The sequence below is a fragment of the Mesocricetus auratus genome, unplaced genomic scaffold (assembly GCF_017639785.1).
Source record: "Mesocricetus auratus isolate SY011 unplaced genomic scaffold, BCM_Maur_2.0 Super-Scaffold_100007, whole genome shotgun sequence".
Taxonomy (NCBI): domain Eukaryota; kingdom Metazoa; phylum Chordata; class Mammalia; order Rodentia; family Cricetidae; genus Mesocricetus; species Mesocricetus auratus.
The window spans coordinates 29,733,614-29,854,118 of NW_024429191.1; the positions used below are offsets into that span (position 1 = coordinate 29,733,614).

The following is a 120,505-nucleotide window of genomic DNA, read 5'->3' on the forward strand; positions in this document are numbered from 1 at the left end:
ATTATTTTTAAATTACATTTATTTATTTGTTTACGTGGAAGTCAGAGGACAACTTGCAGGAGCTGTTTCTCTCCTACCATGTGGGTTCAGGGCTCAAACTCAGGCGTCTCATTGGTGCTCAACTACTTCAAGTTCTTCATTATTAGATTTTGTATAGATTTCGCTGTGTGTGTGTGTGTGTGTGTGTGTGTGCGCGCGCGCGCGCGTGCGCTCTGCTGTTGCTGTTTCTGACAGCAGCTGGAAGAGGGTATCAGATCCCCTGGAGCTGGACCCCCATCTTTTGCTGAGCCATCTTGCCAACCCACTACTTCCAAATCTTTTTATTTTTTATTCTTTTGAGACAGGGTCTCTCTATGCAACCCTGGATGTCCTGGAACTTGCTATACAGACCAGGCTCATCTCAAATTCACAGAGATCCAGCTGTCTTTGCCTCCCAAGTCCCAGGGTAAAGGTGTGTGCCACCATGCCTGGCTTACTTCCAAATTCCTGGGTGTAGAATTCTCCAGAGAGCACAACAGCATCGGTTTATGCTTCCCCAAATCCTCTTTCCTATTATTAGAACACATTGATGTGCTAGGCTACAAATCTAGTATGTGTAAGATGATGAGCTTCATTATGTTTTCACAGGTGGATACCATACCCCCCCCCATAGCGATATGATGGACAGCCAGGCTGACTGACTGCCCTGTACTCTGTCAGGATAAACCTGAGTGTATTGTGCTCCAAACTCTTAAGGAAAACCAGTCTCCATATCTTGAAAGCTCAGAGTCACAAATTGCATTTCATTCACTCTGCCTGTCACCCATTACATCTGCCACACCCAAGACCCTTGAATGCCAGTGACAGAACCCAACTCAAGGGACTGTGGGTGCAGTTCAGCCTGCTCGCCTAGAGTGAATGAAGTTCTCAAGTTACATCCCCAGCACCACATAAGTCCGGCCTTGTGGTGCATGCCTGTAATCCTAGCAATAGCAATGACCGAAGCAAAGGGTCTGCGATCATCCGTAGTTATACATAGAGTTTGAGGTTAGCCTGAAATACAGAAATATAGAGACCCTGTTTCGAAGTAAACCCTTTAAAACTAGCTCAAACCTCCCAGAATGAATCTACCTTCTTTTCACCCCCTGCCACATCCAGGTGACATGGGACACCTCGTACAGCTGTCTCCCTAGCCTTTACCAAAATAATGGTTCACGCCTGTTGTCCAGGCGAAGGAAGGAGCCCCTTTGAGTCAGAAACTGTCTTGTTCCTGATTGCTTCACCGGTCTGTAGTTGACAGAACCCACAGACGCTAATTTTGCTTCATGGTTCAGTGAGCGGCAGGAGCCCTGGGCTGGGATCTGAAGATGGATTTGCACTGTGAGTGCTTGCCTCCTTCTGGCCAGGACCGGGAAGAGCAGGGTTCGGCGCTCCTAGACCATAGCGCGGCCCACTTACGCAAAAATGTGCCCATCAGTTACCCCAGCCTCAAGGCCACTTCAATCCTTCAATAAGTGGGGTGAGAGCACTTATTTCCAAGGACACCAGCTGCCTCAGAGCTTCTTGACAACTGAACTCTTGAGGATTCCAACCTTAGACTTAGGCGTCAGAATTCCGAGGCTGACCAGGAACTGCTAACCCTTCTCCAGACGCTCTGTGCAACATTAGCGCGTCTGGGCTGCACAGTCGACCGAGAGCATGTGATTTCCCCGCCAACCGGACAACGGTGGCGGGGCTGGGCGGCACTGCGAGGCCACAAGAGACCTAGGAGGGAGGCGTTGCAAGCGACCGCGGCCACCAGGGGGCACCACCTTTCGGGCCGGCGTCTCGACCCCGCCCCGGCCGTTCGGCTCCACTCGGCTCGGCTCGGGTGCAGCGACGGCGGCGCGCGCTTCCGCCTCGCGGGCTCTGGCCCGGTGCGAGCGGCCGCGCGATGTGGCTCGGGCCGGAGGAGGTGCTGGTGGCCAATGCGCTGTGGGTGACGGAGCGGGCCAACCCCTTCTTTGTACTGCAGCGGCGCCGGGGCCACGGCAAGGGCGGCGGCCTCACGGGTGAGCGGGGCGCGGGCGGCCGGGCCTGTGCGCACCGGGCCTGGCGGGGCAGCAGGACGCGGCCAGCGGGCTAGCGGGCACGCGCAGCGACGCGAGGGGTCGGAGAGCGGGCGGGGAGGATCTTCCCCAGACGGGCGGCAGGGGAGGGCAGCCGTGATCTCCCGGAGACGTGTGCACGCTCCTGCAGAGGAACTTAGCAGCCAGAAGCGTGCAGAGTCCCCCAGCTCGCCCTTTGCCTCAGTTTCTCCAAGTGACTCTGAGGGACCAAGTGGCATACACACACATTATCTTTTGCCGTCTTCTTAACTTCAAACTCACCGAAGAATTGTCTCTTTATGAAGATCAAAGATACTCTGACCTCTGTTCCCCTTTCCCCCAGCTTCCCTTCACTTGGGGCCATCAGAACTCCTGACCCAAGGCTTGTTTTTGCATAATTATCGGTGTATATGAAATGTCCCCGAGAAAGCCCAGGTGCCCCTTGGGTGTCTGGGCACCACCACTCATACAGCAGCAGCTAGTTTGGGTGCCTCTAATGTTGTGTGACATATGGGATTGTGGGAACCTACTGAGCAAGATTTATTCAAAACCCCTTGTGCTCCAGAGCCATCAGGTACTGCAGGAACAGGTCTGGGCCCACAGGAGACTCCAGGGGACCCCCCTGGGTGCCATATCGTTCAGTTTATAAGGCGAATTCTCAGTGAAAGGCCCTGATTTTCAGTGTGGCAGCTAACAATCCTGCCTGATGCATTTGGAGGCTTCCCTTAGGTGCCATTGGCTGCCAGGCTCTCATGAGCCTCACTTCTTAATGCGGAAAGGACTGTACCTTTTCCAAGAAAACTCAGTGTTCTCTTCCACAGTCAGGTTCCTTCCCAGAGGGCCTGGAGATTACTGGAGGTGGTACTGAACCGGCCTCCAGGACCCAATGTTTATGGACAGTTAGGTAGCAGCCATTCTGGACAGCCCAATGACCAACCTTGGAAGCTACCACAAGGCCAGTGGGGAACACAGGAAACCACATGACAAATCCCTTGTTTTACATGATTCATCTATCTGTGTCCTCCTAGGCTGAGCTTCCAGAGTACTGCCCCGGCCATTCTATGAACTCCTCCGAATCCCTCTGAGCGAGATTTGTGTAAGCTGCTGTGCCTATTGTGCCATTATGGATGTCAGTCCTGTCTCCCTGAGCACTGTCTCCCTAAGAGAGATCCATCAGTAATGCAGATTTATTCACCTCTTCAAAACCTGCCAGCCTGGGCTGGAGAAATGGCTCAGGGCTTAAGGGCTGCAGGACCCACGTTCAAATCCCAGCACCCACATGGTGGCTGACAGCCTATTAGTAATTCCTGTTCTAGAGGATCCAGTACCCTCAGCAGGCCTCCATGGCCACCAAACACAAAAATGGTGCACAGACATACTTGCAGATACAACAACTATGCACAGAAAAGACAGTGAAGCGAGCCACTCACATGGTGCACGGGAGGCAGAGGCAGGCAGTCTCTGAGTTCGAGGCCAGCCTGGTCTTCAGAGTGAGTTCCAAGGCATCCAGGGCTGCAGAGAGAAACCCCACCTCAAGACACAAAAACAAAATAGTTTTTTTTTTTTTAAATAGCAGTAATCCCTTGCCGGCCTGGACTTCTCGTTAAACAGTGGGTGGTCAGCAGGTTAAAAAGGTCTCAGGTCCTCCATGTGGCTATGGCAGTAAATTCACCCAGAGACTAAAAGAATATCCCCAAGACCAAAAGAAAAACCGCAACATGGACACTGAAAAGTTTACTCCCAACACTGGGAAGGCTTGAGTGTGCCTTTTTTCCTTTTGTTTTTGAGGTCGTCTCACTGTTTAGCTTTCGCTGGCCTGGAACTTGGCACACAGATCAGGCTGGTCTGAAGTTCTCAGAGATCAGCCTGCCTCTGCTTCCTGAGAGTTAGGGTTAAAGGTGCCTGCCATTTAACGGCAACTTTCTGTGTACATGCGGGAGCCCGTGCCCATTTGTGCTAGGCCAGAAGTTGGCTTGGGTGTCTGTTTCTCTAGTCCTCCGCCTTGTGCTTTGGGACGGTGTGCTGGCCAGCGGGCTCCACTCTGCTCCCAGCACTGAAGTCACAGGCACAAGCTGTCACACCCATCTTTATGTGGGTGCTGGGCATCCAGGCTCAGCTCCTCCTGCTTGCATGGTAGGCATTTTACCAGGTGAGCCATCTCCCTGGATCCCTAACCGCAATTAGAGGGACTTTTAACAGAAATCATCTGTTGGATATGTCTGTCTTGTGACAATCCATCGAATTTAAAGATGGAGGGGGTCAGATGAAAAATGGTAGGTAGCAAAAAGTATTAAAGATGAACAATAACACTGACAGAAACTGTTTTGCGTGCCAAAAAGATATGAGTGGTGTATTTTCGGATCTCCTTGAAAAGGAAGGCATAAATTTCGAGCAGGAACAACAGGCAGGGTTTTCTGATTACTCCATTATTTAAGTAATCAAAAAGAGTGGATCAGGAGAGCAGTGGTAGGAGATAGGGGTTTCCTGCCGATTTACCAGGAAATGATGACACTGACAAACAGCACTGCCACGACTGTGTGTCATCAGGCCAAAGGGTTCATGGTAAAGAGAACTTGGAATGCCCTAAATTGCTTCAGTTCCAGAAAGAAAAAAAAATGGCTTTCAAAATCTGATGATTCTAAAAAATGTTTCCTTGTCCTGTTGAGCCATGATTTTGAAGGCTGCCCAAGTCTTCCAGAACTGCAGAGTGTGAAGACAAGTGTAGGGGAGAAAAAGTCTACATTGTCCTCCTGGGTTTGATATGGAAAGTTACAGTGTCCAGAGTGCTCGGCCAACACTGCCCGAGGGAAGGGGCATTCTTAAGAGCTTTCTGGCAGTTACTTAAAAGGTAGTGTAGGGCCAGTATGATGGCTCAGAGGGTAAACCTGCTTGCTGAATAGGCGTTGGTAGTGCACGCCTTTAATCCCAGCACTCGGGAGGCCAAGGCAGGCGGATCTCTATGAGTTCAAGGCCAGCCTGGTCTACAGAGAGAGTTCCAGGACAGCCTCCAAAACAATACAGAGAAACCCTGTCTCAAAAAAAAAAAGAAAGAAAGAAAGAAAGAACTGGCTGCTCTTCCAGAGGACCTGGGTTAAATTCCCAGCACCCACATGGCAGTCACAGCTGTCTGTAATTCCAGTTCCAAGGGACCCAACACCCAAACACCAAGGCACATTTTTTAAAAAGGTTATTAAGAATACAACTGGAGGGGCTGGAGAGATGGCTCAGAGGTTAAGAGCACTGGCTGCTCTTCCAGAGGTCCTGAGTTCAATTCCCAGCAACCACATGGTGGCTTACAACCATCTGTAATGAGATCTAGTGCCCTCTTTTGGTGTACAGGAATACATGCAGGCAAAAGACTGTACATAATAAGTAAATCTTTTTAAAAAAAAAAAAATACAACTGGATGCTACTCAGTTGGTAGAGGGCTTTGTAGCGTGCACAGAAGCTCAGGCTCCACCCCAGCATCACATTAACAGGCTTAGTAGCACACGTGATAATGCCATCACTAGGGAGGCTGGGGGCTGGAGGATCTGTTGAGTCATCCTTGGCTGACCAAGTTTGAGGCCAGCCTGTCTTTGAATAAATAAAACCTATAGTTTGTATTTTTTGCAAAAGACTCTTCGAGAATTTTTTGGGTTTGTTTGTTTTGTTTTTGTTTTTCAAGGCAGGGTTTCTCTGTATTGTTTTGGAGCCTGTCCTGGAACTCGCTCTGTAGACCAGGCTGGTCTCAAACTCAGAGATCCACCTGCCTCTGCCTCCCGAGTGCTGTGATTAAAGGCGTGCGCCACCACTACCCGGTCAACTCTACCAGAGTTGGTTGAGTCCTGTTAAACATTTACTGTAGTGCGGCATGGTTGCCACAAACTCCAGCACTTGGGGAACAGAGGCAGACAGATCTTTGTGAGTTCAAGGCCAGCCTGACCTACTTAGTTCCAGGCCAGCTAAGGCTGATTAGTGAGGGCCTGTGTCAAAAGACTTCTACTGCAAGTATTTCTGAGCCAAGAAAATAACAGATGCTTCCAGCAGAAACAGGAGGGGAAGTTTTGAGAACTCTGGCAGGAAGCCTGTGAGGAGTAAGAAGTGAGGAGCAGGAAGTCTCAGCTGTGCAGCCCTGCTGAGACTAGTCCTCCCTGACATGGTGCTGTGTGCGCGGTCTCTGGCCAGGCCTGGCCCCCAGGGCTCTCACCTTCCGCCTCTCTGCCGTGCCCATAGGTCTTCTCGTGGGCACCCTGGATGTGGTCCTGGACTCCAGCGCCCGTGTGGCTCCTTACCGCATCCTGCATCAGACCCAGGACTCACAGGTCTATTGGACGGTGGCTTGTGGTAAGTGCCCTGAGTCATGAGGTCACGCTGGGAGGGAGGGGACAGGAAACCTACTTTCTTGTGAGCTCCTGGGGACTTAGGCTTGGACTTCACTAGAGCCCGTGTTCTCTCTTCCGCCTCGTCTCAAGGGAGGTACAGTTGGACCTCATAGTTTGAAGATTCAGCGCTTTCAAATTCCGCTTCTTTCTCGGATTCACTTGTAGCCTCCTCATTGACACAATTAGCATTTTGATGCTCGAATTTTTTCTCCGGGGATGGCCTGGGTCCCCAGCTGAGCTGGGTCAGGACAGCTCTTGGCCTTCTTATTTTGTCTCTCTACTGGAAGCACTCTGTGGGGTGACACGTTTTCCTGTCTGTCTGCTCTGTGTTGATTTCACTGATGAGGAAGAGCCCCAGTGAGAGTGCTAGAACACTGCCTCCTCTCCTCAGTGCAGGAAGATGGGGAACCCCTCAGAAAGAGGGCCTTCGAGAAGCTTGCGGAAGGCCGGGGTGCCCCTCAGAAAGAGGGCCTTCGAGAAGCTTGCGGAAGGCGGGGTGCCCCTCAGAAAGAGGGCCTTCGAGAAGCTTGCGGAAGGTCGGGGTGCCCCTCAGAAAGAAGGCCATCGAGAAGCTTGTGGAAGGTCGGGGTGCCCCTCAGAAAGAGGGCCTTCGAGAAGCTTGTGGAAGGTCGGGGTGCCCCTCAGAAAGAGGGCCTTCGAGAAGCTTGTGGAAGGTCGGGGTGCCCCTCAGAAAGAGGGCCTTCGAGAAGCTTGTGGAAGGTCGGGGTGCCCCTCAGAAAGAGGGCCTTCGAGAAGCTTGTGGAAGGTCGGGGTGCCCCTCAGAAAGAGGGCCTTCGAGAAGCTTGTGGAAGGTCGGGGTGCCCCTCAGAAAGAGGGCCTTGCAGAAGCTTGCGGAAGGCTGGGGTGCCCCTCAGAAAGAGGGCCTTGCAGAAGCTTGCGGAAGGCCGGGGTGCCCCTCAGAAAGAGGTCCTTGCAGAAGCTTGTAGAAGGTCGGGGTGCCCCTCAGAAAGAGGGCCTTGCAGAAGCTTGTGGAAGGCCGGGGTGCCCCTCAGAAAGAGGTCCTTGCAGAAGCTTGTGGAAGGCCGGGGTGCCCCTCAGAAAGAGGGCCTTGGAGAAGCTTGTGGAAGGTCGGGGTGCCCCTCAGAAAGAGGGCCTTGGAGAAGCTTGCTCAGGAATGAACCCCAGTGCTACCCATCCAGTCCATTCAAAGCATCATTAAATAGAAAAACGCAGGAGAGAAAGTCATACATTAGTGGGTTGATGAAATATTGAGACCTTCACCTTGCGCTTAGCCTGGGATAATGGTTGAGCAGTCTCTAACTCAGTGTTTGAGGGACCTTGTGGCACATATCCACAGGACTCCACTGTAGCTGCTGTGTTTAGATCAGATGAGGCGAGCCCGCCTCCACCTGTGCAGGAGGACGGTCAGTGTGCGCCTGTCACGCTGAAATGCTCCCGTGTTCAGACATCACTTCCTGTGTGACAGGCACTCACCTGAGCCTCCTCACAGGTACTTCAGTCCTCTCTGATTTGAAGATGAGAAAACTGTGGCCCAGAGCAATCAAGTACCTTGTTAGCACCGCACAGAGTAGCAGCTCAGGCCCCAGACACCTGCTCCTGTGGCAGCAGATACCTCTCTGGTTACAAGCCATGCTGTTACCATCCTGCAGGATCCTGGTTTTCCTTGGAGGCCTGGGAAAAGATAACAGGTCTATAAAGTTTGTGAACCTCAGCCAACTGTGGTGATACATGCCTATAATCTCAGGCTGGGGTGTGAGGATCATGAATATAAAAACCAGCTTGGGTGATTTAGCAAACCTCTATTTTAAATAAATAGGAGATAAGGGTGTAGCTTGGTGAGTGTGTATCTAGCAACATGAATTCCTGCATTTGGAATTTCAGCACTACATAAACTGGGCATGGTGGTACACACCTATAATCCCAGCACTTGAGAGGTTCAGGGATTCTGTCATCCTTGGTTCCTTAGCAAGTTCAACATGGGCAACATGAGACCTTGTTTCAAAAAATAAAAGCCAGGCAGTGGTGATTCAGGCCTTTAATCCCAGCACTCTGAAGGCAGAGGGAGATGATCTCTGAGTTCGAGGCCAGCTTCATTTACAGAGTAATTTCCAGGACATCTAGGGCTACACAGAGAAACCCTGTTTTTTGTTTTTAAAGGCATTTAAAAATAAGATCAAATAATTGAAATAACATAAAGGACTAGAAGTGTAGCTGAGTGGTAGAGCACTTGCCTGGCGTGTGTGAGGCACTGGGCTAACATCTCAGCACAGGATGGGGAGTGGAGGTTGGAGGGTCAAGGGATTAGAAGCGCAGGCAGGCAGCAACCTGGGAATAGAGTCCTCTGCCCCAGGTGGTGTCACAGCCCCTCCTCCTCGGCACCCTGAACTGCAGTGGCTGGTCTGTGGGAACAAGTGAACCATGTGAATTAGAGAGGCCAGTGTGCCCCAGGCCAAGTGGAGAAACCCAGCAAGACCCCAGACCTCCTGGTTCTCAGACCCACAGTGGGTACCTTCAGGAAATGGGATTCCTTGTTCGGTGTGTTCCACCCAAGGAGACAAGTTACATTTTTTAAAAAAACATTAATTTAATGTGTGTGCACACATGCTGTGTACACCAAGGCTGGCTAGCCCAGGAGCTTCCAGGTAGTTTTCCTATCTCTGCCTCCCATCTCTCTGAAGGAGTGCTAGCATTGCAGATGCATGCCATCAAATCCAGCTTGTACATGGGTTCACCGGATCAACTCAGGCCAGTCAGCTTGCGTACATAGAGCTCTTACCCACTGAGCCGTCTTCCCACCCAGCAGGTTACTCAGCATGGGCCTTGAAGAGTATGTCCCTGCCTCAGTGTGTCCCTGACACCAAGGGTGGCAGCAGGGGAGGGGTGAGGAGAATGGGGAGGGTGACAGCCTGTCAGTGCAGTAGGGACTGGAACTTAAGTCCTGGCCGTACTGTAAACCCCAAGTCCTGGTTCACACCACACCGTTTCCCTTTCCTCTCACACCTGGTCTCACCTGTGCCTCCCTCCCCCACTGTCTCAGAAGCAGCTTTCCAACACCAGATGTCCTGCTGGAACCTGCCCAGCAAATCCCAGTCTCTCCCCCCTGGGTATTCAGGATGTCCAGAATCGACCCACCTTCATTCCCGGACTCCTCCCCAGCTATGCCCTGGTAGTCACCCCTGTAGAGCCTGTGGTTTCCCACCAGCCCTGTGCTGGCTTCCGCACAGTGTCTCTTCTGCTCTGTTGAGTAATCAACTAGATGTCACCTCCCCAGATTCCTCAGACCCACACAGCTACTCTTCCTACTCCTCTGGGCTTGACCTGGCTGTCCCTGGCTGTCCCACTGCTCTTACAAGAACTCCTAAGGATGAGAGGAGGCTACGCCAGGCAGCCTGAGCTTTCGAGTGGCCTTGGTTAACATACTGAACCTCCCTATGCCTCAGCTTCATACGGCAAGGCGTCCCTAAGGGGCCCTAGATGAAGTGAAGGGAGATCAGTTGGCAGTTCTGAAAACAGGAGTGACACTCAATAGTCTAATTAGCTACTGCATTCTTTTTATCCCCAGCACCTGGCAGAGATGATGTAGTTTGTGTCCTTCATGTTAAATGAGTGAATTTCTTTTAGCTAAGTGTATATATAAACATTTGTAATTAAAATACAGATGCAAACAGACAGAATGACAGTTTCATCCATCTAAGGTCGCTGGGAGTGTGTGTATAAAAGAAAATGATCCTTGGGCTGGTGAGATGGCTCAGTGGTAAGAGCATCTGCTGCTCTTGCAGAGGACCCCATTTGGTTCCCAGCACCCACGTAGTGGCCCACAACCACCCAAAACTCCAGATCCAGGAGATCCAACCGACTTCTGAGCTCTGGGGGCACACAGTGGTGTACATACATGCAGGCAAAACATTTCTACACATAAATCTGGCAGTGGTGGCACAAGCCTTTAATCCCAGCACCCAGGAGGCAGAGGCAGGCCATCTCTGAGTTCCTGGTCTACAGAGTGAGTTCCAGGACAGCCAGGGCTACACAAGGAAATCCTGTCTCACAAAACCAAAATAAAATAAATCTAAATTAAAAAAAAAAGAAATGATACTAAGAGTTGTGTGATACATTGATTTAACTTCTGAATTTGAATGTGGGTTCTTGGCCAAAAACAGAAAAGGCAGAAAGAAATCCACTTTGACGGGGGTTGGTGGCACACGTCTTTAATCCCAGCACTCAGGAGGCAGAGGCAGATGGATCTTTGTGAGTTTGAGGCTAGCCTGATCTACACAGTGAGTTCCAGGACAGCCTCCAAAGCTACCGAGAAACTCTGTCTCGAACCCCCCCAAAAAAAGAAAAAAGAAATCCCTTTCTACCAACCAGACCTGACCTCTGTGCACCAGGAGGAGGAGACTAAGAATGCAGAGAAAAACCAGGAACAGAAAATAGTGACTAAAGGAGCTTGCTTACAGAGACGCAGTTCTCCAGGGTGACTCACATCTTACTGTGGGTGTCCTCCCAGAGGCCATCAAGGGAGAGGCTCCATGCTGTGGGACTGCTTGTCTGGTTAGTGAGCTGCTTGGACCAAACCAGGCCCTTTGAATGTGGGTGACAGTTGTGTGGCTGTGCAACCACTGGCAGCAGGACCAAGATGTATCCCTAGTGCATGAACTGGCTTTTTGGAGCTCATTCCCTATGCTCTGCCTAGATAGAGGGGGAGGCCTTGATCCTGCCCTAATGTGGTGATGGCCTCACCCTCTCTGAGCAGTGGACAGGGGTAGTGGGGTCAGGGAAAGGTGGAGGGAGGGGGAATTGGGATTGGTATGTAAAAATAAAAAGCAAACCAGCCATCCCTAACAAAGGCCATCCAGGCTGCAGCGGGACTGTGAGCAGGGCTGTAGGTGGGAAGGCGTGGAGACCACCAGGAAGGGGTCAGGGTCACCTGCTCAGCTGCTACAAGGGTTTTGCCAATTAGAAAAATGTCTTCTTCAGGGCTGGGGGTGTGGCTCAGTAGTGAAGCATTTTCCCAGAATACCCTAGGTTCTGTCCTCTGATTGATAGGCCATTGTGTGTGGGCATGACTGCTTTTCCTGCCAAGGTCCATGGACTGCTCCGCCCAGGCACAGCTGAGAATATAAAATGCTCCCTCCTCCCATCCTTGTAGTCATCCATTCTGAAAGGTTTTCCAGTGTAGGTATTTCCTTTGCCTCCTAGGGCTGCTCTTCTGAGTCTTTAATGGGAGCAGACAATCCCCAGCCTTTGGGAGTAACAGTACCTCCTTCTCCAAGGCCGCCAGCTTCCAGTGGATCTGCAGTGCCCAGACAGACAGCTCTGTTCTTGGGGGAGGCCAGCAGGAAGGCAGTGACCATTTGCCTGTCCTGCAGAGATTCTGTCAGCTGGGCAAAGAAGCTTGGGGAGTTCACAAGCTTGTGACCACACAGATTGTCTCTAGAAGGTTGGGGATACAGAGCCAGATGTCCCCCTCGGTGCTGGGGAGGGGAAGGCTCTGTAGTTCATTTTTTGTTTATGGCCTCTATGTATAATAGGAAGTTAAGCAGGAAAGGCTGATCTTTATCGAAGACCATGGTCCCTCATGTAGATAACGTGGGGCCCATCTCCCCGCTTTGAATCCTGAGACCTAATGATTTCATCTGCCCTCGCTAAACTAGGTTCTTCCCGCAAAGAGATCACCAAACACTGGGAATGGCTGGAAAACAACTTGCTGCAGACACTGTCCATTTTCGACAGCGAGGAAGACATCACCACCTTCGTCAAGGGCAAGATACACGTAAGGCTCCCTTTTTGGGGTAGCAGTGGTCACACACAATTCGTGATCAGTACCTATGGGCTGTGCTTCCATGGAATCAACTGTGAGTCAGAAATAGCTGAAAGAATTACATCTGTGCTGAACATGAAGACTTCTGTTGTCCGTCTGTCCTAAGCGATCCAGCCGAGGGGAGCATGCGTACTGAAATGAGCTGAAGCATGCAGGAGGGTGGGCACAAGCTATACACAAACTCTGTCCTTTTATAGAAGAAACTGGAGCATACAGATTGGTGTGCCTCTGGGGGTCCTAGAACCAATGCCCTGCAGATTCCAAGAACAGAGCTGTCTTGTTTTTAGACAACCTGCTGTAGGTTTTGTTCCCATTTCACAGGATGGAAACTGAAGCGTCCTCTCATTTTCTGATGGTTCAAAGGGCCATGGAAATGATTGTCCATTGTTCTAATTGGGATCTTGAATGTCCCCCAAAGACCAGGGGTTGACTGTTTTATTTCTCAGCCTGTGGTCTTATTGGAAGATGCTGGGCTCTTGAGGAAGTGGGAACTCAGGGAAGGCATTAGGCATATGGAGATATACCTCTGAATGGGGGCTTTCTTTGATTCTTGGTCACCACAGGGTGGACAGACCTCTTTGGCTATACACTCTCCACCATGGTGTACCGCGCCATCACAGGCTCAAAGCCTGTGTTGCAGCCATGAGTGGAAAATTCTGGATCCATCAGGCCAAATGAAAGATAAGCCTTCCTTCCTCTTACACTGATTATCTTGGGTGTTTGTCAGAGAGCTGACCCACACACCTGTGGAGCCCGTGCCTTAGCTGGCCTCTGGAGTCTGAAGGTTAACCTGGAGTTTGTATTCCTTATGAAATGACACAGAACAAATATGCAGGTGTGTAGTTGTGTTCACCAGGGCCTTAGCCAACAGGGGAAGATATTGGAAATCTTGTTTTGTTTTGTTTTTTCTTGGTATATTTCTTTTTGTTTGAAACAAGGTCTTCTCTGTGTAGCCCTGGTTAATGTGCAAGTCTTATGTAGACCAAGTAGACCAGACTGACCTTGAACCCAAAGAGCTCTAGCTTTGCCTCCCAAGTACTAGGATCAAAGGTATGTGCCACCATGTCCAGCTTTCCTGTTGTTGTTGTTTTGCTTTTTTGAGACACAAACTTGGACAGTTCATGTTTGCCCTGCCTAAACTTGCAATGTAGTTAAGGCTGGCTTTGAGCTCCAAGTGCTGCAATCGGGCTATACACCACCATACACAGATGAAATAATAACGTATCTTAGAGTTTAAAGGTGCATACCAGCCAGGTGTGGTGGCACACACCTTAAATCTCAGCACTCAGGAGGCAGAGGCAGGTGGATCTCCGTGAGTTTGAGGTCAACCTGGTCTACAAAGTGAGTTCCAGGACAGCCAGGGCTACACAGAGAAACCCTGTCTCGAAAAACAACAACGACAACAAAAAGGCCCTTACCTTTTTATGCAGCCCTTCTTGGGGCGTGCCCCGTGGTGTAGTCAGAGACGCTCCCTGCAGCCTCAATTAGCCCGAGCACTGGAAGCAGTGGCTTCCAGTCCCACAAGAGGCAAATGCTCTTCCTTCCTCTGCAGTCAGAGAACAGTCATCTTGCTAACATTTTCCAGTATCTTCTAAGCGCTTATTCTACTCAGTGCATTATCTTCAGGGGAGTTATTAAGTCATGTGTGGTATGCTTAATAGATTAGTTTATAGCCAAATAATGATTATGAAGGCAAGCGTAATAGCACACACCTGTGATTCCAACACTCAGGAGGCAAGTAGAAGCTTGTGGTGATTCCCAGGCAGACCCTTGCTGCATGAGGTTTGACAGCAGAGTTACTTTCAGCAAACCTTGTGAGTTCTATCACATTGGAACGCCATAGACCTGAACAGACGGGACAGAGTTTCTTAGCCCGTCTTTGCACACACTGGGGTTCAAGGCAGGACCTATGTTGTTTTACAGCCCCAGGGAAGCAGGCAAAGTCAAGCTGCTACTCTCCTGTTGGGTAATAGTAGTAATGGTAGCAGACTTACCACATATCTTCTAAATGCTAGCCCTAACAAACACATCAGCAGGACACTAACATTCAGAATGACTCTGAGCTCAAAGAAGACAGGACATTAGTTCATTTGTTAACTGTAACAAGTACCCTGGATAATCAGCTTATAAAGCAAAAAGATTTTTTTGTTTTGCTTTTTTGGAGAGGTTTGTTTTTGTTTTTGCTTTATTTATAGATCTGTTGGGTTTTGCCCTTTTAGCCTCTGTTGGCACATTGTGGTCCAAGTGTGTGACGAACAAACCTGCTCAACTCACAGCCAAGACATGGAAGAGAAGGGAGGGAATTAGGGTGCCCATAGTCTTAAATTAAAAAAACAAAACAAAACCGGGTCTCACAATGTAACCCTAGCTAGCCTAGAACTCACTGTATAGATCACACTAGCTTCAAACTCGCAGCCTGCCTTGCCTCCTGAGTGCCACCATGCTCAGCTATCCCTGTGTCCTCTTAAAGGCATGTCTGCAATGACCAGGAGACCTCCAACTGGGTCCCACCTCTTACAGGTCCACCATAACTACTCACAATGGTGCTGTGATGAGAATGAAACCACAAACAGCCTTCAGGGTTCACAAGATAGCCCATGGAAACTAGGAAACATAAAGCCGAACAAGGGGGCTAGGAGATAGCTTAGCAGGTAAAACTCTCACCTTGCAAGCACAAGCACTGGAGTTCAAATCCCCAATACCCATGTAAATTCTGGGTGGCCGTGACATCCCGCTTTTAATCCCAGCTCCAGAAGATGGAAGCAGGGATTCCCCAGAGAAAGCTGGCTAGCAAGACTAGCCTGTCAGTGGCTCTGGGCCCAAGTAACAGACCCAGTCTTGATGTGTAGGGTGGAAAATAATCAGAAAACTCACCTGGCCACAACCGCCTGCCTCCACACACGAGCACACAGGCTCACACGTTCATGCCTGCACCTGTGAACGCAGCAGAAAACCCATCTGCATGATGGCTGAAGTGCTGAACTTTGGAATTGGTGCAAGGCAGCTGCAGGACACAGAAGGGACTTTTAAATGTTAGGAAAGACTCAGGTGACATTAATGAGCCAGGTGTTCCATTTAGTAAATTAGAAACACAACTCAGAGAAACCAGGAAATTAGACGGAAGGAAGTAGAAATTCTAAGACCAAAGCTAATTGCTTAAAAACAACAACAACAAGAGAATAGAAGAGTGGGGTGGTGGATCCAGAAACAGACAGGACCCAGGACAAAGAGCCTCTGGTGAGCCATGTGGGAGACATGTGAGGAGAGTAAAGAGGGCCCTCTGGAAAGAAGGAATGGCAGAAACAGCCTTGGGAGTTTGTTAGGAGGCATGGCTTGGCCTGCCCTCTAGTATAGCTTACTTATCTTCAGAATGGGAAAGGAAAGGAGATGTACTGGCTAGTTTTATGTCAGCCTGACACAAGCTAGTCATCAGAGTGGAAGGAGCCTCAATTTGAGGAAATGCCTCCATGAGATTGAGCCGAAGTGTATTTTCTTAATTAGTGATCAGTGGAGGAGGGTCCAGCCCATGGTGGGTGGTGCCGTCCCTGCTGGTGGTCCTGGATTCTACTAGAAAGGAGGCTGAGCTAGCCAAGGTAAGCAAGTCAGTAAGCAGCACTCCTCCCTGACCTCTGCATCAGCTTTTGATCCCAGGTTCCAGCCCTGCTTGAGTTCCTGTCCTGACTTCCTGTGGTCATGAACAGCAATGAGGAGGCTTAAGCTAAGTAAACCCTTTCCTCCACAGCTTGCCTTTGGGTCATGGTGTTTTGTTGCAGCAATAAAAGCCCTAACTAAGACAGAAGCCTGGGCCCTGAGAGACGGATGGTATGACTGGGAAAGGCCCTGGCTGCAAGTCTAACACCCCGAGTTTACTGCCAGAGCATGCATGGGTAGAAGGGAAGAGCCGACTCCACAAAGATGTTCTCACACGTCCGTGTATACGAAACGAGCACACACACACACACACACACACACACACACACACACACACACACACACACACGATAAGTGAAAAGCGAAGTAATCATGACACTTAGCCCGAATAACTATATTAAAAACAAGAACTCAGTCAGGTATTTAAAATCTACTCTGAGCCGGGCGGTGGTGGCGCACACCTTTAATCCCAGCACTCGGGAGGCAGAGGCAGGAGGATCTCTGTGAGTTCGAGGCCAGCCTGGTCTACAGAGAGAGTTCCAGGACAGCCTCCAAAACAATACAGAGAAACCCTGTCTTGTAAAACCAAAAAAAAAAAAAAAAAATCTACTCTGTGGTTTTGACAGGCAAGGAAGGACTGGTACTCCTGAGCAGAGACTGGGAAGTTGTTGAAGGCACAGGGCTGAAGGCAGATGGGCTGTTGTCAGCCTCTGCTCCCTGCTCTTAGGTCTCCCAGGTGCTCCAGCAGAGGGAGGGAGGGAGAGTGAGCTGCCAGCCAAAACCTAGGAAGGGGGCCTGAAGGGAAGGAAGAAAGTGTCATAATGGAACCTTTGTATGCTACTATTAAAAAGTAATTGAGGGCCAGGAATGTGGCTCAGTGGTCAGAGTACATGCTGAGCCACATTCCTAGCTATCCACGTGCCAGCCACAGTACTAGCACCACCTATGCCAGTGTGGTGGCATCTGGCTCCTTTCTGGGACAGCTCCAACATGCTCAGTGACCCCGGCCCTGGCTCCTTTCTGGGACTGCTCCAACATGCTCAGTGACCCTGGCCCTGTTGTCCCTTCTAGGGCATCATTGCAGAAGAGAACAAGAACCTGCAGCCCCAGGGGGACGAGGACCCGGGAAAGTTTAAGGAGGCGGAGCTAAAGATGCGGAAGCAGTTCGGCATGCCAGACGGCGAGAAGCTGGTCAACTACTACTCCTGTAGCTTCTGGAAGGGCCGAGTGCCGAGGCAGGGCTGGCTCTACTTGACCGTCAACCACCTGTGCTTCTACTCCTTCCTGCTGGGGAAGGAGGGTGAGGACGGCAGAGGCCTTGTTTAGTTCCCTCCTCATACCCAGCTCCCTGTGCCCTCCCCTCCCTGAGCTCACCGCCCCTCCCTGAGCTCCCCTCCCCTCCCTGTGCCCTCCCCTCCCTGAGCTCACCACCCCTCCCTGAGCTCACCGCCCCTCCAAAGTGCTCACATTCCTAGTGCGTTTCCCTCCCCTCTACACCCAGGTGGTGTGTCTCCCCCAGCCCCACATGCCACCTCACTACCTGTGATGAGAGCATGCGGGCCACACCTGCGCCTGGCAGCTCTTGTGTCCACAGCCCACTGTTGGCTTTTGCAGCAACTAAGGCCTCCTGCTTCTCATCTCCGGTGTTGTGCTCAGTGGCACATCTTTTTTTTTTTTAATTATATATATACAGTCTTCTGCCTGCATGCCAGCGGAGGGCACCAGATCTCATTCAAGGTGGTTGTGAGCCACCATGTGGTTGCCGGGAATTGAACTCAGGACCTCTGGAAGAACAGTCAGTGCTCTTAACCGCTGAGCCATCTCTCCAGCCCCCCACATCTTCCTTAAGTGCTTTGAGATTTTGAGAGCCTCAGGTGTATGCCCCTGTCACCTCCTAAAGGTCTCTCCCCGCAGAATACCCTGGCCTCGGAGGCAAGCTGCAATCCAGCATAGCTGTCCGGCTCCAGGCAGGTGTCGGCACCAGCTCCTGAGCCCCCAACCTCCATGAACTCCTCCTGAGCCCCCCAACCTCCGTGAACTCCTCCGAGCCCCCCAACCTCCGTGCACTCCTCCTGAGCCCCCCCTCCCTCCGTGCACTCCCTGTCCCGCTCCTGCCCTACTGTTTACCTGTCAAGACCGCGGTGGCCCGTCACCTTCTCTAGGAGGCCGGTGTCTTGCTCTGTGCCAGTCTTACCGTACTGTGACTTGGTTCTACCCAGTGGGGCCCCTCGAGGCCAGAGTCTTAGCTAGTTCTTCTCTGGTTTCCTTTACGTCTTCACCCACTGACTAAGGTTAGGCTTGGAGCGCGTGAACCCCATGGGCAGGTGCCTCCTCGTGCCTCACATATCTTAGCATGACTAGGCTCAGGCGTGGAGGGAGGAAGCAGCCCAGGGGCGGTTCGAGAGCAGTGGGGGTTCTCACCTTGTCACTTGTAACGGATGGTGTGCTGTCCCTGTTGTCGTCAGTGAGCCTGGTAGTGCAGTGGGTGGACGTCACACGCCTAGAGAAGAACGCCACTCTGCTCTTCCCCGAGAGTATCCGTGTGGACACCCGGGACCAGGAACTGTTCTTCTCCATGTTTCTTAACATTGGTGAGACCTTCAAGCTCATGGAACAGCTGGCCAACTTGGCCATGCGACAGCTGCTGGACAGTGAAGGTTTCTTGGAGGACAAGGCCCTGCCTAGGCCCATCCGGCCACATAAGAACATCTCGGCTCTAAAGCGGTATGTCGCCCTCCTGAGGAGTGGGGAATCCCACAGCAGCGAGAATCGTCCCCTTGGGCTAGGTCCACTAACACTGCCGGGTGTCCAGCACATGCCCTCATGGGCCCACTACTTGACAAGGAAACCAACAGAAAACCATGGCAGTGTGGTGTATTGGGAGAGCCACAAATGTCACCATGGGGAAGAAGTCTTCCTTGTGTGGGGAGTAGTCTCACTGTCTCCTGGTCTCAGACCAGGGTGCTGGGTGACAGAGGTCCCCCAACCAAGGAACGGTGAGCTAGAATGTAAACCATCTTAGTCCGGATGTGCTGAGATTCCCAGGAGACATCTGGAAGACTGGTGAATGAGTGCTGCACATTCCTTCCTCTGTGATAGGTGTGTGTGTGTGTGTGTGTGAGAGAGAGAGAGAGAGAGAGAGAGAGAGAGAGAGAGAAGAGGAGGAGTATGTGAGTGTGTGTCAGTCCTAGAGCTCAAGGCTAGCAAAGGAGACAAGCCCTATGTAGAGCTCTGAGGTCACTGCCTTTCTGCCCAGGAATGACTGGACTGAAGAATGGGTCAAGGTGGCCAGCTCAGCGGATCATTTCTGTTTGGGCCTCAGGTATTAGCCTACAGGAAACTCACTAATTTGACTGAGATTGCAGAAGTTTCCTTGGCTCTATTGCCAGGGTATGTGCTGCTGGACTCAAACACTGGTGTTTGGAGAACTCATCTCAGACAGATTACTTCCTAGGCTGCCCCCCTCCTCCAGGTGTAGGCCCATAGTGCACCAGATTCTTGGTCAGGATGTTGTGCAAAGATGTCACTCTCCTGATGGGAGTGACAAGGTGACCATCCAGAAAGATAAGCAGTGCTGGAAGCTGGCAGGCAGTGTCCCACCCTGTGAGTCTGGGTACATGCTCAGGCTCTGGTTAGGGTGCCAGAAGCTGGAGGCAGATGAAGCTCTCTTAGGACCTAGGAAGATACGTCTCTGTGGACATAGATATGTCTCTTAGGACCTAGGAAGATACATCTCTGTGGACATAGATACGTCTCTTAGGACCTAGGAAGATACGTCTCTGTGGACATACCCTGGGGACAAGCAAGACCCGGCCACCATCCATAACTACCACACATTTCTGTTCAACGAGAGCCAGCATGCATTTTGGATTTAACTCTACTGCTCCTTGCTGGGCATCCATCTGGGTTTCAAAGCAGGATTAGCTAGCTCTTCCCTGAAATAGCCTCAGGACCCATGTCTTGCTGGGCTGGAGCCAAGCAGGATACAAACAACTCCAAGAACTGCCTGTCCTTCAGTACCAAGTGGCAGAGCTTCTAAGTACTATTTCAAATCATCCAGCCTCAAGGGAACATTATGTTATGTCACTCCTGCTGGGTTTATAAAAACCACATGTTGGCCAGGCAGTGGTGAGTTTTAATGCTAGCACTCAATAGGCAGAGGCAGGCAAATCTCTGTGAGTTTGAGGCCAGCCTGATCTACAAAGCAAATTTCAGGACAGCCAGAACTGTTACACAAGAAACCCTGTCTCAAAAAATTTTTTTTCTTAAGCTCCAATTCCCAGATATGACGTGCTCACTGGAAAACCCCAGAGATCTGGAATCCAGTGTGGAAACAGAAAATTCTTTCTCTTCCCCAACTTCTCACTTTGTTTCCTCAGAGACCTGGATGCCCGAGCCAAGAATGAGTGCTACAGGGCCACATTCCGGCTTCCCAAAGATGAGCGGCTGGATGGCCACACGGGCTGCACCCTCTGGACGCCGTTTAACAAGCTGCACATCCCCGGCCAGATGTTCATCTCCAATAACTACATCTGCTTTGCCAGCAAGGAGGAAGATGCGTGCCGCCTCATCATACCCCTGAGGGAGGTGAGCATCTCTGACTTAGAAACTCTTGTGGCAGAGCTCTGCAGCCAGTCAGGGTGAAGGCTGGCCCATCCTCCACACCATAGCCAGGTGACCCACAGGCCCCTTAACTAAGGACAGCTCCATGATTCATACTGTGAGCTCTTGGGTTTTGCTCCCAGAAGCATTTACTAAGTGACATTCTGCCACCCATTGTCCAGGGAGAGGTGGAGTCGTCCTTGATTCTGACTGCTTCCTGGTTTTTGTATCCTAACCAATGATGCCCTGTCAGGACTCCCTCCAAAGTCTATCCCTTCGTCTCCACAGCTACCATCTAGGACACAATAGGCTCCAGGCCTCCTCAGTAAAGTCCCAACCACATTAGTTCCCTTAGGGACACATCCTCCTCTGGTGCAGCTAGAAAAACTGACGGTGACAGGCAGGGTGTGGTGGTGCCCTGCCTAGGATCCTCCAGCATCTTCTCCCTGTGCTCAGAAAACCCCCAAGTGTCTCTTGTGACCTCTTAGGACGTTCAGTATACTATCTGGCCACCTCAGACCTCCACACACCACAGACTGTGCATATGGACACACATAGACACACACTACATATATGACACAGGTATCTGTTCTGCATATATCCACCACATATTCCCATATACACTCTATACATACTTTCACGCATATAAATGCCCATATATACCCTATGCATGTGCACATACATATGAATACATGTGTACACACTCATATACTTATTATCCATTCATGGAATGCTGCACAAACCCAATTTAGATAGAGACACACCCCGCTCTGCTCAGTCTGTTCCAGCTCCTGCAACCTCCTCCATTCAGCCTCACACACACCTCACAGTGGTTGTTGTCCCCTGTGTCCTGTCTCTCACTCAGCTCTTTACCCAACAAGACCAGGTCACAGCTCAGTCACTGCCTCCCTAGAGACACCTTCAGTAACAAGTAGCCCATGACTTCCTAGCCTTCCATGTTACCAACATTGGCCCTTCATGACCAGGCCTAGCCTGTGTGGTCATTGTTTGTCCCCCTGGAGCTGAGCTGCAGTCACTGAAGGCCTGCCCCATGTCTTCCCACCTGTGCCTTGGGAGAAGCTGCCAGCCAGTGTTCCCTGGGTATAGGGGCTGTGGGCAGCCTTGCAATTGAGGGGCTGTTCACATGCTCTAGAGGACACAGCTAATGGGTCATCTTTTGAAAAGCCAGGAGGGACAGCAACTGTGCTTAGCATTCTCATTTTACATTGTTGTCTTCACAGAGGTCATGCAAGGCCATTGCACTCACCCTGCTGTGACACATCACAAAAGGCCATGGCAGGAAACTAATCCACCTGGGCCTCTCAATGCCACAGTGTGCTGTGCCCAGGAGAGGGCGCCCTAAGGCCACTGTGGTTCAGCACACCCAGCTCTGCATTCTCTTGCTGCCTTAGGTGACCATTGTTGAAAAAGCCGACAGCTCCAGCGTCCTGCCCAGCCCCCTGTCTATCAGCACCAAGAGTAAAATGACCTTCCTGTTTGCCAACCTGAAAGACCGTGACTTCCTGGTTCAGAGGATCTCTGACTTCCTCCAGAAAACACCGTCTAAGCAGCTAGGCGGCAACACTGGGGGAACAAAGGCCAGTGTTTCCGACCCAGCCCCAGAGGTAAAGGAGCCGCTTAGGAACAGCAGAGCCTAAGCCAGATGAAGAGCCCCCGGTGCAGGCATCTGCTGTCCCTGAGCCCAGCTGTGTGGTTCATGCTGTGGGCGCCATGCTGGAGAGTGACCCGTGGCACCTGTGCTCTGTAGAACACAGGACAATCCTACAAAGAATTACACTGACATATCCCTGTAATCCTAACACTTCCTGGGCTGAGATAGGAAGATCACAAGTTCAAAGCCAGCCTGGAGAGCTGGTAAGACCCTGTGCAAAAAACCAAGGACTAGGGATGTAGTATGCACATGGCCCTAGGTTCCACACCTGGCATCACCAAAAAGAAAGGGAGGAAGGTGGCAGCACTGTCCCGCCGTCACAGGACGTAAAGCCTCGAATGACAGGGCAGAGTAATCGTCAGGCATCGCCTTCCATGAGCACCCACCACTGGTGTATCCACTGTGGTAGACTTCATTTCTCCAACTGTCCTTCCAGGCACCACGAATAGAGCCAAGTTAGACAAAACACACACTCTTGTGCTCAGCATGGCAGCCAGTTGTGATCCCAGAATGTAGAAGGCAGATGCAAGAGGACCACTACAAGTTCAAGGCTAGCCTGATAAATATAGCAAGTTCCAGAATAGCCATAACAACATAGGGAGACCCTGTCTCAAAACACAAAAGGGAAGGGGGCTGGGGAGATGCTCTGCCATGAAGAGTGTGTCCTCCTCTTCTGGAGGACCTCTGTCTAGTTCCCAGAACCCATCAGGCAGCTCACAGCCACCTATTACTCCAGCCCAGACGCAGACACACATATACACACTAAATAAAAATTACATCTAAAAACACCAAGGACCAAAAACTCATACTCCGGTGAAACATAATATATTCTAGGGCTATAGATAAAAAACAAAACACAAGAAAAAAAGAAAAGAAAAAAACAGGATCCTTTGAAATTCCATAAGGATTTGAGGGTGAATTTTTCTGCTTCTAAAAAAAACCCTCAGGGCTGGTGAGATTCTGCTAAGCCTGGTGACCTGAGTTCAATCCCTGGAGTCCACATGGTGGAAGGACAGAGCTGACTCCACAGGTGTCCTCTGACCTGCACACACAAAATGTGGAGCCATCCTCCTACGTGCTTAATGCCGTGGGACACAAGTCCAGGAAGAGCCAGTTGCCCACGACAGGCCCCAACTGGCTAGTGGAGGTGGCTTTGGTTTCGGCCAGCCAGAGAGGAAATGCAGTCTGAGCCCCATCTGCAGCCTTGTACTTGGCTCCACTGACCCTTGGAGGCATCTTTGTTCAATTTTGGGGGTGGTTGTGCACATCAGAGGCCACTGGGCATCTCAGTGAGGCACTTTTCCTCGTGTTGTATTTTCTAGTCTCTCCCAGCTTCTCAGGAGGCCCCAGAACCACCCACCAGCCCATCCTCTCCCCTCAGCAGCCCACCGAGTTTCAGTACACAGGAGGTTCCGACTACTTCCCAGGGCCTGCTCAAAGTCTTCCAGAAAAACTCACCCATGGAGGACCTTGGTGCCAAAGGGGTAAGCCTTAGAGTACCAGCATTTCCACACATGCCTGAGTTGAGACCCCGGGAGGAAGGCCGGAGCCAGCTCTGGGCTTGTCGGGGTAGGCATGCCTTCTTCTTGGTCTGCACTGGTCAGAGTCAGGTGCTCCAGGACTTGGGGACAGACACTCTGCCTGCCCCGTGTTGGGGGACGTGCTTTTCCTGGGGGAGGGGGCTGAGTCCTCATGTCTTCTTGTGCCATCATGGCTCTAAACCCTGAGCTTGGAGCAGCTCTCCACAGGTAACTTACACAGCAGGCTGCTGGCCCTGCACAGCGGTGGGAGACCTGCCACCAGTGCCTCAGCGATGAGACTCTTCAGCGCTACACCCCACGTTCCCTTTCTCAGGCCAAGGAGAAGATGAAGGAGGAATCGTGGCGTATCCATTTCTTTGAGTATGGGCGTGGCATGTGCATGTACAGAACAGCCAAAACTCGGGAGCTGGTCCTGAAGGGTATCCCCGAGAGCCTCCGAGGGGAGCTTTGGCTCCTCTTCTCGGGTGAGTGTGGTCCCATCGCCCCCAACCTTGGCTTGGCCAGTCCTAGTCCCCACAGCTTTTTTTTTTTAATTTATTTGTATTTCATATATACTGGTGTTTTGTCTGCATATATGCCTGAGTGTGAGCGTATCAGATCCCCTGGAACGGGAGTCACAGACAGTTGTGAGCTGCCATATGGGTGCTGGGAATTGAACCCGGGTCCTCTGGAAGAGCAGCCAGTGCTCTTAACCCCTGAGCCATCTCTCCAACCCCCTAGTCCCCAGAGCGTTATGTGCTTGATGCCCTGGATGAGCATATTGCGAGCTTGCATGAGGCCTTGGGTTCCATCCATAGCCCCTGAACCAGCCCATGAGGGCCCAAGCCCATAGCAGTACATGGCTGCACCGGTGTGTCCGTGGGCAGCAGCACAATTGAAGGCAAGAAGAGTCCCTTAAAGCTGGTTTCCCTTGGGACAAGCTCTGACAACATTCATACCTTTGGCCACGTGGAGCATTCTGAAAGACAGGCCATTTTGTTTGTTTGTTGTTTTGAGACAGGGTTTCTCTGTAGCTTTGGAGCCTATCCTGGTACTCACTCTGTAGACCAGGCTGGCTTCAAACTCACAGAAATCCACCTGCCTCTGCCTCCCGAGTGCTGGAATTAAAGGCGTGTGCCACTGTTGCCTGGCTGGCCATTTGAATGTCGTAGACAGAGCGGTCACCAGGGAAACTTGGCCTCACACCTTGCAATTGATCGCAAAGTTCTCTCCCTTCCATGAGGCATTTGTATCTCCAGTCAACCCTGTCATGGCTGCCCAAGTGCTGGGAGAAAGAAGAGAAAGACATCTGTCACCCGTGTATCCCCAGGGGCCTGGAATGAGATGGTGACCCATCCCGGCTACTATGCTGAGCTAGTAGAGGAGTCCATGGGGAAGTACAGCTTGGCCACTGAAGAGATTGAGCGAGACCTCCATCGATCCATGCCTGAGCACCCTGCTTTCCAGAATGAGCTTGGGATCGCTGCGCTTCGGCGGGTGCTGACTGCCTATGCGTTCCGAAACCCTACTATTGGCTACTGCCAGGTAATGGGACTTAACAGGGGCCCCGAGGATAATATCCCCCACCATGGTGACCTGACACACATGATCCTGTCCATACCCTTGATGAAGAACTAACCCAGAAAAGCTGTGACTTGGCCAGGCATGATGGCCTGTGCACTTGGGAGAATGAAGCAGGAGGTTTGCCGCTAGTTCAAAGTTACTGTGGGCTACAAAGCAATACCTTAAACAAAGACCTAGTAGTAGCACATGCCTATAATCTCAACACCTGGGAAACCAAGGCAGGAGGGTCAGGAGTTGACCCACAACTACATGGAGAGTTGGAGACCAGCCTGAGCTGTGTGAGACACTGGTTTTGGTTTGCTTGCCAGCTCGTTTGAAAAGGGTTGTAGAGATGGCTCCAGGCTAAGAGTGATGCTCTTCTAGAGGACCTGAGTCGATTTCCTGCACCCACCGCAGGCAGCTCACAACTCCAGAAGATTGGATGTCTCTGGCCTCCGCAAGCACTATACTATACACCTACACGTGGACACCCAATCACATAGTTTTTTAAAAGAATAAAACAGGCCAGGTGTTCGTGGCACAAGCCTTTAATCCCAGCACTCAGGAGGCAGAGGCAGGCGGATCTCTATGAGTTTGAGGCCAGCCTGGTCTACAGAGTGAGTTCCAGGACAGCCTCCAAAACAATACACAGAAACCCTGTCTCAAAAAACAAAACAAAAAAAAAGAATAAAACAATGGTGACCCAGCCCACTCAGTGGAAGTGTTAGCTGATGTTTCTCTAATGCTCTCTGACCCACTTTGTCAGAGCCGTCTGACTGTTTCTGTCTCATTGATTTCTTACAAATTGGCTTGTTGGCAAATTCCTCAGGGTTGGTCAGGGGCTGTTTGTTATTGCTGGATTCTGAACTGTCCTGAAGGGGCAGACCATGCTGCTCTGTGTCCGGCAGTGTAAGACAGACACACTCAGCTGTCTTCACCTGGCAGGCAATGAACATTGTGACCTCGGTGCTCCTGCTCTATGGCAGTGAGGAGGAAGCCTTCTGGCTACTGGTGGCCCTATGTGAGCGCATGCTGCCTGACTACTACAACACCAGGGTGGTGGGTGAGTATCACCGGGCTCCCTTCCCCGAGCATCCCGTCTGCTTACGAGTCCCACTTGGTGTGACTGCCCCTCCCCTGGCAGACTGTCCCCTGAACAGCTCCCACTGGCTCTTCCTACACCTCACAGCCATCAGGCAGGATCCCACTTTGCAGACTAGAAACTGAAAGGGGATCGTGCCAGAAAGAAGAAAAGTGCAGACTCCCAGCCCTCTGCCTCCAGGCCCAGCTTCCACCCAGACTTACTGGGTTTCCAGGATGGCCAGAACGAGAGTCAGAGCATAACATACATCCTGTAGGTTTTTAGAGTTCACCTAGAGCCCAGATCTCCATCCAGCTTTCCCGTCTCTTTGCTATAGAAATGTCAAGTATCAGAACTAGAGTCTATAGTCTACCCTGTGTCCTGGTGGCCCAGCGGCTACTCTAGGCACTCATATTCACTAAAACCTTTGTTGTTAAAAGGAAATCGGCTTACTGATCTACTTCAGCATGTCTGTTTAGCTCTTGGCTGTCCTCTGCTGTCTGGTGTCTCGGGTAGCCAATGGGGTCCTTCAGCTTCACTATGTTCACTGGGCCACTGCTTACTTTTTTTGTTTCTAGAAGGGTAAAATCAGCATTTCCCAAGAGTCAGCCTGCTGTATCCATAGGCTCTGTGTCTGTGAATTCAGCCAAGCACTGACCAGAAATGCACAGATCCATCCCTTATTGTCCTTCCCTACACAGTACATGACAGCTGTGTAGCTGTTCATAGTGTTACACTATAGTAGGTATTATGTCACCCAGAAGTAACTTACAGTGTACAAGAGGTGTGCGTGGGTTCTGAAACTGCTCTGAGCACCGGGGAATTTTAGTATCTGAGGGAATGCTAGAAGCACTCTCATGGATGACAAGGAACCACTGTATATTGGAACAAATACTTCCTTTCATACAGTGGTATGGAAGCTATACATAGAATGGCTACAAAGCTACTTTTTCTCTTTTCTACATATGCACACCCCTCTGGCCCTCAATGTAGCAGAGCTGGCAGGGTTGAGGTTGGACAGGAACAGATAGTGTCCCTGTACCCCAGGCCCTGGTATTCTACAGGGTGTCTGCTCAAGCCCCCGGACTGTGCTCATATTCAGTCTGCTGTGCCTTCCTCAGGAGCCCTCGTCGACCAAGGCATCTTCGAAGAGCTCACAAGAGACATCTTGCCCCGGCTGTCCGAGAAGATGCAGGAGCTGGGGGTGATCTCCAGCATCTCACTGTCCTGGTTCCTGACCCTGTTCCTCAGTGTCATGCCCTTCGAGAGCGCCGTGGTCATTGTTGACTGCTTTTTCTATGAGGGCATCAAGGTGATCTTGCAGGTAGCCCTGGCTGTGCTGGATGCCAACATGGACCAGCTGCTGGACTGCAGTGACGAAGGCGAGGCCATGACCGTGCTGGGCAGGTGACCATCGTGGGGCTGCTCCTGCTTCTGAGGAGCTGGCGGCACAGCTCCTCCCCTCCCCAGCCCTAAGCCAGCATCCTGTGCTGTGCTCCAAGTATAGACTAGGTCAAGAGATGAGCCAGGGGCAGGAGACAGGGGTCCTAGTGGGACGAGGTGCTACTGAGGTTTTGAGAGCTGGGAGCAAACAGAAGAGAGAGGCCAGTGGGCTTGAGTATACTGGACTGCAGGCTGCCACTCAGCTATATGGTCATGGGGAATTGACCCGAAGCAGAGATCTCCAGTGGTGATGCCTGTGGTGATGGTCAGGCGACAGCGGCGCAAGGAAACCTGACCTGTAGCCGGGGCTAGGAAGCTCTTGTTTCCCAAAGCTCAGCAGCACCATGCCCAGGATAGAGCAGATCACACAGGGCCTGTCAGGCATCTAAGTGAGCTGTCACAAAGCTAGACTCACCCTGGCCTCCTCAAGCACTCACCCATCCCCGCCTCCTATACCCTGACCCCCAGCTGCCTTAGCACATGGCAGACCCTTTCTGAGCCCAGAGCCTGCTTCATCAGGTGGTCTCCATTCCAGTCTCTCCCATACGCCACAGGATTCCAGTCAGGTCTGACCTTTTCCTGGACATAGGGAAAAAAACGTTTCATGGTTTCTCTGCACAAAGGATCCTCCCAAGTCCCCAGCCTGGCTTTCAGCTCACTCCGTGCCTGTCCTGACACTTGCCCTTATGCTCAAGCTTGAAACACTGTTCTTGCCTGCAGAGCCAGCCCAGGGCTGGAGGGACCCTGCAGAATTGGTGGGGTTGTTCTACCTCCTAGCTAATGTGACTCTTGATCCCTGATGTTAAAGACTCTTGGAGTATGTCCACTGGGACCAGAAAGCCTTTTTTGCCTGAGTGTCAGACTCATCCTGGACACCCTAGGAGGGTGGGAAGACCTGACTGGCCCAAACTAACCAGTCAGAGAAAGACCCTGTTCCTGGAGAAACTGTACACTGCCTGGTTTTCTCTGGCCAGACCTTGGTTACTCACCAGACAGGGAATACATTGTCGCCCAAACTAGGCAGACTCTGGACTCCAACTCCACAGGCCACTAGAAGTCAGCCCAGCATCCTCAGGGTTAGTGCTCAGGCATGAGTGGGCAGCAAAGTATTTTCTCTGCTACCCTGATGGGAGCTCCCAGCCTTATAGAGGCCTCAACAGACACCAGCACCTTCTTGCAGGATTCCCAGGCCTGAGCTCTGCCCTAGGGCTTGACTGTGGGTGATGGGGACCTATACTGCTGTCTTTTGATCTTTGCAGATACCTGGACAATGTGGTCAACAAACAGAGCATTTCTCCGCCTATCCCGCACCTTCATGCTTTGCTGACTAGTGGAGATGACCCTCCTGCAGAGGTGGACATCTTTGACCTCCTGAAAGTGTCCTATGAGGTCAGCTTCCAGCAGGGCCTTTGGTTTTGGGTGAACACAAGCAGGTGTGGCTGGGGCTGCCCCCTCTGCCTTTGGTCTCACCGATTCTCCTTTGGCTTGTAGAAGTTCAGCAGCCTGAGGGCTGACGACATTGAACAGATGCGGTTTAAACAGAGGCTGAAGGTGATCCAGTCCTTGGAAGACACAGCCAAGAGAAGCGTGGTATGGTCACTGTCGAAGGCAGTGGTAACCTCTGGTGCCAAGGGGCTGCAGGGCTGGCCTCAGTGGATGACTTCTAGTGCCCTCTCCAGCCCCACCCTCCCTAAGCAGGGTGCAGGGTTCAACTTGTGCCCCATCCCTGCCCTACCTTCGGACCTGTGTCATGGCTAGGATGCAGTGTGGGTACTAGTTTGGGGAGAAAGGGAGAGGCCCTGGTCACTTAGTAGAGATTGTCTCTTTCACCTTGCACACTAGGACCTTCCGGGTTAAGTCCTCCCTGACTGGTCTTCACCTCTATTCTGGACAGTGACACTCCACCACTCTGCCCAGCCCACACTGAAAGCCCCTGCCCTGAAGCCTTTGTCCTCGTCTCTGCAGAGGGCGTACTATCTCTGCCACTCCATGCTCTGTTTAAACCTGGAGTCAGGGACCTCTCAACTTTGCCTCCATATTTCCAACCCTCCCTTCAGGGTTATAGGACACTCAAGGCACTTTGCTTACAGACACGACCAGCCCTGACTAACTGAGGTAAAAAAGACCTGACTGGCAAGCTATAGGACACCTGGTGGCTGGAACTAAGTAGCCAGTCCATCCCCTGTGTCCCTCAGTGGGTCCTTCAGGTGAAAATGAGCCCCACTAGTGCCCACCCCAGGGAGTGGGAGCTGACTGGCAGGTGTGTCAAAGGGCGAACACGTATGTGCAGACCCACCTTCTTGTGCTTGGCCACTGGTGACAGCAAAAGGACAGATGGTACCCTTTGTCCACGTGAGATCTCTCCCAGAGCAAGCCTGTTTGCAGTGCAGCAGGCCCTCGGGGCCTCCAGTACCACCATCTCCTCTTTCCTTCCAGGTCCGAGCCATACCAGGGGACATTGGCTTCTCCATTGAAGAGCTGGAGGATCTTTACATGGTGTTCAAGGTGACAGCCAAACACGAGGGCGGGTGGAGTTCCCCATCTAGTCTGCTAAGTGTGACCTAGCTGGGAAATCCGTTGTTCTCAGTCGCAGTTATTGTGGACCGTTTGTGGTAGAATTGGCATTTAGACAACAGAGTGACAGAACACCTCAGCTGTCACTCCTCTGGAGCCATCTACCATGTTTTTGAGACAGGTCTCTCGCTAGCCAAGAGCTGACCCAGTAGGCTAGGCTGCTGGCCAGTGAGCCCTGGGGCTCCTCCTGCCTGCACCTCACAGCATCGCGATTCCAAGTACACACTACCACATGCAGCTTTGGTTTTGGTTGGTTTTGCTTTTGGTTTGGGTTTTGTTTTTGTTTTGTGTATTTTTGAGACAGGGTTTCTCTTGAGTATCCCTGGATTTCCTGGAACTCACTCTGTAGACCAGGCTGGCCTTAAACTTAGAGATCTGCCTCTCTCTACCTCCCAAATGCTAGAATTGAAGGCATTATTACATTTACTTATTTATTGTGTGCATGCATGTATGCCATGGTGCTTGTAGAGAAGTCAGAAGACTAGGTACTCTCCTCTTACTGTGTGTCCCAGGGATCAAACTCAAGACACCTCATTTGGCAGCAAGCACCTTTATTCCCTGAGCTCTCTTGCCAGCCCCACACACCCAGCTTTTTTATGCTAGCTCTAAGGAACAAAGTCAGGTCCTCATGCCTGCATGGCAAGTAGTTTACTGACTGAGCTCCAATAGGGCACTCTTATACAACAAAACCAAAAACCATTCAGACAAACATCACGTAGAAGACAGAATGCATCCACCCAAAGCTACGCAGCTTCAGGCATGGCTGGGTCAGGTGCTGAACCCGCTGTGCCCCTGCTCCTTCTCTGTTAATGCCTGGGCTGCTTTTCCCGTTAGAGTGATAGACAGAACTGTCTTGGACAGCTCCTGGGTCATGCTTTCAGTGACTCCAGTGGGAACAATTTTTCTTTCCAAGTAGTTTTAGCACAAGACACAGATCAGTCATTGGCATGACTCAACCTAGGTGCTCTGACTAAGGATAGTTTGGGTTGCCAGACCAGGGCTGCCGAATGATCACAAGGCAGCTTTGTAATCCCTACCCTGGGGATGAGTCAGGAGAGTTTCTGTACACAAAACTCAGATTCACTAAAAGGAGGGGGAAGGACACTGGGGGAAAGGCCAGGACAAAAGTTCACACTGTCCTCTGCTTGGTTTGGGTTAGGGTTTTGGTGGTTGGTTTGTTGACTGTTAGAGTAAGTTAGTTGGGTGTTTTATTCTGTTTGTTTTTGAGCTGGGTTTTCTCTGTGCTGTCCAAACTTGCTTCAAACTGGACGCAGAGGTCAGTTGATCCTCCTGCCCCAGCTTCCTGAGTGCTGAGACTGTGGGTGCTTTCCAGCTACCTGGGGTTCAGTTCCCAAGGTGGCCCACACTGTTGGACAGTGGAGTCCATGTGACCTGTCTGGCTCCTCTGCTGTGCACCAAGGTCAGGGGTCTTGTAAGCTGAGGTATCTGGCCAGTGCTCATCACTCTAGCACCCTGGTCACCCTGAGAGCCAGGGCCCCAAAGCCATCTCACCAGACGGTATCCCCTGCAGGCCAAGCATCTGGCAAGCCAGTACTGGGGTGGTAGCCGCTCAGCCGCCATCCACCGGGACCCCAGCCTGCCCTACCTGGAGCAGTACCGGATTGATGCCAGCCAATTTCGGGAGCTCTTTGCCAGCCTGACACCCTGGGCCTGTGGCTCTCACACGCCTGTTCTGGCAGGCCGCATGTTCCGCCTCCTGGACCAAAACAAGGACTCACTGATCAACTTCAAGGAGTTTGTGACAGGGATGAGTGAGTGTCTCACCCATCTTTCAAGCACCAGCCAGTGCGTCTGTCCCTCCTGTGGCCAGCAGAGGGCGGTCTTGAGCCCTTGCCTTTGACAGCTCAGCAGTTTCTTCTACTGTCCCTCTCCATCAGTCTGAGGCTCTGGCCCCAGAGAAGGCTAAGCTTTTCCATAGGGCCCGAGGGAAGCAGGAGGCCCAGGGCTTGTTTGAGCCTTCCTAGAGACCTAACTAGGGAGGAACCAGGCTGTCCCAGACTGGAATCTCCACTAGAACCCACAGGAAGGGTATGGGACACAGCCTGCAGTGTGTCCCTGGAGCCTTCCTGCCAAGCATGTCCCCCTCCTTGGCCTTGCTCCACAGGTGGGATGTACCACGGAGACCTCACCGAGAAGCTCAAAGCACTCTACAAGCTGCACCTGCCCCCAGGTGAGTGTCCTCAGGCCTCCTGCCGTGGGCCTCCCTGGGCCCTTCAGCTGTCCCCTGAACTACCAGCATACCTCGGGGAAGGGTGTATCCAGGAGTGTGAGCTAGGTGGAAGGGAGGGGCTGGGGCTGAGATCCTGGATTGTGGTCTGAGCACAGGCCAAGGGTGGGGAAAGGGCGTGAGAGAAGATTCCAGGGGCTTCTGGAAACCGCAATCAACTCATCAGGCAGGGCAGCATGATCCAGAATCCACATCAGGGCAGAAGGCCATGATGGAGGTGCCAGTGTAACCCTGGGCCCTACACTCTTTGTTCTTAAAGGAACATTAACCAAAGGTTCCTGTTTATCCCAGGACAGTCTGGGGTACTGCCAAGGCCACCTGCAGATCCTGTCACACAGCCTCATGACAGGGGTCCCACTTCCGGCCTCTCAGTGGTGCTGGGGCTGTCCTTAGGATGGAATGTTTCCTGCGGGTAGCTGGTCTGAGCCAAGTTGGGGGGCGGCTCACAGAAGCTGGCCAACACATGGCCCGAGCATCCTGCGTGTGTGACCAGAGTTTGCGTGGCTCAGCAGAGTGGCCGTAGGGAGAGCCACTAAGGCGCTTCCCATAGCAGGAACCAGATACAAAAACGATGACAGTGATTTGCAGGACGCCCTGCTTCCTCTGGTGGAACCGCCCCAGGTTGCCAGTTTTCTTGACTAGGACCTCCCCCTGAGCAATCCTCAGTGTCTGCCTTCAGAACTGGCCCTGCGTGAGTGAGTTGTAGACCGCAAGGGTTCCCTCACACTCCCCTTGCACACCTCAGCCTCTCACCGTGTGCAGTGATTGCTCTACTGGCAGAGCCGAAGGAGCTCTTGGCACTCAGTTCTCACGTGAGGCTAGCTTGCAGCTGGTGAGACCTGAACGGCCTGGGCTGCATCAGAGAACTGGCTCCCCCACACCCGAGCCTCCTTAGCCAGCTTCATCCAGGTATTGGGGTGCTTGGCCTGTTAACCCTTCCTTGCCCAACCTCTGTCCCCCACCCCCTCCATACAACAGGACTGGTGAGATTACATGTACAGACAGCCTTGGGGATCTGCAACCTCAGGCTCCAGTCAGCCAGTGGCGGCAAACGCAGATGTGAGACAGGCTAGGATGATTGATATGGTGCAATTGCCACAGAATACAGTAGAATGCTCCAGAAGAGACTTTCCGAGCCAGGTCATCATGTGGTGGGAGGTAGATAAATTCACCCGGCTCCCTGGGCATATGGGTTACATTCTTACCCAGCACACGCACTGAATCCCCATACACACTATCTGTGCTGGGACATAGCTCAACCATAGAATAAGTTTTTAACATGGGAAACCTAGGGTTCATTCCCCAGCACCCCCTGCAAAAAAAAAAAAAAACCCACATTGTCCAAATCAAACTAGTAAGCCAAGCACTTCTGTGATCCTGCCTCAGGAGGGTTGAGAATTAGAGGCTCTCCTGTGCTACAGGGTGAGGCACTCTCTCAGAGAAAACCAGAATGTGACCACCTATTAAAATGTCAGGTGTCACAGTAGAAGGCATTCAGCCTGGTGGACCATGCCTGGGGGAGAGTGGCCTTTTCTACTTTGACTAGAAATCAGCGTCTTCACCTGTCCTTCTATTGGAACACAGCTCTGATCCCGGAGGAAGCGGAGTCAGCCCTGGAGGCCACCCATTACTTCACAGAGGATAGCCCCTCAGAAGGTGAGCCATTGCTGAGACACCCAGCACAGCCAGCCATGGGTCGGCAGCCCCCAGGCTTTGCATGGGGCCTAGGCAGGGAGCCAGCAGTCCCACTGTGGACTCAGGGAGAATGCCACCCTGGGGTGCTCCCTAGGAAGGCTCTGCAACACTTCCTGGGCCAGGTTGTTTTGTAGATGTTCTCAACCGTTGTTTCTCTTGCATCTCTGTCTCCCTGGACCTGGCTTCTCCCTCTGCCCTCTCTACGCATCCTCTGCTGTCCCTTCCAGCATCTCCTCTGGCCTCAGATCTGGATCTTTTCCTGCCCTGGGAGGCACAAGGTCAGTCCCTGGAGGGCAGGGGTGACCCCTATGCCTCTAGGCTTTGTCTTCCTCTATTCAGAAGCCTGGAAGCTTTTATGCCCCGGGGACTCTGGAACTTCATCCTGTGGGGATAAATCCTGAGAACAACCTAGAATCAAGCTGCTTCCGATGGGCAGTCTGCTCTGGGTGGTTAATGATGAGGGTACACTTAACACCGTTCTAGACACGGAGCAAGCCAGGGCATCACCTCCACAACCACACCCGACATTCCTGTTCATAGGAAAGGGATGCAGAATGCTGCTGTTGTGACTGTGGGAGGCAGGTACAGGATGGGAGAGCAGAGACCAGGGCAGTGGTAAACGCTCCCCTTGGGAGACATCGTCAAGCTTCACGGGATTTTCTCATTACAGAAATCGTATGTTGAGTGCCTGTTAGGACTCAGCCTGTAAAAGTCATTGGTAATATCTGACAAAATGAAGGGCCATCCTGGGCCCTACCTGGGGTTCAGCAGTTGAGTTGGACATGAATAATATGAAACTGACCCTTAAGGGCTGGGAGTGTAGCTCAGTGTTTGAGCGCTTGGTTCACATGTAAGACCTTGGGTTCTATCATGTGTGCTGGGGATGGAACCTGGGGCATAATGGTGCATGCCCCTAATCCTGATGCTCTAGATAGAGGCCAAGGTGGCAGTCTCGAGAAACCGGGGCCCAGGCCAGCGTATCTACAGTGAATTTTTAAAAATGAATGGTCTGGGCTGGGCGTTGGTGGCGCACACCTTTAATCCCAGCACTCTGGAGGCAGAGGCAGGTGGATCTCTGTAAGTTCGAGACCAGCCTGGACTACCAAGGGAGTTCCAGGACAGCCTCCAAAGCCACAGAGAAACCCTGTCTCGAAAAAACCAAAAAAAAAAAAAAAAAAAGAATGGTCTGCTATCAAACCTGACGACCTAAATCCCATCCCCAGAGTCCACATGGTGGAAGCAGAGTACAACTCACACCAATTATCTTCCAGCCTACACACACTTCCTGGCATGCACACCCGTATACACATGCACACAGTAAATTTTAAGCCAAGTGTGTAAAGGCTCATGCCTTTAATCCCAGCTCTCAGGAGGCAGAAATAGGCAGATTTATGTGAGTTCAAGGCCAGCCTGGTGTACAGAGTAAGTTCCAGGACAGTCAGGGCCACACAGAAACCCTGTCTTGAAAGGCCCACCCCCCCAAAAAAAAAACAGTAACAACAACAAAAATAATTTTTTAAATTAATTTTAAGTATAAGGCCTGGGAATGTAGCTCAATGCTAGAACTCTTGCCTAGGTTATAAATAGCTCCAAGTTCTGTCCCAGGTAATTAAGAAGAAAAAGGTAAACTATAACAAAAGCAAGTCATTTCCCCAGGTAAGTGATATACATAAAGGAAGTGACACTAAAGGGAAAATAAAAATAGTGTGTCCTAAGTTATCACTGTCCTACAGACAGTGTTGCAAACTTACTTGAATTTGAACATGACCTAATTTCAAGATCATAACTTAGAAAGGCCAGAGAGATGTTTAGAGGTTAAGAGCACTGGCTGCTCTTCCAGAGGACCTGAATTTGATCCCAACAGTCACATTGCAGCTCACGACCATCTGTGAGTCCAGTTCCAGTGGCTCTGATGCAATTATCTGGTTCTGTGAGCACTAGGTATGTGCATGGCATACATACTCACATGCAGATAAAACAGCCATGCCAATAAAATAATTTTTCTTTTTTTGTTTGTTTGTTTTTTGAAACCGGGGTTTCTCTGTGTAACAGTCCAGGCTGTTCTGTAACTTGCTTTGTAGACCAGGCTGGCCTTGAACTCACAGATGTAGCCTGCCTTTGCCTCCCAAGTGCTGGGATTAAAGGCATATACCACCATCACCTGGCAAATATATTTTTTATGTATAAAAGAAGAATATAAATTATACCAGGAGCAGTGACATACCTTTTCATCTTATAACTTGTGTGGCAGAGGCAAGCAGATCTCTGTGACTTTGATGGCAGCCTGGTCTATGTGGCAAGTTCACTGAATTCAGGGCTACATTGTGAAACCTGTGTAAAAAAGGAAAGAAAAATACAAGTTAAAGAGGCCAGTGCAGCTTGTTACACTCAAAGTTACGCCTCAGACCAGGATGCCCTAAGCTTGTCCTACCTTCTAGGAGAGGCCGTGGGGTACACAGACTGTCCTCGGGCCCCACACAGCCCTGAAGCAACAGGAATCCTAGTCCACTGTAAGAACCTGTGCTTCAGGCCGGGCGGTGGTGGCGCACGCCTTTAATCCCAGCACTCGGGAGGCAGAGGCAGGTGAATCTCTGTGAGTTCGAGGCCAGGCTGGACCGACAGCCTCCAAAACAATACAGAGAAACCCTGTCTCGTAAAAACAAAAAAAAAAAAAGAAAAAAGAAGAAGAACCTGTGCTTCATTGCTACCAGCGTGGTCCAGGGAGCCGGTCCAGAGCTGGGCTCTGCCTGCTGTCATCACTTGGGGTCCCCCAGCAGCCACACTGCCTCAGAGAAGTTGACCTTTTGAAGAACTTCAAATTCACATTCATGCATGTCCGGTACAGTGTGTGAAGTCAGCAAATGTAGCCCTTTATGAAAACAAGGCCAAGGGGCAGCGAGCTGGCTCAGCAGGAAAGCACTTGCTGCCCATCAGTCTCTAGGACCCATGGTACAACTAGTTCCCGCAAGTCGTCCTCTGGCCTCTGCATGTACCGTGGTGTGTATGTTCACACACAATAAGTTAATGTAAAGAACAAACAATAAGCTGAACACCGTCCTGAACGAAAGCTCCCTCTGTTGGTGTGACAGTCTCAGAAAGGAGAAATCACTCCCTGAGTTTGACCTTTTTGCAGCAGAGTCATTAGTCAACCTTGTTCCACAATGCATGTCATCATTCACTGGGAAGCAGTATGTTGGGGCTTTTTTTTTTTTTTGAAAACATAGAAGTGCTGGGCGTTGGTGGCTTACTCCTTTGGTTCCAGTGCTCGGGAGACAGAGGCAGGCGGATCTCTCAGTTTGAGACCAGCATGGTCTACAGACCAAGTTTCAGGATAGGCTCCAAAGCTACACAGAGAAACCCTGTCTCTAAAAACAAGGAAGGAAGGGTGAACCTTTGTGTGTGGTGCTTGGAATGGAGCCCAGGGCCTGTAGCTTGCTGAACATAGACTCTACCACTGAGCCAAGTCCCCAGCAATCGGCTTTTCTTTTCTTTCTTTCTTTTTTTTTTTTTCTGGTTATTTGAGACATGGTTTCTCTGTGGCTTTGGAGGCTGTCCTGGAACTAGCTCTTATAGACCAGGCTAGTCTCAACTCACAGAGATCCTCCCACCTCTGCCTCCCGAGTGCTGGGATTAAAGGTGTGCGCCACCACTGCCCGGTGCAATTGGCTTTTCTTAACTAACCAAATGAAGACATGACAGTTCTCCCTTGCCACAGTGTGTAAGGCTGGGACCAGCCAAGCAGGAGGACAGCACGGGGCCCTATAGGAACTGGTCTGCAGAACCACAGGTGACCTGTAAGGACCTCATGGTTTGTAAGAAGAATGTTCTCTGTTCTTTTTCTGGTGTGTAGAAGCCCTACCCCAGGAGCAGCAGGAAGGAAGTGGAAATGAGGACGTCCAAGAGAGAAGAGGTACAGGCCGTTCTACTGGCAAAATCCCTCGCTTGTTACAGTCCCTCCCCAGCCCCCGTAGGATGGCTAGTGTGTGCCCCGACACAGGGTGGATGCCTCGGTACACAGCCTGGCTCACCCGACACAGGGTGGATGCCTCGGTACACAGCCTGGCTCACCCGCTGCCATGGGGCCCCAGGTGTTTGTCCTGCATAGCCAGGGTTCCATCCTTATGGCGGCCTCTAACCTTGGCCAAGATACTTTTGGGCTCTCAATCAACTTAGGTCCAACCTACTTCCACGGACTTAGGTGAGACCTGTGGGTATTTGGGAGTGTTTTCAACTACTCCCTAAATGCCAAATCATTTTGTAACAGGATCCAAGTAACCTCAGGGCAGAGAGAAGCCCACCCTGCTATCAGCCCACAGCTGCTTTTTCTATTTGACAGATAGAGATTAATCAATCAATGTCTATCTCTTTGTCTCTCTCCCTCTCTCTGTCTCTCTCTTTGTCTCTCTGTCTCTCTCTTCCCTCGCAGAGGAGAAGGGGACTAGCCCTCCTGACTACCGACACTACCTTCGAATATGGGCTAAGGAGAAAGAAGCTCAGAAGGAAACTATTAAGGACCTTCCCAAGATGAACCAGGTAGACTCGATCAGCATCTACAGCACATGTTTCCAGAAATGTATTCTTGGAGCTTGGACAGCTTCATACTACTTGTTCTTTAGCAGTCTCCTGTGGGTGGGAATTCCCTTCCCTGGCTCCAGAGCCTCTTAGTCCTGAATAGTCATTAGTGATGATTCCAGAAAGGTAAAAAGCTACTGCTTAGATGGTGTTTCCATGGTAACCATCTGCTTAGGTTGAATCAGAATCCATAAACCACAGAAACACTGGGGAAAGTTAGTCTCCAATAGCCAGAGACTCAACACACAGCCTTTGAGAAGAGCACTCCAGTGGGCCCAATCCAGACCACGATGTTTTCATAAACACCCAACTAACTCTCAGGTTGGACTTCGCCCTTCTAGAGAAGGTCTTGTATTCCAAGCACTTCTACACACAGGCATGAAGAATGGGCCCATGGCCAGGCAGTGGTGGTGCACGCCTTTAATCCCAGAACTTGGGAGGCAGAGGCAGGCGGATCTCTGTGAATTGGAAGCCAGCCTGGTCTACAGAGTGAGTTCCAGGACAGCCAGAACTATCCCACAGAGAAACCCTGTTAGGAGAAAACAAAAACAGGAAGAAAGGTTTTGAAAGGACTGTGTGGCGTTGGTGTCAAATCACTCCCCTTCCCAAACCTCAGTTTCCTAATCTGGGAATGGTAGGGCATGGGTTTGTGGTATCAGATCCCAGCACCAGTTAGAGTGGCCTGTGTCTTCAGTTGACTATAGAAGAGTACAGCTCCCCGTCTATAACCTCTGTGTTCTGTCTGCCTTTCTCCCTAAGGAGCAATTCATTGAGCTGTGTAAGACACTTTACAACATGTTTAGTGAAGACCCCATGGAACAGGACTTGTATCATGCCATTGCCACCGTGGCCAGCCTTCTCCTCCGAATTGGTGAGGTGGGGAAGAAGTTTTCCACCCGGACAGCCAAGAAGTCCAGGGACGGTGCCCACAGCAGGGACCACAACAGTGCCACAGAGGAGGACGAACCACTCATACCCAAACCTCATCAGGACCCAACAGGAGAATGTCAGCCACCAGCTTCAGGGGACCCCCAGGCCAAAGCCAGTGGTGACACTCATCCTGGGAAAGCGTTGCAGGACAGTCATGTGATAGCGGAGGGGGGCAGTGGTGAGGGGCGGGGCTCCCCTTCCCTGCTTTTGTCTGACGATGAAACCAAAGATGACATGTCCATGTCCTCCTACTCAGTAGTCAGCACAGGCTCCCTGCAGTGTGAGGACCTCACGGACGACACAGTGCTGGTGGGAGGGGAAGCCTGCAGCTCTGCCGCCACCTCACGCGTCGGGGGCGCTGTGGACACGGACTGGTGCATTTCCTTCGAGCAGATCCTGGCCTCCATCCTAACAGAGTCTGTGCTGGTGAACTTCTTTGAGAAGAGGGTAGACATCGGACTCAAGATCAAGGACCAAAAGAAAGCGGAGAGGCAGTTCAGCACCTCCAGTGACCATGAGCCCCCCGGGGTCTTGGGCTGAGTTGCGAAGTGGAAGCTGGTGTCTGTCTCCTTCCCTTATATCTTTCTGTTTTCTCCTTGAAGACACATCTGAAGCGGGGTGTCATAGAAGCAAAGGTCAGGTCAATGAGACAGACCCATTTGCCTTACAAGGGTTCCCTAGGCCAGGGTGCCCCCTTCCTCCCTGCTGCTGGGGACCTGGAGAACCTACCTAGAGCCTGCTGTTCCCATAGCAGTAGAGGCTTTGGGCTCTGTCCCTGCCTGCTTCTGGTCCCTGCACCCCATGCTATGCACACACTACACCAGTTGTTCCCATTTGTGGAAAGATCTGCAGCCATGTGGTCCGGCTACCAGTTGTCACTTGGTCATGTGCTTGGGCTCCAATGGATAGAACCTTCTAGGTGACCTCTGATGCTCTTTAGCCTAAGCCTAGGTTTTAGGACTAAGGAACTCAGAGTCTGTTACACTGGCAGGAGCCTTGCACTGTACTCCTAATTTATGATGTTTCCATTCCTCTGCATCAGTAACTTTAGAAGTACATCCCTCTGGTCCTCCTCTATTCCCTTGCCCTCATTTTAGTTGGCTAAAACTCACACTGTGCTCGATGCCTTAATAAATCCCTAACAGAAAGAAAAAGCACACTGTGTACAGTGCCTTCATGTGGCCCTGAACCACTGCCCCAACCTTTCTTTTCCCCAAGTCAGCTGTGTGGCCCAAAGCATCATGGCTGCCATAGTAGGTGGGGGAAACTGTAAGACCCTCCATGGTAACTATGGTCACAGGTCTTAGGTTAGTGTCCAAGGGTGTGTGCAGTATAGTAGACATATCCTCAGGCCTGGGCCACACCAAGTTGCCACCCCTTAGGTGCAACAAAGCAGACACACATGGCCAGAGGGGAACCTCCTGGGTTGAGTCAGTGTAGGACTCAGCCCTGATCACCCTGGCTGTGTTACAGGAGCAGAAGTGGGTTGTATACATCTATTTGCCCATGAACTGCTCTTGCGTCTACTAACAAATGGATCTTTTCCAAAAAATGTGATGGTGCCAGGTGTGGTGGTGGCACATCTCTGCACTTGAGAGAGGAGGGACAATTGCTTCATTTGAGAGCAGCCTAGGCTACCTGTTGAGATCTTGTCTCAAAAAGTCAAAATAAATAAGATGGCATTAGGTATTATTTACAATAGTGCCATAAATTTTAATTAATCCTAGCACCCATGTAAAAGCTGGGCATTGCAATGCCTACCTATACCCCAGTGCTGGTGCTCAGACAGGCAGACTAGCCAAATAGCCTAGCTTCAGGCTCAGTGAGAGACCCTGTCTCAAGGGAATCGTGCAGAGTGCTGGAGCAGGACACCCAACATGCTCAAGTGGCCTCTACCCACACCGTGACACACATGTGAAATAAAAACTTTAAATTGGTTTAAAATACAAATGGGTGGTTTCTAGTAAACTTGATGAGTTAGTATCTCCTCAACACAATTCTGAGTCATTTCTATCATCCCAGGAAGACCCCTTGAATCCACTTACAGTAAGTAGATCCCTCTTCAAACTCCCAGGCCAGGCAGCCACTAATCTTCCAACAAAATTTTTGGTTTGAAAAATATAGCCAGGCAGGGTGGCACATGCCTTTATCTCAGCACTCCAACGCTACAGAGAGAAACTCTGGAAAAAACAAACAAAACAAAAACTTGTAACTAAGACACCCACTGAGCCATCACACTGACCCTGAACTTTTTTATTCTACTTTTTAGAGGGCTAGAGTTTGAGACAGGGTTTCTCTGTATAGCCTTGGCTGTCCTGGAACTCACTCTGTAGACCAGGCTAGTCTTGAACTCACAGAGATCTGCCTGCCTCTGCCTCCTGAGTGCTGGGATTAAAGGCATGCACCACTACCACCCTTCGTTATTTTGTTGTTTTCTGAAATGTAAAAATGTTTATTGCTACTTTAATACCCAGAAAGTTGAATTCACATATCTACTACCACAAAAAAGAAAAAGGTGTGTGTGTGTGTAATAACTGAGTTGAAACTAGGGGGAAAAAGTTTTATGTCCTCTTTCACAATTCGCTTGTCCTTTTGCCAACATTCCATCCAGCAGCATCACATAAAATTACACTTAGCCTCCTTTCTAAACTATACTCACAATTATAAACACAAATATTACAGACTTTGATGTATGTGGAAGAACGCGAGGGTTTCTTTCTTTCATTCTCTTTGCTGAGGTTGGGTCACCTCTCTTAATATACTTTTCCAAGCTGGCCTCAAACTCTGTAACAGAAGATGACCCTTGTCATCCTTCTGCCTCTGCCTGTGAGTGATGAGATTACGGTCATGCACCAGCTTTAATTTAAAACAACACAAAAACTAGATAGTTTATAATGTCTGGCATGCACAGATGTCCTGGCTGGATGGTGGGCCTTAGGGGTTGACACAAAAGCATGTGACTTACAACCCCCCATTTCCAGAGTGGAGCTTTGTCCAGGGACTGCAGTATAGGGCAGTTTTCGTTCTCAGCTGGACCTAGCAAGTGCCTGTGCTTGCAGAATTATCTGTTCTCTCGAAGCTTCGGAGTCTGGCTCAAAGACCAACTTATCAACCCACCCTGGGGAGCTGAAGACATCCCTCAGAGGCTAGTCTTCCTAGAGGTCCTGAATTCAATTCCCAGCAACCACATGGTGGCTCACAACCATCTATAATGAGATCTCATAGCCTCTTCTGGCCTGCATGCCAGAACACTGCGTGCATAATAAATCAATCAGTCAATCAATCAATAAATCTTAAAAAAAAAAAAAAACCTACCCTGACCCAAATGTTCTGCAAACCCAACCACAGCTCTCACGCCTCTTTTATCTCACTGGGGTAGAAAAGGAGGCAGGTGGCAGCTGACGGCAGTCAGAAAGACTGGCTTAGACAAACACCGTCAATGTTCGCAATCAGAGGGCCAAGGTGAAAGACTAAACGCCCAAACACACAGGAACACCTGCTCCATTTTAAGGCTTGATGGGGGCACCCAGTGACCACGGAGATGAGCGGGAGGATAGAGCGGCTCGGGAGCGTGCAAGGGCGGGGCCGACGCGGTCTGAGAGAGGCTGAGAGACGCCCTAGAGCATGCGAGGTGGCGCTGGGGCTAGAGGGGCCGGAACCGTCGTGGGATGGGCGGGGCCTGTGCGGGAACGCGGAGCGCAAGCGCACGGCGGTAGACTGAGGCCTGCATGGCGCCGGCTCAGCAGTCTCGGGTTCTGCGGTGCTGCAGCTGCCACCTCTTTCAGGCGCATCAGGTGGGGTGGGCGTCTGCCTCACCCTTTTTCTTCTCAGGATGGTGGGCGAGATAGGACGGGTCGCGTCTTGTATGGCCTTGGGAAGCGACAGTGACGAGGCCGAGGGCTGGGCTTCATTGCTGTCTTTGCAACATGCCTCTGGCTAGTTTGGTTTTTTGGTTGTTGTTGCTAAGAGTTCTGCTCTGGGCTGTGAGCATGCTACCACCCAGCCCCTTGTGTATCTTTTTGTTTGTTTGTTTGTTTTTGCGTGGTTGTTGTAGAAACCGGATTCTAGCAGAGTGGTCAGGAACCCAGGTTGGGTAGTAGCGTCCTTTCTGTAGAAGCTAGCCGCTCACACTCAGTGACTCTTCTCAATTTAATTACAGTGAGTGGGCAGTTTTTAAAAGCCCTGGGCTGGGGACCTTGTTCCATAGGTGGGATGCTAGCATTCACACAGCCTAAAATCCCCTTACTCTAGGTGTGGAAATGCATGTCCTGTGGGTAGGAGGGTTTACCAGTTTGAGACCAACCAGGAATACTAGAGACCTTATCTCAAAACAAACAAACCTGAATTACTATGTAAGCAGTTTGCACGCCTTTTTGACACATCCCTGGGTGGGTCCGGGTTTCACTTGGTACCTCACTGGAGTCTGAACCAATGATACCTGGTTAAACAGAATAGTGGTTGGTGTTTGTTTGAAAGGTTTTATTTTGTAGCTCAAGCTCACACTTGGTCTTGTTATGCAAGTTCTAATTTTTATCCCCAGCCCTAATCATAGTGGTGGTGGTGTTATTTTGGAGGGTGGGATTTGGTTTGGTTTTGAGGGTGTTCTAAAGACATGATGTCAGTATTTTCCTTAGACTGACCTCCAATTCCTAGTCCCCCTGCCTCAGCCTCCCAAGTACTTAAATTACACATCTGTGACTCCATGCCATGCCAGTACAGAAGCCTCCTGAATCAGCCCAGATCTTTTTGTGTTGTTAAGCATAACATTTCATGACATATCTTCAAGTAGCGTATCTTTATTTTTTTAAGATTTATTTTTATCTTACATGTATAAATGTTTGCCTGCATGTATGTCTGTGGCACACGCAACCTGGTACCCACAGAAGCCAGAAGAGGGTGTTAGATCTAGAGTTGGAGTTGCTGAGCTGCTACATGGGTGCTGGGAACTGAACTTGGATCCTTTGGAAGAGTAGCCAGTTCTCTTAGCCATTGAATCATCTCTCCAGCCCTGTTATAGAAATTGTTGTTATTGTTGTTGTTGTTGTTGTTGTTGGAGATTAAATCCAGAATCCTAATCACACTAGCTGCCCTGAGACACATCCCCAGCCCTGGAAAGGAAAGGAGAGGGGAGAGGAGAGAGAGATAAACATGTTTTTTGTTTTTTGTTTTTTTTGTTGTTGTTGTTGTTTTTTCAAGACAGGGTTTCTCTGTATTGTTTTGGAGGCTGTCCTGGAACTCTCTCTGTAGACCAGGCTGGCCTCGAACTCACAGAGATCCTCCTGCCTCTGCCTCCCGAGTGCTGGGATTAAAGGCATGCGCCACCATCGCCCGGCGAGATAAACATGTTTGTGTGCAAGTTCACACGTGAAGTCCAGAAGGGAACATTAGTTCTGCTCCGTCATTCCACCTTATTTCTCTGATACAGGGTCTCACTGAACCTGGAGCTAGGCTGGCAGCCAGCAATTCCCACTGATCCTGTTTCCACCTTCAACAGTCCTGGGAATGAATACAGGCTCATGTGGCTATATTCAGTTTTTCACATGGGTGCTGAGATCTGACCTCAGGCCCTTGTGCTTACTCAGCAAGTACTCTTACCCATGGAACATCTCTCCAGACCCTCTTGTTTCTTTCTCTCTTTTTTTCTCTTCCTCTCCTCCCTCCCTCCCTCCTTTTTTGGACCCTCAGGTGGCAAAAATCTGTTTTGCCAGCACCCACCTATTAAATAGTACATCCCCCCCCCCACCACCTAACATGCTACCTTCAGGGCTGGGGGTACAGCTAAGTTATTTCTGATTCAGTTCCACCTTGCTGTGTGCAGTTGTCTGAGCTATAATTTCTAAACTCTCATGCAGGTGAAAAAGAGTCTCAAATGGACATGCAAGGCTTGTGGAGAGAAGCAGTCCTTCGTGCGGGTGAGTTCTAATGGGCCTCACTTTCTGCAGCCAGCATCCTGCTCTCCCACTCCCAGTTGAGCCCAGAGCGCTGCTGCACCGTGGTCCCTTCTTCCCGGAACGGCAGCGGGCGGGCGCAGCAGTGCCTAGACAGGCTCTGCCTTCACCTCTTTTCCAGCAAGTGTTTCTCGGGTCCCTTCTGCGTGCCAGGCCCAGGGAGATAATAGGAAGAAGGGATGTTGTCAGTGGTACACAGATGTGCTTTGTGGAAGGAGAAATAAATAATTCACGTGCACACACACGTATTCATTCATAATTTAAAACTAGATGAGCATCTTGAGAACACAAGGGGACGTAAGGGAACAGGAGTGCCTGAAGAGATTTGTCAGTGGTTAAGAACGCTTGCTTCTCTTGCAGAGAACCTAAATTTGTTTCCCGGCACCCACCCCTGGCAGCTCACAGCCACCTGTAATCACAGAATGGCAACTACCGAGGGGTGAGCAGCAGTGGGTACAGAGGTGATGGGCATGGGCGGGAGCAGGCTCAGAATGTAAGGCATAGCTATGAACGTTCCGCATACTTCTTCAAATCTCTATGTACGACCGACGTAAGTAACTTGACAGCACGTTGCCCCAAGTCCTGTCCTTACTTGGGCCTTTCACTTGCTAGCTTCTTTCTAATACTGCATCCCACCTCATCCCCCATCATTGTCTTCCTGCAGCCACAGTGGCTTTCTTCCTGACCTTGAGTCAAAGCCTCTCCTCCTAGGAAGGACCCTGTGCTTATTGTCGGGTAAATGTGCCTGTGGGTATCCAGCCTGCACTGAGAGTTCCGTGGGAACACAAGCTTTGCTTGTTTTGTTTTCTGACGGACCTCCAATGCCCAGTGCGCTGCCCTGTCCACAGTGAGTGCCTAACACAAGCTTCCATTGGATGAGTAGACGGATAACCAGTTGCACAGAGATGGGCACTCTGATTGTCATTTCCTTTGTGGTTTACAACTCTGCAATGAAGGTTTTCATTTACTTCTTTGTCAGTGCTGGGGTTGAACCCAGGCCTTGTGCGTGCTAGAGAAGCACTCTGTCACCAGGCTGTACCTCCCCCACCCCATCCCACCACCCCCACCCCCGCACCTGCAGTGAGCTCTTTGTTCACTTAACCAGTTATGTACTGTTTTCTTAGGGCGGAGTCCTAAATGTGAATTGCTGTTTTAATGGTTGTCTTTCCAGGAAGATTCATTTAGTTGAAGTGACAGGCAGAAACACTTTGAGAGCTGAGGATGTAAATCACTTGCTCGTGTAGAATGCATGAGACCTTGGGATCAGTCTCCAGCATGTTGTAAAGCTGGATGTGACGGTGGGTACACCTGTAATCCCAGCACGCAGAAGGTAGAGAGAGACAGGAGGGTTAAGAGCTCAGAATCAGGGGCTGGATTTGCTGTCTGCAGTTGAAAGCACTTGCTGCTCTTAGACCTGGGTTTGGTTCCCAGCACCCACATGGCGGATCAAGACCATCAATAACTGCAGTCCCAGGCGATCCAGTGCCTTCTTCTGACCACCAAGAGCACTAGACAGGCACGTGGTGTATGGACACACATGCAGGGAAGACACTCACACAGAAAGTGAATTGTAGCAAGCTTTCTTTTGGGCTACCAACTAGCTCACAAATAGTGACACGACACAGAGACTTATTAGTTCTGAATGCTCAGCCCTAGCTTATGCTGTCCCACTACCTCTTATAACTCAATTTAACTGTTTCTCTTCATCTACATTTGCCTCAGGGCTTTTTACCTTTCTGTATGTCTTACTCCATGTCTGTCTGGCGGCTGCCTGGCTGGCCCCAGGCATCTCCCTCTCTTTCTCACTTGTTCTCTTCTCTCGTTCTCCTCTCTTGAGCATAACATATTCTTTCTGCCCACCAGCCCCACCTATCCCTGTACTGCCTAGCTATTCGTCTTTTAGCTTTTTATTGGACCAATCAGGTGTCTTAGGCAGCAAGGTAAAACAGCAACAACACATCTTTACATAATTAAACAAATGGAGCACATCTTTACATCGTTAAAATGATATTCCATAATAATGGATAAATTTAATTTAAAAAAAGTTCAAGATCATCCCCAGCTACATAGAATGTTCCAAGTTAGCCTAGGCCACATGAGACCTTGTCTTTTTTTTTTTTTTTGTCTTTTTTTTTCTTTCTTTCTTTCTTTCTTTTCTTTTTGGTTTTTCAAGACAAAAGTTTCTCTGTAGCTTTGGAGGCAGTCCTGGAACTAGCTCTTGTAGACCAGGCTGGTCTCGAACTCAGTTCCACCTGCCTCTGCCTCCGGAGTGCTGGGATTAAAGGGGTGCGCCATCCCACCGCATCCTTTTTTTTTTTTTTTCAAGACAGTTTCTCTTTGTAGCCTTGGCTGTCATAGAACTTGCTCAGTAGACTAGGCTGGAGAATGCCTGCCTCTGCCTCTGCACCACCACCACCAGGCCAAGACCTTGTCTTAATAAAGGGAAAACAGAGCCAGGTATGGTGGTGCACACCTTTAATCCAGCACTTGGGAAGCAGAGGCTGGCAGATCTCTGTGAGTTTGAGGGCAGTCTTGTCTGTTACACAAAGAAACCCTGTCTGGAAGATAGATTAGATAGATGGAAAAAGAGCTGGGCAATGGTGGCACACGCCTTAATCCCAGCACTCGAGAGGCAGAGGCAGGCGGATCTCTGAGTTTGAGGCCAGCCTGGTCTACAGAATGTGTTCCAGGGCATCCAGGGCTACACAGAGAAAGCACGTCTTGAAAACAAACAAACAAACAAAAAGAATGTGGTAATGAGGTGACAGGTGTCAGGAAAAACAGACAGAGCTTTGCCCTGAAAAATCCACTAAAGCAAAATCGTGAGTTCAAGACCTTCTGTTGATGCTTTCTGTTAGCAAAAAAAAAAAAAAAAGCCTGGCATCTCATGTCCCTGCCTGCCTCTCCCCATCTCTCGGGATTTCTTTAAGCCTTTCCTGTTTCTTCCCTTCAGCACATAGGATTATAACCTTCAGAGAACCCACAAACCACACCCTTAGCCTGCTGAACTAGCCAGTGCCAATCATGGAGTCCTGGGAGAAGTAATGTGATTGACATATTCCCATTTCTGGGCCAATCATCAGAGATTCAGATCCCAAGATAGGTGCTGCCTCAGCTGGGTTAATAGGAGCATCCCTTGTAGGACTGCTACTGCATGCTTAAGCTCTCCAAGAAGGCAGGCCTCACTGCTGTGCAGTGCAGTGGGCTTGCTTACTGTTGCTGAAGGAAGTAGTTTCTGCCCCTCTGGAGAGGATACTGCAGGTGCTGATGGGGGTGAGGCCGACATTCTGTTATTCCCTACGGCTTATCTGCAGCTGCCTCCAGCAAAGGGGCAAGAGCATGAGGGAGCTCCCAGGAAACTTCTAGGGCCAGGCTCAGAAGTAGCTGATATTGCGATGGCAAGAGCTACTGTTACCCTTACACGCTGGAGACACTGGAGAATGAAGTCTAGTTTTGTGTCCATAGAGAGGATGCTCCTCGGCAGAGTGCTTACCCCACTGTTACACCAGATGCAGGGTATCGGTTGTTTCTAGCCCTGCCAGCCCCCTGCACCCAGCTCCTCTCTACTTATCATCACTCGAACATGCTGCAGACAGAAAGAACCATGTTCTGCTGGGCGTTGGTGGCGCACTCCTTTAATCTCAGCATTCAGGAGATAGAGGCAGGTGAATCTCTGTGAGTTCTAGACCAGCCTGGCCTACAGAGTGAGTGCCAGGATAGGCTCCAAAGCTACACAAAGAAACCCTGTCTCTAAAAACAAAAACAAAAAAGAAGAACAAGAACAAGAAGAACCATGCTCCCTACTAGAGCACAAGTGCCGTGGCCAGTCAGTGGCCTCCATGCTGCTAAGCAGGTTAGCTCACAGTCCTCCCATGACAGCTTAGTGACAGCATTTGTCATGGGCTTCCACCTCCGTAAAACATTCGCTCTTGGCCTTCTAGTGGGTCTGCTCCTAGCTTCCTGGCTGCTGGTTCAGTCTGCTTGCTGGTTTCCCCATCTCCACAGCTTCCAAACACTGAAGTACTATGGACAGCGAGCTTTCTGAAGTACACTGGACGGCGAGCTTTCGGCCTGGGCTCTAGCTGAGCTCCCTAGGGGAGAGATTGCTCACAAGGCACAGGACCCAGCTCTGGTAGAGTCTGGCACACAGAGTCAGTTATCCTGCAGATCCCAGGCCTGTCCCCAAGATCTGAGCACTGCCCACCTCATGTCTCTCCCCAGCACCTGAAATCTGAAAGACGGGAACCCTGACCTCATGCGCCTGCCGTCTCCACTGTCGTCCCCGCCTCTTCAGCGTCAGGATTCTTTCTTGTTTGGCCCACAAGCCCCGCCATCATCCTTGACTCGTTTTTCTTGCACACTCTCCAGCAGCCCGATTTGTCAGCTCTGCCTTCCTGTCAGAGCCAGAGTGGCCTCCTATAACCGCATGCCTGAGCCGGCCTCCTCCTCGCCATGCTGTTCGCAGTAGCTTTCTAACGTCTATTTCTGTCATCGGGTCTCTCCCCAAACAAGGGGATCCTCTGAAAACAGTCTGTGTTAAACAGGACATGGTGGTCACAGCTGCATCCTAACACTGGGGGGTGGAGGGGACAAGAATTCAAGGTCACCCTCAGCAGGGAGGAGGTTGAAGCCAGCCTAGAATACCTGAGTCTATTTCAAGAAAGAAAAAGAAACAAAGGTGCTGGGTTGTACCCTCTGCTCTGCTCAGAACCCCCCAGGTGGCCTGAGTTCCTTTTCTGTGAGAGGGAGGGAGTGCAGACTGAAACTGTGGAGTTTCCTGTTTAAATCAGGGAGAAGAACCACTGCGGCAGAAACTTTATGGTTTTTACTTCCTGAGGGAAGAGATTGCTGGGAAATGAACCCAGGGTCTTGCACATGCTACACACGTTTTTACCCCTGAACTAGGCACTCAGCCTCAAGCCTTCTTTTCAAATCACGGGCATGAATTTTTCTATTTGCCTTTATATTGTGCAGTGCCAATTTGAAACACAAATAAGAACACTTAGTACACATCATCAGAATTCTACAGGTCATCATTCACAGCTCATCTGAACAGTGGACAGGCTGAACAGATTAAACTCCACCACTTGGATTTCTTAGTTTGGTTTTGTTTGAGACAGTCCTGCTCTGTAGTCCAGGCTACCCACAGATCTGCAGCAGGCCCGTCTCTGCCTTTGGAGTGGTGGAGTTAGAATCATGCGCTGCAGTGCCCTGTTTTGCTCTCGGCTGTTTTTACCTCACCTTTTTGGTTCCTGGTCCAGATGGAAAGCCTGGCTTCCCCAGGCTACAGTGCCATCTGCCTTGCAGTGTGGACATCAGACAGGGAGTACACTTGCTCCAGTGAGCTCCCACACACCAAGAGTCTCAGGAATTCTGTGGCCAGCATGTATTGAGGACTTCCTCTGCAGATATGGCCGCAGGGAACAGTGGGCACTTGGCACATATTTCCTCTGCTCACAAGCATGTCCCCTGGTCCTGTTGGACTTCACCTGTAAACCACAAGTTCCGCACTCACATAGCGACATGTGACCTCCGCATATCCCGCAGCATGCTTTCTTGAGGGGGTAGGAATGGGATCAGGATCATTATAGTGCCTGGGCAATCTTGAACTGTGCTCAAGTGATCTCCTGCCTCAGCTTCCCAGGTAATTGGGACATACAGGCTCATGCCAATACCTTCCTTGTAATTGTCTTGGATTTTGGGGGAAGACACAGGGTCTCTACATTGCTTTGACTGTCTTGGATTTCACAGAGATCCAGCTGCCTCTTCCTCCCAAATTCTGGGTTTAAAGGTGTGCGCCACCACTCCCAGCTCCTCCAGTGACTTGTAATAGCTTTTATTTATTTATTTATTTATTGGTTTTAAAACACAGGGTTTCTCTGCATTGTTTTGGAGGCTGTCGGTCCAGTCCGACCTCTAACTCACAGAGATCCGCCTGCCTCTGCCTCCTGAGTGCTGGGATTACAGGCGTGCACTACCACTGCTCGGCTTGTAATAGCTTTTATTTTGTGCATGTTGTATACAGTGCTAGGCTACACTACTACGGGGACAATGACAAGAAAAAAGCCTATACATTTCCGCATAGACAGACTTCTCCTGAGGTTTTTCCACCTGCAGTTACTTGAATCCCCAGTACAGGCTGAGTTTGGCTTTGGTAAATTCAGCATGCCTGTGGGATGGTCAGAAAGACACCAAGTTCCAGAGCTCCATTTGCTTTTAGACCCCTCCAGAACCTGGTGGTGCTGGTGGCGGCGGCGCACGCCTTTAATCCTAGCACTCAGGAGGCAGAGGTGGGTGAATCTATGAGTTTGAGGCCAACCTAGTCAACACAGGGAGTTCCAGAACAGCCAGGGATAGACAGATAAACATGTTTCAGACAAAACAAAAAACCCTCCAGAAAGAGTGGTTAAACCTGTGCATCTCTACATTCTTTGTGTGTGGGGAGGGGTGTGGTTTTCTGAGACAGGGTTTAACTGCATAACAGCCTTGGCTGTCCTGGAACTAGCATTGTAGACCGGGCTGGCCTCCGTCTCCCTTGTATTGGGGTTAAAGATGTACTCCACCACTACTGCCTAGTTGGCTGACCTTTGTTTGTAATTTTTTTTCTTGTTTTGGTTTTCAAGACAGGGTTTGTCTGTAGCTTTGGAGCCTGTCCTGGCACTCGCTCTGTAGACCAGGCGAGCCCTTAACTCACAGAGATCTACCTGCCCCTGCCTCCTGAATGCTGACTGTGATTAAAGACATGTGCCACCATCACCAGGCTGACTTTTGTATTCTTAATACTGCCTCAAGCTTTGCAAGTACCGTCTTAAATGTTTCTCACAGCCAGGCATTGGTGGCCAGGACAGGCTCCAAAGCTGTATGTAAAAAATCCTGTTTCAAAAAAAACAAAAGTTTCTCACCATTCTACTAACACCTTTTGAATGTTTTTGTTTTTTGTTTTTTCCCTATCAGGCTTATGGTGAAGGTTCTGGTGCTGACTGTAGACGCCATGTCCAAAAGCTAAATCTGCTACAGGGACAAGTGTCAGAGCTGTCACTCAGGTACGGTGTTTTGAAAGGAGTGGTATTTTTATCTTGTTTCCATCTTGATTGAAAAGTGGGAGTTTACAATGGATAAATTCCTTAGAAGTTCATGTGCTATAACAGTGGGTTTAACACCCTGAGCAGTCCTCTCAAGTAAAATAAGTAAGAGTAGCAAGCCTGGCTGGGAAGAAAATAGGGAGCCTTCAGAGGTCCAAAAGAGCAGAAGAACTGAGCCTGTACTCTGGAGTTGACAGGAGGATGTCTGAGGGGCACGAGAAACAGTGGACAGAATAGAAGGCCCGAACTGTGTGGGGCTCATCGGGGGACTGTCCTACTTGTATTTTGGATGGAGTCTCATCACGTGGCCCTCTGTGTGGGTGCAACACCTTTCCTTACTTTATTGAGACTGGCCTCAAACTCTAGCTCCTCCCTCTGCCTCCAGACACTGAGATAACAGAGGTGTGCTACCACACCTGACTCTGAGGTGTCCATAAGCAGCTGAGCTGTAAGGACACCCACTGTGCAACAGGGTGCTTGCCTATCTTGACCTTGGCAGTGGCTGAAGAAAACCATCCCCAAGACTTTGACACACAGGGCCGCCTTCCTTTAGGCTTCACCCTTTATTCTCCCCCTGAAAGGCCTCATGCCTAGGGGTTATTTTCCAGTTACCTCAGGCAGTGGAGGTCAGTGCAGCAATTCTTTGGAGAGCCTATCTTCAGCCTAGGCCTTTGAGATAGGTCTCAAAAAAAGAAAACAAACTACAATGAAAAAGAATATATGAGCTGGACGGTGGTGGCATCTGCCTTTAATCCCAGTCAGCATTCAGAAGGCAGGGGCAAGTGGATCTCTGTGAATTAGAGACCAGCCTGGTCTATAAAGTGAGTTCCAGGACAGCCAGAGCTGTTACACAAAGAAACCCTGCCTTGAAAAGCAAAAACAAGCTCTGTGTGTGTGTGTGTGTGTGTGTGTGTGTGTGTGTGTGTGTGTGTGTGTATTACATGCCTACTGTGTTCAACCAAAAACAAATAAAAGGCAGGAATGGTGGGGCTGATAATCTGAGAGACTTAAAAATAGCTAAGTGAAGGCTAGGTATGGTATGGGTGCCCGTAATCCTAGCACCGAGGAGATGGAGGCTGGAGGAGCAGAAGTTCAAGCTCATCCTTGACTACATAGTGAGTTTGAGGCCAGCCTGAACTACATGAGACTGTCTCAAAATAAAGAAAGATGGGCAGGCATGTGGTTGAGGTGTGGAAGGCTCACAGGCCACTGGAGTTTTTCTTCCTTGGGGTTCGGATGTACCACCCTCCCGGTACATGCATGAGCTCGCATCACCTCCCTGTGAGCCTCTTCTTGTTCAGTTGTCTCAGGATCTCTCTGAATCCTGCTCTTTGGAGTGTTATATAGATAGATGTGATTGCTGGTGAGCAATCAGGAAGTCCAGCAGTGGCCTGTCAGCTCCACATTCTTGGCTCTGTGCAGCATTCCTCCTTCCAGTGAGAGGACATGACCCTTCTAGAATGAGGAGGCGGTGGTGACCTCCTCATAGACAAGGGTAGGACAAAGATAGGCCTGCCTTTCTGTTTTAGAACAGAGTTGCTGTGATGCACTTGGGAAAGGGAAATTCTGGTCTGGATAATCCGGCTGGAAGTGCAGGTGGTCCTGGATGCAGGAGACACGGCTCTATCCTCCTGGCTGCTGTTCTTTCGGACATCTCTACTCAGGGGAAGCTAGGCTTCATTTTTTGTTTAGGGATTTTTGTTTGTTTGTTTTGTTTTGTTTTTGTTTTTCAAGACAGGGTTTCTCTGTGTAACAGTTCTGGCTGTCCTGGAACTCACTTCGTAGACTAGGCTGGCCTCAAACGCACTGAGATCCACCTACCTCTGCCTCCCAAGTGCTAAGATTAAAGGAATGCACCACTACTGCCCAGCTAAGAAAAAATTTTAATGTAGTCTTAAACATGGACATTAAGACTGAGAGAAGTCAGACAGTAGTTTGAGACCAGCCTAGTCTACAAGCTCTAGTTCCAGGACAACCTCCAAAGCTACACAGGAAAAAACAAAACAAAAAACAAAAAAACTTAAAAATACCCACACACTCAGGAGGTAGAGCAGGCAGATCTCTGAGTTCGAGGCCAACTTGGCCTACAGAGTGAATTCCAGGACAGCTAAGGCTACACAGAGAAACCCTGTCTTGAGGTGGGGAGATATGCTACGGCAAGAACAGAGAGCCTTCCATACCTGGGACATGGTGCTGGCTTCCTTAGAGTCATGCTTACAGGACTGAAAAATAACCATATTTTGTTGGCTTCTGATAGGACACTACTCAGAGGGTTTTTAAATGTTTTTTTGTTGTTGTTGTTTTGTTTTGTTTTGTTTTTTTACTAAATGACTTCATGGAGTGGTTTCTGAAGAGGGTAGGACCAGTTACAGCTGTTAACATAAAAACATAGTCAAGAGCTAGGCATAGTATCACAAACCTTTAATCCCAAGCAGAGGCAGACAGATCTCTGTGAGTTGGAGGCTACCTGGTCTACATAGGTGAGTTCCAGGACAGCCAGAATTACACAGTGAGACCCTGTCTCTTGTCACCCCAGCCCCCAGCCAAAAAACAAACAAACAAACATAGACTCATACATCAAGGGGTTGAAGGAGTCCAGCTGTGCTAGGCCACAGGGACTTCAGTTGTGAATCTGGCTGTGCTGACTATAGGAACTTTAGTGTGGATTTTTTTGTTTTGTTTTTTTCTCTGATTTTTGTTTGTTTGACTGATTGATTGTTGTTTGAACAGAGACGCAATGTGAATAGCCCTGGCTGACCGGAACTCCTAAAGATCCGCCTCTGCCTCCCAGGTGTTCAGTAAAAGGTTTGGACAGCCATGCCAGCCTTAAGGAATGTTTTTACTGTAGACAAAGTTCATAATCCTATTTGTAAGAGTCACAGAAAGTTACAGGTTTACATCTAGGAAAAGAATAAACCCAAAGGTACACTTTGGTCTTAAGATTTTATTGCTGGTTTTGTTTTGTTTGTTTGTTTGCTTTGCTTTGAGACAAGTATCTCTGTATAGCCCTAGGTAGCCTGAAACTCACGGTGTAGACCAGGTTAGTCTCACATTCACATACTTCACCTCCCTTTGTCTCCTGAGTACTGGGATTAAAGACATGGGCCACCATGCCCTGTAATATTACTGTTTGAAATACTTCTGCAAAAGTGTATATTATCTTTACGCAGCCAGTACATAGTGAATTTTGTTAGTTATCTCAAAATCCTCAGCTCTCAGCTCTTGAGAAACTTCAGCCAGACTTGGGTGAGGCACTCTTTTCTCTTTTCTTGTCCCCTTAATGTGCTTTGTATTTCTTCCTATGTGAAACTGCATTTGTAAGTTTGGTGGTGTGGGTGGTAAAAGAATTTACAAAACACAAAGAGAATTCATTGTAAAACATTGCAATAAAGGGAGTTCCTGAGGAGGCATCATGGGACTGAGAGGAAGCAGAAAGGTATTTATAGCAGTAGAGGGAGCAGTTATGTGTGTAAGCTCCGTAAGCAGGTGGACAGGCAGGTGTCTTGCTGGCTTACTGAGTAGCGAGTTTTACAGTGGAAGAGGTTAGGCTGCGGGTATTCTTGTAAGATATCTGAGTCACTTGGGATGAAACTTCAGATGACTGCATTGTTTTGTCTTTTGAAACATGGTTTCTATGTGTAGCTTTGAAGGCTGTCCTGAAACTCTGTAGACCAGGCTGGCCTCGAACTCACAGAGATCCACCTGCCTCTGGAGTGTTGGGATTAAAAGTGTATGCCACCACTGCCCAGCCTGTGTTTGCTTTCATGTCTCCTCTTCCCATGTGTCACCTGTTGTGAGGCAGGAGGGTCTTGTTGGCCATGTGGCTTTTCCCTGAAGCACAGAGTCCATTTTGCCCTCCACTGACTCTCTTCATTGACGAATATATACAGGCTAGAGTCTCGCCTCAGGTGTCTCCATGGCTTCTCTGACCAAGAGGACAAATGACTTACTGGTCCTGTCATTCCTGGAGTCCTACCTGGCCTTAGACAGAGCCCCCAAGACTTTGTTGGCTCAGGCCTCCAAACTTTGGTTGTTAAACACCCAGGCCAGTCTTGAAGAATGAGTGGACTTTAACTTGTGTAACATCTAGTTAAAGCTTAGAGAAAAACAAGTTTTAAAATAAAATCCAAGGGGGTTGGAGAGGTGGCTCAGCTGTAAAAGAGCACTGGCTGTTCTTCCAGGGGACCTGGGTTCAATTCCCAGCAACCACATGGCAGCTCACAACTGCCTGTATGAGCAGGGGATCTGATCGCCTCAGATAGACATATATGCAGGCTAGACACCAGTGCATATAAAATAAAAAATAAATCTAAATAAATAATCCTAGCATCCAGAGAGCAGAGGCAGGTAGATATCTGTGAGTTTGAGACCAGTCTACAGAGGTCTCCAGAGTGAGAATTTCCAGGACAGCCAGGGCTACACAGTGAAACCATGTCTTGAAAAGCAAAACAAGGGCTGGAGAGATGATTCTATGGTTAAGAGTACTGCCTGCTCTTCCAGAGGTCCTGAGTTCAGTTCCCAGCTCACAACCATCTGTAATAAGATCTGGTGCCCTCTTCTGTCATGCAGGCATACATGCAGGCAGAGCACAGTATACATTATATATAAATACTTAAAAAAGAAAAAACGAAACAACAAATAAATAAATTTTGATTTTGTTAACTTATTTTTAGGTAGTTAAAAGCCTGAGAAACTTGTCAGAAAATATAATTGTTTTGACAAAGCATAAAATCTGGGCTTATAAGAGGCTCAGTGGGTAAAGGTGCTGGCCACCAAGACTACAACCTGAGTTCAGTCCCTGGGACCATACAGTGTGGAAGCAGAGAACAGACTCCAGGAGCTGCATCTGACCTCCACCTCCACACACAAGCCCCTCCCCACAAGCAAAATGAATAATAGCTGTGAAAAAGAAAGCATAAAATATTTATTCATTATCTTAACAGAATTGTATTATTTTAAAGAGCCTAGATTTTAGCCTTGATTGTAGTCTTTTATCACTGTACTAAATTTTGATTTCGGCAATTTTAACCTTAAATTGTTATCTGTTTGTACATCATTCTTGACTGGGGTATGTCTTGGGCAAACTTCACCGTCATTTGGAATGTAAAAAAACAAACAACTCATGAATACTTTTTTCTTCTTAGTTGCACATAAGCCCAAGAATTGCAGAATGTTACATTCTAGCCAGGGCCAGCCAAGATGACAAAAGTTCTACATTGGATGACCTTTGGTTAATGAAATTATCTTAGAGAAAAGGCAGAAGGGAGCAGAACACACAGAGCCAGAGACAAGATTTTAATGCTAACCCTGTGAGGACAGTTGTGACTCAAAGTCCTCCTGAAGAACCGGGAGAGAGTAAATGGTGACTTTTGCTGTGGGTCCAGTGACATCAAGCTGGACCCAGAGCCATGTCTTTTTACAGAATTTTCTTGTTTCCTGGCAATGAAGAACCTGAGAACCAGGCCTTTCTTGGAATTTAAGGTGCTGTTGTGTAGTATGGACTTTACTGTTGTCTGTAGTCCTATTTCTCTCCCAGAGTGGTCGTCTTTTTCTTTAAAAATAAAAGAAAGCACTTTTTTATGATTTCTTTATGTGTGCATGGGTCCCCTATAGAACGGTGACCAGGGCCCACCTATCAAACAGAAAATAAGGGTATCTTCTCTATGCCCATAGTAGGCATGTGTGGAGGTCAGAGGACAGCCTGCAGGAGCTGTTTATCTCCTTCCACCATGTGAGTCCTGGGGATCAAACTCAGGGTTGGTAGCAGGTACCTTTGCCCTCTGAGCCAGACTTGTACCCTTTTTAACCAGAGTTAATACAATCCTACCAGAGAGGGGAGCTTGGCCATGACAACCCCCATAAGGGAAAGGACGGTGTATTTATTGGGTGTGTGGATAGATATGACTACTTGGGGTGCTTGGCTTTTTCCAGAAGGTTTTCTATCTTACCTGCTTATATCCCAAACACATAGCAACCAGAGATTTTTTGTTTTGTTTTGTTTTTTTCTTGGTTCTTTTTGTTTTTCGAGACCAGGGTTTCTCTGTATTGTTTTGGAGCCTGTCCTGGAACTCACTCTATAGACCAGGCTGGCCTCTGCCTCCCAAGTGCTCAGATTAAAGGCATGCACCACCAATGCCTGGCACAACCAGAGTTTTCATAAGAGGCTTCTACAAAAACAAGTGAGCATCTGGCAGTTCTCAAGGCCCCACCACTATACCAGGAGTGTTGGGTAGCAGAGATTACACAAGGGTTATAGGCACCAGCAGAAAAGAGCCTCCATGCCAGAGGAGAGGAAAACAAGGGTTCCACAGTAGAGGAAGCAGCTTACAGAGTATAGGTCCCAGGGATGCTAGAGGGAATGTGAGACATCATGGATCCTACCACACTCATCCCTATAGAGTCCTGTGCACTATGCTGGGGCACCCTACAAAGCACCCCTACACACTCAAGAAAACAAAACTGGGGCTCACTTTGTAGCCACCCACTATTCTGGAGTTAGAGTGTCTAGTTGGTAAAGCTCAACCTACCTCACAGGAGTACTCCAACCTAAAACTTGGCCACAGATCTGTCATGAGAGGCAGTCATGGAGAAATGAAAGCCTGCTGACCTATATGTCTGTTGAATCAGAAAGTCTGATGGGTGCACTAGGAGCAGCTGTACCCATGTGGAACAGAGCATATGGTCCTCCTTCTTTGGTACCATTCAGGGTTAGACCCCGATCTCTTCATTGGACAGCATAGGTCACTAGCAGTGAGATTGGGGCCTGACTGTTGAAGTGCAGGGATTCTGCTTCCTTTTTAGCTTTTTGTCTCTACTTTTTTTTTTTTTGTTTGGTTGGTTGGTTTTTGGTTTTGTTTTGTTGTTGTTGTTTTGTTTTGTTTTGTTTTGTTTTGAGACATGGTTTCTCAATAGCTATGGAGGCTGTCCTGAAACTCACTCTGTAGACCAGACTGACCTCAAACTCATAGAGATCTGCCTGCCTCTTCCTCCCGAATGCTGGGATTAAAGGTGTGTGCCACCACTGCCCAGCTTGCCTCTACATTACAGGAATATGAGCCAAAGAGCCAAAGTCAAAAACCCAAGATCATAGTGTCACAAAAAATTAAATTCAGCCAAAGAGAATTAGTGGGGTAGAGGTCATAATTCAGTGGTCATGTGTAACATGGGAGAAAGCTGTAAATTCAGTCCGGGGGGGAGAGAGAGAGAGAGAGAGAGAGAGAGAGAGAGAGAGAGAGAGAGAGAGAAAGAAGCAGTATGTGAAATGATAAGAACAGAGCATTTAGCCAAGTGATGGTGGCGCATGTCTTTAATCCCAGAAGGTAGATCTCTGTGAGTTCGAGACAGCCTGGTCTACAAGAGCAAGTTCCAGAACAGCCTCCAAAGCCACAGAGAAACCCTGTCTTGAAAAACCAAAAAAAAAAAAAAAAAAAAAGAACAGAGCATTTTACAATTCAGAATTAATGTTCTTAGGCAACACAGTAAACCCTAAATGTAAAACCATTGTTCGGTCTACAAACAGCAAGATTTTGTTTGTGGGAAATTGTACAAGACTACCAGACCTAGCTAGTTCAGCAGTATCACATGAGCCATGATCAGCAGACAAATTTGTTTTCTATATGAATTCAGTGAACACTTGGAAAAATGGTTTTGGGTGGGGAGGTATTCAAGACAGGGTTTCTCTGTGTTCCCCTGGCTGTTCTGGAGCTCAATTTGTAGACCAGGCTAGCCTGGAGCTCACAGAGATCCACCTACCTTTGCTTCTCCAAAACTGGGATTAAAGGCGTTTGCCACCACTGCCCAATGGAAAAATGATTTTTAAAACCAAGTGCCAGTGAGGTGGCTCAGTGGGTAAAGGCACCCAACAACCCAAGTTTTAACCTGGGGCCACATGGGGAAGGGAGAATGCAACCCCTGAAAGTTGCCCTGGATTGCCCTGTTTCTCTCATGGCTGGCGTTGTGCGCACATGGGCAAACAGATAAATGTAAACATCCCATTTATCTAGTCATTTATTTTGGTTTTCTGAGACTGGGTTTCTCTGTGTAACAGTCCTGGCTGTCCTGGAACTTGCTTTGTAAACCAGACTGGCCTTAAACTCACAGAGATTCACCTGCCTGGATTAAAGGAATGTTTGCTACCACCACCACCACCTAACCAAAAAAAAATTTTTTTAAATAAAAATCAAAGAATTACAGTGTCAGCTCTGGGGATGTAGTTCAATGGTAGAACCCTTGCCTACCATGTAGGAGGCATTCTTCATTCCTAACACTGAAAAATCTGTGGGTTGTTTTTCCCTAAAATTTGCATAGAAATGCAAAGGACCTCAAATCAACAAAATAAATTTTAAAGAGTGAATTTGGAAATCTTCTCCACTCTGGTTTCAAGATGTACTATAATGCTTATTGTCCTGAAAAACACACATCAAACTACTTCTGTGGCCAGACAAGCTGGGGCCATGGTCAGGTTCTCAGGTTTATTCCTGCCACATCCTAAAAGCAACACTGAAGAGACCAGAAAGTTAATAAAGGAAACTGCGTTTATTACAGCTTACAACCTGACCAAACTGGGAAGAGGGGATAGACAGCAAAACCTCCTAATTTCTCCATTTTCCTTGTGGTAACCTTACCAGTTAACAGACAAGACAAAGGACAGAAAATGTGTAGTTTTAGTTATGACATAAAACTCTAGGCTGCCCCATTCTCATCGTGGATGGTTTTTTGTTAGTTACATCAGTAGGCAAATGGCTAGCTTTTAAAACTGTAGTAGAAATTGACTATGGAATCTCCTTTAATGGATTTAGCTGTGTTTCCAATTAAGATAGTCCCAGGTAGATTAAAGAGTCCCCTTAGGTGAGGCTTCCTTCCAAGTAAGATAACTGATAACAAGAGGACATCACTAAATCAGGGGCTAAGGAGGGGGAGGGGCTGGTCTGGACAGGGACTGGTGTCAGACCCTTGCTGACAGTGCCATCCAGTGAGGGAGCAAGAACTGAACTCAGGTGTCTTGGAAGAGAGATATGCTCCTAATCCACTGAGCCATCTCCAGACCCAGAGGACATTGAGCCAAGCATAACCTCCAGAGCCAGCTTCTCCCTGAGTTTAAATAGTACATGACAGCCAGGCAGTGGTGGCGCACGCCTTTAGTCCTAGCCTGGTTGTACAGATCATGTTCCAGGACAGGTTCCAAAGCTAGAGAAACCCTGTCTCAAGAAAAAAAGAACCATAGGGCGATAAAAACTCACCTAGATTTACTAAACATGAATATTACATCCCAATAGGTTAATTTTAAAAATTAAAAAAGAAAAGGGCTATGTTTTAGATTTATTTTATATGTATGACTATTTCCCTGCTTGTATATATGTACACTGCGTGTGTGCCTAGTAGCTGTGGAGCTCAGAAAGTAGCAGATCCCCTGGAACTGGAGTCATAGATGGTTGTGAGATACCATGTGGCTGCTGGGAACTGAATCCAAGACCTTTGCAAGAGCAACAATGCTCTTTTCACCATTAAACCACCTCTCCAATAGAAGTAGAGAGTTTTTATTACACTTATTTATGTTTATGTGAAGTTTCTTTTAAAAATTTGCCCAAGGTGGATATCTGTTGGTTTCAGGCTAGCTTGGTCTAGAGAGTTCCAGGCCAGCCAGGAGTATATAATAGGATCCTGCCTAAAAAAGCAAAACAAAACAAAACCTACCAACTGGGGCTCTAATTCACAGAGATCTGCTTGCTTCTGCCTCCAGAGTGCTGGGATTAAAGGCGTGTGCCAACACCTTCCAGCCCGTGGCAACTCTTATAGAAGAAAACATTTAATTGGGGCTGGCTTACAGTCAGAGGTTTAGTCTATCATCATGGCAGGAAGCATGGCAGCATGCAGGCAGACGTGGTGCTGGAGCGATAACTGAGAATTCTACATCCAGATCCGAAGGAGGCAGGAAGAGAGAGTAACACTGACCTAGCTCGAGCATCTGAAACCTCAAAGCCCACCCACAGTGACTCAGTTCTTCCAACAAGACCATACCTACTCCAACAAGGCAACATGGCTTAGTAGTGCCATTCCCTATGAGCCTGTGGGGACATTTTCTTTTTCTTTTTCTTTTTCTTTTTTTTTTTTTTTTTTTTTGGTTTTTCGAGACAGGGTTTCTCTGTGGCTTTGGAGGCTGTTCTGGAACTAGCTCTTATAGACCAGGCTGGTCTCGAACTCACAGAGATCCGCCTGCCTCTGCCTCCCGAGTGCTGGGATTAAAGGCGTGCGCCACCAACGCCCGGCCCTGTGGGGACATTTTCATTCAAAGCACCACACCCACTGAGCCATCTAGCCAGCCCAAACTCTTGGGTGGATCCTATAGTAGGTAGGTGTTTTCTACATATGGTATCATTTCGTCCTTATGGCCCCCATGAGAATTACTGGCTTCTTTAGGCTGAGGAGGTGGCCAGTTGGGGTACCCAGTTACAGTGGAATTTGGGGCTCTCTAAAGAGAATGCAGGCACTATCTGAGGTAGGTAGACATGGTTGGTTTATCTTCAGTACTGTTCTTAGATGTTTTACCTGGCTGTCCAGCCCTCAGTTACCTCCTGAGCTGCTGAGAAGTGACTGCTCACATGAGGCAGCCTGTGATGCCTGGGATAATCCTGGCCTTGCCAGGTCCTTGTGCCCACTCGCTTCCACCTTCCCTATCCTGCATCTTCCTGGTGGTTTCCAAGGGTCATATTTGCCATCTTCCCATAAGGTCTGTGGACAGAGCTACAAGTGAAGAGGAAAATGCAGGCCCTGGGCAGGCTGAGAACCGGAGTCAGCAGGTAAGCCAATGGCATGTGTCCCCCAGGGTCCCTGGGCTGCTCTTCACGGGTTCCACTCAAGTATTGCCAAAGGACAAAACTGGAAGACATTTAAGCCAGGCGTTGGTGGCACACGCCTTTAATCCCAGCACTCGGGAGGCAGAGGCAGGTGGATCTCTGTGAGTTCGAGGCCAGCCTGGTCTACAAGAGCTAGTTCCAGGACAGCCTCCAAAGCCACAGAGAAACCCTGTCTCGAAAAAACCAAAAAACAAACAAACAAAAAAAAAAACTGGAAGACATTTAAAGATCTCAGTCAGCTTTATTTGCTGGTGTAGAATCAGGAGTAATTCAGTCCATAAAACAGAAGGAGTGTTCCAATGAGCTGAGCAGACAGACGCTTGATGAGACGGCAGCAGAGAAATGAGTTATGAAGTAGCAACAAAATAACTTTATGGTTGGGGATCACTACACGAGGAACTGTGTTGTGGGGTTGCAGCGTTAGAAGGTTGAGACCTCAGCTCTAGAGTCTCAGTCTCCATTGTGCTCTACTAAAAGTCCTTACTGGTGATGAGGAAGAAGCATGGATCCTAAGAACTTTGACCCAAGGGTCATGGGCTGAACTTGGGCTGCTCTCAAACTGTGGGCCTTGTCCTTTGTTCTGACACTTAGGCACTGTCTGAGCCCCTGGAGTCCCGCTGGCTGAAGTATATGGACAAGGGCTCTGAGGACCAGGAGATGGACAGAGGAAGAGCAGCTCTTAGGACACAGCCCTCAGCCAGTGCTGAGTGGCCAGGTCTGCCCGGCAGTCCAGCCCGAACCAGGAAGAGGTGCCAAGCGGGTCTCATCTAGCCATCCCCATGCCCACACTGACTGCTGGAGGGGGAGGGTTGGTGAGCAGCTCCTAGAAGTCACTAAGTGAGACTCCCATGTTGTACTTCAGTGGGTGGGCAAGTGGGCAGCAGCCATGCTGCCTGGAGAGGGAACAGGAGGCTAGCTAGGCCACCCTGGATGCCTATAACTCAGTCCTAAGGAGTGCCATGAGTTCAAGGCCAGCTGTGGAAGTATGGCCAAAGTAATCAGTGGGCCTGGTGTTTTTTTACATGAGGTTCTCCAGATCTTCATGAGTCTCAGTGATTTTCCAGAGAAACTCCTTAGGCTCAAGAGTGTGGCTCTCAAAGGGCATAAATTACAATGTCAAGTAAGAATATTGTAACAACTACAAACCAGAGAAGAGGCCTGGCCAGGCTGTTCCTGGAGGTGGTGTAGGAACCTGTAAAGGATGTAGATTCCTCCCTATGTCAGGCCAGGAGATTTCTGTTGCTCTCTGTGAGGACCATTGGATGAGAGAACTTAATGATAGCACTTCCCTCCCTCCAGGAAATGGAATCAGAGCACAGGGCAGCCTCCACGAAGTCTGCATATCCAGGACTTGGACAGTGTTGAGGACAACTTTGAATGCCAGGTCAGTGACCATAGAGACTATATATGATTGTGTGCATGTCTGCGCATACATGTAGACACATACGTGCAGTGTTATGGCTTTAGGCCAGGGCCTTGTGGCATGAACGTTACTGCTAAGCTACACTCCAGCCCCAAAGAATTTGTTTGGTTCTGTTCCACACAGCCTTGGCACATTGCCTAGGGTGGCCTCCAACTTCTGGGCCCAGGTCATACTCTTCCCTGTGCCTTGTGAGCAGCTGAGTCTGCAGGTACAAGGCTCAGATAACATATTTCTTCACAGTTATAAGATTTATATACTGGCCGGGCGGTGGTGGCACACGCCTTTAATCCCAGCACTCGGGAGGCAGAGGCAGGCGAATCTCTGTGAGTTCGAGGCCAGTCTGGTCTACAGAGCGAGTTCCAGGACAGCCTATAAAACAATACAGAGAAACCCTGTCTGGGAAAAACAAACAAGCAAACAAAAAAAGATTTATATACTAAAAAGCCCGGCTTCCAGCATGAGATCCTTGTCTTTTCTGCTTAAAGTATGTCCTGAGGCTAGACCTGGTGGCAGCCTTTAATCTCAACACTCTGGAGACAGAGTTCAAAGCTATCCTAGTTTACATGGAAGTTCCAGGATCCATAGAAGCCCTGTTTCCTCCCCCAAAAAAAGGCCAACTCCTGAACCAGGTGGTACACAGCCATAATCCTATCACTTAGAAGAGCAGGAATTCAAGGCCATTCTGATTTACAGCAAGACATCATCATGATCATCATCCCATGAGATTAATTCACAGCCAAGAAAGCATCATGAGACCCAGCTAAGGCTGGCCAATAAGGTTTGAGGCAAGACTGTCTTCATCCTGTGGAGTGGAGCTTTGTTAACCTGGTTATCACAGCAGAAGTTTCCCTAGGTGTCCATCCAGGAATGCTGTACCAGTGCCCTGCTCACTTTAGTGTGTGGTGGTGCTCACATTCAGCATGGCTGAATACAGATCTTGTTTTTACTGCTATAGAAGCCCTAGAAATGAGGGAGGGTTCTTGATCTTCCACCTCCTCTGCCCCTAAGTGGTTAGCTAAGGACTGCCCAGCTCAGCCTCAGACTGCATGAAGAACACAGCACAAAGCCAACAGGCAGGGCTTCTCTGTGTAGCCCTGGCTGTCCTAGAACTTGCTCTGTAGACCAGGCTAGCCTTGAACTCACAGAGATCCACCTGCCCTGCCTTTCAAGTGCTGGGATTAAAAGTATGTGCCACCACCACCCAACCCGGAATTCAATTTTTTGATGTTTCTTGAACTACTTAGTGATCTCAGTAGGTATGAGTCCCATTGATCCAGAATCATGGTAGTGAGTTACAGAGCCTTTACCATGGACCACACCATAGACCAAACACTGTGTTCAATTTCACCAGTCTATTGTTTTTTTAGAGGAACTAAAACTTTTGAAATCTCAGCGAGTTCACAGCAAGGTCAGTGGTAAAGCCAAGGTCAGCAATCAGGGTAACTCTCTCATTAGCATTATCTGGGCAGGCAGGAAGCAAAGATCCAGAGTTGCTGTCAAGTTCTTTGTAAACTTGCTTTCTGAGCTGGAAGAAGCAGGCTCAGCACTTCCTCACCTCCCAGAGACCTCGGTGCAGCCACCTGGGCTCCTGACCCTCAGCCCAGCTTTGAAGAGCTGTTCCAGCCTAGCTGGGACTGAGCAGGCTTGATAAACTGCATCTTTCTAGGTGGTAGTGTCCAGGCCCCTCCCTGCTCACACCTCTTCATGGGGACTGCTGACGTGTCCCAAAGTGTCCCAGGAGATGGCTCACCCAGGGTGTCTCCTTTATGGGAGAAATGTGGTCATGGGATTTATCACATCAGGGTAAAGTGGGGGCATTTAGAAACGGACTTGTTAGACCTCACAGTAACAGCATGTCCCTAGCCTGCAGGGATTGGCCAACAGTTTACTGAAAGCAGAAGGGTTGGTGCTGACGGTGCTGCCAAGCTGAACAGAACCCTTTCTCTGTTTTTTGTTTTTTTTTTTTTCAGGACTCCACTAGCCTGTTAGGGACAGAGCAACAAGGTGGCAGCTCTGCCCTCGGAGCTGCAACCCACATCAGGGAGCTTGGTTTTCCTAGGTGGAAACTACCAAATCCTGTCCTGGAGGTTGAGGCCCAATCTTCTAAATGGGCACGGTTTCTCCTGTCACCTGGAAACAGTCCACATGTGAATGGGAGCCCATCAAGACGTCTGCAGGGTGCCCGGCTAGCTGACCCAGCACAAGCTGAGCAAGGGACCCTTGAGGCCAAGACTCCAGGGGAGGGCCACTTCAGTAGGGCCCCTGACACTGTCCAACATCCTCAAACCAGTCACACCACCACACCCCAGCCAGAGAGGCCTGGCAGGAAGACCCCAGAGCAGCCATGGGCCACGGGGACTCCTCAGGCAGATGGTAGGTCCTTGGCTCAAGGGGCACAGAAGGCCCCATCGATGCAACTGCACAACCTCTTTACAACTGGGGAGGACTTTGAGGATGACCTGTAGCCTTCACTTTGACTCGTGTGTAATGTGTCTCCATGCCACAGTGGAGGTGCTTTAGAACAAATAACCCGACAATAAACATGCCTGTCAAACAGATTTCTCTTGTTCAACAATAGTAAGGATCACAGGGTTGGTTAAAGTGCATATGCCACTTAATTACAGAGGAAGCTACATGGGTTTGATTTAAAAGCATTAACATTGGAATGGAAACTAAAGTGTGAGGGAGGCAGTATATGGGGAGACCCTTCAGAGGCTTCACGAGTTCTCCATCCCCCAGGAGCCATGGGCCCCCAATTGCTGGCCACCTTTGACTTACTGTGGACAGCCCCCGCTTAACATAACTGTCAGTGTATTAATCACTTTTAACAAAGAAAACACAGGAGATCACCAGGCGAGAATCTGGATGCTGGTGCAGTGCTGGCGTAAGAGCAAGTGCAGTGTGCCTCTGCAGCTCCTGGCAAAGGCCAGGCTTAGGGGAAGCAGAGGAAGCTCAACCACAAGGATCTGGTTCTGTTCTCAGGTGTCAGCATGTACACTCTTAGAACTCTCCCCGCATGCCACTTTCCTACTGCCCTTAAAGGCTTCACACACGCCCACCTGCAGATTCTGGAAGAATGCCAAGAAACTGGCCTTATAGCGGCCCTGCTGCTCTACTTGATGCAACTACGAGACAAAAGGGGTGGCAGGTCACAGGGCTGGGCACAGCCCTGTCACAATGGCGGAGGGTGCTTTGAATACTGGATTGTGTCCAGTGCAGCTCCGATGTCGTAATTCTTGGTCTGTAGGAGCCTGGTGAGCCAGCCACCTTCGTCAGAGAAGCCCATGGACAGCATCTGAGAGAGTGACTCGATCAGCCGGGGATCAGCCTCTGCCAAATCAGACAGGAAAGTCAGGCACCCTGCAGCACTCCAAACATAGCAAGTCCTGCCTGCCAGGAAGACCGCCCTGTTTAGGCCTCACAGGAACCCTCAGAGGCCAGCTAAAGGGCCAAACAGCCACTCTGCCATTGTAGCATAAACAGCCAGAAGGTATGTAAACAAATGAGTGTAGTTATTTTCCAATTAAGTTTTATCGCCAGATGTGGTGGCTCAAGCCTGTAGTCCTAACACTCAAGAGTGGAGGCAGGAAGATCATTCAGGGACATCCTGGGCAACATTGGGACACCATCTCAAAACCAACCCAAATAAAAGCCCTTTCTAGATAATGAAATGTGAATCCAACTGCCTCTGACTCCCCACCCTCTGTCTAGCATATGTATCGTGTATGTGTTCCTGTGTAGGTGTACATGTATGTGTGAACGTGTGGCAGCCCAGAGCTGAAGTAGGAGTCTTCTTCTATTGTTCCCCATGTGATCTCACAGCTTGCCAACTTCAGCTTGTCTAGCTAGCCAGCTTGTAAAGGGATTTTGTCTGCCTTCTACGTCCTGGGACTACAGACACAGTTGCCACACCTGTTTATTGGATGAACCAGTTCTCCAGATCCCTTGCCCTACTCCGACTCCAGTCCAGAGCCTTGCAAGTGTGAGATAAGCAAACTGCCATGGAGATGCACAGGTAGGTCTCACTGTGTAGCCAGGAGGGTCTTGAACTCATGATAAAGCCCCTTCCTACACTCTCACATACCAGTTTGCTGCCCCCCTGCTCTCATACACAGAAAGTAAGATTGGAAGCCCCAAGGCCCAATCTGGCCCAGAGAGAAGTTATCTACCTGAACACTGTTACCCTGGGAACATGGGAGTAGGCTGCCTCTTTTGCAGGGTGTACACTCGGGATTAGCCACTCCTGTCCAGCACTTTACATTCTCTGCCTGGTTTCTACTGGGGCCTTGACTGTGGTGCTTGCCATTAAAATTTGCAACCCCCTGAGGAAATAGTGTGTAGGGTTTGAGTTCAGTGTTGCCTTCCCTGAAACATCTGCCTTCTCAGAACATATGGGTATTGAGATTTAGAAAGTCTTAAAGTGAGATTAGGTTACTGTTGCTCGATGCAGACAGAAGAGGTCAGACCATCTTCTAGTTTTCTCTGATGTCAGCTGACAGCCCCACCAGGCAGTGTGCCACAGACAAGCCTACAATCCCAAAGCTACCCTGGACTACACAAATAGGTACTGCCTTTAAAAAAAAAAAAAACCCAGGCCCTGCTACCTCTTTTTGTGTTGCCAAAACCAGACACAGGCTAGGATACTCTGAAAGCAAAGAAAAATGAAACTTCTGGTGACCACGTGCCTGGTGGGAGATGTGGGTACAAGGCAGCTTCCTTCAGTCCTGTGGGCCCTTCCTGTGAGGGGTCTAGAGAGCTTGGCCCTTCTGATTCCGGCATCTGTAGAGACTGGAGTTCACCTGTGGATGGGTCCACTTCTTTGGAAGACAAATGTGTCCAGTCGTCATCTCCTCCTGAGCAGTTATCAGACTCCATCTGTTCCTAGAATACAACTGCTGTGAGCACAGGGACCTAAGTGAGTGGCCAGTGGGACCCCACTATCTGCTCGCAGCAAAGTATGGCAAAGAGCTGCCTGCAAAGGACATGTCTGTAAGGGTTTTTCCATGATGCTAAGGGTTGAACCCAGGACCTCATGTATGTCAGGTAAACGCCTCATACTGAGTTACAGCTCTGCAGAGTTCTGTTGGAAGGCTGGTGACGGAAGACATTACAGGAAGGACAGGATCCTTCTGGCTGCAAAATGGTTGGGGCTGAAGCCAAGATGCAAAGCAGGCCAGCTAAAGCTAGTGGGAGAAAGCAGATCTACCTCTGGCTGTCCCACTGACTCCAAAGCGATCTTTTTCATTTGCTCTGTCAGGGACTGTGAAGTGCCCTCGCCTGCCTCGTCAGCTTTGTTGACCTCTGAAGAGCAGCTACTTGGCTGAGTGCTACACTTGTCTTCTGTGTCCATGCTGGAACTTTCTGGGGAGGTGGGTGTCAGGCGGCTTCTCTTCCCTCCATGTTCCACATCAATGTCAACCTCAATGCCTAGAGGAGGAAGAATCAAGCCATCAAGTCCAGAGGCCTCCCCTGCCTGTGACATCAGTGAGTCTGTGAGTTGGCACTGTGAGCTTAGGAAGTGCTTTAACTCAGTCCCAACAGCGCATATGGATTGGGACACTGGCAGTTAGCATAAGAACAAAGAGGCTGAACTCAGCCCCAGGGCCACATAACCATGTAGCATGATAGACCATGTGACAATCCCCATGGGCCAGAAATGCACAGCTGGGCTCCTCCTTCCAACTCAAACCCTGCTAACAAGCACATCACATTGGTCCTTTCTCTCCCTCTAAGCCACAAAGTCCCCAGGGGGCACCTTGTCTCCCAGTAGGAAAGCAGGCTACAAGAGGGCCAGCTCTATACATGGGCAGAACACCTAGCCATAATTGCTGGACGACAGGACACACAGGGTCTCATGGTGTCACAATCATACATATGAACTCCAAGATGCAGTTCAGCGTGGAAAGTCTACCAGCCTGCTCATGTTTGGTGGGGGAATTAGGACAGGCAGGTTCACCAGGTTGACCTGTGCTGCTTGCAAACAAAATGTACCAAGGACAGCACACTCACAGCTTTATCAGTTCCTTCGCACTCCCAGGAGTCCTCTGAGGGACTTTCAGTACCCACATCTGTTTATTTCCTAGTGTGTCGGTATTTACCTCCCCTTTCCCTGTCCTTTCACGAGCTACCTTTGACTAAAAAACAAAACAAAAAACACTACTAGCATGCTATGTAAGTGTTGCTTTGCACAGGGCTATATGTCCTCTATTGTCAAGGGTCTCTCTCCTTTCGTTTGCTAACTTCTTGTTTCTTCTCCAGAGTCTTTCATTTTCTGTGGTTCACGGCTCTCAGTTGCCCATCAGGTCTGGATTTTGGAGAGCCCTCCTCTAGGCTGTCAATGCACATGGGATTTCCCCCTAGTATTTTCTAGCAAATGTCAGCTAAATTCTCACAGATGGACCACCCAAAGGGTTGACTATATTCAATTGAGATAGTCTCTGAACCCAAGCCTTTCCTCTGTCAGTTTTTTTCATATAATTTTAGTTTACATGTGTTTTCCTTGTATATATGTATCTGCACATGTGTGCTTGGTGCTCATGGAGGTCAGCTGTGAGCCACCACGTGGGTGTTGAACCTGACCTCTGCAGAAGCAACAGTGCTGTTAACTACTAAGCCACCTCCAGCTCCCTTCCTCAATGTTAAGCACTTTTTTCTTTCTTTTCTTGTTTTTCGAGACAGGGTTTCTCTGTATTGTTTTGGAGGCTGTCCTGGAGCTTGCTCTGTAGACCAGGCTGGCCTCGAACTCACAGAGATCTGCCTGCCTCTGCCTCCCGAGTGCTGGGATTAAAGGCGTGATGCGCCACCAACACCCGGCTGTTAAGCACTTTGTTATTGTTTCCTTTGTTACATTTTTATGGCACCTGCTTTTTCATAAACCCAGTACTTTCTATCCTCCTTCCTTGCACACTTTCCCACATGCAGAGGCTTTCCTCAATGGCCAGCCATCGTGGCTTCTGATCCTAGAGGCACTAGCAAGAAGCTGCCTGCAAGACCAGGACAGTTGTCAGCTTCACATGTGCAGATGTCCAGAGGCAGGCATTAGGAAAGCCAGGTCCCAGGAGCTGGTGTTCTTTGTCAGGGTGTTCGGCTGCCTCCCCTCAGCAGGGCTCTTCAGCTTTGTCAGGCCAGTGGGGCTGAAATGCTAGGCCCTTGTTCTGTTGCTCATTCCTGATGCCCACGTCTAGGCTGGTGCCTTAGCTTACGTGGCAGAAGCTTCTCAGAGTGAGTCACTTCAAAGTACTGAACACGAAAGTGCTGGTATTGGCCATCACCTGGCTGTGTGGGGCCCTGGAGCTCTCTAACTCTCTTATGAAAGGAAAGGTCTTCTAGCTGCTTTCTTATGCCTTGGCCTGTCACTCCCTCTCACCCTTCATGGTACCAAGACAGAGGGTCCAGTGGGGATTGTTTTGTTTTTTGACACTGGGTCTTATGTAGCTCCTAATAGCCTGGAATTTCCTATGTAAAACAGGCTGTCCTCGAACTGAGAACTTTGCCTACCTGTTTTCCTAGTGCTGGTACCAAAGACATGTGCCATGATGCCCAGAGGGGTCTTGCTTCTTACAAGGGTTCCCTGTACAGCCACCTCTCTCTCTGTCCTCCATTTCATCTTTTTTTATTTTATTTATTTGTGTTTTGTTTTGGGTGGGTGGGAGGTTTCAAGACAGGGTTTCTCTGTGGCTTAGAAGGCTATCTTGGCACTAGCTCTTGTAGACCAGGCTGGTCTGGAACTCAGAGATCTGCCTGCCTCTGCCTCCCAAGTGCTTGGATTAAAAGCATGTGTCACGACTGCCTGGCTCATCTTTTTTATTTTTTACATTTATGTGTGTGTAGAGGTCAGAGGAAAACGTTCAGGAGTTGGTTTTCCTCCCTTACCATGTGGGTAGAGTACATGCCTACCATGAACACAACTCTGTGTTCAATCTCCAGAACCACACACACAGATGGTTCAAGCAAACCAAAACGTCCCTTGAGCCCCATCCCCAACATCCACACCCCATGGTTTTCTAAGCAGGTGCAGGACAGGATCAGAGAGCTGTTGAATTGGGGGTTTCTCAATGGAATAATGAAACCCCAAGACTGAAGGGCTTAGAAAGAATTTTGATGGTCTGTGGCCTGCTGTCCCCAAAGCCTGTGTTTGTCAAGGACTCAGTAACAAGGAAGGACCTGCTACCTTGTATCATAGGTGTCAGTGACCACAGCCTCTGAGCCAAACACAGCACTGTGCCACAGTAGCAGCCTTCCTTGGCTGGTTCTCCCAGAACCTACCAATAAAAGGCCTTGGCTCTGGCTCACCCCAAACCTCTGCCTTCTGAGAGGCTATGCCAACTCCTTTCCCACTGGGCCTCTGCTATCACACAATCCATTAGAGTCATGTGAGTCATCCCCCCTGCTTAGTTCCTCAGAGAAAAAGTGAAGGAAAACTCCCATGACTTCCACAAAAGTTGAAGCAAGAGCTCAAACTACCCAGAGTCTTTTTTTCTAGAAACTTTGCTGTCCTGTCAAGCTCCAGATAATCTACTGCTTAGCAACTCCGCATACTTCGAAGGTCTTTATCCTCCCAGACAACCGCTGAGCACTGCAAAATAATACCTATTATCCTAGACAAAGACTCTAGTCAGTGGTCCTGATACACCAGCTACCAGCATTGCAAGTGAGACCCAGAGGGATTTGGGAAGCCTCCCACAGAAGTCAAAAGCATCACCATCACCATGATCAAGGATAGACTGGGAAATGAGACTGCTGAGTCCCCACTCTCTCATCTCTCTACTGAAAAGGACTCTCGCTTTTCAAAGTGACCAGGTTTTTACACGTCAAAATAAACACTCTCAGGACTGGAGACATGCTCCAGTGGTTAAGAGCAATTGCTGCTCTTGCTAAGGACCCCAGTTTGGTTCCCAGCACCCACATCAGGCAGCCCCCTACTGCCTATAACTCCAGCTCCAGAGGGTCTCAACACTCTCTTCTGCCTACCTTGGGCACTAAGAATGCAAATGCCTGCATGAGTTTGCACACGCACATTAACAGACACACTCCAAAGCAACCTTTGCTGGGAATCCTTGTCTCCACCACACTGAAGGACAACCATACACTGACATGTCTTCCAGAGAAGCTGCCAGCAGCCCTCAAAGCTCACCTGTTGGATGAAGACAACCTTTCACAGCTGAACTACAATCTTCCAGAACCTCACTATATCCTAAAGTGAGCTCTTTTTCTCCTGGCTACAATCCGATTGCTGCTGTGCCACTTCAACCTCCTTGGAAGGCAACGAGAGCCTGGCTCTCTCAAAAGCCTCTTCCTACAATGCCAAAGCCATGTGGTCTCACCAAACTGCTTTGTCTGTACTTGGTTTTAGTGCAAAGGATTGCAGTCTTAACACTACCACAGAGCTACACCGCAAGGCCAGGATGTCTCTGTTGCCTCACAGCTGCATCCTGGAACTGCATGAGCAGAGATGGCCTCTGCTTGCAGCAAGTGGTGGTGACACCTAGTAGCTATAAGAAGGGGAGAGGGCTGGGCGTTGGTGGTGCACGCCTTTAATCCCAGCACTCGGGAGGCAAAGGCAGGCGGATCTCTATGAGTTTGAGGCCAGCCTGGTCTACAGAGTGAGTTCCAGGACAGCCTCCAAGACAATACAGAGAAACCCTGTCTTGAAAAACCAACAAACAAACAAACAAATAAAAAAAAGGAGGAGAGGCTGGTGGGGTTGGGACACCCCTCTCATCAGCATTCCTTCAGTACTGGTCGTGGCCTTTGCACAGGCTCCTGCGGTCACTTCCCAACACTGCAGACACAGGAGCAGGATGTGGGCAAGCACTTCCTAAACCACACCAGTGTGCCCCAAAGACAGTACATAGGGCCACAGTACTGAGAGGTGACACTGTGCTCCCCATCCCAGCAAACTTCCTCTGCCCTCTGCAGAGCCGGGCATGACCCAGAGCACTTGCCTCTAGCACCTCCCTGCTCTCACAAAGATTTGGGGTTCTCAAATGAGAAGGAAAAGAAATCCCAGCACTTGGCAGGCCAAGGCAGGAGGAATTCTACAAGTTCAAAGCCAGCCTGGGCTACATAAAATTCTTGGCCAACCAGGGATAACATGAAACCCTGCCTTAAAAAAAAAAAAAAAGAAAAAAGAAAAGAAGGGAAAAGAAAAAGAAATCAACTGCCTGCTTTCAAGTCTAAAACTCACTTGGCTCAGAAAACACAAGCTGTTGTTATCCAAAGGCTAGCGCATTCGCTAATAAAGCACCCTCCCCACTGGCTCCTTCTATTTTGTGTGGAAAGACCAAGAATTAGTCAGGAATTCAACCTTGAGGCACCCATTCCAGTCCTCAGCAAAGGTTAATTTTACACAACAAAACCTTGCTGGTGTCATGCATATATCTGCCCTAGCCTCTGCAGCATGCCAGAAAAAGCTGTCAAAGGCCATTTGCACACTGAGTCACCAAGTCACTGGGGTGTCTTGCAGGATGACCAGGAAGCTCACTCACCTAGAGGGCTGAGGGCAGCTGCCACACTCTCCCCCACGCTCTTCAGGAAATTGACACTGGGATCCTCTGATGGACCAGAAGCTGTTGAGTTTTACAAAAAGAAAGATGACCTTTCTGTGACTCTGTCATCTATCACAGAACATTTGTGCCAAGGTCCCCATCATCTAGGTAGTCACTGTCCTGGGACCCCTCACCGCATTTGGTGCTTCTCTCCTCTCCCATACTGCACCCTTGGTTTCCCAGTGGAACACAGGTTGAGCCTCTCTGGCCTCTGTGCCAGCGGCTCAGTACAGCTAATATGTAAATATTGACCTTGTCCTAGATATGCTGTTTACTCAAAATCAAACAAATATCCCAGCTGGCTGTTCTGGCACATGTCTGCAATCCAAGCACTCAAAGAGGCTGAGGCAGGAGAATCTCAAGTTTAAGGCCATCTTGGGCTACATAGTGAGTTCCAAGCTAGCGAGAGCCACATCGATCCTGTCTGAAGGAAAAAAAGGAAAATCAAGAAGCAGAATGTGTAAGTTCTTTCGGGTTTTGGAGACAGGATCTTATGCCAAGGTTGGCCTTGAATTCCTGATCCTTCTGCCTCTGCCTGCTGAGTCCTGAGATTATATGTGTCACCACAAATGGCTTTGTGACAATGGAGTTTTTTGTTTTTGTCTTTTAAAGAGCAACTTTGGCCCAGCTACCTATTCATACCTCAGAAAGGCAGCTTACAGGGTAGGGTGGGCCCTGTGGGGGAATTTGTGGCTTTAGGCACTCAGACACCTGTTTACTCACTTGTAAAATGGAAATGCATTGTCTCTTCAGGTTCTAAAGAGGCTCTGATGACATGGATAAGGATAGTGTGTAGCAGAATGATGGAACCCGTATGTATTATGTGAAAGGTCTCCCATATCCCCAAAAAAACAACAGAAAAGAAAGGGATGTGTAGCGCACAGTCTACTGTGGGCAATGCTGGACTTTAGGCTATGGGGACAGCTTGGCCAAAGGCCCACCTGAATTGGCTGGCTACTTAGGACACCCAAAAGCCAGTTCAAATACCAGCCTTACCTGACTCAGCTGTAGGGCAAGGGCGAGCATCCCCTGCTCGAGGAGGACGTGGGCTCCAGTTCCCCGGTGGACCCATCTCCCAGCCAGGCCAGCCAAAATGTCCATGTTTCAGCTTCCGAAGCCAGCGGCCATGAGAGAAGCCCTGGGCAGGAGAAAACAAGACAGGGCAGTGAAGGGTAAGGGTTTCTAGGTCCCATCACCCTGTAGCCCCCAGGACTGCAAAGAACCAGCTCACATCAGAGAGGTGGCCAAAGGGGTTGGGAAAGATGAGCTTGCTGTGCTCCCTGTGTAGGCCCTTCCCCTCGCAGACGCTGCACAGGTCGTAGTCTGGGCACACACTGCACTTGTAGCGAGTTCCCACCACAGGCCCATTGCAACCATCACAAATCACATTGGGGTGCACCATGCTTCGAGATGCCTCCTGAGCACATGGTGGGCGGTGGTCCCGCCGGCACTCCTTCTTCTCTGCAGGGAGAGTTAAGAGCTGTTAGAGCAAGGCCCCTAAAATTCTCTCTTCCTTGTCACTGCTGATTAAAGTCCATCCAGAATTCAGTGGCTTAGGGCAACCTCTTAATGAGGCCAGGAGGTCCCAGGCCCTGCATCTGTTAAACACAAATGACCCACACAGCAGGAGCCTCAACTCCAGGTCACAGAGCTCAACCTTGTCTTAGACAACTCAGACTCCTGACCCTTTCTTTAGAGGGAAGATCTATAGGAAGCACCTGGATTCAGGTAGTGCGCTAGGGCAGCCCTGTACCTTTAATGTAGATGCGGAAGATGTCATCTTTCACATAGGACATGGCCATTGTCAGCTCCTCATCACTGGAAAAGGCAACCAAGTCCCCATCCTCATCTGTATTAAGAGACAATATATCAGAGCCAGCCAGGGACATAGCTCAGGAGTGAAACACTAGCATGCAAGTCTTAGAGTCCATTCCCAGCACCAGAAGGAAAATAAAGGCAGCAGAGGTATCCAGGCCTCTATGCTGGGTACACACTGCTGCAATGTACAGAGCCCACTGCTAAAGGGACAATTTCAGAGACTCTATACTCAGCCTGCATACTGGGGCAAGCAGCAATATGGCCATTCACTCTGAAACAAACTGGATGAATACATGCTCCAACCTAGGTCCTGGGCTACAGTTGCACACAGAAGACTGAACACATGTGTATGGGGGGTCCAGCCTCCTGCCAAAACATGTTGTTGATCTCTAGGAGCTGTAATTACAAGCGGTTGTGAGATGTCTAGTATGTGTGCTGGGAACAGAACTTGGGTCCTCTGGAAAAGCAGCAAGTGCTTTAACCATTGAGACATCTCTCAAACCCCTCTGGGATTACAGGCAAGCATGCATGTTTATAAGTTAGTACAAATAATCTTCAAGCACCTCATATATGCCAAAACACACATCTGCAGGCTGGGCTAAGCCTGTGGGCAACCACTCAGCCAGCAATAGCTACCATATTATATGAGAGTGGTGACCTCAAAAGTTACCAACAGTCCAGTGCCCACCAACGAAAGACCAGATAAACTAAACATGACATATCCAAACAGATTATTCTTCATCCACAAAAAGAAACTAAGTACCACCCAGGGATGAAGCAAAGAAGGGTAGTCTTTGCCTAACATATGCAAAGTCCTGGGTTCAGGCCCCTGTACTAGAGGGGGGGGGGGGTGTAACTGGTGAGAGCAACAATACAAATGGGCCTCTGACATATTAATAAGTGAAGGAACAAAACTACATTGTAAGACTCCATTATACACCAGGCAGTGGTGGTGCACACCTTTAGTCCTCACACTCAGGAGGCAGAGACAGGCAGACCTCTCTGAGTTCGAGACCAGCCTGGTCTACAAGAGCTAGTTCCAGGACAGGCTCCAAAACAACACAGAGAAACCCTGTCTTAAAAAAAAACAACAAAATAAATAAATAGACAAAAACTTATAAAACAAGAGATTCTAAATTGAACATGATAGTGGCTACACAATTCAGTTAAAAAGAAGGCAAGGATCCTGGGGGGGGGGGGGGTTCAGTTAGTAGAGTGTAGCCAGGCAGGCATGAGGCCCAGGACTGGATCCCTGGTAAAACAGAAAGCAGAGGACTCCGAAGACAATTTAGGGACACAGGCCAGCCGGGTCACACAGTGAGACCCATCTCTGCTAATACAAAAGAGTAATGTTTTTTTGCTTTGTTTTGTTTTTCAAGACGGTTTCTCTGCAGCGTTGGAGGCTGTCCTAGAACTCACTCTGTAGAACAGGCTGGCCTCAAGCTCACAGAGATCTGCCTGTACCTGACTCCCGGATGCTGGGATTAAGGGCATGCACCACCAATGCCCGACCTCTATACACTTTTACTGGGTGAATTACATAATAACTCAATACACGGAAATATTTTTCTGGCTAGGAGTGGTGATAAACACCTGTGATCCCTGTACTGGGAAACAGACAAGAGGATTAAAGTTGAGTGAGGCCACCCTAAACCACTTGGGAGTTCAAGGCCAATCAGGCTACGTGGCTTTACTTCAAAAAAAAAAAAAAAAAAAAAAAAGACTGACCGACCGACCAACAGTCCTCCGCAAGATCATCCCATAGGGAGGGCCTTGGCCACGCCTCTCCTGTCAACAATTTCTGGCTCCACCCCATGCAGCCTCCAGCCACTCCAACGCAAGAGACTGAGCTAGTTCCGGGGTCCCCGACCTCCCCCACCACAGACCGCTCCACCCCGCCCCCGGCGCTTGTTTACCCGTCACTCCTCTCCACCCCTCCTCCACGTCTGTCCGTCCCGGCTCTTCCGGGGCTTTAACTGAACCCACCACCCGGCGCGACAGCGAACAAGCGACCGGCGGGATGTCAGCAGTCACCTGAGCGGCCGCCTGACCACCCGGTCCCGCGAGGAGGCAGAGGACGCCCTGCCACGTCCTCGCCCAGACCTGCCACACCGTGGCGGAGGATGTTGGCTTCCCCACCCCGGCGGCCCCGGCCCCTCACCGCGGTAGTGCGCCTGGAAGCCCCCAGGCCGCAGCGCGGGGAACAGCGAGGCCACCCGGCTCAGCAGTCTCTCGCACGGCCCTGGACCCGCCGCGGCCTCGGCTTCCGCCTCGGGCTCCGGGCTAAAGCAGAAGCTGAAGCGGCGGATCTCGCGGGCCGCCTCCTCCTTGCCCAGAAGATAGGCCTTCACAGTGAGGGACGCCATAACCGCAGACTAGGTATGGAGAAACAGCTGGGCGGCTGCTGCTGCTGCGCCGCCGAGCCCAGCTTTTATAAAGGAAACGGAGCCCCGCCTCATAGGGGCGGGGCCTCTCTGCGTCACGCCCCTCCCGGCTGGTTAGGCAGCCGCACGCGAGCCCCCTTGACAGGGTCCCTATCAGGTATAGGAGGGCCGCCCTTACTGCCAGCTCCTTCTTCTCCCTTCCAAGATAAGGGTGACCCCACAAGACCAGCCTCAGCCTCCACTTGTTTAGGAAAAGTCTGGTAAGGGTCCTAGTCTAGGCCGTCCCAGGCTTGGGCCTGCCTATGACTCAGCAGTGTAGTCCCTAAGCTGAGAGGGGATCCCAGCACAGAAACGAGGAGGACTCAGATGCTTTCTGTCAGGAGGCCAAACAAGCTGATCCAAAGGATGCTGTTCCGACCCTCTCACCCCTACAGCCACCATGACCAGCCCCTAACTGGATAAAGCCACATCACCCCCATCTTAGGCCTGACCCAATTTAACAAGGATCAGGTTGGGAGGTGTTGGATAAGCACTGGAGCGACTTCCCACAAACCCACCCTGTAGGAGGGGTAGCCAGGACTCCTGAAGCATCAATGGTCACACCTGTTCACACACACACACACACACACACACACACACACACACACACACACACTCACACACTCTGGGGCTCTAATCGGGGTGGAGGTGGGCATATCTCAGGCCTTATTGGCCTCATAGATAGCCAAAGACGTCAGACCACCTGCACTCCAGCTAGAAACCAAAATATGAGCCTTAGCCAGTCCTGTGTCATGGCTTGTAATTCCAGCTGTTTGAAGTGCTGAGGCAGGAGGATACCAAGTTCAAGATCTGCCTGAGCAAACTGTCTCCAAATAGAAAGTAGTCCTAGCACTTGGGAAGTAGAGGCGAGAGGTTCAGGAGTTCCAAGCCAGCCTTGGCTATATGAGGCCTCCTCTCAAAATAAAATAAAATAAAAAGGCTGGGTATAGAGTTTAGTAGAGACACAGCTCATGGGGATTTAGCTTAGTAGGAATACACCTCAGAGGGATTTAGTGCATAAGGATATAGCTCAGTGCCTAGTAGGTGTTCTATCTTAGATTCTCCCCTCAGTACAAAAGCCAAAACCAGGAGAGGCTGCTTTGTGTGGCAAAAGTGGCCTGTTAGCTGGGCATGATGACACACATCTGTAACCCCAGCACTTGAAAGCTGAGTAAGGAGGAATTCTAATTCAAGGCCAGTCCAGGTTTGCATAGCAAGTTTACTCTCAGAAACAAATTAAATGAATGAAAATAAAATGAGCTTTTAGCAGGAACGCAGCTGTGGGGAAGGATGCAGGCTACAGAGGAGTGTCACCCTGCAAGGCTCTGTCAACAGGACATAGACAGACCTTCTAAGTCAAACTCATGGTAGAAGAACCTGCTGGGCAGCACTGGAGCTCAAACTATCTCCCTGGGACAGGGTCTCTAGACCAGCTTCCGAGGGCCGATGTCCTGATTCCTATCTTCTTCGGAGGCCTCTCTAGGAGTTGGGTTTGTGCGGGCTGAAAAACCTCAAATGCTAGGAAGGCTCAGCAAGGGAGGGATCTGCTTTTTCCCTGGGTCTGGGAGGCCCATACCCATACCAGGTCCTGTGGAGGACAGTCCTATTAGGCTTCCCCCTCCATCAAGTTGGTAGCCCCCAGAAAGGCCCTTGACCTGCAGTTCCCTCTGGTAGTGCATGTAGATTAGGGGACGGACCAGGAGCCTGGAGCTGGGCAGAGGCTGTATCCTGAAGGCGGGTGCTGGTCAAGCATGACTCAGCAGCCTAGAGCCTGAGAGCACCAAAGCTTCAAGCAGGCCAAGCTTCCTACGGGACATCTGAGCCAGTGGGCAGCCACCAGAAACTCCTTTGCTTTGTCATCGGTGGGAGAAAGAAATATCAGGAAATGGGGCCCTGGGGAAGTTGGCCTAGAGGCTGCTGGCTCTGGGTTCCAGGCCAGGCCAGCATGCCTTGCTGCCTAGAGCAGCTCAGGCTCTCTCCCTAGTTCCCAGGCCTGCCAGGGAGGTAAACAAGGCGGTGGCTGGGGAACCCCCTGGCAGGGCCCTCTCTGTTTGCTGTGGTCAGGTGGCCTGGGCGGCTGTGAGTCAGAGTCCCATGATCCTGGTCATGACGGGGATCCCCCAGCTGCTGCCACCCATTCCATTGCCAGCAGAGGGGATGGGATCTTTGAAGACTTACAGGAAAGTGAGCTTTCAGAGGACAACATCTGGTGCCTTTTTCATGAGTCCGCCTGCCCCTCCTCACCCTCTGAAGCACACAGTGGAGGAAAGGGAGAAGCTTGGCACTTGAATCAAGAGATAGTTCTTTTGATCATCTTTGCAAAGGCAGGTGGCTGGAATCATCTTTGAAATGGGTCAGGAGTGGGAGGACCTGAGCTGCCCCTCCCTAGGGGATTCCTCACAGGTGTGCTAATTATTTACTGGCCTTTGGGGGTGTACACTACCAGTGGAGTCAGTGGGAAAGAGGCCTCAAATGGGTTGAGGTGGGTTAGTAGGGCAACATGGAAAAGACCTAAGTCAAGAGGTAGATTCTATGAGAAGCGCAGAGGTGACCTAGGACCTCCGCTGCCTATTTAACATGTCAGAGCCAACGTGGCTGCCAGGCCCTCCCAGCATCCCTCAGTTTCTCCCAGTTACAGACCATGGCTGGCATATCCTGCCACCTACCCTGAACCCTCCAGCCCAGGGACTGGGATGCCTTTCCCCCAGAGGATCTTCCCTATATTATCCAGGCATTTTGGTTACTCACCATTTTGTCCCTTTGGCCTCCTGGCTGCTGCTCCTGGTTCTCTCTCTTCTCTCTCCTTTCCCCTCAAACCTCCCCCACATGACCTAGCTCAGTCTGGTCATGTCTGCTCTGGACTCTCCAGTTGTCCCTGTCTCTCCCTATGCTCTCCCTTTTATCTGCGATAAGCTTCCTCCTCCACCACACCGAGGAGCGGTCATTCCTTTCCTTCCCTTTTTAGTCCCCTTTTCCATTCACTGTCTGTTGTGCTGTCTCTTTGGGTTCCTCCAAGGCTTGGCAATGGTTTTCTCGAGTTTGATTTATACTGTTGGGTCTCAGGTAGTCCATATGTCTAGAAATAAGCTCAGACTGTACTGTAGAAGGATTTCTGGTGGCTAGATAAAAGCCTGCATTCCTCAGGAACTTAGGAAATGAGTTTCCATACCTAAAAAATCATTTTCTTGTCTCTGGCTGGAAGGACATGGTATTCTCTTCCACTGACACACACCTATATAGTTGATATGGGAGCCCATGCCTGCATCCAAGCTACCTCAGTCGCTACTCGATATACATCTCAAAGCCCCCATGCTAGCTAGCATCCTGGCTCTTCTCATCTCCCCAGACCCCCTCCTCCCAGATGCCTGCTGTTTCTATATAGCAGCAATGTTTTCCCCCAGCCCACCTACCCCTCTTGCTGTCTCTCACTGTCTCCACTGTTCTCTCCTGTTTCTCTAACCCTGCCCATGCCCAGTCTACTATTTTTCTCTGCCCTGGATATTTTCTCTCTTATTTACAATGAAACCTTCCCCCTACCACCCTCCCCTCGCATACAGACATCCTGGGGGCTATGGGATGAGGAGTCCAGATGCATGCTGTTCAGCTGGAGCCCAGGCCACTGAGGAAAGAGACTGGGGGTCACAGGGACACGCCCCTCTGAATCCCCTCTCCACCTAGGCCCAGTGAGACGCATTTCTCTGTGAGAATGCTGGTCTATGACTATGTACCTGTCTAGAGCAGCGGCTAACACTGGAGTGACGCACCCCGAGTTCCCAGATACACCCCGCTCATTCCACCTGGTACTTTTTCCAAGGTGCTTACCCCTGTCCCAGAGCCCTCTCCTCCCCTTCTCTGAATGGCAGTTTCCTTCCCTAAATGGTATGTCCTCAGTGGTGCCTTCCCTGGAAAACACCTCCAAGTGCTGGGCATCATTTTGCTTATTGCTGTTTGGCATGTTGTCACTACCTCCTCACGTTCCTCCACGACTTTACAATGCTTTTCTCAAGTTTGGTTGCTGTCTTTGGGGTGTGAAGTCAGGAGTCCAGATGGGTGCTGTTCAGCTTTTCAGCCTGCATTTTTGGTAGTGTCAGGGATAAAACCCAAGGCCTCCCTTCCTGCACACTAGGCAAGCACTCTGCATCCCAGCCTCTCTCTTAGTTCCTTTTTACAGAAGCACAAGTGTGAGGTCTCTGGCTCTGTGACAAGAAGGGGGACACATCCCAAAGACTGTTAGGATTATCCCAAAAGAAAAAACAATGGAGGAATTATGTAATATGTTGGGGCAATGGAGGCTGGGAACCCTCCAGTCCCTCTGGAGTTGGACCACCTACATGGGATGAAAGAGGGTCGCGGGGCTGGGGTTTGACACTAGACTGAAACCTCATGGAGTGGGGTGGGGTGCAGCTGGGCCCTAAGGACAATATGCAGGGGTGATGGAGAAGCTGCTAGCGATACCCAGAAGGCAAAAGGGAGGCATCACAAGGCCCCAGGTGAGTGCACAGATGCATGGGGGTGCCCCAGGTGAGTGCACAGATGCATGGGGGTGTCCCAGGTGAGGAGTACACAGATGCATGGGGGTATCCCAGGTGAGGAGTACACAGATGCATGGGGGTGTCCCAGGTGAGGAGTACACAGATGCATGGGGGTGCCCCAGGTGAGTGCACAGATGAATGGGGTGCCCCAGGTGAGCACACAGATGCATGGGGGTGTCCCAGGTGAGTGCACAGATGCATGGCGGTGTCCCAGGTGAGTGCACAGATACATGGGGTGTCCCAGGTGAGTGCACAGATGCATGGTGGTGCCCCAGGTGAGCACACAGATGCATGGGGGTGCCCCAGGTGAGTGCACAGATGCATGGGGTTGTCCCAGGTGAGGAGTACACAGATGCATGGGGGTGCCCCATGTGAGTGCACAGATGCATGGGGGTGTCCCAGGTGAGGAGTACACAGATGCATGGGGTGTCCCAGGTGAGTGCACAGATGCATGGCGGTGCCCCAGGTGAGCACACAGATGCATGGGGGTGCCCCAGGTGAGGAGTACACAGATGCATGGGGGTGTCCCAGGTGAGGGCACAGATGCATGGGGGTGTCCCGGGTGAGTACACAGATGCATGGGGGTGTCCCAGGTGAGTACACAGATGCATGGGGGTGCCCCAGGTGAGGAGTACACAGATGCATGGGGTGCCCCAGGTGAGCACACAGATGCATGGGGGTGCCCCAGATGAGGAGTACACAGATGCATGGGGGTGCCCCAGGTGAGCACACAGATGCATGGGGTGCCCCAGGTGAGTGCACAGATGAATGGGGGTGTCCCAGGTGAGTGCACAGATGCATGGGGGTATCCCAGGTGAGGAGTACACAGATGCATGGGGGTGTCCCAGGTGAGTATACAGATGCATGGGGGTGTCCCAGGTGAGGGCACAGATGCATGGGGGTGCCCCAGGTGAGGAGTACACAGATGCATGGGGGTGTCCCAGGTGAGGGCACAGATGCATGGGGTGCCCCAGGTGAGAGCACAGATGCAGTGGGGGTGTCCCAGGTGAGGGCACAGATGCATGGGGGTGTCCCAGGTGAGTACACAGATGCAGTGGGGTGCCCCAGGTGAGTACACAGATGCATCGGGGTGTCCCAGGTGAGTGCACAGATACATGGGGTGTCCCAGGTGAGGAGTACACAGATGCATGGGGGTGTCCCAGGTGAGTACACAGATGCAGTGGGGTGTCCCAGGTGAGTGCACAGATACATGGGGTGTCCCAGGTGAGGAGTACACAGATGCATGGGGGTGTCCCAGGTGAGTACACAGATGCAGTAGGGTGCCCCAGGTGAGTGCATAGATGCATGGGGTGTCCCAGGTGAGTGCACAGATGCATGGGGGTGTCCCAGGTGAGAGCACAGATACATGGGGGTGCCCCAGCTTGGCAGCAAACTCCCTGGGGCACAGAGGTGCACAAGAACTTGCCAGTCTTGGGCGCCAACTCCAAAAGGGCAGAGGAAGAGCCTTGGAGAGACTGTTCTTGACCTGTCCCCAAGAGTGTGGACTTGGGTCCACAGCCTCGGAAGGGCTCGTTCCTGACTGAGAATGCCAACTGACCCTTCACTGGGCCAACTTGGTTTTAGGTGTGGTGGTTTGAATAGGTTTGGCCCCCCCATAGACTCCTGTGTTTGAATGCTTGGCCCAGAGGGAATGGCACTTTTAGGAGGTGGGGCCTTGTTAAAGGAAGTGCATCACTGTGAGGGCGAGCTTTAAGGTCTCTTATATGTTGGAGCTACATCCAGTGTGGCACACAGTCCCCTGCTGCCTGTGGATCTTGATGTAGAAGCCCCAGCTCCTTCTCCAGCACCATGTCTGCCTGCCACCATGCTTCTCACCATGATGCTAATGGACTGAAGCTCTGAAACTGTAAACCAGCCCCAATTAAATGTTTTCCCTTATAAGAGTTGCTGTGGTTGACACCCTAAGACTGCCACTGTTCTGTCTCCTCCCTGATGCTGAAGTGGAACCAATGCCCAGCTCTCTCCTGGGTGTTGCACACTTAGGTACCGGGTCCGAGGCCCAGAAAAGTGTAGGAATGGGAATCTGATGGCCTCGTCCCCTCTCCAGGTCTTTTCCTTCCTCTATCACCCCTTAACCTGAGACTTACCCTGTGGGGTGGTTGAGTCTCCCAAAGCTGGTGGCTAGATTCTGGAAAGATAATGGCAGAGCTGGGGGTGGAGGGACTATGAGGAGATCAGAAACCCCATCTTAGGTAGCTCAAAGAGCCTAGGCCTGGAGGGGCCTGAGTGAAAAGCCATTCAAGGAGAAATAGGAGCTGGGCAGTTATGGGATGGGGAGAGCAGTCATTGTCTCCCTATCTAGGGAATTCCAATGCCAGGAGCAGTAACAGGATGCCCAAAGCCTTGGTACCACTGTTCTCTAAGGACCTTCTGTACTCCAGAGCTCTGGCAACCAGGTTGACTCTCACCTGACTCTTCCCAGGCCAGCTCCCTTCTTCCTATTTGGCCTCCAGGGATGCTTAAATCCTCCATACTCTTTTTTTTCTTTTTAGTTTTTTAATTTAAATTAGAAACAATCTTATTTTATATATCAATCCCAGTCAGTTCCCTCTCCCTCCCATCCTCCCATGCTCCCTCCTCTGTACTCTTTGTGTCAATGTCTCTCCCTAGTTGTGGATACTCCCTTTGCTTGGCTAATGTTCCCAAGAGGTCCCAAGGGGGACCTTGACCAGCATTTGTGTGGTGCCCGGGTCAGCAAATGTTAGTAAATTAAATAAAAAAATACAAATGGCAGTTAGACCTCATGATGTTGTGATCATGAGGCTGATGCAGAAGGATCACAATTTCAAAGCCTTAGAAATCCTTTCTCAAAATTAAAACGTAAGCTGGGTATTGGTGGCACATGCCTTTAATCCCAGCACTCGGAAGGCAGAGGTAGGCGGATCTCTGTGAGTTCAAGACCAGCCTGGTCTACAGAGTGAGTTCCAGGACAGCCTCCAAAACCACCGAGAATCCCTGTCTCAAAAAACCAAAAAAAAAAAAAAAGTAAAAAGTAAACAAAAGTCTGAAGATCTAACTCAATGATGTAGCATGTGTAATACACACACACACACACACACACACACCAGTGAAATTATAGAAGATTGTGGCTCCTATTTTTACTAGGTTCTTCCATCAGGCTCAGTAGACCAGACTAAAAATCAAAATGGAATCAGTACCTTGTGGAGGTCAGAAGACAACTTTTGGGAGTTCTCTTCTTTTGCCATGTGGGTCTCTGGGAGTACAACTCAGGTCATCAGGCTTGATGGCAAGTGTCTTTACACACTGAGGATCCCAACAGCTTTTTTTTTTTTTAGAGGAGATCTTGGACTGGAGAGATGGCTTAGCGGTTAAGAGCACTGGCTGCTCTTCAGAGGACTCAGGTTCAATTCCCAACAACCACATGGCAGCTCACAACTGTCTGTAACTCCAGTTCCAAGGTATCGACACCCTTACACAGACATATATGCAGGCAAAACATCAATGGACATAAAATAAACACTGGAAATAATTTAGAAAATGAGACAAGGCAAACAAACCCAAAGTAACAAAATAATTTTGTGCTCACTTAGGCAGCACATATACTAAAATTGGAAAAATACAGAGGAAAAAAAAAAAAAGGATGGGATCTTGCTGTGCAGCCCTGACTAGTCTGTAATTACAATTTAGAGCAGGCAGACCTCAAACTTTCAATAATCCTCCTGCTTCTGTTTCCTGAATACTGGGGTTACAGAGGTGGGAAGCCTTCGCTGACTCACGTTTGCATTGGATATGTTGAGGCCAAGAGCACTGACCTGCTATCTCCCCAGGTCCCTTGTCTACCCCAGAGACCCAGAGAACACCACTGGGATAATAACTAGAAGCCTGTGGCCACACCCTGTCCCTCAAACCACCAGCAATTCTTGTCGATTCTAATTCCTAATAGCAACGGTAATAACTTCATGTATCTTTTATGCTAGGAAACGTTCTGAGTTTTATATATCTATGAAATCAACCTGCTCCCTTAATGTGAGACCATGTGATTAGTTCCGGCCAAGGACCTGAGACAGTAAAGTCACAGGCCAATGACAAGGCAAGTATTTCTTTATTTGCTAATGCCAAAGCTTCTAGAGCTTTCTTTCCTCTGCCAGGGAGCATTGTTCCAGTACCTATCCCTGAAGCCTGGGGAAGAGCTAAAATGAGTAGAGCTGTCAGAGTCCTTGATGGACATGAAACTTCAGTAAGTATGCCATCATTAAAACATCCCCACCCCACTCCAGACTGCCTTTTTCCTAGGTGCTTGATCAGGGATCTCTACCCTCTTGTGCCGATTTGGAAGGACTGTGACATTAAGGAAAAGTTTAAGTCTGGTGTTGGTGGTGCATACCTTTAATCCCAGCACTCAGGAGGCACAGGCAAGCGATCTCTGTGAGTTTGAGGCCAGCCTGGTCTACAGAGCGAGTTCCAGGACAGGATCCAAAGCCACAGAGAAACCCTGTCTCAAAAAAGAAAAATAAAACTTTAAACCAGGCGGTAGTAGCGTACATCTTTGATTCCAGCACTCAGGAGGCAGAGGCAGAGGCAGGTGGATCTCTGTGAATTCAAGGTCAGCCTGGTCTACAGAGGGAGTTCTGAGACAGACCCCAAAGCTACATAGAGAAACCCTGTCTACAAACAAACAAATAAACAAAATAACCCCAAAAGAAGCTTAATTGCATTGATTTACTTATTATATATATGTGCACACATCCACGCTATGAATGTGGAGGTCAGAGGACAACTTTTGGAGTCTTTATCTCCTACTACCATGTAAGGATGGGGAGTCAAACTGAGGCCCCCAGGATTAGCTGCAAGTGCCTGTACCCCTGAGTCATCCCACTAGTCCTGGCTATTGTTGTTAATTGTTTGAAATAAGATACAGAATGGTGAGTTTCTGTTGGATTTTTCACATGTGTGTGAATCATAGGCCTATGAATTAAGCCAAGCCTCTAGTCCAGCATGGGGGAGGCAGAGGCACAGGGACCCTGATTTAGAGGCTAGCAGGGAGACCTTGACAACAACAAAACCCCACAAAATATTATTTTGCTTTTTTTGTTTGTTTGTTTGAGACAGGGTTTCTTTGTATGCCTTGGATGCCTAGAACTACCTCTGTAGACCAGGCTAGCTTCGAACTCACAGAGATCTACCTGCCCCTGCCTCCTGAATGCTGAGATTAAAGGCGTGCACTACCAGACTCAGCCCAAATATCAACTTAAATTTGGGGGTTTGTTTTCTGTTTTTTATTTTAATATTAACCATGGAGTTTATTAAAGGGGGGGAGCCAGAGAGGGGGAGGAGAGAGCCAGAGAGGAAAGAGAGCGAGAGAGAGAGAGAGAGAGAGAGAGAATGTGTGTGTGTGTGTGTGTGTGTGTCTATACCACAGTGCACATGTGGAGGTCTCAGAGGACAATTTGTGGAAATCCATTCTCTCCTTGCACCGTGTGTATCTTTGGGATGGAACTGGGGTCACTAGGCTTGGCAGTAAAAGCCTTCACTCTCTGTGACATCTCACCTTTGTATGTCACCTTAATGAGGGGGGGATTATAGACAAAGAGATGAGTTTTAGGAAAGATAACATGACTTGTCAGTTCTTCTGTAAGAATGCTCATTTGGGTGTGCCTGGGTGTCTCTGGAGTTAAGGCTCTGAGACTGACTCATTCTCTGGTTAATTCCAGCAGAGAGCACTCTGGGAGTCTGCTGTGAGACATGTGAGGGAGCTTAGGTGAGAGCCTGTTCTCAGCTGTGCTCCGCCTTCCATTCCAGCACCCAGGCGCCTTCCATTCCAGCACCCAGGGAACCTCGGGCAGATCTCTGTGAATTCAAGGCCAGCCTGGTCTGCATACCAAGTTCTAGGACAGCCAAGACTACATAGAGAGACCCGATTTCAAAATTAAACAAATAAATAAAATAAAAGCCTGTTCTCAAATGCTGTCGGCTCAGAATAATTTCTCTGCAGTTCTGGTTTAATACTGCATTCTGGACTTTCACCCACAAGAGCCTGTCTCTGGTAGCTGGTCTAGCTTCCTCTCATTCCTCTCATTGCCAAAGGAAGGCTCATCTTGAGATTTAAATGTAAACTGTAGGCCCTGTTCTTCCTGCTTTTTGTTGTTTTTGGAGACAGGGTTTCTGTGTAGCTTTGGCTGTCCTGGAACTTGGCTTTGTAGAACCAGGCTGGCCTCGAACCCACAGAGATCCTCCTGCCTCTGCTTCTTGAGTGCTGGGATTAAAGGTGTGCACTGCCACCACTGCCTAACCAGTCTTCCTGCTTTTTGATCTCAGGACAAAACCTTAAATAAACTGCTGAGTACTGTACTCACAGCACTTGGGAAGCAGTGACTGGAGGATCAGAAATTCAAGACTAGCCTTGGCTATATTGAATCAAAAAGAAATAAGAAAAATCTAAAGTAAATAAATTCCTGACAAGATGCATAAAGATCCTTCCCCCTGTAAACCTGGGGCCAGGATCTTACTGGGCTCTCTGTCTGCACTGGTGGGGAGCGGGCACTGTCCCTTTAAGGTTTATTTGTGTCTACTGAGAACAATTACTCTGAGACACACCCCACACCCCAGACTTACAGTTAAACTCACTTTCCATAGGAGGCCCTCTACTCTTCCAGGAATGATTGTTTTCCCTCATTATAATCTTGCCAAGCTGCATGGACCTTGCCTCTCCAGCCCTAGGCAAGGTGGACAGGTTCTGGCAGGGCAGTGGCCAGAGCAACATCAAAGCATTCGTGTTTGTATTTCTTTGTTTGGTTCGATTTTTGTTTCCAGAAGCAACCTTTACTCTGTAGGCCAGGTGACCTGGTACTCACTATACAGTCCAACCTGAAGTAATCCTCTTGCCTCAACCTCCCAGGTATTGGGATTATGGGCACATGCCATCATTTAAAAACATCTTTTTTTGTTTTTGTTTTGTTTCTCGAGACAGGGTTTCTCTGTGTAGCTTTGGAGCTGTAGACCAGGGTGCCCTTGAACTCACAGAGACCAGCTTGCCTCTGCCACCGCTGCCCAGCTAAAAACATCTTTTATTCTTGTTTTTTTTATTGTTTTTTCACAGCAAGCTTTCTCTATGTGTCCCTCTCTATCCTGGAACTTGCTCTGTAGATCAGACTGGCCTCGAACTCAGAGAGCTACCTATCAATGCCTACTGAGTGCTGGGATTAAAGGTGTGTGCCAGTGCTGCCCAGCTTTTTACTTATTCTTGGGAGAGAGACAGAGAGAGACAGACAGAGACAGAGAGAGACAGAGAGAGACAGAGAGACAGAGAGAGAGACAGAGAGTGTGTGTGTGTGTGTGTGTATGTGTGTGTGTGTGTGTGTATATGCGCGAGTGTGCATGTGTGTAGGATCTCATATAACCCAGGCTGGCCTTGAGCTGCCTCTGGAGCAGAGGGTGACCCTGAACTCTCTTTTAAATTTTTTTGTTCTAGGGGCTAGAGAGATGGCTCAGAGGTTAAGAGCACTGACTGCTCTTCCAGGGGTCCCGAGTTCAATTCCCAGCAACCACATAGTGGCTCACAACCATCTACAATTCAATTTGGTGTCCTCTTCTGGAATGTAGGCAGAACACTGTGTATGTAATAAATAAATAAATCTTAAGAAATTTTTTTGTTTTGTTTTAATGTATTTGAGTGTTTTGCTGGCATGAATGTATGTATTCAATGTGTGTGCAGTGCTCTCAGAGGCCAGAAGAGGGAGACTAATTCCCTTGTGAGCTGCCTGTGGTTGTTGGGGATTAAATCTTTTCCTCTTAACAATTGAACTGTTGGGGCTGGAGAGATGGCCTAGTGCTTAAGAACACACTCACTGATCTTCTAGAGTACCCAGGTTCAGCACCAGGCAGTGGTGGCGCACGCCTTTAACCCCAGCACTCGGAAGGCAGAGGCAGGCCTGTCTCTGTGAGTTTGAGACCAGCCTGGTCTACAGAGTGAGTTCCAGGACAGCCTCCAAAACCACCTGTCTTGAAAAACCAAAAGAATAAAAAAAATTCCCAGTACCCAGATGGCAGCTAACAACTGTCTGTAACTTCAAGATCTGATACCTTCACACATACATGCAAGTAAAAATAAATAAATAATTTAAAAAACAGAGCTATTAGCTGGACTCAATCCTCTTGCATCCTCCTCTTAAAAGCTGAGATTATAGGTGTATCCTACAGACCCATGTTTTATATGTCAATGCCTTACAACAAATCACTAAAATATAAATGTCAGAAAAATATTTGTAAAAATATATGTGTAAATACCCATGATTCTTGTTTTCTTGTTTAGTTTTTTTATTTGTTTGTTTGGTTGGTTTTTGTTTTTCAAGACAGCTGAGGCTGTCCTGGAATTCACTTTGTAGACCAGGCTAACCTCAAACTCACAGAGATCCACCTGCTTCTGCCTCCTGAGTGCTGGAAGTAAAGGCATGTGCCACCACCACCCAGTCCCATGATTCTTCTTAACTTGTAAGATCTAGAGGCAGGACTAATATCAGAAATATGAAGTGCCTGCCACATTTCTAGTTGAAGTAGATGAAAATCCCTGTGATTTCTGTTGTGACATAGGCTGGCTCCTATTCCTAATCGAAGGGCACATCAAGTTTCACTTAAAACATGCATGGATTTTATATTCCTCTCAGCTCTATTCTTTTTTTTTTTTTTTTTTTTTTTTTTTGGTTTTATGAGACAGAGTTTCTCTGTATTGTTTTGGAGGTTGTTGGTCCAGCCTGGCCTTGAACTCACAGAGATCCGCCTGCCTCTGCCTCCCGAGTGCTGCGATTAAAGGCATGCGCCACCACTGCCTGGCCTCAGCTCTATTCTTGGCCCTCGCTCAGGGCAGGGTTCCTAGACCACCTCCAAAGGTTGTCCCAGAACCATGGCTGGGAGCTGTGGCCTAACGGCTGGGTGTCCTACAGGCTTGTAATCCCAGCCCTGGTCTGAACAGTGAGTAACGAGACAGCCAGTTGTTACATAGTGAGACCCCAAATCTGAAAAAAGAAGTGGGGACAACTGTATTTCACTTTGTGACAAGTGAGAACAAAGGGAGAAACACCCACAGCTGGGGTTTGAAAAGGGAAGCAGGGTTTTTCTGGGCCCATGTGGTTCCATCTTCTTGAGTGAGTCTTCAGGACCTGAAGTTGAGCCTCAGGTAAAAGCCAGTCCCCTGCTGCAAGGATGAATTCATTACTACAAAGGCACAAGATGTGGAAAATAGGACACGTGCCTGGCAACCGCTGCCCCATTTTAAAGGGAGACAGAAGCCTGCAGGTAGATAGGCTGCTTCCAGGTCCTACCTGACCATGGGCTCTACCTAACACCATGGGCCTGTTTCTACAGAGGCCCTGCTTCCTCCCTTATCAGGGACCTCCATGGGCTCCTCCTCATTCCTGCTCCCCTACTCCAAGGTAGTCATGGGATGGAGGAGGAGCTCAAATATGGTTACTGTCCCCCTCCTTCACATACCCTGGTTTAATAACTGCAGCATTTTTCTCAAATCATCCCACTTTAAAACATTTTTTTTTTTGGTTTTTCGAGACAGGGTTTCTCTGTGGCTTTGGAGGTAAAACATACTTTTTTGTTTAGTTGATGTTGGAAGTGAGTGCTATACCCCTCAGCTACATCTCCATCTCTGACACACTTTCGTTACTTGATTGTTAGATTTATTTTTTGTGTGTGTCCACACACGCATTCTCCTGCAAGTGCTCTAGTGCTTGTGCTCCTACCTATTGAGCCTGTAGGCTTGGTGGTGTCTGAGCCCTACAGAGCTGGAGTTACAGGAAGTTGTGAGCCACCTGATATAGCTGCTGGGAACCTAACTCAGGTCCTCTGGAAAATCAAGCAATAAGTACTTTTAACCTTAACTGCTGAGCTATCTCTCCAGCCTTATTGTTCGTTTTTGGGACAGCTGCATTATATAACTCTACTTAGCTTAGAATTTTGAATTTTCTGTATATATCAGGCTGGTCTCAAAATTTTTTTGTTTTTGTTTTTGAGACAGGGGCTTACTATATACCTCTGGCTGGCCTGGAACTCACAGAGCTCCACCTGTCTCTAATACTCATGTACTAGGATTAGAGGCATGTACCGCATTTTACTGGCTCCACTATTTTTTGTTGTTGTGTTTTTAAATAAAATTAAGACCTTATATGACTAAAATGAAAAACCTACTATTCTTGCAACACAGAGAAGACTCCTGTGGAAATACAGACAAACCAGAATAGTTTCCTTCAGAGGGCTCCAACAAGATCAGGTGTGGAAATAAGGCTGTAACCTGCTCTAAGTCACTCCAAACTGTACAACAGCGGTTTTCCGGCTGAGCCTGGCTTCTTGTGCCTCCCCCCCTTCCCTGCCACCTCAAGATTTCACTATGTAGTCCTGGATGGCTTCAAACTCCTAGAGATCCGCCTGCCTCCTGGGTGTGGGCCACTACACTGTACATATATATATTACCATCATCATAGCCTCTACTTTCCTGAGACCACCACCTCCCCTCCTGCAAACCAGCCCTTGATCACAGCCGAGCACACCACCCTGAGCAGGGCCCTCTGAGACATACACTCAAATACACATGCATGCGGAGATCAGAGAACAAATTGCAGGAGTCATTTCACTCCTTCCACCCTGTGGATCCTGAGGAATGGAACTCGAGTGGTCAGACTTGGTAGCGGTCATCACGCGGGTCCTGCCTAGCTCCATTTTACAAAGTCGCATTTGGTTCCATTTTGAATGGCGGTGAGGCCCAAGCAGGGAAGTAGACATGGCGCTACCAAAATGCATGCCCAGAAGCTGCCCTCCTGGCCCAGCCAGTCCTTGTGTGTCCAGTCCAGTTCCTGGTTCGGCAGAGGTCTGGGGGTAAGTCTGTAATGAGTCCTTATATGAAGGCACAAGACAAGACCAGCAATAAAAGCTGAGGCGGCCGCTGTACAGATCGGAGCCAGAGCCCGGAGTCACCCAGCGGACCTGGTGCCCCTCTAAACTGCAGGTTGAGCCTGACTCTCGCCCACAGCACGCCTGGCACCGGGAAGCTAACTGGCTGGGTTTCGGAGGGTGCTCCACACCTACAAACAACGACTCGGTTACTCCTGAGAGCGGCCCATTGTCCTTGTTCCATAGAGTAGGAGCGCCTCCCCCATCCTCAGCATACCATCCGAGGCGCAGCAGAGACTGTCCTGGGAAGGCAGAACTGGTGGGCGCAGGCGAGGGCAGCGGACACTCCTGGACGCGCCGGCCAGCTAGAGATAACCTCAGCCCGGCCACTCGAGTCCCCTCCCAAGTCTAGACCCTCTGGGTCGGGAGGAGGGCTTGAAGGTCTGGATGTGGAGAGTTACCCATGGGATCTTCCTGGAAGCGGAGCTGTGGGGCTGGCACTTCAGCCGTCTGTCCCTGCTGCATAGTAGCTGACCTTCATTCCCCACCACCGTAGCCTTGACTTTGCTGAGACCGAACCACCTCTCCCTCAGGGCGCTCTATTCCACGCGCGCTCCGTGGTCCCGAGCCCGGCCCACTGGGATCCCGGGCGCTGGCCTCCCACCCCGCCCCCTCGCGGTGCTCCCAGCGGCAGCGGGTGATGCGGCCCCTTTAAATCCCGGCCGCCCCGCCCTTCGCCGTCGACTCGGCGGCGGTCCCGTATCTAGCCGGGCCGCGGCTCTTGCCGCCTTGCCCAGCCCTGCCCGGCCCCGGCCCCGGCCCAGCCTCCGACCGAGGCCGCCAGCACCCGCGCGCCGCAGAGGAGCAGCCCGTCCGGCCCCCGCCCGTCCCTATTCCCGCCCAGAGCGCCGCCGCCTCTTCCGGACCCGCAGCTCCCCCGCGCTCCGGGGCCGGGGCCCCCGCCGCCTCCCGGCCCCCGCGCCCCGGCCCCGGTCCCCCGGGCCATGCGGCCTCGGCCCCGCCGGCGCCCGCCGCGCACCGGAGGAGATGAGGCTCCGCAATGGCACCTTCCTGACGCTGCTGCTCTTCTGCTTGTGCGCCTTCCTCTCGCTCTCCTGGTACGCGGCGCTCAGCGGCCAGAAAGGTGAGCCCCCACCCCGCGCAGGCCCGCACCGGGTGCACCTGAGCCCCTCCCATCCTCGCCCCACTTGTTTGCTGCTGGCATAACAGAATTTCCCGGGCCCGCCTGGCCGAGGGCGAGCGGTGACCAGTTCCCAGTCCCTCCGTGCGGCGCTTGGGACTGGCGTCTGCCTGCGGTTATCCTATGCCTAGGGGCGGGCGCTCCCACTGGCAAGTTAAGGACCTATGGAGTTCCCACAGAGGGGCAGAGACACAAGGTCACAGAGCTAGTTGTAATCAGGTGGACCCAGGGAATCCGCTGCAGGCTCTTGGACAAGAGCAGGCACGGGGTTGTTGAGACAGGTGAGGAGATACAGCCAAGGCATCCATCCCCCTGCCCCATCCACTGCTGTGCTCTGCTGCAGCCTTGCTTCTGTAAGTGCTGCTCCCTGGGGGCCTACAGCCTCCCCCACCCGGCCCCAAGGACTCCCCTGGAGGGCCTCCTGATCAGCTAGCCCAGGAATCTGATATGTGGTCATTTTGTGGGGTTTCCTTGGCCCACCTCTGCTCCTGATACACCTTTGAAGCTTGGGCAGGCTGGGACCAGTCCACACTATAGCCTGTGTGCCTGGCCAGCCCTCTTGGGAGTAGAGGGGCACAGGCCCCAGCACTGTCAGGAGTTCTTAGAGCTAGGCTGAGTGGCTGACTGAGAACTGAGGATCTGAGAGGCCATGATCCACCCAGCCTGAACACAGGAGGCTCTTCGAAAAGCTGCTTCCTTCCTTCCTGCCTTCTGGTCTTCCTGTCATATCAGGCTGAGGCAAACTGGCCTTCTCCCTCCCTCACACGGGCTCTCTGTTCCCCAAGGTTATGCTAAATGAGTCTGGGGAAAAGCCAACTCCAGCCACCAGGATCCTGCAGGCCCAGCCATCTCTAGGACTCGCCTTGCTTTGATGGAGGCCTGCACTGGCCTTGAGAGACTCATAAGCCAGGAACTCTGAGGAGAGATCGCCTGTCACACAGAGAGAGGGTGATGGGGTGGAGGCTATGGGATGGGATGAGCTATCAGGAAAGTGTATGGCCAGGGCAGAGTTACCTGTAGGTAGGGTGTGTCACCCAGGAGGATACATTTTGAGCCCTTGGGAGAGTGGCCATGGAAGACCATGAGGCTGTAGTGGGGCTGTGTCTGAAGAACTGGGACCAAGTTGTCCCATTGTGGGTAGGACCACTAGCCCTTGTGTCTCTTCTTCAGTTAGGCAGTGGTTTCTGTGAGCTTCTTACAGCAGTCACATGTCATCATCTGATGTCAGGACACCTCCTGAGGAAGTAACCAGGAGACTGACACTCTGAGGGCCTGGGGAGCAAGAGAGCCAGAGAAAGGTGTGGCTCAGATGCAGAGGAGTTCTTTCTGAGGGACAAGCCCAGGAGCCTGTACCATGGAGAGGGTGGGGACTGGGCCAGCCCTGTTCCAAGGGTGTCCAGCAAGGCCAGGTGTCTGGACATCAGGAACCTGGGCTGGGACTTCATATTTTTCCATGCAGACAACTCAGGAGCAAGCTCATAGGGGAGCCATGCTCAGCCAGTCAGCCACTAGCTTGGAGCTGCTTTCCAGTTTGTGGTGGAGAGGGCCCAGTACTTAAGGGAAAGGCAAAAGAACCGGAAAGGAGGATGCAGGCAGGGAGCCAGAGAGGAAAGACACAGCAGGAGCAGGGGCCACCCTAGAAGCCGGGGTAAGAATGGAAAGGACTCAGACTTGACCAGATGCCCCTGGGATCCAGGGCCCAGGTTCAGTGCAGCCTTGGCTATATCTGTTGAGGCAGCCAAACATGCAGGAATCAGACTATAGCCTCAGCTGAGCAGCTGCTGAGTTTCCACCTGAAGGGAGACAGCCACACAGCCCTCCTCAGTGTCCAGGGTTACCCTCTCACTGGACTGGATGGCAATGATGGGCCCTTCCTCTCCTAGAGTCCTTGGAAGGTGCAAGACCTGGAGACAGAGTGGACACCTGCCACTCCCCGCCTCTGCCTCCTACCTTCTTACAGGTTCATAGTAGACCTTTGGCTAGGCTTGGCATCTTCCTATGACCCTGGCCCTTTCCCCTACTCTAAGTACAGTGTTCAAAGTTTGTACCCCAGCTTAGCTCTGAAATCTGTTTTCTCTGCCAAGAGGGAACCAGGTGTAATATTGTGGTTTGTAAGCCTCGGGGCATGTTTAATTATCCTGCTTGCAGGATATCACAGGTCCTGTAGCCAGTACAGTCTATTATGGTATGGCCCACTGGTGCAGTCCACCCCTGGGCCAGCTCTATCCTGCTTCCCTGGAATAGGAAGTTGTGAATGGAAGCCAAGATCCTCTGCTTCCCAGGAAGTCCTATCCTGACCTGCTCCACATACCCAGAGAGACCCAAGAGTCCCCAGGCCCTTATCACTGACCTACATCACGTACCTAGCACACTAGAGGTGTGGGGTGCCACAGGATGGTTTAGTGAAGTCTCCCACTAAGAACAACCCATAGGGAGGCAGTCACACAGCTTGAGTTTCTGGATGTGAAGCGTGCAGGAACAGAGGGGACCCCCAGTCTGTAGAGACCTGGGAATATGATCACTGAGCTCTTGTAGGAAGCAAACAGCAGGTAGAACGGAGCCAGGAGAATACGGTGGGCTGCTAAAGGAAAGGTCCCGTGGAGTTCAGAGAAAGGACCCAGGATCAGTGGGTGGACGGCAGCCAGGCCCAGGAACCCAAGGGGCCCATTACTTGCTGGTAAACACTGGAGCAGGAGAAGGGAGGCCAGGATAGGGATCCAGCTGTGCCTAGGCCTCGATGGTCAGGAAGGTTCAGAGACGTGCCACCCACCGTGACCTACCTATGGCAGTCTAATGCAGGCAGAGCTTGGCTTGCTTCCAGAGCTGAGTAGGTCTGAGGGAAACACAGGCAAGAGTCAGATCAGTGTTACTTCCCTGATCCCCTTCCATGGCTCCACCTCAGGGCTCCTTGGGATACTGCCAGTGGCACAGGCTGCCCTTTAGCTCCACTCTGAGGGGAAGGCAGGGACTTCCCATCCAGGCCACTGTGACATACCTCCCCGGCTGACTCTGATAGTAGTCTATCCCTCAACCCTGTCTGCTGTGGTATAGCCCAGCGCTGAGAGGGTGAGGTTGGGGATGGGCTCTCAGTGTTCAAGGGTCAGGTTTCCAGGGTAACCTGGCCCCTGAGCCCAGCTCTCAGTCTCAGAGATCAGGTAACTCGACTCCCTCTTCCTCCCCCTTCAGGGCCATACCTAAGCCAGGGTGTGGCCTGGGACGTTTTCCCTGGGTAAGATAGAGTATTATATGGGGGGGGGCGGGGCTCCACAGGTAAGGGATGCCTCAACAGAATTCACTTGGCTTTTCTGTCTCCAAGCCTCTCCCTTTCCCTTTGACCTAAGTAGCATTTAGATATCTGCCCTGGTTGCTCTGAGGAGGAAGTGTGTGTCCTGAAGTGACTCCATTTGCCTTGAGCCTTACCTGTGGTTTACAGGCTACAGGGATAACTCATCCGCCTTCTGGGGCTGTTTGCCCACCAAGGGTTTGATGCCTGGGGATGGGCTTGGATTTGGAGAGGCTTCCTGGACTCAAAGAGAAGGCCTTGACGGCTGGGCCAGATGATGTGGGATTCAGGCGGAAGAAACAGCTTGTGCAGAAGAAGCAGAGGGAGGTGTGTGTGACAGCAAATAAAGGGGCAAAAGCCAGCCAGACGAAGGCCTTGAGAGCCCAGGCTGGCAGGAGCTGCTGGCCCCTCGCCAGGGAGATGCTGTTCATCCCTCCTGCTGTGGGCCCCTGCCAGAGCAGTGGGGCCAGGTGCTTCTCACCCTGGGGACCCTCCTCCACCCTCAGGCTGCTCCCCTCAGGGTCCCAGTTACCCCTGCACGACAGCTGCTGCCAGCTTCGGAGTATAGCTGAGGGTCTGACAGTTCTCCTCAGGGTGGCATGCAGACCCTTCTAGGTGATCCAAGCCTAACACAGACCATTTGTCGTCAGGGCTCCTGCTGTGGACTGGTTGAGCAACCCCTGGTCTAGCTAGTGAATTTCATCTGTTGATCTGAGCTCTGGGTGGGTGTGAGGTGGAAAGAACCCAGTGAGTGAGCAATTAGTCAATTAGTGACAACATGAGCGCACACGCGTACACACACACACACACGCATGCACACACACGCACACACACACCACACACACACAGACACACACACATGCATGCACACACACACGCGCACACACATACACCACACACACACAGACACACACACATGCGCACACACACATACACCACACGCACACACTCGCACACACATACACCACACGCACACGCTCACACACACATACACCACACACACCACACACACGCACACACACGCACACACACATACACCACACACACCACACGCACGCACGCACACACACGCACACACACATACGCCACACGCACACAGCCTGCAAGAACACATAGTCACAGGTCCTGTGCCCAGCCAGTCTCAGACCTGAGAGTCTAGGGAGTTTGGTTATACCCATAGAGCCTTAAGGATGGGATTGTCTGTCGTCTCAACCTTGAAGGGAGCTGGTGGGTGTAAAAGTTTCGTCTGAGGCTGAGGACTGCTCCCTAGAACTGGGAGGTGATCATACCCCTCCCTACCTTGGATATATTAAAGGATGACATAGCTGGGTGGAGAGAATACTGACAGTGCTAATCTTGCTGAGGGCTTTTCAACCCCATTCTGAGCATCTGTGTAACTTCACATGAACTGACTGGTATGTGCCCCGTAGTTGGGGTGTGGCAGGCATACCTCTACAGGTAGGTGTGCTGTTGCACAGACAGGCGTTCAGTGATGACATGCTGTGGGACCGGGTCTGCAGGAGGCTGTTCCTGGTGTTAGCCTGTTTGTCAACCCCCTGCTCCCCACCAGGTGACGTGGTGGACATTTACCAGCGGGAGTTTCTGGCACTGCGAGACCGTTTGCACGCTGCTGAGCAGGAGAGCCTGAAGCGCTCCAAGGAGCTAAACCTGGTGCTGGACGAAATCAAGAGGGCAGTGTCCGAGAGGCAGGCGCTGCGGGACGGAGAGGGCAATCGCACTTGGGGCCGCCTAACTGGTGAGCTCCAGCGGGATGGGGTGGATGGAGGTCTCTAGAGCTGGCTGTTTTCAAGCCCTGCAAAATCTGACCTGTCCCTTTCGGAACCACTCAGAGGATCCGCGACTGAAGCCGTGGAACGTCTCGCACAGGCACGTGCTTCATCTGCCCACCGTCTTCCACCATCTGCCGCACCTTCTAGCCAAGGAGAGCAGTCTGCAACCCGCAGTGCGGGTGGGCCAGGGCCGCACCGGAGGTATGGGTGTGGCCCGGGAGGGGCGAGAGGCGGGCAGAAAGGCTGTCCCCGGAGCCCTGTCCAGTGTCACCCCTCCGCGCCTCTGCAGTGTCCGTGGTGATGGGCATTCCAAGCGTGAGGCGCGAGGTGCACTCGTACCTGACTGACACATTGCACTCGCTCATCTCGGAGCTGAGCCCGCAGGAGAAGGAAGACTCAGTCATCGTGGTGCTGATCGCCGAGGCGAGTGGCCCTGGGCACAGGAACACGGAGGGGAAGACACCCAGTAACAATCCACCAAAAAGAGAAATGCAGACCACGGCGGGGGCGGGTGACAGGGACACAATCAGAACTGCAGTCATTAGTTTCATTCACTAATGGATCAAGACAAAAAGTTAAAAAAAAGATGAACCTTTGCGCCCCCTTGTGGGGACACTAGTTATCAGGTCCCTTCGTTCCCACACTTCTGGGTTATCTCAAAAGGCTGTTTTCTGAGGTAACTGTGACCACAGCCAGGCTCAGCCCCTCCATCTCTCTCGGCACTCAGGACAGGAAGTCACTCACTCCTTTATCTGGGGACATCTGAAGCCCACACTCCTTCCCCTTCCCCTTCTAGACCATTTTGGGTGGTAGCTAAGCTAAGTGTCTTCCCACAGACTGACCCACAGTACACCTCGGCAGTGACAGAGAACATCAAGGCCTTGTGAGTACCAGCAACCGGGAACCCTTAAGAGGAGCTCTGCCTTGTGTGGGGAGGGGCTTTCCTCCTCTCTTAAAAGCCTGTGAGGGCCCCAGTCTTTCTGGAACCCCAGCGCCTTGGGAGCCTAGTGGAGGAGGGACGTTTGTAGTGAGCTTCCTAAGGCAAGGAGGTTCTGGGGAGCTCCCAGCCCTCTTCTGCCTCTGGAGGCTGCACACCCACTGAGCCTCCCCCACCCAGGTTCCCCACAGAGATCCATTCTGGGCTCCTGGAAGTCATCTCCCCTTCCCCTCACTTCTACCCTGACTTCTCCCGCCTTCGCGAGTCCTTCGGGGACCCCAAGGAGAGAGTCAGGTACTTATGCTCGGTACCCCCAGCAGTCTGTTGGTGTTAGACCACTTCAATGCCTCTTTGGACCCTGTCTGGTGGTTGGGGTGGGGAGTGGGCGGGGTGGGCCCTGCCTGCCTCAATGGCTTCTCTGTGGTGGCATCATCGTCTCTGCTCTGAATCCCCTCCCCCGCCCCACAGGTGGAGGACCAAACAGAACCTGGATTACTGCTTCCTCATGATGTATGCCCAGTCCAAAGGCATCTACTATGTGCAGGTCAGCCGGAAGCTTTTCTCCTGCCCTCCCCAGTCCTTTTTGACCTTCCCTTGCCTGCTCTGCACACGGTCACGCGTGGGTGAGGGACCCCACTTCTTCCCTGTGTCAGTCCTGAGTCCCTGGCCCCACTATTGCTCCCTGTGCAGCTGGAGGATGACATTGTAGCCAAGCCCAACTACTTGAGCACTATGAAGAACTTTGCCCTCCAGCAGCCCTCCGAGGACTGGATGATCCTGGAGTTCTCTCAGCTGGGCTTCATTGGTAGGCCACCCCCATGCTGGTCCTGCTGGTCCTGCTGGTCCTGCTAGCCAGATGACAGTCCCACCTCTGCCCCTCCATCTGCCATCTCTCAGCCCCAGTGCCTTGCTAGTGAGCCTTGCTGAAGTGCCCGTTGTATGAGGGTGTCCCAGGGTCCCCAGCCCTGCCCAGAGTCCTCTCACAAGGTTCACTGTGAGATGCTCCACATTGGCCCCACAGGGATAAGAAGTGGGTTTAGCAGTTCTTACTACTCAGAGCCCTTTCCCCTGACTTCCCCCTCAGGGAAGATGTTCAAGTCATTGGACCTGAGCCTGATTGTGGAATTCATCCTTATGTTCTACCGAGACAAGCCCATCGACTGGCTCCTGGACCACATCCTGTGGGTGAAAGTCTGCAACCCTGAGAAAGATGCGGTGAGCAGTGGATGTTTGGAACCAGCACAGAGAAGGCAGGCCATCGATGAGCTGCCAGCTCATACTGTGTTCCTGGCCATGTCTTGGTGGCAAGGAGAGAACGCTGCTAGCTGAGGAAACCCCCTGGATATCCTAAGGAAAGGCCCCATCCTTGGGATCTGGGCTGAGCTGAACACTGAGGTGTTACTCTCTGTTCACAGAAACATTGTGACCGGCAGAAGGCCAACCTTCGGATCCGCTTCAAGCCGTCCCTCTTCCAGCATGTGGGCACTCACTCCTCACTGGCGGGCAAGATCCAGAAACTGAAGGTGGAGTGTGCCACAGGGTTTGCACAGAGCATGGCAGAGGCAGGACTGGAGGGTGGCGCTGATGTCTGCCCTTCCTCTCTAGGATAAAGATTTTGGAAAGCATGCTCTCCGGAAGGAACATGTGAACCCCCCAGCGGAGGTGAGCACAAGCCTCAAGACGTACCAGCATTTCACCCTGGAGAAGGCCTACTTGCGAGAGGATTTCTTCTGGGCCTTCACACCTGCGGCAGGAGACTTCATCCGCTTCCGCTTCTTCCAGCCGCTGCGCCTTGAGCGGTCAGTGCTCCCTGGGGAACTCCGGGGCAGTTCGAACACCAGTTAGAGGCCTCAGCATAAATGCCTGGGTCTTTAGGTACCCCTTCTAGACCCCTTGAGGGAATTATGTACCCCCCTCAGTCTCCTTACTTGAAAAGCACTACCCATAATAGTACTAACTGCCTTGTGAGGACTAAGGCGGCCAGATCTTTAGGTACTCAGTGACAGCCCTCACCACAGACCCTGGCTGCCTTGCATAGCCACGGACTGTCGGAGATGGTGCCCAACCTCCCCTATCTCCTGGAGGCACCAGGCATAGCGTTTCTGCTGGGCCTGGGCAGTACCTCACCTTTACCACAGCTCACCAGCCTGCTTGGCGCCTGTAGGTTCTTCTTCCGCAGTGGGAACATTGAGCACCCAGAGGATAAACTCTTCAACACTTCTGTGGAGGTGTTGCCCTTTGACGTGAGTATGGTGGGCACGGGCACGGGTGAGAGCTGAGGCGCCTCCTCCTGGCCAGCCACTCCAGCCCTGCTGCTTTGCCCACAGAATCCCCAGTCAGAGAAGGAGGCCCTTCAGGAGGGCCGCTCCGCCACGCTACGGTATCCTAGGAGCCCTGATGGCTACCTCCAGATCGGTGAGTAGGACAGGGCCTGTGTGGGCTGGGCGTTTGGGTGTGGCTTTTGTTTTTACCTCTAAGTACTGCCTCCCACAGGCTCCTTCTACAAGGGCGTAGCCGAAGGGGAAGTGGACCCTGCCTTTGGGCCCCTGGAAGCACTGCGCCTCTCCATCCAGACTGACTCCCCAGTGTGGGTCATCTTGAGTGAGGTGAGATCGGCTAGGTGCAGGGATGGGTCCAGCCTGCTAGACCATAAGAAGCCCCAGGGCATCTGCTTATTCTGAGCCTGACTCTTGCAGATCTTTCTGAAAAAGGCCGACTAAATGGAAGGCTTCCAAGGGTGCTCCGTGGCCGGCTTTGGAGCCCACGGTTCCAAGGGTGTTGCTGCTGCTGCTGCTGCCGCCCCCAGAGAACCAGGCATATCCACCCCACCTGAAGGGTTCTGCCTGGCAGGCGGCTCGGGCTGGCCTGGGGTCCACCGCTGGCCCGGAGGCCCCAGAAGCTGGTGCTGCGCCGGGCCGCGGGAGGAGGCAGGCGGCCCCCACACTGTGCCTGAGGGCCGGCCTGCTGCCGCCCAAAAAGAACCGTACTGAACCGTTTGCCCCTGGCCGGTCTGCTTAAGCCAGGCCTTTTTAGAAGAGCTTTTTCTTGGGCGCCCGCTCTGTGCGGCGCGAACACTGGAATGCATACACTACTTTATGTGCTGTGTTTTTTATTCTTGGATACATTTGATTTTTTCACGTAAGTTCGCATATACTTCTATAAGAGCGTGACTTGTAATAAAGGGTTAATGAAGTGTATGCCTCATAGGTGCGTGTTCTGGCCAGGCACTTGCATGTCTGCCTGTCTGTATTTGGCCTATACCCATGGGTTCCCAAAACTTGCGATGGTGAAGATTGGGGTTGCTCACCAATGCTGGGAGACTCTCATCCAATGCTGGCTGGTTACTTGGTGAAGATGGCTTTGACCTCTGTCCGGCCAGGGACTGAGTCTCTCAAGCCCCCTTTTCACCATGTCTGGTGTACCTCCACATGACCTCATTCCCACTTAGCAGGAAGGTCTTGGACACTGAGTCAGTAACTGGGGGTTTCATGTACCCAAAGGTGTGCCTACCTATTCTATAGGAACCCCTTCCAAAGTGTTCTCATGTCATCTTGGGCTGGCATCACATTACCCACCCCAACTATTGTGAAGACCTGAGCTCCTGAGTGCCTCAGTGGGGGAGGTGTTGGCCAACTTCTTTGTTGTGCCCCCCATGGTGGTCCTCAGTGTCTTCCTCCCTGCCCCTCCCCTGGTATCATATGATAGGATCTTTGTGTGTGTGTGTGGCAGGGGCAGGAGTTGGGGGGAGTGGAGTGGTCGAGACAGTCAGGCTGTCCTGGAACTGTAGCCCAAATTGGCCTTGAATTTGTGCTGCAGCTTCCCAAGTACTGGGATTACAGCCATGAACCACAACACCTGGCTCGTACTGGGGTCTCCTATAAAATACATGGGCCATCCCCACCCACCTCAGGGCCTTTGCACACATTGTTGGGCCTCTTCCCCAGTTCTGGCCCTCCTCAGGCACCCTAAGGTCCACGTGAGAGAACATATCGCTGACTACATTCCTGGTCGTGCACACCGCTCTGTGGGCCTCCGCAGGGGTGTCCTGAACACCTACACCCATCTGATGTTGGAGATCTAGTGCTGATCAAAAATAGGGACCCCGTTCTCACTTGAACCAGTTCTCACAAACAGCTGGTTCTAGTGAAGTCGGGCTGGGTGTGGAAGACAATGCACACAAGATTCTGGCAGCCGAGGCTCAGCCTGAGAGGAAGGAGACACCAGACACAGAAAGAAGGGTGAAGGGTAGCTGTTTCTGGAAATAACGTCAAGGCAGAGGTAGCTGCGCAGGCAGGCAAGGTGCCGTCTAGAGGAGGGTATAGCGAGAGAAGCTCAAATCCAAGCCGGCCCATGCCGCCTCCCAAAGCCTGGTTGCAGCCGTAGGCGGCTGGGGCCCTCCAGGGTTTGCAGCCCTTGGTAAGCAACCTTCTCCCACCCAGAGAATGTAGGCGGGACCGTCGTGGGAACTTTAATTAGAAACTGGGATCCGGGGGCGGGCACCCCCGCATTTTGCTCTAAGCTCTTCTCCAGTTGCGCTGACAAGGAGGTCCTTCGCCTCAGGCCATCTGCAGGAGCGCCTGGATCCGTCTGAAAAGAGCTGCCCGTAGCGTGTCGGGGAGGAAGTGGACTAACAAGCCCAGCGCAGCCATCGCCACCAGCAGCCAGAGCGCGCGCGCGCTTGCGTACAAAGGAGCCAGCCTAAGGGCAGAGCTCAGTGGGAGCTGAGTCAAGGACCCGCCCCGAGCCCTAGGCCCCGCCCCACATATCCAGACTCCACCCCCACCATGCTAGGACCGCTTCCAGGCCTCAGCTCCGCCCCTTGGGCTAGGTCCGCCCACCTGCCGCCCCCTAAGGCAATCTCTTTCCACCAGTCCCCTGCCTCGGATCACTGCCTCCCACCCGTAGAACCGAGTCCCGGAGCGACCCTCCCCTGCCGCGCTTTCCCGGAAGTCCGGCCCGAGTTACCTGAGCTGCGCGGAGCGTGCATATCCCTGGAAGTAGCGGAGGCGCGCGAACAGGTAGAACAATCCGCACAGGGCTGCGGCGCCTGCGAAAGGCGAGGCGGCGCTGTGAACACGCCCCCGCCACCCGGGACTCCCCCTCCCCCAGCGAGCCTCCGCACTGTCCCGCACCTTCGTGAAAGAAGATGCCGGCGACCCAGAGCGTGGCGAGGAACAGCGGGAAGTACTCGCTGCAGTTCACCCTGCGTTGCACGGGCTGCGTGAGCGCGCGGCCGGGCTGGGCTGACACCCGAACCCGCCCGGACCCGCCACACTCACTGGGCTCGGAAGACGCGCTCGAACTCGGGAGGTCCAGAAGTGAGTGGCGGCGACACGTGGAAAGCCCTGCGCGCAGAGATCACCTGCAGGGAGAAGTAGGCTACGGCCGTGGGGACGTGGGAGTCAGGTGTGGCGTCCAGCATACCTGAGGCAGACCCTGTCCCCCCTTCTCCCTGCCTCTCCAGAGCGACCCCCTTCTAACTCCCTCCTCCGACCAGCCCCATCAGCGGTGTTCAATGGAGAGGATCTGTCCGCCCGAGGGTTGACTGGGGTTACCTGCCGGTGGGAGGAGCCACAGGAGACTTTACCTCTTAACTATTTGACTTGCAAAGCATAGGCAAATATCCACCTCCCGTTCTGCACGTCTAGTCTGTTAGTCCCTGAGTAGCCAGTGTCCCAGGAAAGAATTGGCACAAGGAATAGGAAGCACAAGTCCTGTGGGCTAAGGGACCCTGGTTTCCCTCCTATAGAGTCAGCCAGAAGGGACCCTGCCTCAGGCCAGGGTCACTCAAACCTGGGTCTCAGTGCCACCAAACAATGGCATAAACTCTTGTCTCAGTTTCTCTGTTTAGACATCACGAACCCAGCCCTAACTCTGGCAGATAACCCTGCTCCAAGTGCCTGTAATAAGGGCTCTCCCAGTCTAAGCCCATCACTATCTCACTATTAATCAAACTCCAAGCAGACACCAGCCCCATCACAAGGCAGCTATCTGATATGCTGTCCTCGGAGGCTCCTCAGCCGTCTTTGCCATCCTTCAGCTGGTCCCTCGCTTGTGCACAATCCCCCTTGACTGGGCACTGCTCCAGACCTTGGCCCATGTACATTTTCCATGGCTCCCCTGTAGACACTCCTTCCGGGATTCTTCCCCACTCCAGGGGAGTATTAGCCCCTTAGCTGGGTCTCAGGCCCTTTGAGGCCAAGACTCTTGAAGAGCCTGGACCTTGGCACCAGGACCCCAGGCTGGAAGTGTCCTGTCTTTCACCTGGGCCTGGGCCTAGGCCTGCCAGCACCCCCATTCCCTACCCCAAGAGCCTGAAGGACAGAGAGCAGGACAGAGACCTCCCCCCCAGACAGGAGCTAGCCCACCTTGCAGTAGAACTCCCAAGAGGGTGACGGTAGCCAGAAGAGCCACGTCGTCCTTCATGGTGCCAGCCACGGGCAGAGTTAGCTGCAGAGTTCTTATCAGCCAGTGTGCTGCTGGCCAGGAGAGGAAGAGCCTAGCACCCTCCCCACCCCTTCTCAGTAGAGGCGGGGAGGGGTGGGGGCCTGACTGTATCCACAGAGGCAGGAAGCCCGGCCAGGCTGGGAAGGTAGAAACCAGGGCTGTGGGCAGCTTGACAACTTCCCTCCATTGTTCTAGACCCTTCTGTGCTCAGTCCTGTGGTGGCAGCACTCAAGCTGCTTCTCCAGGCCCACCCAAGCCTTGTGCTTCCACTTACCATGTCACCCAAGCCCTGCTCCCTTGGTGGCTTCCCACTGGCGTTTCAGACCTTCCTTAATCCTGCGTTCAGTGTCTCGCTCCCACCCCTACAGTTGTTTAACGTGTATAGCTCGTGTCTGCACCCCATCCAGAGCCACTCTGTAATGTAAAGTGTTGACAACATCCTTCCCAACTCCCTTTGGCTTCATGATGCTGTCCAGGTGTCCACAGCCACAACGGGCCTGCTCCTGTCCGTGCTCTCTCTAGGCATCCTGAGGCCCACCACCCTCCAAACTTCAGAAGCTCATGAATCATAGCTTCCATCCTTGCTTGGGCTGCGGGAGAGCATTGCTTCTAGGCCAGGGTATTGGCTCAAGGCACTGGTCCTTCCCTTCCTTAGCCCAGTCCTTCACATACCAGACAGAGCTGACAATTCCTCCACTGCCAAACTTGTGGTGTAGGTATGTGTGCCAAGGCTGACGGAAGAAAGACAGACCCAGATCTGGAAACTTCTTTAGCACTTGGGGAAAGGAAGCTCAGAGTATGGAAGCTGAGGATTCATCTTGGTGAGCCCTTGGCGTCCCAGAGCCCGCTCCTTGGGTGTGTGGCTCCTGGACTGTTTTGCCTTGTAAAACAGTCACTTCTCTTTTCTGATGAAGTTGACTTGAGGTGAATCTGGTCAGCAGTGGCAGAATCCAGAAGCCTTTCTGTCTACCTTGTTCATCATTGCGCCCAGCAAACCTGATGACTCCCAGCTGGGGTTCTGCAGGCTTCTCAAGGACAGAGATGGGTCTTCTCCTGGTCCCTGCTTTCCACTGAGCTGGTGCTCAGCGATAGAGGCATGGACAGGACACAGGCATTCCACCGCAAAACGGGCTGGATCCTTATGCCTGACTTACCTTTCAACCCCTCCCTCCCAGAAGCCGCCCTAATGGCAGCCTCCTTCTCTGTCTCCCCTCCAGTACCAACTGGATATCCTGAAGTTTGCAGCTCAGGCATTGGCACGGTGCTGGCAGGCTGTGCTCCTAAATGCCCATGTGAATGGTGTGCCTGTCTGCATGCCCATCAGCCAGCTAACATATCTATGTGTGTCTGCTTGTGAGTGTGGTTGCTCATGGGTTCAAGCTGCAAGCAAGTCTGTGTTTTGTGTCACTGCAGGCTCTGCTCTGCCAAGCTGGTGTTTCCTCCAAGGCTCACATGTCCACCCATTCAAATGCATTCTCTCTGCCCTGGCAACAGGAAATAGAGGCCTGGCATCAGCAACTTTTCAGGAAATCTGTGGGCAGATGTTCAGGGCAGAGACAAGGGTCTCAGTCTCTGACTCCCTCCCAACCTCCTTTGATCCTTCTGTCTTGTGCTCCAAATCTGCCTAGGGCTCTACTGGGCCTGCCCCTCCCTGCCACCAAAGAACCAGCCCTGCAGGCACCAACAGCATCCTCCCTGAACCCTGAAAGATGTGCCTTTCTTGACTCAGCCTGTACATGGCCCTGGGGAATCTTCTGGATACTTAGTCCCTGAGTGACCTCTGACAGGTAGGAAGGCCAGCGGACCACAAGTATGAAAAGAAGTCATTGTTTCTGCACTGGACATCAGCAGCAGTGCACAGTCAGATCCTTGACTCTTAACTATAAGTGAAAGGTGGCATATATGCCCAGGATCTCTGCACTTGGGAGCCTGGGTAAGAGGATGGAGAGTCTCAGGCCAGCCTGGTCTACAGAAGAGGCTCATTTTAGACTAAAAAAAAAGCTGCAGGTAGGAATTCCCACATGCCATTCCCCAGCTTCCTCCAGTATTAAAGTATTATATTGTGTAACCAGAATACAAACCTGTAAACCAACTCAGTGTCATGGATAGGATGCCACCAGGCTGGGCTGTAGAGATGGCTCAGTGGTTAAGAGCACTGGCTGCTCTTCTAGAGGACCGGAGTTTTATTCCCAGCAGCCACATGGCAGATCACAGTTGTCTGTAACTCCAGTTCTGGTGGATCCAACACCCTCATATAGACATACATGCAGGCAAAAGACCAATGCACATAAATTAAAAAAAATTAAAGAGGAATGCCACCAGGCTATTTTACAGATCTTATTCAGGTTTCATCAATTGTCCTACAAATAGGACCAAGGCAAAAGATGCTGGAGTTCTGTCAGATACACAAAGCCACATATTGTTTGATTCTATAAGGATGAAGCAGCCAGAAAAGGCAAATTATACTATAGACGGTAAGAACAAAACCATTCTGTGATTTCCTGGGGCTGAGAGCATTGGGTGGCTAAAATTTTGGTATATGTGAGACACTGGTGGTTGAATTTAGGGCTTTCCACCTCCTTAGCAGGTGTTTTACCATTCAGCTGTGTCCCCAGGCCATTTTTTTTTTAACCTTACATATTTGACAGGATCTCACTAAGTTTCCCAGGTTGGCCTTAAACTCACTCTTGCTCCAGCAGGGCCTGGATCTGTGTTCTCCCCCTCAGCCAGGATTATTGGCTTGCACCAATAGACAAGGCTGACCTTGAATTCAGAGGTCTGCCTGCCTCTGCCTATATGAAGTGCTGGGATTAAAGGTGTGTGTCACCACATCTAGCTGTTTTTATTTTGTTTTGTTTTTTTAATGTTAAACCAACTTTCCTTTCTTGCTATAGTTGTTATTTGGTCATGGCATATAATTATTTTATATATTTCCAGACTCCATTTATTACTTTTTATTGAGAATTATCAAGATTTTAATTTAAATCTTTGAAATAAATTTTATGTCACCATCATTAAAATAAAGCCAATATTGAATTGGGCTTGGAGTGTACACCTGTAATACCTGTAATCCTGGCACTGGTGGGCAGAGGTGTCCCTATGGCCCTGGATACAAACTTCCCTTTTCTGACCATCAGGAACAAAATCTAATTTTGATAGTGTGTACTGTTGTCATGGCAACATGTTGTCTTCATTATCTTCTCTGCTCTTCTCTGTAGGGACCCAACCATGGGTTTACTTGTGCTTTTTGTGGGTGGGGGAATAGGGTCTTTCATAGCCCAGACTGGAATTCACTTCACAACCAAGATGACTCTGAACTACTGTTTTGTTTTGTTGCCTCTATCTCCTAAGCGTTAGAATTACAGGTGTCCCACCATGCTTGGTTTTTATTTAATCCAGAGCTTCACGCAAATGTGCTACCATATGAGCCCACTGTATCCATTCAACATAATAAACTAACTTGAGCATCCTTCCAATAAGTCACCTCATCAGGTAGCGGGCTGGGGTCCTCCCTGAAACAGGCAGAATCCTGCTTTGGTTGCTTGGCATGCAGGCTAAGAGATATCAGAGTAAAAGAATTTGAACTGCTATCCCCTGTGTGAAGAATTTGATCAGCCCTGGGTATCCACCAGGGACTGGTTCCCGGACCTCTCTTGGATGCTAAAATCTGCAAACCTTTAAGTCTTATGTAAAATGGGGTAGCGTTTACATATAAACTACACACACCCTCCTGTAGACTTTAGATCATGTCTAGATGGCTTATAATTCTTTTTTTTTTTTTTTTTTTTTTTTTTTGGTTTTTCGAGACAAGGTTTCTGTGTGTAGCTTTGACTGTCCTGAAACTCACTCTATAAACAAGGCTGGTCTTGAACTCATAGAGATCCACCTGCCTCTACCTCCCGAGTACAGGAATTAAAGGTGTGAGCTGGTTTATAATTTTTAGTACAACATTAGTGTTCTGTAAATAGTTCTGTAAATACTTTTATTGTTTGGGGGAATGAGGACCAGGGAAAGGGCTGTTTATGTGTCTGGTACAGATGCAAACTCTGTTTTCAAGGATGGTTGGATCCTCACATCAGGAACCCATGTATACAGATAGTCTCTACTTAGTTTCAAAAATCATGTCGTGAGGCCGGGCGTTGGTGGCGCACGCCTTTAATCCCAGCACTTGGGAGACAGAGGCAGGCAGATCTCTGTGAGTTCGAGGCCAGCCTGGTCTACAGAGCTAGTTCCAGGACAGTCTCCAAAACAATACAGAGAAACCCTGTCTCAAAAAACCAAAAAAAAAACAAAATCATGTCGTGAGCCAGGTGTGGATGAAGGCAAGAGGATCATAGGTACAAGGCCAGCTTGGGCTGCATGATGAGGCTTTGTCAGTGGCAGAGCTCCTGTTTAGCACCAGGTGCTGGTTGATCTCCAGCACCATAAAAATTAAACAAAACAAAACCCCCAAACATTATTGTATCCAGGAAGGAAGACTCAGCATCACTCTTGAAGGATGCAGAGGATGGGTGGTTCCCATCATGACCTCAGTTCTTTCACCATCTGGCTCCTGTAAGAAGCAGGCAGGCCCTAACTAGCAGTGGGCTACTGCAGACTCTGCCAAGTAGGCGCTGGGCGCAGCTGTGGGCAGCCTGTGGTTCCAGAGTGTGATGTTCAGCTATTGATGAGTTCCTGTCCTCGTCTGAAACCACCTCTGGTCAGACAATGCACCTGCCTGTGGAATGAACAGACTTCTTGTTTACAGTCTTGCCTGATAGCTGTTCATCTTGATGTTGTCTGTTTTAAGACAGGATAGCCTTGAACTTTCTATGTAGCTGAGGATGGCCTTGAACTTCTGGTTCTTTTGTCTATCTGGTTTTTGTAGTGTAATGATTAGACCTATGGATCCATACATGCTAGGCAAACACACTGCCAGCTAAATTATACCCTATTCTGCAACCCCTCTTTTGTTTGTTTTGGTGTGGAATTTTTGTTTTGTTGTAGAATCTCCCTGGGGCTGGAGTTACAGGTAGTTGTGAACCTTTCAGTACAGATGCTTGAAACCCTTTCTTTATGCCAGGTCCCCACAAATGCTCTACCACTGAGCTACACCCCAAGTTTTCCAGCATCTTTCGTGTCCTATATTCTGGAGAAGTTTGTGGATTCATGGGTCTTTCAGACTGGCTGTGGGGCAGGCTGCTGATTCAGACTGAAGTTTCTGCAGGGTCGAAACTGCTGGAAGCACCTCCGACAAGCACACCAGTGATATGGGTTCTCAGTGCTTTATCGCCGGAAGCACATGATGTCAGTCTGCCCTGCAGATGGTGGTACCGACTGTGGCGTTGGAGTGGCATCTGCTGCATGCTTGCTGTGGAGGGAGACGTGCGTAACAGCAGAAAGGGAACTGCCCAACCTGCAGCGCTGCTGTTAGCAGTTCCTGACCTCTGTCCCCGGGATGACCACCCCACTGGGGGATGACTCACCCCACTGGAGCTGATGCCTGGGTGAAGGTGAAGGTCAAGAGAAGAGTTCCCACAGCACCTGAACGTGGGGCCTCTTGACTTCCCTGCCTTTCACTGAGTCCGGCTCTCAAATAGTTCCAGTTAGCATCAGTTGCTGTAATCCTCAGCCTCCCAGGTGCTGGGTCCCTAAGAGGACAGAGGTGGACCCAGCCTCGCCCATACTTGCTGCTCTTTAGTCTCTCTCTCTACTTCCCTCCTAAGGCCCAGGCTCAGGTTCTCCCACTGGGCTCTTTTCTTGGCACGAGAAACTCCAAAGACCCAGTGTAACTGTCGCCTGAACTTGTTTTTACTTTCTACCATCCAGTGTCTACTGTTACTCATCCCAATGTGTGATCACTGTGTGCTGCTCCAGATGGAGCAGGCTGGCTGCAGCTGGACAGACATCTTTTCCCCATTTTCTGACCACTTCAGGAAGCTGTCTAGATCTTAGAATGTTGTTGGTACTGTGTGTGCAGGTCGTTGTAGGTGGTTATAGGGGGCCGCTCAGAGGACAGCCTTGAGGAACCAGTTCTCTCCCACCTTTGCCGGGCTTCTGGGGATTGAACTCAGATCCTCAGGTTTGCTGGTAAGTGTCTTTACCTGATGGGCTGTCCCACTGGCCCCTACTTCCATTTTGAGACAGGAACTTGCTATGAACAGGATCCTTGCTAATGAAAATGTTCTATAACTGGCAGTACAATGGCCCCACAACTCTACGAGTATCCTGAAATACCCACTAAAATGGGTGAATGAACCAGCTGGGCAGTGGTGGTGCACACTTGTAATCCCAGCACTCAGGAGGCAGAGGCAGGTAGATCTCTGTGAGTTCAAGGCCAGCTTGGTTTACACAATGAATTCCAGGACATCCAGTGCTCCATAGAGAAACCCTGTCTCAAAAAAACAAAACAAAACAAAAGACAAAGCAGGGGGCTGGAAAGATGGCTCAGTGGTTAAGAGTTAAAAGCACTGGCTGCTCTTCCAGAGGACCTGGGTTCAATTCCCAGCACCCAGTGGTGGCTCACAACTGTTCTGTAACTCCAGTTCCAGGAATCTCCTCACACAGACAAATGTGCAGGCAAAACACCAATGCACATAAAATAAAAATAAAGAAAAAAAACCCAAAGGAATTTGACTTCTTGGCAACAATGCCAAGAGCATGCTGGGTAACATCATGGTTCTTAAGGTGGGGCATCTCTTTGAATGACAGCCACGCCCTTGGTGTTCACAATATCCACCTTTCTGTAGCTTGGCATGTGTGTGACCGAAGGAACAGCTTCAGCCTTCATTTTTCGTTTTTATAAAATCATTTAAGACCTTTATTAACAAAGTGGTTGTTTTATTGTTGTTTTTTGTCAAATTGTAAATTTTGGCTAGAAATTAAAAACGGAGTTCTTTAAAAAATAAAAAAAATCACATTTTGACCAGATATGAAATGATTTAAAAACCTTTAAAGGTGTTTTGAGAAAACCTGTGCCTTTAAAAATCTGTTTATTGTCTGAGCGTGGTGGTACTTGCTTTAAGGCCAGCACGAAGGAGGCAGAGAAAGGAGGATGTCTGTGAGTTCAAGGTCAGCCAGGGATACATACCCTGTCTCGGAACAAAACAACACATTTATCTTTTTTTTTTTTTTTTTGGTATTTACGAGACAGGGTTTCTCTGTATTGTTTTGGAGGCTGTCGGTCCAGCCTGGCCTGGAACTCACAGAGATCCGCCTGCCTCTGCCTCCCGAGTGCTGGGATTAAAGGCGCCACCACCGCCCGGCCACATTTATCATTTTTATGCTAGCTACTTTTCATCCGTTTGATACCAACTAGAGTCACCTGGGGAAAAGGAACCTCACTTGAAAAACTGGTCTATAGGCAAGTCTGTGGGACATCTTCTTGATTAACGATTGATGTGGGAGGGCCCAGTCCTCTGGGTGTGGTGCCACCGCGACACAGGTGATCCTGGGTGTATATGCAAGCAAACCGACCAAGCCAGTAAATGACATTCCTGCACGGGTCTGCTTCAGCCCGGTCTCCGCGTCCTTGCCCTGATGTCCTTGTGGAGTTGTGACCTGGGACTCGTAAGCTGAAATCGACCGTTTCCTCTCTGTAGTTTTTGATCACATTGCTCGCAGCAGCAGGAAAGAAACCAGAGCAGAACTTGGTAAAGGGAACCTGGGCTATTGCTGTGAAGGGCCCGTCCTTTTAAACCTTGGACTGTTCATGGGGGGAGGTGGAGGCCTTTGGAGCTTTGGACTAGAAAAGCCTCTGAGGGCTCGGAGCTGGAAGAGCCCCTGTGGGAGCGTGGAAGCTACTGCTGAGAGCATTGGGGGGCGGGAAGGTCGTGAGGCTCTAGACCCGTGGTCCTCAACCTTGTAATGCTGCCACTCACGCTGCAGTGACCCCCAAACCGTAAAATTATTTTCATTGCTACTTCAAACTGCCAGTTTGCTACTGTTAAAAGTCGTAATGTAATATTTTCTGGGAGATAAAAGTTTGTAAGGAGCCGTGACCCAGAGGTTGAGAACCCCTACTGTGGAGGCAGGTGAAGTGTCTCTGCCAGGCCTGTTCCTGTTCCCGTGATGTTTTGGATTCAGAGTCTGTGGAAATGAAACCTTTGCTTCACTGGGACAATGGCTACTGCATTAATCAGATGTGGTTATCAGGGAAGTATTTCCTGAGGGTCAGCTGTGACCCGGTGGAGGGAGGAGAGGGCAAAGCTGCGTCTCAAGCAGGAAGTGGAATTAATAACGTGTAAGAGTTTCCCTCATGCTGCCCGTTTTGAGGGCACAAAGGGGCCGTCTTAGTTACTTTTCTGTTTTTTGTTCGTTTTGAGGCAGTGTCTCACTGTGTAGCCCTGGCTGTCCCTCTGTAGATCAGAGGCCTCCAACTCAGAGATCCGCCTGCCTCTGCCTCTCAAGTGCTGGAATTAAAGGTGTGCGCTACCACATCTCAGCGGTGTTTGGATTTTTTTTTAATTTGTGGGACTTCTAAAGTTGTACTGTTTGGTGTTAATATTAACATGATCTTGGTACAAGCCAGAAATGAAATGTATGGGCTAACTGTGATGCTTTGTATGTGAAGTTGACAAGGGATAAGTTGTGTTTGGAACCTGGGAAGAAGTAGCCTCAATCGAACTGCCTCCAGTCAGACCTGCCTGTGGACGTGCGTGCGTGCGTGTGCGTGTGTGTGTGTGTGTGTGTGTGTGTAGCATTTTCTTGATTAAAGATTGATGCCAGAGGGCCCACCCCACTGTGTATCATGCCCCCCCCCCCGCAGGTGGTCCTGGGGTGAATCAGTAAACAAGCTGGGCCAGCCGCTGGGGAGGAGGCAGAAGCAGAGTTCCTCCATAGCTTCTGCATCAGTCCCTGTCTTGAGCCCCCGCCATGACTTCTCAGTTTGGCAGAGTGTGACTCGAGAGTTGTGAGATGAAGTAATCCCTTCCTCTCCAAGATGCTTTTGCTCATGGTGTTTATCGCAGCGACAGGACAGCACATAGAACATCCATCACCAAAAAGACTTGTCTGTGGGTAAAAAGAATAAAACCCCCAAGCTGTGTGGACACGTGTAGTTTTAGTGTATCTGGTCAATGGACAAAAAGCACACACCAAAGGCTCTCTGCCCCAAGCTTCTCTTCATTTCCTGCAGCTGGGGTTGCACATTCATTTCTTCTTGGCTGACTAAACCGGACGATGTTAAGCCAGCTTTTGCTCAGCCTTGCCCTGCTCAGCCTCGGGAGGGGTCAGATTCTCAGCTGGTAGATGAGGAACTTTTGTCTCTGCCCTCAGGGCTCCCTGGGTATCTGTGTGGGCAGTTGAAGTTGTTGATACTGATGTTGAGGTGTTTGCTGACCTTGGGTCCTGACTTTCCTTGCCATCCTCTCTAGGCTCTTTGGCAAGGAAGTCCTTGTGGAACTGGTCTAAAGCATCTACACAGTATCTCACTGGTCTGCACCTCTGTCCTGCACCATGGTTGTTAGCAGTCTCCATCACTCTCCCAGCATAGGAAGCTGGAAACTGGTCTGCGCAGAATCTTCTAGAGATTAAGGTGGGAACTTCCACCTGCAGTAGGGCCGGGTTGTTGGAACTTGCCCTCAGGAGTGTTCTGCCACTCCAACTGCCACACTGTTGGGGCAATCCTGCTTATTTTGTGAGGAACCCCTTGGAAGCAGTGTCTACAGTGGTTCCCTTTGCTGTGTGATTACTGCTGTGCTGGCCCTCCACCAGGGCTGCCTCTGAATCCATTTCTACCTCAGTTTCGAACTCCACAGTGACTCCTAGACTCTGGAGGTACTTCCAGGGGCTGTCTGTTGATTTTGAGACAGGTTTCACCATGTCAGTTTGGCTGGCCTGAAACTTGGAGATACACAGTCTATGACCCCTGAGTGCTAGGATTAAAGGGGAGTGCCATCATGTGTGGTCTCCATATCGACTTACATCAAACCAGTCTACTATTGTTCACAAAACCTTTTTTTGTCCCTGTCACAGGGGCACTGCAGACTTCAAGCCACCTGGGCCTGGTGCTGCTTGTGGTACTAGACTTGTGTTAGTGCTGGTGGTTATTGGGTGTCAGTTTTGCCACTCATGGCAGTGGTGTGGCAGCTGCAGCTCTTCCAGGGTTGCCATGGCAACCTGGTCAGCAGATCTCTAGCTGACCCAGGCTCTCTGGGATTCTCTTTCCACTCCTGTTACTGATCCAATGCCATCTTTCTGTCTTCAGATTTGTTTCCCTCCCATGTGTGAATGCGTGCCATGTGCATGCCAGATGCCCCCAGAGTCAGGAGAGGGTGTTGGGTCCCTAGAACTGGAATTCCAGATGGTTGTGAGATGCCATGTGGGCGCTGGGAACTGAAAGCAGCTTCTCTGGAAGAGCAGCCGTGCTCTTAATCACTGAGCCAACTCCCCACTCTCCATCTTTGTTTTTTGTTTTTCTTTTTTGAGACAGGGTTTCTCTGTATTGTTCTGGAGGCTGTCCTGGAACTTGCTCTTTAGACCAGACTGGTCTTGAACTCACAGAGATCTGTCTGCCTCTGCCTTCCGAGTGCTGGGATTAAAGGTGTGTGCCACCACCATCCAGCCATCTTTGCTTTTAAAATTCATCCCTTCTAACTTTTCTTCCTTTCTTCCATCCGTCCTTTCATTCCTTTGTGCTATCTCAAACTAGCCTTGAAATCCTGGGCTCATATGAGCCTCTTTCCTCAGCCCTGAGTGCTAAGATCTAGACACATGACATACTGCTCATACTCTTGCGTTTTAAAAAAAATTGTGACATTTAATATTGTACACTTGGCCAGCCCAGTAACAGCAAAATGCAAAGCCTCCATCCTTTCCTTTAAGACGCTGCGGCAGCCATGAGTTGCACTTGCGTCAGCACCCAGCATCGTGAGAAGGCAGCATTGTGTGGGGGTGGACTGGGAAAACACCCAGATTCAGATTCTGCAGCAGTTTCTCCTGACCACACATTGAATTCTCACTGTGGAAAAGTGGAGCAGTCCTAAGACCAGCCTCTTAGATGGGGATGGCTGGAGGTAGGCTTGGCTGCACTCCTATCCAGTGACATCTCCCTAGCCATCCATAGGTCAGGAACTGCTGGCTTACCCCTCCAGCCTAGACACTTAGGAGTTTGCTTTTTGTTTCTGAGACAAAGTCTCACTATATAGCCTACGATGATCTAGGACTTGAGGTGATTCTTCTGTCTCAACCTCCCGTGGGCTTACAATTGACCACATGTGGCTTCTGGGAGGTCTTGAGCTGCCTCCTGGCCCTATTCCTTCAAAATCCTTAATCTTCATTGCTATCAGGGCACCTCTTCTACTGGCAGGCTGGCCCTAGGAGGGACACACAGCTTCAGAGAGGCCTGGGCTGGCTTCCCACACATGCATTTTCCTTCTGGTAAATGAAAATGTTCTCTGACTCCTAGTGGGTGTATCTGGTTGGCGAATTGGGGCCCACCAAGCACAGAGCATGCCATGCCAGAGTAACTGCACCTATAGAAGTCTGCTTCGTCTGACAGTTACTTCACCATCTGACAGTTACTTCTGCATTGTAACTTCCCTTAGTGAGGATGGTAGCTTCCAAGAGGCAACCAAGCCTGTTGGTACTGCT

At 50.4% G+C, this 120,505-nt stretch overlaps 5 protein-coding genes and 1 long non-coding RNA gene across 12 annotated transcripts; 3 read left to right on the top strand and 3 right to left on the bottom strand.

Moving 5' to 3' along the window:
• Positions 1–1,848: 1,848 nt before the first annotated feature.
• Tbc1d9b (TBC1 domain family member 9B) lies at positions 1,849–40,925 on the top strand. Of its 2 annotated transcripts, XM_005071862.4 has the most exons (22): positions 1,849–2,030; positions 6,282–6,392; positions 12,064–12,182; positions 16,953–17,181; positions 18,347–18,605; positions 20,261–20,468; positions 21,896–22,108; positions 23,478–23,639; positions 24,010–24,160; positions 25,006–25,220; positions 26,184–26,301; positions 27,441–27,726; positions 29,022–29,151; positions 29,254–29,352; positions 30,199–30,267; positions 31,868–32,108; positions 32,462–32,527; positions 34,169–34,240; positions 34,507–34,557; positions 38,130–38,189; positions 38,706–38,812; positions 39,611–40,925. In XM_005071862.4, exons 1-22 carry the CDS (start codon positions 1,913–1,915, stop codon positions 40,319–40,321), a joined length of 3,795 nt encoding a protein of 1,264 aa, XP_005071919.1. In that variant the 5' UTR covers positions 1,849–1,912; the 3' UTR covers positions 40,322–40,925. The 2 variants fall into 2 exon arrangements, with proteins under 2 accessions (XP_005071919.1, XP_005071921.1); XM_005071864.4 differs by lacking the exon at positions 34,507–34,557 and having other exon boundaries at positions 1,850–2,030.
• On the bottom strand, positions 8,657–15,212 carry LOC110341211. The gene is made up of 4 exons (XR_002383091.2): positions 15,105–15,212; positions 13,943–14,075; positions 13,649–13,776; positions 8,657–8,811 (listed from the first exon to the last, which is right to left on the bottom strand). It is a non-coding gene; the product is annotated as an uncharacterized LOC110341211 (long non-coding RNA).
• Positions 40,926–43,427: 2,502 nt separating the features above from the next.
• Mrnip (MRN complex interacting protein) lies at positions 43,428–67,645 on the top strand. The gene is made up of 7 exons (XM_040748523.1): positions 43,428–43,575; positions 45,634–45,693; positions 52,684–52,772; positions 63,538–63,607; positions 64,256–64,413; positions 64,964–65,048; positions 67,058–67,645. The coding sequence occupies exons 1-7, from the start codon at positions 43,510–43,512 to the stop codon at positions 67,550–67,552; spliced, it is 1,023 nt and encodes a 340-aa protein (XP_040604457.1). The 5' UTR covers positions 43,428–43,509; the 3' UTR covers positions 67,553–67,645.
• Sqstm1 (sequestosome 1) lies at positions 67,631–79,871 on the bottom strand. Of its 3 annotated transcripts, XM_005071858.4 has the most exons (8): positions 79,614–79,869; positions 77,388–77,483; positions 76,866–77,095; positions 76,631–76,772; positions 75,575–75,655; positions 70,294–70,514; positions 69,773–69,968; positions 67,631–68,417 (listed from the first exon to the last, which is right to left on the bottom strand). In XM_005071858.4, exons 1-8 carry the CDS (start codon positions 79,816–79,818, stop codon positions 68,260–68,262), a joined length of 1,329 nt encoding a protein of 442 aa, XP_005071915.1. In that variant the 5' UTR covers positions 79,819–79,869; the 3' UTR covers positions 67,631–68,259. The 3 variants fall into 3 exon arrangements, with proteins under 3 accessions (XP_005071915.1, XP_021083916.1, XP_012970227.1); XM_021228257.2 differs by lacking the exon at positions 75,575–75,655; XM_013114773.3 differs by lacking the exons at positions 69,773–69,968; positions 70,294–70,514 and having other exon boundaries at positions 79,614–79,871.
• A 16,382-nt stretch (positions 79,872–96,253) lies between these two features.
• Positions 96,254–105,684, top strand: Mgat4b (alpha-1,3-mannosyl-glycoprotein 4-beta-N-acetylglucosaminyltransferase B). The gene is made up of 15 exons (XM_005071857.4): positions 96,254–96,420; positions 101,331–101,516; positions 101,611–101,751; positions 101,840–101,973; positions 102,387–102,433; positions 102,668–102,781; positions 102,956–103,031; positions 103,178–103,292; positions 103,572–103,702; positions 103,903–104,010; positions 104,093–104,286; positions 104,652–104,730; positions 104,815–104,902; positions 104,981–105,093; positions 105,184–105,684. Exons 1-15 carry the CDS (start codon positions 96,324–96,326, stop codon positions 105,205–105,207), a joined length of 1,647 nt encoding a protein of 548 aa, XP_005071914.1. The 5' UTR covers positions 96,254–96,323; the 3' UTR covers positions 105,208–105,684.
• A 1,037-nt stretch (positions 105,685–106,721) lies between these two features.
• Ltc4s (leukotriene C4 synthase) lies at positions 106,722–109,013 on the bottom strand. 4 transcript variants are annotated; one of them, XM_013114805.3, is made up of 5 exons: positions 108,856–109,013; positions 107,767–107,866; positions 107,620–107,690; positions 107,453–107,534; positions 106,722–107,084 (listed from the first exon to the last, which is right to left on the bottom strand). In XM_013114805.3, exons 1-5 carry the CDS (start codon positions 108,911–108,913, stop codon positions 106,820–106,822), a joined length of 576 nt encoding a protein of 191 aa, XP_012970259.1. In that variant the 5' UTR covers positions 108,914–109,013; the 3' UTR covers positions 106,722–106,819. The 4 variants fall into 4 exon arrangements, with proteins under 4 accessions (XP_012970259.1, XP_040604458.1, XP_040604459.1 ...); XM_040748525.1 differs by having other exon boundaries at positions 106,942–107,164; XM_005071855.4 differs by having other exon boundaries at positions 106,942–107,185.
• Between the last annotated feature and the right edge of the window lie 11,492 nt (positions 109,014–120,505).

What these genes read in the sequence shown, in the direction of transcription:
- Tbc1d9b (XM_005071862.4), top strand. Translation starts at nt 1,913, where the DNA reads ATGTGGCTCGGGCCGGAGGAGGTGCTGGTGGCCAATGCGCTGTGGGTG. An exon ending in TCGTCAAGGGCAAGATACAC is followed by an intron (nt 12,183 to 16,952) that starts GTAAGGCTCCCT and finishes TGTCCCTTCTAG; the next exon opens with GGCATCATTGCAGAAGAGAA. An exon ending in AACATCTCGGCTCTAAAGCG is followed by an intron (nt 18,606 to 20,260) that starts GTATGTCGCCCT and finishes TTGTTTCCTCAG; the next exon opens with AGACCTGGATGCCCGAGCCA.
- Sqstm1 (XM_005071858.4), bottom strand. Translation starts at nt 79,818, where the DNA reads ATGGCGTCCCTCACTGTGAAGGCCTATCTTCTGGGCAAGGAGGAGGCG. An exon ending in AGCTGCCCTCAGCCCTCTAG is followed by an intron (nt 70,515 to 75,574) that starts GTGAGTGAGCTT and finishes TTCCTCCTCTAG; the next exon opens with GCATTGAGGTTGACATTGAT. An exon ending in AGTCAGTGGGACAGCCAGAG is followed by an intron (nt 69,969 to 70,293) that starts GTAGATCTGCTT and finishes GTTGTATTCTAG; the next exon opens with GAACAGATGGAGTCTGATAA.
- Mgat4b (XM_005071857.4), top strand. Translation starts at nt 96,324, where the DNA reads ATGAGGCTCCGCAATGGCACCTTCCTGACGCTGCTGCTCTTCTGCTTG. An exon ending in GGCGCTCAGCGGCCAGAAAG is followed by an intron (nt 96,421 to 101,330) that starts GTGAGCCCCCAC and finishes GCTCCCCACCAG; the next exon opens with GTGACGTGGTGGACATTTAC. An exon ending in ACAGAGAACATCAAGGCCTT is followed by an intron (nt 102,434 to 102,667) that starts GTGAGTACCAGC and finishes TCCCCCACCCAG; the next exon opens with GTTCCCCACAGAGATCCATT.
- Ltc4s (XM_013114805.3), bottom strand. Translation starts at nt 108,913, where the DNA reads ATGAAGGACGACGTGGCTCTTCTGGCTACCGTCACCCTCTTGGGAGTT. An exon ending in CGGCATCTTCTTTCACGAAG is followed by an intron (nt 107,535 to 107,619) that starts GTGCGGGACAGT and finishes CGCCTTTCGCAG; the next exon opens with GCGCCGCAGCCCTGTGCGGA. An exon ending in GCACGCTCCGCGCAGCTCAG is followed by an intron (nt 107,085 to 107,452) that starts GTAACTCGGGCC and finishes CGCTACGGGCAG; the next exon opens with CTCTTTTCAGACGGATCCAG.
- Mrnip (XM_040748523.1), top strand. Translation starts at nt 43,510, where the DNA reads ATGGCGCCGGCTCAGCAGTCTCGGGTTCTGCGGTGCTGCAGCTGCCAC. An exon ending in GTGTCAGAGCTGTCACTCAG is followed by an intron (nt 52,773 to 63,537) that starts GTACGGTGTTTT and finishes TCTTCCCATAAG; the next exon opens with GTCTGTGGACAGAGCTACAA. An exon ending in AGGACAACTTTGAATGCCAG is followed by an intron (nt 65,049 to 67,057) that starts GTCAGTGACCAT and finishes TTTTTTTTTCAG; the next exon opens with GACTCCACTAGCCTGTTAGG.